This window comes from Ahaetulla prasina, chromosome 7 (assembly GCF_028640845.1).
Source record: "Ahaetulla prasina isolate Xishuangbanna chromosome 7, ASM2864084v1, whole genome shotgun sequence".
NCBI classification, from domain to species: Eukaryota; Metazoa; Chordata; class Lepidosauria; order Squamata; family Colubridae; genus Ahaetulla; species Ahaetulla prasina.
The window spans coordinates 67,655,466-67,770,305 of NC_080545.1; the positions used below are offsets into that span (position 1 = coordinate 67,655,466).

A 114,840-nucleotide genomic window follows, 5' to 3' on the forward strand; every position below is an offset into this window, starting at 1 on the left:
AGAAGTTCTTCTAAATCCCCATCACTGGGGAGGATCATAGTAGAGGTAACATTGTAAGCTGCTTAGAGTTACCTTGGTGGTAAGATGGGTGAGAAATAAAAAGGCTTTTGTTTTGCAGAGGGTAAATATTACAACTAATGGAGAAAAAATTAGATGCAGTGAATCTTGAAACCCGCAGATTGGAATTTGAATAACTATCATATGGAATAACTGGATTAATGACATATTTAGTTCCAGTTCTATTTTTCCAGTCAAATATCTTTCCCAGACAAGCTTCTTCTGCAGCTCTGGGCCAAAATGTCTGGCAAAAACTGATGACCTTTCCCAAGGACAATAGCTGCCTTTGAAATTGATTGGGAATGCCAAATGTGACTGTCAAGACAAAGGCATTGATCTTGGTCATGGACATGGCAAGACATTGAGGTTCTGCTTTGCTTCAATATAATTGGGAAATGGGAATGGGGGTGGGAGGGAGATGCTGTGGAGAAAAAAAAAGGAAAAGGAAGTTTTCCCTTTCATTTGAACCCAATTTCTCAGGCTTCTCGCTTCCTTGTGCCAATGAATTTGGGGTCAAACGGATGTCACCCATCTTCGTTATGCTATTGTCTCTTCTCCTCTAGCAAATTTGGTTCCAATGGAAGAAATGAAATTCAGTCTAGCTACTTATTTATCTACATCATCAGCTATAGTTGGCAGGGTGGGGGCAGGTGGAGACTAGAATTGCTCCACTACAGTGCGACCATCTTTCATGCTGAATAAAAACTCAACCCCAATTCTCCACTTATTCTTCCACCCTCTTGCTAAGAAGTCTGTCAGCTAGAACTCGATTACATATTTTTCTTTCTTTTTCTTTCTTTCTTCCTTCCTTCCTTCCTTCCTTTTTTTCTTTGTCATATAATATACGTGGATATATGCATAATTATGTATGTATGCATGTATTTTGTCATGCCTATGTAGTGTATAATGGAGGTGATCTTTTGAGAGCTGTATGCAATGAAATTTCATTTTAATATATGCCGATTAGTGTACATTCAAAGTGACAATAAAGTTATTCTTAGTCTTAGTCTTTCTTTCTTTCTTTCTTTCTTTCTTTCTTTCTTTCTTTCTTTCTTTCCTTCCTTCCTTCCTTCCTTCCTTCCTTCCTTCCTTCCCTCCCTCCCTTTCTCAATGAGAATCTAAGACGCAGAAAAAATAAGTGGGTTTGAACCAAATAAGAGAAAACTGAAGGTTGAAATGTATTCTCAGGCATTGAATTAGCACTGATACTGGTTGCTTGTATCATATAATCTTGACTGAAGGTTTTATTACAAAGTGAACAAAGCAACACTTCTATAGTACATCTATTTATTTAATAAAATAAATAAGCCTACATTTTTTAACACTGTCAAAGTGGCAAAACTATTTTAAAAATGTAAAAACACTCAATTAAGGTGGGTACAATGGAAATTAACTATGTAAACAAAGGGCAAAACCATCGAGCAGTAGTGGGATAAGCAAAAGCTGAAATTTCAGTGAAAGCAGAATTTCTCACTTTGCTAAGAACTTCCTCAAAATGGCAAGACAGTATATTTTTGTGAAAATTTTGGAGCTGCCTTCTTAAATTAACCCTAAAGTCTGGAAAAATATATATATATATAATTTTTGTCATAACAGTGTAAGCATTACATTATAAGCACTATAAGCATTAACATGAAATAACTATATAATATATAAGCATATATATGAGCATAAGTATGTAATAACTGTATTAATTGGATATAATGAAGAGGAACAATAGGACAGGGAACGGTAGGCACGTTTGTGCTCTTATGCACGCCCCTTATAGACCTCTTAGGAATGGGGTGAGGTCAATAGTAGATAGTTTTTGGTTAAAGATTTTGGGATTTTGAGAAGAGACCATAGAGTCAGGTAATGTGTTCCAAGCATTAACAACTCTGTTACAGAAGTCATATTTTCTGCAATCAAGATTGAAGCAGTTAACATTAAGTTTAAATCTATTGTTTGCTCCTGTATTGTTGTGATTTAAGCTGAAGAAGTTTTCAACAGGAAGAACATTACAGTAGATGATTCTATGAGTTAAACACAGATCCTGTCGAAGGCGGCGGAGTTCTAAATTTTCTAAACCCAGGATTTCAAGTCTGGTGGCATAAGGTATTTTGTTGTATTCGGAGGAGTGGAGAATTCTTCTTGTAAATATTTTTGGACACGTTCAATTGTGTTGATATCAGAAATGTGGTATGGGTTTCAAACAGTCGAGCTGTATTCAAGAATTGGTCTAGCAAATGTTTTATATGCTCTGGTTAGTAATGTAGTGTTTTTGGAAAAGCAGCTACGTAAGATTAGGTTTACAACTTTTAGAGCCTTTTTTGTGATGTAGTTGCAGTGGGCTTTGGCACTTAGATCATTTGATATTAAAACTCCAAGGTCTTTAACAGGGTAGGGATCATCTGTAAGGTACTGTCCATCAAGCTTGTACTTAGTCTTTTGGTTCTTTTTTCCAATATGTAAGACTGAGCATTTGCTGGTTGAGATTTGGAGTTGCCAAGTTTTAGACCATTCGGATACAAAGTCAAGGTCTTTTTGAAGGGTAGTTGTGTTGTTGATGGTGTTAAATAGTTTGACATCGTCAGCAAAGAGAACACAATTACTTGTGATATGGTCGCAGAGATCGTTGATGTATAATATGAAGAGCGTTGGTCCAAGAACGCTGCCTTGGGGAATGCCACTTTTGACAGGAACAGGATTTGATATAGCATTGCCAATTTTGACCATACAATATTCTTGTATGTTACTTATTCTTGTATTCTTAATAATTCTTAATTATTATATTATTATTATAATATAATAATTATTATATTATTATATGTATTAATATTCTTGTATGTATGTTATTGTATGTATAATACAATATTCTTGTATGTTACGGTAGCTATCCTTTTAGAAGAGGCATTCCATCCTTCTAATGGGAAGTATATGCTTCTTCTAAGGTTTTTTCCTTATTTTTAAACAAATATTTTTAGTTTTAGCTACATGCAAATATATGCATATTTAATGAATTAATTTAACATTTTTACATTGGTTAGGAGTTAGAAACCTAACAACTTTTCTTCAACCTACAAAATTTTATATTTTATCCCTCAAAACTGATTATGTGTTTTGGCTGCTTTCAACAATAATCTGTGGTTGAAATTTAATTACCATATTTTAGGTAGAACAGAGGAGTAAAAAACACATTTTCTGCCTTTTATTATGGATTTTATTTTTTGGAAATGGCTAGGGGAAGAGGACTAACAGGTAGGCGGAGGGGGGGCGACTTGGAAATTAAAAGGAAACATTTACATGAGATTACCCTCAACCCTTCCTCGTTTCCTGACATACTCCTCTGTATATTGAACAGAAATATAGTAGGTGTTGCTTCTCCAACTTGAGAAAAGTAGTATCAAACGGATGTGCAGAGGTGTACAAACGTGTGAGAATAAGATAACATTGCACTGACATTATTGAAGCAGAAAAGTAACACTAAGAAATGAGAGTTGTTTGGTGCTTGGTTAATGGCAGCAGGCTAGAAGCAGTCTTAGTCTTAAAGGTTCTTCTTGCAGGCAGAGAGGTTTCTCCTCCTAGGATGGAAATGTTTCTTCAGAAACAGATTGACCACCATGCAGCATACCAATGAACCATAAAGCTTAACTATGAGCTGCAAGCCCTGGAATGCAGAGAATGCCTTTTACATGTAATAATGTGATCCCTATTGCATATTAACAAAGACAAGGGAATGGCTGGACTTTATTGCCCTCACCCACATACTGTACACACACTGCCCCCAAGGGGATGCATAGTTTCCTCTTCCCTTTTTTTATCTGGGAGGGACTGCAAGAAGGTTGCACAGGCCTAGGAGAGCTCAAGCTATTTTTGCTATTGTCATCCTACCACTGTAGACTATCTAGTTCCTAAGTAATGAAATTCAAGAAGTCTAATAGCCATTCATTATCTTCTGCATGTAGATTGCTTTCTCATGAAATGCCCAGGGCATGGATATTGGTTGAACAGACTTTATTGAACAGAACACTATGGTTCATGTTATGTGGCAATGAAACTCAATCTGAACAGCAGCTATGCAGGACAGTCTCTGAAGTAACAAAAAAATGTGAATTATCTCCTGTGAATTCTAATAGATGGTAAAATGGTGGAAGTGGAAGTGAAAGCGGAAGAGGAGGAGGCGGAGGAGGAGGCGGAGGAGGAGGCGGAAGAAGAAGAAGAAGAAGAAGAAGAAGAAGAAGAAGAAGAAGAAGAAGAAGAAGAAGAAGAAGAAGAAGAAGAAGAAGAAGAAGAAGAAGAAGAAGTAGTAATAGTAATAGTAGAAGAACAACAACAACAGCCAATTTGGAACTATAACACTATGTAAACCTACTTCAGGAAGTTAATCTGGCCTATTACATTGTTTAATACCATGCAGTAGAATTAGTATGTATTTTTCCCATGATTTTGATTCAATTTGATAATACAAAATTTATTGTATAAATATTTTACAGCAATAAAGTGAATTTCACTTTATTCACTGCACAATATGAACAATATCGTGTTTTTAAACGAATTCACTAATGAGGAGGTCAAGAGATGTACAAATATGAATGTCCTATCTTATTCTAGAGTCACATCTCCATGAATCTGCAGCCTCTCAGGCTTCAATTAAATCCTAAAAGAAGATCAGAAAATATTCTTCCTTTAGAAAAGGAATAGGACATGTGTTTGTTTTGAGAGTGCAAACTTTCATTTATTTGCAGTACTTTCTTCTCCAGCCTTTCCTCCCTTGTTCCAAATGGCATTCTTGGGTTGGCTGAGGAATTTTGCTCAGAGGCTTTTTTTAAATCATGATAACTGAGGAGCAGGTACCAGACTCCAAGGGGGGTATTGGAGTCTTTTTTCTCACTTGTTTCACTGGCACTGCTCACCAGCTAGGTGGTGTGGCAAAGGATTTGTTATGATGAAGCCCATGCAACAAAAGGGGGGAAAGGGCACAAGTATGTTTGTAAGGAAGGCTGGAGAAGGTGACAAGCACAGGGACTTAGTTGACTTAGTTGTTGTGTTTGGCTACCACTATGTTTTCTTGAGATAAGAGTGACCTATTCAGACTCCTTCCATAGTTGTGGCAGGAGCCAATACTTTGCGTCTAAACTGACCTTCAATTGTGACTTGGAGACATCAGCTGATGAAAAATAAAGTATATGTTTTTAATATGGCAGAAGTAAAAAAGAAGTAGAAAGTAGAAAATTGTGGAACGCATTGGGACTAATCATCTCAGCTTTATTTTTTCCTGAATTGTAAATTAAATGTTAAATTTAATTGTTGGTCTTACCTCGCCCACAGTGTTTTCCTGGCCCCATCTACTTTGTTTAGCACATTGCCCACCATGGCACTCAATGTCAAGTGTGGTCCCCAGCTGAGAAAAATAGCACATCTGTGACTCAGAGTCTGTCTCTCTGGGGAGAAGGCCAGGTGAATGGAAGATGCTATTTCAGTTCCTTGTTCTACTTGCATACCCAGAGAAGACAGGGAAGATGCAATGAACAGATGTAAGTGGAACAGCAAGGCCTGGCAAAGGTGTGGATCTGGTCAAATGCCTGGCCAAGTTTAAGAAAGAACAAAATCATCAGCAAATTGAGAAAGCCATAAACTTTACCAGTCCTGGATTTCAGTATAACATTGCCATTGTCATAACATGATCATGAGTCAGCTTTCACATGGAGCTACTGCACTTAAAAGGGATCACTTGAGATCAAATGTGCCTTCATTCTGACTGAAAAACATGATTATTTATTTATTTATTTAAATTTTTATACCGCCCTTCTCCCGAAGGACTCAGGGCGGTGTACAGCCAAAGATAAAAACAATAAAATATACAAAGTTAAAATAACAATTTAAAAAACATATTCAATAATGGCCGAATTAAAACCATCAATTGACCCAACCTAAAATAACCCATATAAAATTACAAAAATTTAAAATTTAAAATTTAAATTTAAAAATCAGGCCAGTCCCGCTTGGATGAATAAGTAAGTTTTTAATTCCCGGCGAAAGGTCCGAAGGTCAGATATTTGGCGCAAACCGGGGGGAAGTTCGTTCCAGAGGGTAGGTGCTCCAACAGAGAAGGCCCTTCCCCTGGGGGCCGCCAGCCGGCATTGCTTGGCGGACGGCACCCTGAGAAGACCCTCTCTGTGGGAGCGTACGGGTCGATGGGAGGCAAAAGGTAACAGCAGGCGGTCCCGTAAGTACCCGGGCCCTAAGCCATGGAGCGCTTTGAAGGTGGTAACCAGAACCTTGAAGCGCACCCGAAAGACCACAGGTAGCCAGTGCAGACTGCGCAGGAGCGGTGTTACCCGGGAGCAGCGTGCAGCTCCCTCGATCACCCGCGCAGCTGCATTCTGGACTAACTGGAGCCTCCGAGTGCACTTCAGGGGTAGCCCCATGTAGAGAGCATTGCAATAATCCAGACGAGAAGTGATGAGAGCATGGGTGACCGTGCATAAGGCATCCCGGTCCAGAAAGGGACGCAACTGGCAAACCAGGCGAACCTGGTAAAAGGCTCTCCTGGAGACGGCCGCCAAGTGATCTTGATACAGGTTGTGGGGCAATACAAAATTTTGTTTTAAGTTTGTTTTTCTGGGGAGTGGGTGGGTACTTCCACAAGAATCTAGAACAGGGTTTCAATAATAGATTAATTGATACACCTGATGTTTTATATACCTCCCATTGAGGGGTCCTTGGTGCTCTCTGAACTTGCTTATTTTCTTGCAGATGTTTCATTATCCTAACTAGGTAACATTATCAGTGCTGTTAGGATAATGAAACATCTACAAGAAAACAAGCAAGCCCAGAGAGCACCAAGGGGCCTCTCATTTCAATCCTGAGCTATGAACATTCTCCTTTATTGATACCTCCCATCTTGCTCAGTTGTATTTTGTGGGTCTTTAGCCACAAGACAATACTCATTCAAGATATTGATACCGATTGTTGATTTAAAAAAAACCAATTTAGCTATTTGTGCTACAGAAGCTACAGAGAAAATTGTCAAGTTTGTTTGCCAGTGGGAGAAAAGTTAGTATTATCATGCATAGTGTAGCATTAATGCAGTCTGGTATGACGCATATATTCATAATATAAGAGAGGCTGGAAGATCAGCACAAGGAGAAGGTGACACCATTCAATTATAGCAGTGGTAGTCTACTACACATTCTACCTCCAAATTCAATTTAATTTAATTTGCTCTCTGGAAGGACAATGCCCCCCCCCCGCCCCGAGATCTTGATGACTCCCACTCTGATGGTGTTCTGGAAAGTCTTGGCTGTTCTCCCAGCCATTGAGGTAGTAGTGGATGGAAGCTTTGGCATTTACTGTATTTTGAGTTGGTTGTCTAAATTTCCATCTTATTTTGTTGCATTTTTCTGTACCTTCAGGTAACTAATATGGGTGTGGGTGTGTTTTTTTATAGTGTGAACTGGCCAAGTCAATTTGGAGTCAGCTAGTGCAGAAATCAATCAATCAATCATCCAATCAAATAAGTAAATAAATATAAAGAGGTGAATTCAGAAAGTTGATATATTATGTTGGAACTTTTTGTGGTAATAGATTTAAGCGCTCATCATACCATAAATAAATGCCAGGTGTTCCAGGACATAAATAAGTTATTCCACTGGTAGATAAGGCATTAGAGGGTCATTTTGGCACCCAGCCTGCTAATGAATGATGGGAAGGGAAATTGACTCAAAGGAGCTGATTAAAATGTATATATAATTTTCCTCCAGAATCTTAACAGCTACTCCAGAGGTGGGTTTCAGCAGATTCTGACCAGTTCTAGAGAACCGGTAGTAGAAATTTTGAGTAGTTCGGAGAACCAGTAGTAAAAATTCGGACTGGCCCAACCCCCACCTATTCTCTGCCTCCCAACTCCCAGCTGATCGGGAGGAAATGGGGATTTTGCAGTATCCTTCCCCTGGAGTGGGGAGGGAATGGAGATTTTACAGTAACCTTCCCCTGGAGTGGGGTGGGAATGCATATTTTACAGTATCCTTCCCCTGCCACACCCACCAAGCCATGCCATGCCCACCAAGCCACACCCACAGAACCAGTAGTAAAAAAATTTGAAACCCACCACTGAGCTACTCATTTATTGTTTGTAATTTTAAAAACAAAGGCTTCTTAGTATGGATTTTAGTAGGGGGAACCCAGCATCTTGCAAAAGGCAGGGAAATATAACTCAAGAATAATTAATTCAAATGCATCTTACTAGCTGCGTTTCGTTTTTGTTCTGGCTGCTGAACAAGTGAATGTGGCCTTTACATGAAACATTTGATTGACAAGCAACAAACAACATGGAAAAGGAGGCAGAGAAAAGTGGCTCCTGTTCTGTAGACACACAAGGAGAATGCAAATTCTGCAATCAGTATAAATGGTGAAAATTTTAGTTTTACTTATTTCACTTTCAACTGGGCTGTTCAGTGTGCAGATGCAATGAGTTTGCAGATTTTCTTCTTTGCAGAATATTTGCAGAATAATTCATATCTTTAAATAAAAACAAGGCTTGGATTTGCAGCTCTGTGAATGTGGCACCCTTTGCATGTCTTTTACAGTTAAGGGTCTGGAAGGTGAAGCAACATTTATTGTTTACCTCCTAGGAAAACATGCATCACATGAACTCCCTTCTTTCTAAATTACCTTGGAACAAAGGTTCAGTCACTGTCCACAAATTCAATCTGGATTTGAGAGAATCTCAAATCAGCAGACACCTAATTGACTTGGATCTTATCTAGGGAGGGCAACAGTCTGTTTACTGGAGCTCAAAGGGCATCCTCCAGGTGCATCAAATCTCCTCCAGGACTCCATCCAAGTCTGAAAGAATTTCTCTCCAAGCGGTAGTTTTCATTCTCCACCACTGATCCCTCATTACAGTATATCACCATTCTCCATCACTGCTTGCCTGATCCTCCTTTTCTGTCTGGGATAGAATTAGAAACCGTGATTCATGGATCACTGGTTGCATAGCCCACGGGTGGATTGCCTTTCATCTCTTACCTGTTTGAAAAGCTTCCCCGTAACTTAGAGGAAATCATTTCCCCCCTTTTCTGCTCCTCAGTTTTGTTATTTATTTTCCATCTGTGATTCAGATTGTGGCTGCTGCTGCTTCTTCCCCCGCTTCTTGGATAGTACAGATCTGGTGCTTCCCCCACCTCCATGCTTCTGCTGAATGGATAATCAACTACCATGGGAGATAGAAGCCACATTCCAAAGGAATGCCCCCTCCCTTTTCCATTCTTGGCAAAAAAAGAGAGAGGAAAATGTTAAACTTTTACAGTTCAAAAACAAAAAAAGACTGTGCGAATGCATAGCATGTTTCACCTGTTCCTTGCATGAACACAGAATGGGGAGTGGGAGTGGAGAGAGGAATAGGCTGGTCCTGGCTACAGTTGCCAAAACAAGGTTTTGTTTTGTTTTTAAGTGGTAATCAGTCTTTTGTATTTATTTAACAGAATTCATGCACTCCTCTTTATTAAGTCCTTGATAAAACGTTCTGAAAAATTCCAAATGTTAGAATCTGTAAAAGAAAGTGCATTACCCATTAGCATTTGGAGCTGAGTGGGTGGTGCATATGTAAAATATGGCAACGTCTTTAAGTTCTTTAACCTGTGGTTTCTTTTCTTTTCTTTCTTTTTTAATTAAAGAGTCCGTGTAATTAGAAACTTGTTTTCACGAGTCAGAAGTAGACTGTCAAGAAAAGAATGGATAACAATTGGGGAGTCAAAGACCACGTTTTACATCTATGAAGAGTAGGGGGCTATCGCACATATGGGTGAGAGTGAATCTGGAGAAGCAATTATATAGGAATGCATATGGAAAGGGCATTTTGTTTCTTATTTTTGTTAGGGCCATACATCACAGTTTTTATCTGTTCCCACTTACGGCAAAAAATTGGAACTGCAATTCGGGTGACTCAGAAACCTAATGCAGGGGTCCCCAACCTTGGTAACTTCAAGCCTGTCGGACTGCAAGTTCTTTGCTGGCTGGGGAATTCTGGGAGTTGAAGTCCGACAGCTTAAAGTTGCCAAGGTTGGAGACCCCTGGCCTAATGCAGTCGTGGGGCTATGAGTTACTCAGTTATTTTAGTAAATGATTTTCCTTACAGGTCGTCTTTGATTTATGACCACAGTGGGATCAGAATTTCTAACAAAGCAAACTTGGTTAAGTGAGTTATGCCTGATTTTACCACCATTTTTTTTTTTTGCCATAGTTGTTATGCAAATCAGTATCAGCCGTTGAGCAAATTTGGCTTCCCCACCCTTTGGTTTTGCTGATCAGAAAGTTTTGCTGGCTGGAAAGGTTGCAAACGGTAATCACATGACCCTTGGATGCTGTAACTGTTGTAAATACATATCGATTGTCAAGCGCTGGAAGTTTGATCATCTGACCATGGGGATGCTGCAATGGTTAGCATGAGCAAAGCATCCTTCCCACCCACCCACCCATCTTCCAACATTAAAGCAGCCTTATCATCTGGAAAACCCAGAGCTACTATTTCAAAGGTTTCCCCTATTTATTGCACATATAGGCACTTTGTTTCATTACTGGTTCCAGGACTATTGTCTATGCACGTATGCTTCAAGGAGGCATGTTTCACTCACATGCTTTCCAAAGCACCCCTTTTAAAGTAATACCTTCCAGCCATACAAATTCTCTATCCATTTTTGCTCAACAGAAAAACTGCCCTGATAAAGAAGATGGGGAGGCCTACAGACTAAGTCTTTTCTTCTGTTACTGCAAAATATTGGTGGTACATTTGTCAACAAAGTATTGATTTAACACTACCATGAACAATAGTGCTTTGAAACACATTTACTTTGTAGTGATGGCTTGGGTCATTATTTTAGATGTGTAAAGAGTCATATTTCAATGATCCGTAAATAAATTCCAAGCAATATGGACAAAGTTGAAAATAGCTCTAGCACTTGGTTTACATACTGATACCTCAATTCCAGCATTCTCATGCATTATTACCTTTGATTCATAAAAAGTGATTTGAATCACAGATGCACGCATGCTTGATGGTACATACAACACTCTGAATAATTCACTGACTTGCAAATATAATTATCAGTGGGGGTCATGTTCAGCTATCAGGAACATAGAATTACCTATACAATTACCTACAGTATGTAATATGCACAAGTCTGCATCCGATTGCATACACAGAACTTATGAACTCAGAATATACTGTATGTATATACACACATATATACATACATACATATATATACACATATACATACACACACATATATTACTGTATGTATGTGTGTATGTAAATACATATATGCATATACATATGTCCGTGTGTGCGTGTGTGAGCAAATATACATATTTTAGAAGTTCATTAGTATGTAGATATAGAAATATCCCTGAAGTCCCTCTCTTCCATTAATGCCGCATTTCTCTCAACTGTCTCAATTAAATTTACATAGACACAGCAGCATCTGTGGCAACAGAAGAGACAAGGCGGCCAGCCTGATATCGGGAGCATTGCAGCATCATCACATGCAGGCCCTGCCCTTTTTTCTACCTGCACTGCAATGTTGCATGCATACCTCAAAGGGGTGGAGATTGTCTTCTTATGCCATAATGCTGTTTTCTTTATTCTGAAGACAGCAGCAACCACCGTAGGCTCAATAACCACCCTTAAACCTTAGCAGAACTCCCTGAAATGCAGAATCTAACAATCTTGGATCAATCCTATGCCAATTCTGTAAACATGCAAGGCTGCATGAGGGAAATATTGTAATGAGAATTTTCTTCCAAAACTAGCATTGGCGAAAAGGCGATGATAGGGAACAGACACAGCTTGTCTGTGAGACAAGAAAAAAAGAGGGTAATTAGAAAGGTGCCATTTGGACCTCCTGTTGGATATTTGTAGGCAGGCCCACTGCTTTTTTAAGTAATTATCCTTGGTTTTACAAAAGGGGTGTGTCTGTTTTAAATGAAAGCCAGCTTCTTTGGGAAACTGACTTCCCAATGAAGTAGAACGCTCATCTCTTAAGTCCTGAGTCAACCCAGCAAATAATAAATTGTGTAGGGCTAAATCAGCCTTTGCAGCAACCCTTGATGTAATTACGGTAATTATAAAGGTGTGGTCTGATTTTTCACTTGTGCTTTTGTTCAAATAAAATTACCTAACAAAAACTTTGAGGGTAGGAGAATTCCTTCTATTTGGGTTTTTCAACATATGACGAATTTTTCAGATTGTCTTTAGGGAATATTTTCTGCTATTCCAAACTAGAGATTAATATCCATTAGCAGGTTATCTTCTAAACTCTCTACAGAGACGTCTTTGGGGCACTCTCAACCTATTGCCAAGTAAATAAGAAATTATACTCATAAATGTCTTTTTTAAAAAAATAATTTGTTGAACGAATGACAGTTGGCACATGCTGAGCATCAAATCAACGGTTGGACTCATGTATACTACCTCAAAACTAAACAAAACACTTGCTGGCTTAGTGTGACGTGTGATCCAGATACCGAGTTTACTTTTGCCTGTATGTAGTGGCCTTAAGGATTAGAACTATGGGTGAATGATTATTCCTTGATATTATTACCTGTATGCCCTACTGCAGTACAGAGTGAAGTTCAAATTGGTATGACAGATTTGTCAATGTTAACCTGAGTACAATAACAGGAAGGGGGGGGGGAAACATGGTTTGACAGAATGGAGCAGATATCCAGCACAGACCTTAAAGGCCACGTGCAGTGGCAGGACTATGTGGGTGGTCCAGAATTAAACACGGGTGCAGAGGAAGAGGAGTGAAAGGCTCCCTGTTTGAGAGTCAGCTTGCCTTGCATGCAGTACTTGTGCCTGGTGACATTTATTCCCACTCCAATTCTGGTTTAAAAGCAAGGGCAAAACTTTGGAAATCCCCTATGTCTCTAAAGTGGAGAGGAGGTGGTCTTGGTGATCTCACTCCCTTTGTGTTAGTTGTGAGTGTGTGAGATTAGTGACAGTATAGCCAATAGCAGAAGGGGGGAGGTAGATGGACGCCCGACAGGCAGGAAACCAAGAATACATCAGAGGTTCTATATTTAGGGCTTTTTACTCAGCTGTGGACAATATTCTGTAACTTTGCATTGTTTGGGAGAGGGCAGAGGGCAGGAGAGCTATTGAAAGTCTTTGTTTGCAGAGATGCCACTTTGTCTGGGCCCAGGGAGCCAGGGAGGGAGAGGTAAGACATGCTAGCCCATTCCAATGGGATGGATGTGCATTTGGGGCAGCTTGTTTGAGCAGATGATCTACTAGGAAGTGCTGAATGCGTTGGGCTATTGTTCTTCTTCTCGAAATGGCTAAAAAGGGTTGGGGTGGAGCAGAAGGTAGAAAAGTTGTCCCTTTACCAGTTTACATTTTAGCTGTAATATCAGAAGAACAAATTGGATCCCGTTTCTTCAGCTACAAAAAATAGTGCCAGACTTACCAAAGAAAAAAATGTTAAGTGATAATTAGATCACTTGGAAGATACAAAGGATCAACAGAATGTACACAGAATATATAGGGATAGATGGAATTCTCACTGGATTTACAGACAAAGTTCAGTATTGTTACTCTCAGCAGAGGTATTTCATTTGTGTAATTGAGGATGGTGTGAAAATGACTCTGGAATGATGAACTTATTGAAAGATGACTACATCTCAAAAAGGCTACTTTGCTTCTCACAAAGAAAATTAAGGGCTGAATGTTTGGGAGACAGGATTTCTGACAACCACCTTGTAGAAAAAGCAGAATTATCTCTATTAGTCATACAGGGGAAAAAATTCCAAATTCCTAATCAATGCAAATGCCATTACTAAGGGAATTTGAGATACGTTTATGAAAGGAGTTGCAAATCTTCAAGTTTCTAAAAGTGTTTCAAAAAAGTAAGATGGATTTCTGAAGTCAAGAAAGAAAGAAAAATGCAAAAAGTCGAAACGTAACAACTGTGTACTGTAATCCTTATTTGCATGGGTTGCAAAGTTATAAGGGCTGGAAAGTTTTGTAGTGCAAGACCTCTGGAAGAAGATGCATGGAGAAAGAAAACATCAGAAAAGGACAAAAATGTAACCAACATATAATAATAGGCTCACAGAGGCATCTGAAATATAGTATTTTGGTATATGATGACGATGCAGTTTGTAAAACAGGAATTATTACTTAGTGTCTTCTACAAAGTTTAATTCAATACATTATCATTAGACAAGTTATGGCTTAGTTTATAGAATAATCAAAAGGTTCAGACCTTTAATCAGTACCCATACCAAAAGAAAACAATTCTGGGAGGGGAAAAAGGAGGAGACCCATGCAACAGGTTGCCTGTTATAGGAACTGTATTCAATTTACATAGAGGGCACCGCATAAGGAAGGCTACAATAATAATATGAAGCTCTCCAGGTACATATGATTCTGAGATAGTAAAATATGTCCTGCAAGTTTGCAAACTTATTTTCATGTTAGTTATTAAAAATAGTTACTTATTTTTAAGAGGTACTAATTGTGGTCCAGAGTGCAGCAATTATGTGTGAATATAAAAGGATGTTTCTACTTAAAGTACTGCTTCAGTCCTCTGAAACATACAACGAAACAGTGTAAAACAGTGTTTTTCAAATTTGGCATGCTGGCAGGAGAATTCTGGGAATCTACCTATCTTAAAGTTGCTGAGTTTGACAAACAAAGGCATAAACCCCCCATGGATTGGAAGTAAGGAATCATCTTCTACATTTCCAAGACAAAGTATACAGGGACAGGTAAGAGGGCCCAGTAAGTCCTCATCCTAACAACCACCGGTTTAATTACAAAGGACCCTGTAAATGAAATGAATCCCTTCATCCATGGTTTCCTCCAAGACACTATGAAATTTGCAGGAAAGCGGAGTATAGAAATATAGATGGATTTTAGAGGTTTCCAACCCCATTGCTTTTACCTGGAACTTCAACAATTTATTTTCCTTTGGGTTTTTTTAGACTTCAGGTGCCACAAACTTCTCCAGGTAGGAGGAAAAGTGAGGGGGGATATATGTGTAATGCTTGGGGGGGGGGGAATGCAACAGCTTTTGATTTTCACATATCTTTATTTTACCTCGTGAGTCATACCATCATGTTCTCAGGAGCTGAGTAACTGCCGGATCTATTTTTACTCTTGTACAGCAGGCTTCCTTTCTTCAGCTGCTTCTACAGAATACAAATATGAAGAATGGGGGTAGAAGGAGTAGGACTGGAGAGTGATGCAGACAAGAAAAAGGGAAGTTAAATACTCTGCCCCTGCCCCGCAAATCAAGAAGATTAATATGCCAAGATCCCAAAGGAACAACATGTGATGTACATCAGAAATTAACACACACACACACACACAAATAACATAAATGATTGTTATATTCGGATTAATATGGAAAGGAGAGCAGGTGGGAGATATTCTTTTCCAGTGTTATTTGGCTCTTTGGAAAAATAAAGAAGGAAAATTGGGTATTTTTTCATTCCATCAAAACAGGAAATAACTAGCAGTGATAGAAATTTTTTTGAGCAAATGCTCTTCATGGCTGAAGAGTTCCATTCTGTCCTGAACCTTGAAAGAGAAAAATGAAAGTAGAATCATGCGTAACTTTCTAAGGGGAAAGCTGTTAATTCTTTGTTGATGAAAACAGGGAGACATGAGAGCAGAAGATACATTTGAGGAAAACTCTCTTCCTCTCTTCTCCTCCGTTTTGATAGGCATTGTGTTTTCCTTCCACATCCATAAAACTATTACATGCAATCTCATCCTTCAGTAACTCTGGAAAGGAGGGGCGGTGGTGGAGACATGCCACCACTGTTGTGATGGAACAGCCACTATATCTTCTACATTCTCAAGAGGAGAAAACTAAACACTCTGAAAATATAGCTGATATAAAATGGAAAATATATTCCACTGGCCCTCACACCCCCTCCAAAATGTACCAAGGAAAAGATATGCTACCCACATACAGTAGTTACATAAGGGATATCCCTCTTTCTCATGGATAAAACTTCACCCTCAAATTCTGGTAAGGTTCACAGTAGTAAGGTCCACTTACAGTAACTAATTTCACCTTGGGAACTTGCCAGTTTTCCTTAGGAGCAGTGGGAAATGTTGGATTGATGTTCCTCTGTTTACCTCTCAGTTCCTAACTGATCATTCCATCATTCTGTCCAGTTCCAAACTTTGAAATTATTCCTCATACTCCAATTCTCTTCTCCTCTCTCTCCACTTCCACTTTAAAATATTTTTCCCCTTCTGGAATTCCAAATCCATTCTGAGAAATTGAAATTGGTTTTCCAATTGCTTTAGTTCATATGGGTCATTGGTTCTCAAGTGGGCTTGAGATAGTTTTGGTGTCTGATCCTTGTGATGTTTTCCGTTGCTGGACAGGCAAAAAATGACTTCTCATTATATTAAGGAAGAATTCCCTAACACCAACCTAGATATCCTGTTGAATCTGTAAAGTAGAATTAAAGATACAAGTTTTAGGTGTGTGCAAGTCAATTTATGTCTCTGTTAAATCTATTTCTTCATGTCAGATGAATGATGTAGAAACCGAAACTCTGAATGACAGATTCTGCCATGCTATGGCACATTGCCCCAAATGCCACCATCTCCTTTAACATCTGGAAAGATTTCGGATCCCAAAGCCTTCCTTCATTTTTTCAGGTTCTAGATTTCAGCACAAGAACAGATTACTCAGTGCCGAGATATTTTAATCTCTTAATCCAATATGCCAATATTCCACACTTCTTTAAAATGCAGTTTTTTAAGCAGGAACTCATTTCCCCCCAGTCCATTGTGCTCCAGAGCTCCTGGTCTATATAACTCTTCATCTCCAACTACAGGTTGTCTAAATGAAGATTATGGAAGATATAATCCAAGGCAACTGGAAGATACCAAGTTGGAATAGGTTGCTCAAGAGTATTAGTGTGATCACTATCTTAATCACTTTCTTAATCACCTTATCTAGCAGCACTGGTGGTGGGTGGGGTGGTTGTTAGTTGTAGCAACCAGAACAAGCACAATATTGGATTGAAAAAACGCATTTTAATTTATGTGGACTTCAGTTGCAAGAGATTCTATCATCTGCTTTCACTATGGCTATAACTATGACTATAACTAGAAGAGGTTTTCACAACCTGATGTGTCAGCACAGATACCTGCAGTGGGGGAACAAGTAGGTGCCAACTGACAACACCTCTGTTGTGTCAGAAATTGTGCTTTCTACATACTTGCATGCAGACTCACACATATGAAAGCGTAGAGCTAATATTGTGATGTCTTGACACATATTTTGGCATCACTGTAGCTAGCTACAAATGTCTTTGTCTCAGAAACAGATGTGATGTCAGATCCTCTGGCTTAAACTTGGCAGAAGCTATCCAAATAGTTGTCATGTCAGACTACATAAGAATTTATATTGTATATAAAGTTTAAGTTATAACACTCTCTGTCAACATAAAGTGGAGACTTTCTTATACCTGGAGTGGTTTCATTTTGGCACTTCATTACCCTGCCTGTTCCACAGATTAATAGACATTCTGTCTTGAGTTTCTCAGTCTTAGAGATTAGTGACCAATGGCTGTTGACATAGCAATAGCAATAGCACTTTGATTTAAATATCGCTCCATAGTGCTTTACAGCACTCTCTGAGCAGTTTACAAATGTCAGCATATTGCCCCCAGCAATGTAGGTTCTCATTTTACCTACCTCATAAGGATGGAAGGCTGGCTCAACCTTGAGCCCGTTAGTGGTCAGAGTTAGCCTGCAAAACTGTATTCTAACCACTGCACCACCACGGCTCCACCACATAACCAACATATTGGTCCTGAGAAACTCTGTCTTAATAATAATAATAATAATAATAATAATAATAATAATAATAATAATAATAATAATAATAATAATAATAATATCATCAGAGTTGGAAGGGACCTTGGAGGTCTTCTAGTCCAACCCCCTGCCCAGGCAGGAAACCCTACACCATTTCAGACAGATGGTTATCCAACATTTTCTTAAAAATTTCCAGTGTTGGAGCATTCACAACTTCTGCAGGCAAGTTGTTCCACTGATTAATTGTTCTAACTGTCAGAAAATTTCTCCTTAGTTCTAGGTTGCTTCTCTCCTTGATTAGTTTCCACCCATTGCTTCTTGTTCTACCTTCAGGTGCTTTGGAGAACAGCCTGACTCCCTCTTCTTTGTGGCAACCCCTGAGATATTGGAACACTGCTATCATGTCTCCCCTAGTCCTTCTTTTCATTAAACTACCGAGTTCCTGCAACCGTTCTTCATGTTTTAGCCTCCAGTCCCCTAATCGTCTTTGTTGCTCTTCTCTGCACACTTTCTAGAGTCTCAACATCCTTTTTACATCATGGCGACCAAACCTGAATGCAATATTCCAAGTGTGGCCTTACCAAGGCATTATAAAGTGGTATTAACACTTCACGTGGTCTTGATTCTATCCCTGTTTATGCAGCCCAGAACTGTGTTGGCTTTTTTGGCAGCTGCTGCACACTGCTGGCTCATATCTAAATGGTTGTCCACTAAGACTCCAAGATCCCTCTCACAGTTACTACTATTGAGCAAGGTACCACATATACGGTACCTGTGCATTTTGTTTTTTTGGCCTAAATGTAGAACCTTACTTTTTTCACTGTTGAATTTCATTTTGTTAGATAGTGCCCAATGTTCAAGTCTGTCAAGATCTTTCTGTATCTTGAGCCTATCTTCTGGAGTGTTGGCTATTCCTGCCAGCTTGGTGTCATCTGCAAATTTGATGAGTTCCCCATCTATCCCCTCGTCCAAGTCATTGATGAAGATGTTGAAGAGTACTGGGCCTAAAACAGAGCTACTCCACTGCATACTTCCCTCCATGTGGATGTAATTCCATTGAAGACTAGACACTGAGTGCGGTTGGTCAGCCAGTTACGAATCCATCTGGTGGTGGTGCTGTCTAACCCACATTTTTCTACTTTATCTTGTCGTAGGTTATGGTCTACTTTATCAAATGCTTTACTGAAGTCCAAGTAAATTATATCGACAGCATTCCTCTGGTCCACTAACTTATAACTTCTACATATAGCTGGTGTTGTTTAACATGTAGTTCGTAGATCTCCCCAGATTGGCATAAAATTCTATTTTCATATGAGGTGAGAAAAAATAAAGTACATAGAGGTAATCAAAATTATAAACTTGTTTTACAATCAAATTATATAAAATTATTTATTTTTAATTTTTTTATTTACTTTTTATTTTTAAATTTATTTTTCCCCTGACTCTGTCCATGTCTTTTGGCCTAACCTCCTGGCCATGTGAGGACTTTAGGCCAAAATACACATTTGTCATTTGCTCTAAAATTTCACTCCCCGTCTCCCAAATAGAACCTGCCAGATTTGAGAAGTTTGCTTTGGGGAAGCTACAATATAGAACAACTGATTTTTAGCATCTATCTTCCTACAGGTAAAGATGATGTATTTTATTCTCATGTTCAATAAATATCCACTTTTATATTCTGAACACAGTCACTAAATAATACATAAATAAATAGCCACAGAAAGCTTAAGCTCTTTGAATTGTATTTACCTCAAGCTCCATCCAGAACTGAAGGTCTTTTTCTAAACATCCTCTTCCTCACTGTCTGAATTGCTAAGATTTAGCTTGTCTTTAAAGCTATGATTCTAAAAATTCTGCCACACATCATTCAAGTGTAAATAAATAACCTTTTCCCCTATATTAGATCTCACGTAATTTAGCCGGATATGGAAAAGACAGTGCGCCAAAGACTTAAAAAACAAAACTTGGGATTTTCATGCCACAAATATCACTCTTCCTACTATATTGACCCTAGACTCTGCACATTCTCACTTTGATGTACTTAAAAGGGATTATGAAGTTCACACCATGAAGAAATAGTTTTTCATCTGATCTTGGTGGCATACACTTATGAAGATTAGAGAAATATGTCTAGATGCTTAACAGTATGGTCCTATAAAGTTGAATTTAAAAGTAGTTTAGTCGTACTACGTTCAGTGGGTCCACGGGAATGCAATGTAAGGAAACATCTTAAAAAGTTTTGTTTTTTGCTGTTGTTCAGAATTAGGTTTTAGGGACTTCTGGAAGTTGTGGGGCTAGCATTGCTAATGAGAAGATGCCCACAGCTTAGGAAATAAACATAGAAATACATCAATAATTCAAACTAAACATATATTCAAGCAAGGTCAAGGAAACTTTTTGTTTTTCTGTGAAGGGCTATGTTCTCTTCGGTACTGTGAAATATCCAATATTTGTGGGCAATAAACCAGCTGCTCTTTCCTCCTGGAGGAGGTGGGTGGGAGGGAATCCCTTCCACTGTAACCTCTAGGGGATATTCCAATGCTTGGAAAGCTAGTCATCTCTTCATCCTAAATGCCTATTAAAAGTACATAAAATTTAACCACTGCAGCTGGGGCAAAGTGGTGAGAAATTAAATGACCCAAGGTTCTCTTCTACAACTCACAGCAAAACTGCATGGAACTAAACGTGCCAATTGTATCATTTACATACTTTAAATAGCAATCATTGTGATGGCCAGCTGGAGCTTTCTAACTGTACTAAAATGCAAATTGAAGGCAGCATAATTTTCTCAAGGTCAAAATACTAGAAATGTTTCCCAAACATAGTAAGATTACAACTTTTAGCATTCCCAATATACATTGCTAACGGGAAGTTCTGGGAGCAAAGCTACTTTGCAGATGAAGAGGTTGGGGTGGGGAGAGACTGAGCTCAGCACATTTTGGTTTATTCATCGAACTATAATTAAGCAAGCCATGAATGTGTTCATTTACAGTGCAAAACTAACCTCTGTGTTACTGCAGAGTTTTCCTTCTGAGCTCCGTTCCACAATCAGAGGTTCTATGAAGCAGCTATGCACCCGGTTATGACATGTACAATCATGCAAATCTCTGAATGCTGGGCAACTCTAGATGTTATGTGAAGTCACAATACAGCCTCTGGGAACTGAAGTCCACAAGTCTTAAAGGGACCAAGGTTGGAGACCCCTGTCCTAAAGAATGAATGGCTCAGATAAATAGCATTTAAGAAAAACCTTAATACACAAACAAAATGTCCTGGAGTTTTACATAGGTAACAGGACAATCCCAAAGCCTTAACAAAATGGACAAATGATCTTGACAACTGAACTCCTGCCACAGCTGCAGGTTCTCCATCCATGGCTTTGTTCTTTGCCATGTTAGTTTCTGCCTTGTAAAGAATGTCTAAATCTCAAGACATAAACTGACATTAGAGCATATTCTTTGATCTTACAAGAGTCAATGTGTTGATGGAGAAGGAGAAAGGGGGCTTGGCTTGTGCCACTTATTATATATTATGTCTGAGCTGTACAAATTGGATAAATAGAAATTGCTTTATTGAGCTGTTATGAATCTGTACAATCCTTATAGTTCTATTTAAGACACAACTGAAGAGGAACATCTGGACTAAATACTGCCACCATCAAATAAGCACTATATAATCCATTTGCTTCCAGCTGTTTCACCCTTGACCCTTTCCTGCAAATCTTTAGGAACATCCATAGTGGAGAATTATAATCCTGAGAACCATTGATTAATAGTTGGGATTCTTCAGGCTACTGTCAAAATCATTCTCCTTTCTCAGTGTTGCTCTTATGCAGTTTGTCTTTCTCATAGATAAAACCCTCTCAGTGAGCCTGTTGGCTGCCATAGCACCACATCTCTAAGCTGATCATCCTCTGGATGGCTCACTGCTAATGGGTGGCCTGGCCCTTTTACCATCCAATGGAAGGAGATCTAGGTAGCTATATCACTTCACAGGAGAGAGAAAGCAGAACTGCTGGAATGTGCACTCAGATCCAGACATATTGATGAGAAAACATTTAGGATGACATCTGCTGAAAAAGGAATGACAGGGTAAAAATGGTTCCATTTAAAGAGCAACAAAGTGATTGGCAGCAATGCTGCCTGGTTTCTGCATCTAATCAATCTTTTACAGCAGAGACTTCATGCCTCGTTCCAATGCTGAGAAGCTTTATAATATAAAATTTATGTTCATATGTCTGGTCTTAAAAATACCATGCAGGGGGGCTGGGGGGGGCCTGCTCTGAAATCACTTGCCCTGAAAGATCATGAAACTGCCAGAAAAATAATGAGCAACAGCACCTTGGATCTCACAGGCAGAATGGTCAGAGCCCAACAGTACAGCATATATATATGCTGTAATGTAATGTAATGTAATGTAATATATATATAAATAATGGAATCCCCCACCCTGGACACTCTGTTTAAAGAGTCTGAACAGATGCACTTAGAGAGGGTTCTGCATGAGCAGCAGCTGTTGCAGCAGACAATAGTAAGTTAGATCATAGATCAAGGAAGGCCTCAAGTTTGCAAAAAGGCACCAAATTTATTTATTTAATGTATTTACTTGCAGTGTAACAAATTATTATTGGGGAACATTTCATAACTAGACGCAGCAGAAAAGGATCTTAGCAATTTACCAGAGGGAATTTAGATGCATAGATTATGACCAGCATTATATTATAAGAGCAGAGTCTACAATTGCTTTTTATGACCAAGTTCACATATAGTGGTTTAATCTGTGGTTTAAATAAACCACCATTGGCTCATGTCCCATAACATAATGACTTACTCTGGTTTGTAAGTGGATAGCTACTGGCTGGATTTTCATAATATATAGTATCATACGCCAAAATAAACCCATATTAGGGATTAACGTGTATAAACTGAATTAATCCTCTTGAGCAACGATTTGGAATGTGAGTAGAAAAAAATAACATCAAATGTAGTTTCCATACCATGATGGGCTATGCTTTTATTTTAATAGAAAATGTTGACTCTTGTTTTTTTTTCATTTAACAACTAATTACCCGAACTTCCCTCAATAAATGTCTCCTATTCAATTTTCCGAAGCTTGGATGTTTATTACATTCTGGAAATTATTACTATAACAACAAGTTGCCTTCCAGCACTGAAAGCAATGACATGTGCCAACTTCGGTGGATTCTTTTGTTAATATCATGTATATCTTTCTGGCTTTCTTTTAGCTGCTTCTGCAGGCAGATCAAAGATAATTCAAGCTCTTTCTTTCTAGATTCACTGAAGTAGCAGAGCTAGAAGAACATATATTAATCTTGTCGCCAAGTATCTATGCTTCAACAGAGAATACTAGGAGCCAAAAATACAACACAGCAATGCTATCCTGAGAACTATCCTCCCACTTTTCGCTTTCCCCTGAAGGAACAGAATTTCCCAGGTTCTATCTTCAGAAAGCAGAGGTGTTTCTCCATTCGCACTGTGTTTGTTAGCTAAAGATTTTGAAAAATTCTACTGAGACTAAATTCTCTTTTTTTCTTTGATTCATAGCCAAGAGAGGAGTTGCTGGCAGCCTGTCTCCTCCCCCTCTCCTCTCCCTCCCCCTCGTCTCCTTTAAAAGAAGGAACTGTAATACTAGCACCTTATTTTCTTGCAGACTAAAATTGAGACCCAACTTGCTCTCTCCTTGGTGCTGTGTCTGCTTCCACCAGAGAGCGGACCTTTTGCTTCCTTGCTGCAACAGAGTGCAAGGATCAGCGAGAGCAACTGCAGCAATTCTAGGAGGTTTTGCAAGACTTTACACACATATTTGCTGCAGCAAGAACCATTTGCTCACCTGTCTACAAACATAACAACTGAAGCCTCAAAACTCTTCCTCAACCAAGGCTACCACTGCTCTTTGGAAAGACGGCTGGCGGAGAAGCACAGCCAAATGATTCCAAGCAAAGGGCTAGTGTAAGTCAAATCAGAAAAAATGAGGGACTTGAAGATCTTCATTCTCCCTGTATGGTTTTCAATGGCTGAAGTTTAATGCTTTGAAGAAGCAGTCTAAATAATTTTGCTTTTGCCAGCAGACTTTTTTTAAAAAAATCTTTTAAGAGGACCTGATTTCACGTGAACTGCCAAATCTAGGGAAACCGACCTCACACTGCACTACTAGGGGTATGTAGATGGAAGAGACTGATTTTGGATGGCTAAGATTTTGATGGGGACATGACTAAATTTTTATTTTTACAAATACCTTTTTCTTCTCTAAAGAGAAGGCAGGCTAGTAATCAAGTCCCTCCACTCTGGAACTGTTAATTCCCCCCACCCCTAAGAGTACATATTATTTTTTGGGAGAAAGTTTACTGGGACTGAAATGAGGCAGTGAAGAACTCTACACTTGATATACAACCAATTACAGTCAGGGCAGATCCTCACTCTCAAGTCTGCCTGAACTGGGGAAATCTTAATTCTTTATTTTTTATTTTTTATTTTAAAAAAAGACTCTCCTTCAATGTGTCTGGAACTTTTGGGGATTGGAGTCGGCATGAATTTTGGACTGCTTTTCGTGTCTCTCTGTTACCTGCCACTCATCAGCAGTGAGGTAAGTACTTGCCTTTAAAAAAATAGTAACAAAAACCTCCTGGTGAACATTAAGTAATGATAAAAGTATATGCAAAGGGTAGGAAACACAAGTAGGTAATTACCAGCACACTTTTTCCCTTATAGAATGGAGAAATTAATTTTGACCCACTAAATTAAACTGACATCTTGGTTACCTTTTCTGAAAAAAAAAAAATCCTGAAAGAATTATTCTGGGGGCGGGGTGTGGAGTTACTGATTCCAGTATTTAGAAAAACAATACAATCTTATGCATGTTTACTTGGAATTCCCAGGAAATTAAATGTGATTTACTCCCCAGAAAGTGTTAATACAATTGGACTTTAATCATAATAATCGTCAAACAGCTGCTCCTGGAAGTGCCTTGTTTATGGTTGTCCAGTCTGGGTAAATACAGTCCATGTGGTCTTTTCATTTTCTCCTAACATGGAAAAAAGGCACCTACAGCCTGTTTGTCGGAACTAGAAAACCTTTTTTTTTTTTTTTGCAAGCCAAGATTTTAAGTTAAGCTATCAGTATCATATTACATGAGAACATGTTGATGCTGTGACACCCATTTGTCCATCTGTGACTGATACACTTATAACCAGTGATTTTTATTTCTCAAATACTGTGGGGGGGAAAGTTGTATTGGCATTCTCATTTCCAGTGTATTCCAGCTACACTGCTTATCTAATGCTTATGGTTTGTTATGCTTTTGAAAGGTAAGGAGCATCTTGTACAATACCAGATTATCTTGGAAGATCTGGACATTGATAAAATTGGAGAACTCTATTTGGGAATTCAGCCCAGGTAGCTGCCATACAGAGGGTAGAAGAGGGAGAGTCTCTGTTAGTTAATGGAGGGAGCCTGGCATATTTCTTATGATGCCCAAGGGAGCTGGTCTGAATGAAACAAGCAAAGGTTTCTCTCTCACACACTCCTACAGTGGGAGGATCAAACTAAAAGGAATTCCAACTGGGGGGATATTTAGCTGGGGATGTAGTTCTTCCAGCTGTTCCAAGTTGGAGCTGCCACGGGAGAGATCCTGTATCGGTTCCAAACAAATGCCCAAGAGGAAAGACAGGGAATATGAAGATTGGGTAGGGAGGAGTTCTTAAAGGGCCAGAGTTGCTGGATTTCCCTTTGATCTCGTGGAAAAAGTCTCTGCAATTTCTATATGCATTACTTTTGGTCCTGCTCAGCTCTGCTTCATTGGCACTTGGGGGTATATCAAATTCTTTGATGTGGGGGTTGGGGATTTTTTTTTGGAGGGGTACTCTTTGGACCTTTTCTCGAAAAAAGGGTACAGCCAATTGCTTTGAACCAAGTATCAATGTAAGAGGCAGGCTCCAGTTCCTTAATGCTGGGTAGGTGTGCTGCCTTCACAAATCCAAAGATGGCAAGGAGATTACCATTATCCTGCCAAGAAGCCATACCTGTGTGCCTAGGTATGGGCAGAGTAATAATGAAAAGGGGGGTCGTGAGCACACAGGCAAGAGAGGTGCAGCCGATTTGGAATGCCTAGTTTAAGGGAGAGACTGCACAATAGGATTGTTTAAAGAATGAAAACTGCCTCCATTTTCGAAGAAAAGAGGCAATCTTGCAATATCATTTACAGAGAATAACAGAGGCTCAAATAAACCTGTATAAAGTCACACCCCTTTTTTGCCAAATAAAGCAGGTGGAAGGAAGCCAACAAAAAACTTCGGGTTTGCCCTTAATTTGTACCTATTAGTAAGACTGGCCCAGAAATTAATGAAATGCTGTATAAGCGAACCCGGGCAGCGGGGAAATTCTCCTCCGGGGGTCGCTGCGGCTCGCCTCCCCCCTTCCTAGAGCAACAGAGGCTTCCCAACCAGATGATTTGTTTTAGAGCCTTAAAAAAAAAAGAAAGAAAATCGGTATGCAGTTTCCTGAGCAAGAGAATATCTGGAAGGCTGCCAAACCTCAGGTTACTTGTGTGCCCACAAACCTGTGCAAAGAATTCTTCTTTTGTTCTCCGGGAGAAGAGAGCGGAGGGAGGGGGAAAGGAGGTGCGTCACGCGCTCCTCGACGGCCTCCTCTGAATCCCGCTGGAGGTGGTCGTAGCAACGAAAACCACCGGACCCGCCCGGACTTTATCCAGCCGGAGGGGAGGAAAGGGGGACGGGCGCACCTTGGGCCCTCCTCTCGCTGCTCGCGGGCGCTGCCAGGCCCTTCTTCGCATCTTCTCCCGGGCTAAACCGAAACAGCCTTTGGGGGTGGGGAGTTGTTCTCGGAGTGGGCAGCCCTCTCGGCCTCCAGTGGCAGTAAACCTGTGTGGGTAGCACCTCCCCAAATGCTGTTGTCCTTGCTGCAGTCCTCTTGGTCTCCTTAGAGGTTCCCGGTTAGTACTGGCATAAATGTCTGCGGCGGTGATTCCTGAGGTTTTTAAATATCCAGCAATACAGTAGCGTAGCGGCTGCGCCTCTCTTTGCAGGGAGTGGCAAGTTGAATGGTGACCTATTAAAATAAAATGTAAACTACAGTAGAGCGTTACTAACAATAGGTAAAGACCAGTAGTGAAGGGGGGCTCTTGAGGCCTCAGTAAAAATTCCTAGAGCCTTGCTGTGCGGTAAATGACCTTTAACAGATTTAACAGAGTTGGAAGGGACCTTGTAGGTCATCTAGTCCAACCCCACCCCTCCCAAGCAGGAGACCCTACACCAGGGGTCGGCAACTTTACCACTTGTGGACTTCATCTCCCAGAATTCCTCAGCCAGCATGTGCTGGCTGAGGAATTCTGGGAGTTGAAGCCCACAAGTGGTAAAGTTGCCAAGGTTGGAGAGTCCTGCCTTACACCATTTCTGACAGATGGCAGCCCAGTCTCTTCTTGACAGCTTCCAGTGGTGAAGCTCCCACAATTTTTGAAGGCAAGCTTAGCTGTTCCACTGGTTGATTGTTCTCACTGTCAGAAAATTTCTCCTTATTTCCAGGTTGAATCTCTCCTTGTTCAGTTTCCATCCATTATTCCTTGTCTGGTCTTCAGATAAGGACCTTCTTGCCCTGTCTTGACATTGGTGGATTCTGTATCACGGGTGTCAAACTCGCCACATCATGTTGCCGTCACGTGATGTTTCACAATGTTTTTCCCCCTTCGCAGAGCTGGTGTGTGTGATGCATTCAGCCCGCAGGCCGCCAGTTTGACACTCCTGATTTTGGTGTGGAATCTCACCATATAGATAGACCTTCTCCATGACATCTCTCTCTCTAACCTGGCTTTCCAGATTTTCCAAGGTTGCATCCATTGCCGCTGTAGTTGAGTATGCGCACTTTATTGCCGATCATGCTTTTCCTTCCACCTGTTCCAGCAATTAGCAATAATAAAATTTGGTTTCTGAGCAGGATTGGTGAGAAAAGGGGTAGCATATTGATAAGTTCTCTTCAAGGACTTACAGTATGCTTCAGAACTATCTGTATATAGCTTTAGTGTTGCATCTCTTCTAAATACTTCTAAATACATGCATTCTAGGTTGCAATGCAATGATATAGCAGCTGCCTATGTAGCTATCATATATTTTATTACGTATTGTGCCTTTATATAAAAAAAGTGACCTTTTTAAAATTCCATTTGGAACCTTGCTATAGAGAGAAGGTAGATTGATTTATGAATAAAAGTGTTGTAATCCACCTTGTTTTCTCTTGGAAAGCTGGTGTCTTTTTTTCAATTGAAGTTGCCATAGTTAAGACTTTGTTTAAAGGCATGAATAAGGTGCAAAACAGCATACATTTATAAAAGGTACATTTGTATAAATTGTAGCTTTTCTCTTAAAGATATGAGCTATGATTTGATTGTATGTGCTCTGAAGAATAAAAACTACATTTGGTATTTGAATAGTATAAAAGGGCCTCCCTTTGTTTGCTGACAGATAAATTAGCTTAGCTCATGGAACAGGTAAGTATTCTGCTGCTACTACTGTTGCAATAGGAAGAATAACATTTCCATATAAAGCTGTTTGTTTTAATACTGGTAAAATACAACCAACAGAGCCAAAGTGATAGTTAAGGTATCCGAATAGAACTGAGGAGACCCAGGTTCAAGATAGTCCTCAGCCATGGAAAAAAGTATGGAAATTTTGGATTAACTATATCCCACACTACCTCACACAGTAGTTGTTTGGATAAAATCAAATCTCTTTATAAGCCACCTTGATCTCTTGAAGACAGAGCTGGATATCATTCTAACATATGCATGTGGGTTGCTTAAGGCTAAATCAGCCATCTATTTTGTCTATAGTTAGGTAAATGATATACCATCAAACACCTGCATTCGGGTACTGTGTGCATCCTGCTTTTAAGTATCCCAGAATATGCAAGAGACAAGTAAAGGCAGAGTCCCTGCCCTTAGGAACATACAATTGTCATTAAAAGAAGTTTCAGGAAAAAAAGCTTTGCCTATTTCAAGAAATAAAAAGGTGGGGGGATCTGAGCAATGGAGAAAAGAAAGAGGAAAAAAAGCCCTACATAATCGCTCACCTAAATCAGACCTGGGCATTTTATGGCCCCTGGGCCACATCTGGCCCTTTGGTAGTCCCTGTTCAGCCTGTGTGAAATCAATCAGAAATTAGAAATCAAATGTAAATAAGTGTATGCCAAGCACTCAATACAACTGTATTGCTTTTATTTTGAAAGCAACTGCAATTTACATGTGTGTGGTGCCTATAGACATTCACAGTCTTGTTGGTTCAGCCTTCCACAACAGTCCCAGTTTCTCTTGTGGTCTCTTGGGAGAATTAATTGCTGACCCTTAACTTAAACTGAAGGGAGGAACAGCTTTCCAATCAGTTCAAGCAGGAATACATCTTCTTTAGGGGGAACATAGCATGTTTACACATGTGAATCAGTGATGCACAGTTTACAAGTCTATTGCAACGCTTTTCAAAATAAGGGATAGAGTTCATGCTATTTACATTTGTTCTGAGGTCGATATAGATATGAGATTGATTTGGTCACTCCCAGTTTGGTCCTGATTGAAACACTGACTCCTTTTGAGCCGGCTTTTCTTGACTTGTGACTTCATACCTTTGTAAATCTGTGGAATAGATCTACCAACTCCTTAAACTTGTGGCTTCCTAAGGAGGAGATGGATCTTGCTTGAGGTTGCTTGATTGCTTGCTTGGATTTGATGGGGCAACAACTGGGTCCCCCCCACATTATTTTTGAGGATTTCTGGATTCTTCTTCTAATTAAAAATGGCTAAGCCTATCCAAAGGCTTGACCTTGATTGATTTATCGTTTGCTTGGCTTCCAGATAGAACTTGCCAACAAATTATGGCATTGTCCAAGAATTTGCACTATTACTCTTTTATATATAAGAGCCATGATGGCACAGGGGTTAGAATGCAGTGGTGCAAGCTGACTGCCCACAGCCAGGAGTTTGATCCTGACTGGTTCAAGTTGACTCAGCCTTCCATCCTTCCAAGATCGATAAAATGAGGACCTAGATTGTTGGGGCAATATGCTGACTCTGAAAACCTCTTAGAGAGTGCTGTAAAGCACTATGAAGTGGTATATAAGTCTAAATACTACAGTGCTAGTGTTATATACAGTATGTATGATATATATACATAAGAGCATACAAAAATATGCTCTTAATCTTAGGGGCCAGGAAAAGTAATAATAAAAGGTTTGTGGAATATATGGCTTCAAGTTGCATAGCCCGCTTTTTAAAAAAATCTTCCTGGGTGCTCTTGTTCTGGGCCTTGAAAATCCAAAGTGCACTTCAGCTGTTTATATTTGTACTACAATTAACAGTCTAAAGGGATATGAAGATATAGTAAAGCAGAGTGTGGGAACAAGTGGATGCTGGATATAGGATTTTCCTTCCTTAAAAGTTCTATAGAATTACGTCAGTTCTTCCTTTTAGTCAAGTCCTTTATGGCCGCAAGAAAGTGGTTGTGAAACTTTCCAGAGTCATTTCATTGTTACTCAATCCATAAAGGGTATGCGGTTAGAGAGTTGGGCTTACTGGTTTGAACATATAGGCCAACTATATTTTATCCTGTTTCCATTTTGTTCTTGTAGTCTATGTCTAAGTCTCGGAACCAGGATTCTCCATAGCGTTTGGCTAATCATACAGATCAGCCTTAAGCTTGTACGTTCAGATGCTTGCTCATGTGCTGCTTTGTATTTGTGTGCAGGATAGGGTTGCAGGAATTCTAGTGCTTGCCAGTATATATTATCCCAGTGTATGCTACCCCTTTGCTGCAAATGTCATCTGCCCACTAGGAAAGCCCGACTTTCATTCAATATGCCAGGGAAGGCCATCTAGAGTTCTATGTTTGCTGCAATGAAGGTCTTTCCATTACCATTTGCTATTTTAATTGCACATAGTTCTCACAGGAATAAGTCTGTGGTAAAACTGTCCTATGTTACAATGCATAGATGAGAATAAGAAATGTTTGTGTCTGACTATTTTTATTTTTCTAGGGTTTAAATTTACTTTGCTAGGGTCTGAATGTTTTTATTGAAGAAGACTTGATGGCTGCTCTAATCATGCCTAAATTTTACAGGTTTTGCATTTTAAATGAAATTTCAGACTCTGCGAATTTGATGGCATTCTTCTGGGAGTATAGTGTGGTGGGGGAAGGTGTATGTGCGTGTGTAGAGAGAGAGCTATAAGAATGATTTTGAGTACCTTTAATTAGGATGAAGGACAAAATAATGTTCAGAGAGCAAAATTTGCTTATATGTATATTTATGTATATGTTGTAAATGTTGTACCTTGATGAACGTATCTTTTCTTTTATGTACACTGAGAGCATATGCACCAAGACAAATTCCTTGTGTGTCCAATCACACTTGGCCAATAAATTCTATTCTATTCTATTCTATTCTATTAAACATTTTTGATTCCAGTCTTATATATGAAGAAAAGCAGAGATTCTGTCAATCAAAGTGTGAGAAAAGTGCTTAAAGTAAGCTAGCAGACAATTCATATGTCTGTCTGGGTGTCTGTGTCTAATGTTCCTTGTGGCCATCACATCAATGTCCCTCTTCCCATCTTTGAGCCAGCACAAAACTATTTCATTATAATTTGCATGGCTCTGACAGTCAGATTACTGCCTTTGTCGCAAAACTGTCCTTCGCTGCTGTCCTTAGTTTTAATGTGGAATAAGATGAGGGCAGCACTCGATAGATTCTTTGGCCTGTGTTTCTCCTCCCATACAACATCAATTGTCAGCAAGAAAAAAACCAACAACTTCTAGTCACTGCCCTGAAAATGTGATTGGCCGCACTTGGATAACTGGGAGTTGGTGCCTGAAACAGAAACTTTAAACACCTTTCAAATTGTCCAAGCTAACAGGTCATTGGTGGTGTGTTGGTGACTTGTCACTTGGATAGCTATGGAGATTCTTAGTCATCCAGGTCATAGTTGTCTCAAAAGTGCTTTTTCAAAAGGCAACTGAACTATATTTTTTGTTTGAAAAAGAAGATGAGAAGCAAAATGTCTTCTTCCTCAAGGAAGAAACATAGTCCTGTTGCCTTTTGAAGAAACACCTTTGTCATTTGGATAATTTTTGAACATAAGTATATGATCTGGAGGACTTGTGGTGGTGGATTAAAGAAGGAGGGATAAGTGAAAGTCTTCTGTTTCATCTTGTGCCCAACTCTGATCTATTAATCTGTCAGTGGCTATTTGGAGGGTTGCATTGATCTCCTTCCTGCTTCATCCTATGCCACTCTGCTGTACCTCTGACCTGTCACCTGGGCTCAGAAAGGGGTAGAACTTCCCTCAATTCCACCCCAACCCCTAAGTATCCCAGTTGGTAAGTGCTTATGAGAATGGGAGTGCTGGAAGTGAAGGGTTACAGCTGGATGCATCTGGAAATAGCATCTAAGGTACTGAGGTACACAAAATGGTGTCCCCCATCAAAGTAGCAGTAAGTATGGCTGTACAAGCCATTTGTTGGTGTGTGTGTGTGTGAGCTTGTAATCCACTTATTGCTGATAGAATCATCACCACATTTGTCAGAACCTGGATTCTTTCGCGGCTTAAACAGGCTAGGCTGCTACATCTGTTTAAAGAAAGAGCTAATATTATTTCAAAAGGTGAATAACTGTATTCAAAAACAAGTCTAGCACTTTTCTAGAGAAGTACAAAATTGGCATATATAAGGAGCCCACTGTAATCCCATTAAGGCATTAGATAGGTAGATACATCTGCCGGGTGTCCAATAACCCAAATAAAATGGTCATGGAGTGCCAGGGATTGGAAAAGAAATGGGCCTGTAGCATCCTACAGCAGATAGCAAGTTGCAAAACAAATTCATGTTGCATTTTAATGTGATGAGCCCTTGAGAATGACATTCTTGCCTGGTTTCATATGTGTGCATCCAGCTTTTGGGAAAGACCCTCCATTTTGCTTTTATTTGGACTGTGCCATTCCCTGAAAGATGCAGGGTGGAACTATTTTCTTGATAATCTCAGAAGAGAAGTAAAAGTTAGAAGGCTGAATTTCCATAACTTAGCTTAGCCACATATTTCTGCATTCATGTGATACGTGAAACATAATATAATCACATGAGCTAGACTCATACAATATACTAAGGTAAAAGATGATTGGCTAGTTTGTGGTTCAGTATATTGGATGAATATAATCATATAAAGCCATAAAAGGATTCAATTTAAATATTCTTTTAAAAATAGCATTTCAAATGGTGTTTGATTCCATACTCATGGAAGAAAATGTCAAAAAACAAAGTCCACCAACATGTGAAAGTGGAAATATATTAACATTTCAGGGGATACCAATTCTTGGTTATGGCAACAGAAGAGTTAAAGATGTACTTTGAGCCACAGAAACTGGGGCCCTTGGGGTTAAGACAGTTTAAGTATCTCTTGTCAGGTTCTGCTGGGACTCGCTGATGTTACTCCATGCTGAGGAATGTCATGGTATTTTCCCACTACCACCTCAAGCACAATTTTCCGAGTGAAGAACATCTGTGTCTATGCAAACATATGCATCTTACATCTGGGTCTATGCAAACATATGCATGCATACACACACACACACACACACACACACACACACACACACACACGATATATTATTGCTTTCTTTTTTTCTTTATGCAGGTGTATAATACCCATTGCAGCCTGGTCTAGCACAAAGCCATAATTTTTAATTATTGTAAGGAACTCTGGTCCACATATGTTTGGTGGGGACCTGGCAGATAGGCTAATGGACTGCATATATTGAAGTCTGGATAATATTTCATGCTTGATTCTTTGTGTTCTGTCTTCTTTTTGTAGCCCCCATCTTTCTTCAGTCTATTTTTTTATTTTCCTTTGAAGAATGGAAATGTGTTGGCTTAACAAGAATCCACCTCTTTTCAAAATATTGCAAAGTGTTTGAATGGCACAAGAGAATGAATGAATGTCAAATTGAATTTCAAGGTTGGATTTATTCAATATTACAGATAAGCTGTTTTGTTGGGAAAAAAGGAAGTTATCATTATAGGTAGTCTTTAATACCTTGGTACCATCAACGTATGTGGAAATTCATCTGCTTTAATTTGCAACCAGTTTTTGCTCTGCTTCTGTTAACATCTTTTTCCCTTCACTTCAATAATGAGATAATAAAATAATTCTATTCTGGGGGGCAGAAAAGGAGCTGGAGTGGAAGAATTTACAAACTTAAACTTATTTTCTTCTTTGTTATCTTCCATGCCCTGATTTGGCATGCTGGATATTCAGATTCAGCATCCAAATAAAACAGGTTAAAATACAGCTGTGTATCATTCTTTTTTAAAACCTTCCCCAACAGGGTACCTTTTGGGAGTGTGTTAGGACTATAGTTTTAAGAATTCAAAACCAATCCCAACAATATCCAAAAATAACCTTTGGGGAAGCATCTTTAAAAATATCTCCAACCTATTTGAGTTTCATATGTTTCCTTGGAATAATGTAGGAATGAAATATATTTCCATTGGGAAATTCAGAATAAATATGAGGAACTGCTGAACTTTTAGTAATCTAGAGGAATCTTGTAGTACTATTGCTTATGCTTTTGATTAGTGGGAGTATCCAGCACTTTTTAATGTTCCACCCTTCATATAAATCCTGTGCAAAGGCAATTCCTAGCCTTTCCCATACTGTTGCCTTTATTTCATACCTGCAGAATGCTTTTTCTCTCCTGTTTGCACATCAGATATTCAGGATTATCTGGGATACCTAATTTACAAAGAGTGATGGAGAGTGAAAATACAGGGTTGGCCCTACTACAAGAAAGAAGGAAGTAGTTACTTTAGGCAGCTGAATTGGAATGGTCATGAAAAAATGGCAAGTTTTTGTTATATTTTTTACTAGTGGGAGGAGAGGAAACGGTGTTGTTAGGGTTTTTTATTTTCAACTTGACTATTAGGTAGAGATTGCACATGCAGCCTGTCTCTAGGCTAAAACTTTTGATCAAGTTATTGCGTTTTAGAGTTGATTTAAATAAACCAGGAAGCAAGCTTTCATGTAGTTAGGCAAAAGTCTGCCTATGGAAAAAAACAAAAACCTAGAGCTAAAATCGCAATAGCTGTGGTAGGAGATAACGTAGTTAAGTTGTGTGTCATTCCTAGAACTGTGACATCAAAAAGAATGTTTATAATATAAATGGAATCAAATTGTACAGACTATTTGCAACTAAGGAGGGAAGGCAAGCCAAATTGAGGTTCTGTTGAGTTGATTTTCAACAGATCTACCTTATTCTCCATTTCTGTCATTTAAATATTTAGGGACTTAATTGTTGTGCAGCATTTCAGTGGTGGGTTGCTCCCAGTTCGTTCCGGTTCTATAGAACCAGTAGTAAAATCAGCAGGAGGCTCTGCCCACCTGCCCACCTACCATAACATCATCATGGGTCATCTGCTCATGTGCAGAAGAGCATGCAAGTGTGCGCGTGCGTTCCCACTGCAAACCGGTATTAAAGGTAAGTAGAACCCACCTCTGATTTGTATCGTTATGATTTTGCATACAGTACAAATCATATTATAGTTTATTTGTGATGTATAAACCAGGCCTTTATGTGATCCTTATGCCTTCATAGGCTTCACTCAAGCTGGAATACGGTAAGATTCTTGTCAATAAATGAGAATTTAACCTTTTAATTTCCTTGCAATTCCAGTGAAATATATCATACAATCATACATAAACAAGTGTAACAGTTATGGAAAAGTAGATATAGAATAGAATAGAATAGAATAGAATAGAATAGAATAGAATAGAATAGAATAGAATAGAATAGAATAGAATAGGATAGGATAGAATAGAATTTTTATTGGCCAAGTGTGATTGGACACACAAGGAATTTGTCTTGGTGCATATGCTCTCAGTGTACATAAAAGAAAAGATACGTTCATCAAGGTACAACATTTACAACACAATTGATGGTCAATATATCAATATAAATCATAAGGATTGCCAGCAACAAGTTATAGTCATACAGTCATAAATGGAAAGAGATTGGTGATGGGAACTATGAGAAGATTAATAGTAGTGCAGATTCAGTAAATAGTTTGACAGTATTCATGGAATTATTTGTTCAGCAGAGTGATGGCCTTCGGGAAAAAACTGTTATTTATCCATATCTTTATGGAAGAGGCGGAAGGATTACATTGATGAGCTAAACGTTTGTGAATGAATAGGGGAAGTCAGCCTGTGGGATACGCACAATACACAATAAATATGAGTTGATGAATAACTAGAATGACTATATTGAGACTTACAGTGATAAGGTGGCATTTCCAGACTGAATTTCATTGACTGGGTTTGTACAATGCACTAAGCAAAAGGAAATAAGTCATATTTTGGATTTATTTGTGAATCCAAAATATATATAAGTAGAGAAAGCAAATAGCAACCTGGCTCAACCCCTTCCCCTTAAGAATGAAAAAAATTGCTGACCTGTTGGAAGACTTGACACCAAAATTGATTTGTAACTGACTGCTTGTCCTTGTCTAAAGAATCTCTGCCTGCTGAAATGGAATGAATTTTTTTTTATCTTGATTCAAACTCAAAAACTAAGCAATTTACTGGAGATGCATGCTGCAGTCCAGGTATTGTCTTCTATAATAATAAAGCCCATCAGCCATTTCTGGTGTGCATACATGCCCTTGGATGTGTGCGGTTGCTAGCTTGTGGGCATGCCAGTAGACCCTCTTCACAGGAAAACCACAAGAAAGTTTTGTAGGAAAGGCAAAGAGACAAAAGCAGTTACAAAGCCCACGTGAGTTAGGCATCCTTAACCCTTCAGGGATGCAAAGCCAGCTCCAAGGCACTGGATAACTAAGCAGGCAAGACCCTTCTTTGAACTCCTTAACAGTTAAAAAGAGATTATTAACCTACTCTATATGCAACCTTACTCTCATAGCAATCTGAGCAGACAATGTCTCTTACTAGTCCGATTGGTTTATGGATAGACCTCCTCATTCCCATTCTACCTTTCTTCCAATGGTAATTTGCAGATCATATGTTTCCTTATTAGGTTTGAGTACCTCCTTGCCTGGAGCTTATATATATCATCTCCTACACACAGCCCCTTTCCTGAAATGGACTATGTCCCTTCCCAGAAGCACTTTAAAGTGGACCAGTTTCCTGCTAAGTACAGAGAATCTTAAAAATGTATGCAAGTTAACCTCTAATGTATTGTTTACTGAAAAGAATATCTGTATTCAGTGGTTCATACACCTGAACATGAGCGCAGAGGACTTCAACCATCAGATCTGCTCCAAAAAGAGAATAAAGAGACATTGTACCCCAGGGCTGCACACCCTTCTCTAAGGCAGACGATAAAGAACTTTACAAGCTGGGTGTGTTGTCATGCTTTGGTCCAACTGATAACATCTCTGACAAGAAAAAGTTGGCACCTAAACATACCTCTCTGAACAGGGAGTGGAGCTTATTCTTATAATCTATTCTTCAGAAGCTTGCCTTCTAATGATCTGTTTGTTTGCAGTTGAGCATTGGTCTATAAATGCTTGTCAAGTTCCCTTTCTTTATTACAATGCATTTTGTCACCTGACTTCTATCATTTTGCATTCAGCACCAGCATTTGTGAATATCTTGACTTTAAATTAATGTTCTGTCTTGTCTATTAAGTATCAGGATGGTTTGATGTGTTTTATGTGGTCACACAATTTACTTATAAGTTTCAGAACCATTCTGCTTATTTCAAGTGGCAAAAACAATTGTTATACCGTAGTAACACTCACCAGTAATCCCAAACCTTAATTGATAACACCCTCCTTTTCTTTTCAAATCAGTACTGTATGTTTTAGATCTCTGCAAACTTTTTTTCAATTTGTTTCTATTGATACTTAAGTTAGTTGGCCCCAAGGCTGCCACTTATTCTCTCACTGTCTTAATTACCATTCTTACGTCCTAGGGCAGGGGTTGGCAACCTTAAACACTCAAAGAGCCACAAAGGTCCCAGCCGGAAGCCCCCATTCAATTCTGGATCCGACCGGAAGTCCGGTTCCCACATCATAGTCTCCTCCTAGCATGGCATCCTTTTTCCTCTACCTGTCCTAACTAAAAGCCCTATCAATTGTGGAGCCAACCAGCAACAAGGAGCCGCAGCAGAGGGATGAAAGAGCCACATGCGGCTCCAGAATTGCAGGTTGCTGACTCCTATCCTAGGGAATTTTACAATAGAGAAAATTTATGTTGCCAAGGGGAAAAGGTTATCTATGGATACCAATATACATGGTTTCGCAGGGTCACATTCATGGACCCTGCCAAGCACCTTCATCCACTCCTATCACTTGCCATATCTCCTTTGCCCAACACAACCAACATGTTGCTTGGTTTATTCTGCCTTGCTTCTCATGGACTAACCTCTTCCTCCCCCAGGCAGAAGCCCTTCCAACAACTCAATATCATGCTTCACTATCTGGCTGGTCTGGCTAGTGATATTCTTCAAGCTTCTTCTGCATGGCATTCAGCAACCTTTGGTCCCTAACAGGCTAGGCTTCTCCTTCCATAGCTGCCCATTGGTGACTGCCACCATGGGCTTTGAAGAGAAATATATACCTGTCTGCCTGAAAACTTTGTTTTTAACACAAAATGAAGCTGTCACAATCAAAATTAAGCTGATCTAGAGGATAGGATTTAATGGTCAGAGGACCATAGCTTATTTTCTAGTAAAATTATGCTTTATGATTGACTGTGCAGTTAGTTAAATAGGCAAGTCATCTGTGGCAGCCATTTTGTGAGACCTTGCATAACGATAGTGCAGGGCTTTGGATCTGAAGGGAAAATGGTATTTCAGATTGGGGGTGGGGACAATTCCTTAAAACAGCTGGGTCTTTTGCTGGGAGCATATGTCTAGCATAATCTCGGGGAAAAGGCATTTAGTTTAAGAAGTTGTCAACAGGTGCAATGTGTGCACCCATGCACACTCTGAAATGTTTTTTCTCCTTCAAATCCAATGCATTGCACAGCCCTAATGCATACCATATGTTCTTAAAATTCCAGATGTGTCTATTGACAAGGTTCCAGAAAAACCTCTTCTGCATAAAAAAACCTCTTTCTTTCTAAAGCCCCTAGGAAACATGATATATACTGGGGGGCCTTGGGCCAGTCAGACTGTTTCCAGCTTATTAAGGGGGTTGTTGTGGGTATAAAATAGAGACACCTGCCTATGCCATGGCGAACTCTCAAAGGAAAAGGCAGGATAAAAATTTAATAAATGTGTCTAAGAATGTCCAAAAAAATTCACAGGAAAAATCACAATACTTTGAGGAACCATAATATTTATTTAGCTGATTGGGCTAGAAGACTGCTTTCTCCTTTCTAACCCTGTAAGCGTTCTTGTTTATTAAGTTAATGCAGGCTTAATTTTGGGACTGAAAACAAAGATGGATGGATGGATGGATGGAAGGAAGGAAGGAAGGAAGGAAGGTAGGTTGGTTGTTGTGGTCCGCCGGCAGCCTGTGGAGCTGGCAGTGGAGTCGGATAGCGATTAGGCTGAGGAAGAACATGGGCCAGTCCTGGAGGCTGGGGAAGGCCCAGATGAGGACTCTGCATCGGAGGCCATCGGGGAGTGATGTGCGGACTCCGGAGCCTCCAGAGGCTGACAGTAGTGAGGCAGAGGAACAGGAGGAGCCTGTTCCTAATGCACACATGAGAAGAGCTGCCAGAAGGCAAGAGCAGCTAAAGCAAAGAGGACAACTCGGGAGTAGGGCCAAGAGATGATTGGCTCCTCCCATAAGGCTTAAAAGTCCAGCAACGGCGTTTGGGCTCTTTATCAGAAAACAACATTGTTTGTCTTCTTGTCTTGCTGCATTTATACACCAAGGTTGGTGATAAGACTGAAGAGTTGTGTTATGAAGAATTTGCTTTGATTTAGTTTGGACTATGCTGAGAATGAATGAATTCTCAGCTGTTCTAATAAAGTCTGTTTGTTTTTGAACTGATTGTGGCTACTACTGCCTACTTGGGCCTGGGTCACAACAGGAGTCTAAGTTACCAGTCTCCTGGTTTCTAGCCTGGTACTTTAACCACTGGACCAAACTGGCTCTCGGTTGTATGGACAGATGGATACACGCACACATAATTGATTTTTAACTATAGTAAATAAGATTAGGATGCTCAGTTGATCAGTTTATTGTCCAGATGCTAACTACAAGTGGGTAGTTCAGGGTGTATTTCTCCCTATTCATATATTTCTTAACTTTTAAAACATACTTTGGCTGAACAAATATTCAGAGGACTATCTTCTGGAATATAGGACAATTGATGAGGTTATTCAGTGAATAAAATGAAAGGAGAGCCCCATAGAAGCTGCTTTAAGCTATTATAGAAAAGGGAAGATATATATATCTAAATTACCCCTAATTTGACTGACCAGTTAATTATATTTTGTGTTTCATCCATTGAGCTCAAGATGGCATTTATCAGTGGTAGATGAATCTGTGGTTCTGTATATATTAATAAACGATGACTCTGAAAACCCTTTCGCCCATGGATTCTCCAAGTATTCGAAAGCAACTCTCAACTATTCTTATCCCACAATAATGGCATATTTGAGAATTGAGTCAGTTTATTTCTGGCTCAGCTGTATTGCATTTGAAACTAAAGTAAAACTAATCCTTTGAAATCCTGCAGCTCTCTGAAACTCATAGTATCTATTTGTAATGCTGACTGTAGTTCAATAATATATGGAGGATCACTCCAGCCATCTCATACATGCCTTTTTATACATTTCATCCCAGTTTATCCTCTTAATCCTCCTAATAAAATAATAGGTTGGTACCTTAGTAGCCAGGCTCAAGGTTACTCAGGAAATATCATATCCAAGTAAAGATTTGAACTAGATATGCCTAGTCCTATTTTATATTTAAAATAAAAAGTTCCTGTTTCTAAATAATCTAGGGACAATTGTTATAAAGACCAAAAGATGCCTGATCTTGTTGAAGAGAGGGAAATGCCTCCTGAATAATTTAGCAGTCTCAAACACATTTTGTTTCATCTCCAAATCAAGGACAAAACAATGCAATATATAATTCAGGTATATAAAGTATGTCCAGAAACGAATATTTTACATGCATATGCTTCAAATATTAGTATAAGCAGAGGTGTAATGTAAAAATTTTTATTACCGGTTCTGTGGACGTGACTTGGGGGGTAATGTGACTGGATGGGTGTGGCCAACTTTTTTTTTTTTTTTTTACTTTTAAAAGCATTTTTTTACAGCCTCTTCGGCTGAAGAGCTTGTAGAAAAAAGGCTTTGAAAGGATTCTGACGATCCCCGGTGAGTTGCCTGATTGCTAGAACCCTTTCAAAGCATTTTCTTACAGCCTCTTTGGCTGAAGAGCTTGTAGAAAAAATGCTTTGAAAGTGTTCTGACAATCCCAGCTGAGCTGCGGGATCATCAGAGGCTTTTTTTTTTTACTTTTAAAAGCATTTTTTAAAAGTAAAAATTATAATCGGCCGAAGAAAAAATGCTTTAAAAATAAAAAAAAACCTCTGATGATCACGCGGCTCAGCTGGGCATGCAGGGGGGGGCGGGAAGGGGAGGGCAGGGATTTTTGCTACCGGTTCTGCGAACCACCTGCCATCGCTACTGGATCAGGCGATCCAGTCCGAACCGGGAGCATTTCACCCCTGGTTGGAAGTTTGTAAACAACTTATACATGCAAAACAAGAATTGATGATCCCAGATTGTTATTTTTGGATTATTACCTTAAGTTCGGGTATCTGGAGTTGAGGGTGATTTGTGAAGGAAACATTTGTGATTTGTGAAGGATGACATTCTCTACATTTCCACACCTAATGTACTTCTGATTATAATCTAGCCAAATGTTGAGGAAAAGGGAAAGATTCAAGATTGTAGAGAGTGTGGTGGCATGGCAGCTTCCCCAGTACCTGGATGAAGCTGTCTATCTAGACCCGTTCCAGTCCGGCTTCCGGTCCGGATATAGTACGGAGACAGCATTGGTCGCGTTGGTGGATGACCTCTGGAGGACCAGGGATAGGGGTTGTTCCTCTGCCCTGGTCCTGTTAGATCTCTCAGCGGCTTTTGATACCATCGACCATGGTATCCTGCTGCACCGGTTGGAGAGCTTGGGAGTGGGAGGCACCGTTTATCGGTGGTTCTCCTCCTATCTCTCTGACTGGTCGCAGACAGTGTTGACAGGAGGGCAGAGATCGACCGTGAGGCGCCTTACTTGTGGGGTGCCTCAGGGGTCGATTCTCTCGCCTCTCCTGTTCAACATCTATATGAAGCCCTTGGGCGAGGTCATCAGTGGCTTTGGGGTGAGTTACCAGCTGTACGCTGACGATACGCAGCTGTACGTTTCCACCCCGGGCCACCCCAACGAAGCTGTCGAAGTGCTATCCCGGTGCCTGGAAGCCGTACAGGTCTGGATGGGGAGAAACAGACTCAAGCTCAATCCCTCCAAGACGGAGTGGCTGTGGATGCTGGCACCCCGGTACAGTCAGCTGCAACTGCAGCTGATTGTTGGGGGCGAGTCATTGGCCCCAACAGAAGGGGTGCACAACTTGGGCGTTCTCCTGGATGGACGGCTGTCGTTTGAAGACCATTTGGTGGCCGTCTCCAGGAGAGCTTTTTACCAGGTCCGCCTGGTTCGCCAGTTGCGCCCCTTCCTTGACCGGGATGCCTTATGCACGGTCACTCACGCTCTTGTCACTTCTCGTCTGGATTATTGCAATGCTCTCTACATGGGGCTACCCCTGACGTGCACTCGGAGGCTTCAGTTAGTTCAGAATGCCGCTGCGCGGGTGATTGAGGGAGCCACACGTTGCTCCCGTGTAACACCGCTCCTGCGCAATCTGCACTGGCTACCTGTGGTCTTTCGGGTGCGCTTCAAGGTGTTGGTTACCACCTTTAAAGCGCTCCATGGCTTAGGGCCCGGGTACATACGGGACCGCCTGCTGTTACCTTATGCCTCCCACCGACCTGTACGCTCACACAGAGAGGGTCTACTCAGGGTGCCGTCCACCAAGCAATGTCGGCTGGCGGCCCCCAGGGAAAGGGCCTTCTCTGTTGGAGCACCTACCCTCTGGAACGAACTTCCCCCTGGTTTGCGTCAATTACCTGACCTTCGGACCTTTCGCCGTGAATTGAAAACGCACTTGTTTAGCCAAGCGGGACTGGCTTAATTTTTAAACTTTTTGAATTTTAATAATTTTAATTGGGGTATTTTTATGAATTTTATGGGTCAAATTTGACGGTTTTCAATTTTCGGCCATTTATAGAATATGTTATTTTAACTTTTGTCTTAATTTGTATATTGTACTGTTTTTATTCTGGCTGTACACCGCCCTGAGTCCTTCGGGAGAAGGGCGGTATAAAAATCTAAATAATAAATAAATAAATAAATAAATAAATAAAGATAGTACTCAGATATAGGCAATGTCTTTTTTGAATGGAGCCCATTTTGTCCTACAAAGTACTTTAATTTAATCCACATGCTACATCCTGAATTGCAGCAGCAAAATCCCTAGCATTCACATCCCAGTACAGAACTTAAAACATTGTTTTTTCAGTTAAGGAAAACAATAGGCAGTACTGTGATCATAAATAAATATTTATGCAGAAATTTCCTTTTTGTTTTCTGCAGTCAGTCTTTAACTGTAGTTAAAGACATCAACGTTGGGCCACTAATTGTGAGGATTGTATCATAAAAATAGATCTCAATTTATTATTAAAGCAAAGGTTAAAACTAATGCAATGTATTCCTAAAAGAAAAAAGCATTGGTGACTTATTCATTAGGAAAGATGCCATAGTTTAGTAGTAGAGCACATGCTTTGCATGCAAAAAGTCCGAGGCTCAGTTCCTGGAAAGATTCTTGTCTGAAAATTTAAATAGTTACTGTTGGGTTATTAATGATCTGATTCAGCACAAGAGGCGTTCCTATGGATACTGGGTTTTATGTTATTGACCATGATTACAAAATAACAGGAGGCTCTCCAATGCAAGCTCTAATGCAGGGCTAGTCAGCTGTTCCAGAGGATGCATTTCTATTTCCAAAGTTATTTTTAACCTTGAGGGCTACAATGAGCTTTGCAAGTGATGTGAAAGTATCACTAAAGAGCACAGAATTAACATTTTAACAGAAAAGCAGATATATGGTATCTCCTGGAAATGCAGCAGATTTATTACAGCTTACCATTTTTTAGAGACCAAAAAATAGCACCATTCAAAAATCACCAGTTGTCATTGTATTTTGCCAGTGTGCTTATGGAACTCTGAAGACCGCAAAAATCGGAGTGTGGTTAGCATGGAGATCACAAATTGACTTCTCCTTCCACCTATATCCTGGTAAAGCTTCATAATACTGACCAGAAGCATTATCTTCTTTTAAGTGGCTTCCATAGATTTCAATTTGGAGGTGAGCAGAACTTCTTAGAGAGTCAAGCCCAATATGTTAGGTACATGATACCTGTGTTCCAATATCTTAGGGGCTGCCACAAAGAAGAGGGAGTCAGGCTGTTCACCAAAGCACCTGAGGGTAGAACAAGAAGCAATGGGTGGAAACTGGTCAAAGAAAGAAGCAACTTAGAACTAAGGAGAAATTTCCTGACAGTTAGAACAATTAATAAGTGGAACGACTTGCCTTCAGAAGTTGTGAATGCTCCAACACTGGAAATTTTTAAGAAAATGTTGGATAACCATCTGTCTGAGATGGTGTAGGGTTTCCTGCCTGGGCAGGGGGTTGGACTAGAAGGCCTCCAAGGTCCCTTCCAACTCTGATGTTATGTTATGTTATGTTGTTATGTTATGTTATGTTATGTTATGTTATGTTATGTTATGTTATGTTATGTTATGTTATGTTATGTTATGTTATGTTATGTTATGTTATGTTATGTTTGGACATTAAAGTCTTTAAAGTAGGCATCTGAACTGCTTCTATTTGATCCTAGCCTCACTTGTCTGACAGCTATATTTTTTTCAAATCACTACCAAAAAAAGATGACGATTTTTGAAAGAAGACTAGGTTCCTTGTATTTGATATCACAAACTAGGGATTTCTGCTCCCCTCTTTATCAAGGTGATGATTAATTTGGTGCACCCAAAACACCATCTAGAATGGTTTGTGCTATATAAAGTATTAAATGTAAATAATTGAAGAAAAAAATTAAGCTGTGACAATTTTTAGAATTTTATTAACTATAAAAGTATTCAGTTGTCCCTTCATGTGAAACTGCAACACTCTTCAGGCTATTTTTGCATTACAGTTTAGTTTTTGGGCACAGATGAATATAGTACCTCTTTGCTGCTTATTAAGGGAACCTGGTCTTTTTTCAAAATCAACTCATTAAAGTAACTATCATTAAACTGATTTTTAAAGTAACCACATCTTTTCTTAGCCTTAGACAGAAGCCTAAAAGAAGACATGTATTATCAATTCTGAATCACAAAGAGATGCTGTGCTTGCACTTGTTTAAGAATTGTGAAGCAGGCACAGCCATACTGTCTGCAGTGCTGAGAATGGAACTAGTGAAAACTTTGCATGTACTGCATATACAAAGCTGTATTAATAGAATGTTGTTACAGCTAATACATTAGAAGCAACGGGAGGGAGGGTATGCATTTGAAAATAATCTGACAAATGCAGAACAGGTTGTGTAGCTTCTTCTAACTGTAGTATATAAAGAAGAACACTGGTATACTTAACCCTTTCTCCATTTTCCATTTTTTCACTTCAAATTATTTATCCCAGTGATACCCACATGAATGTGCATTTAATCTGGAAGAACTTCTTGGGGAGAGCAGAACTACCAACTATTGTTTAGAACAGGGGTCCCCAACCTTTTGGACCTCAGGGACCACTAAATTCATAATTTTAAATCCCACGGACCACTAATATGATCTGCCTAATGACCAGCTGGGTGGGCGTGGCTAGGTGGTCCTGTGACTGGGTGGGCATGGCCAACTTGATGTCACTCACATCGAGGGGCGCCTCATTGGCCTCTACTTACCCCTCCCCTGCCAGCCACTCCTCGCCTCCCTGCCCAGGCTCCTTAGGGCCCAACAGGAAGCAGTTGTTGGAGCTAAGCAGCCACCATGAGAAAAAGAGTTGGCAAAACAGCTGGATCATTTCAGATTGGATCTGACCGAGAAGGAGGCTCAGCAGAAGCACTTTAATCAGGACTACAAGCATAGGCTTTCCAAGTAGAGGGAAGACCTGCGGGAGTGCAAGGCCAGGTACCGGCGCTTGGAGGCCAGCGGACTGTGATTGTCAGCCAGTTCCAGGCCATGAGGCAGTCCCACTGGAACAAGACCCTCCAGCTCTTTGCCACCAATGGCACTTCCCTCCAGCCTTAGCACAAATCCTGCACTAGGAGGCTGAAACAGACCCCAAGTTGGAATTTCTGCCCCCCTCCGACCCACACAAAAAGACCCCGAAGGGGGAGACTCTGCAGTAACACAAACATTCATTGCACGAATCTGGCCCAGGGGCCTTAGTTTGAGGATCCCTGATTTATTGCAATATTAAAAAATGCAAATAATTTTTCTGCGGACCACCAAAATTTTCTCATGGACTACCAGTGGTCCACGGACCACCAGTTGGTGACTGCTGGTTTAGAATGAAGAAATTCTAAAAAAGAAAACCCCCAGCAATAAACAAAACTTGGAACTTTGTTCTTATATATGACAACAGCAGCAAGCTTTAGCTATGTCCAAAGATGGAAGGATTAAATTTCATGTAAGATTGGATGGTGAAATTAATGGAGTTGGTGGGAATGGCAAAATTGACTGCTTGGATTAAAGCTTTATCTAGATTTTCTACTTGGAAACCACTTTTGGATATATATATATATTTTGAAACTAAAAGAAATGAAAATTTACCTTTGAGTTTTGATTATTAGACTTGTTTATAATGATAGTACTATTTTTCATGGTTTATTGCAGTTTAAAGGGTCATTGATTTTTAGGTTTTTATCTGTATCAAAGAAAATCAAAAGTTAATCTTTGCCATAGTTTTTTTCACCTTTTTGCCCACATTCCCCAAATTTGCTTTTTCACTTTTCCTCCCACTTCCTTTTTATTTCTTTTTTCTTTGCTTTTTTGTATTTTGCACTTGAAATTTAGTAAGATTTTGGTAAAAACATTAATGAAGAAATTTTCTGGGAGAAAATGTAATGCTCCAGCAGCTTATCCTGTACTCTCCATTGCTCTGTCTTAAAATTGCTTTTCTTTTAAACAAATTACGCTGCGTTTCCCATATTTTGCTCCTTAATTAAAGGAGTATCCAGCATTGTTGACATTACAGTCCAGTGTTTGATAAAATGTATATGATAGCATTTTAGATAGAAGCAACATAGTTTAATGTAATAGGTACTGCTCTTGTTTGGGCTTTTCCTTCCAAATGCAAAAAAAGCCTGTTTTAATTTTAATAGTGCATGATCTCAATGGCTGAACAGTTTAATGCAAACATCAAGTTGCACTGCAGATTAAAAACTATTTATTGGTTTTGATATCAGAGATGTAATAAGGCTGCAGTATTAAGCAGGGAAATAAACTCCAATAAATATAGGTAGACCTATATAAACATGCATAAGATTATACTATAATAACCATTTCCAAATAAAGGGTGTTTGGAACAATCTCAACATCAGCTGATTAAAGGAATATTCAGAATCCTTGGATATATGACAATAAAGGTTTCCCAAGTTATACTTTTTTTCTTAAAGAGAAAATGTGAAAGATTATTACATGGATGATGAACACACTATTCCTGATATTTGCACTTTAAAATATGTGCACATTTCTCCTTACTGTTTTCTCTTTTTTGTCTAATCCAGCCTTTCTTAATCAAATATTTTTTTCCAGGTGCAATGAGACTATAAAGCTTTCTGCTTTTGTAATCTTGTAACTGTAATTCTAACCTATGTGGAGGGTACCAGGTTGGAAAAGGGTGTATAAGAATTTACTCTCTGAGAAACGTAGCTATTTAACATAACTTTTTTTTCTTTTTGGTTTGGCAGGGAGACCCCATTCCTGAAGAAATATATGAATTGCTGCGTGATAGCTCGGTGCGCTCCATCAGAGACCTCCAGCAGGTCCTGCAGATAGAATCCGTAGGTAAATTTCCACAGCAAATGTTCCTCTTTAATAAATCTCAACAGATTTAACAGTGAAGCAACAATAAATGCATTTGTATACCACTTGAGAACTGCCGTTGTGAGTTATGTGTTTTCTAGATTCAGATTACAAAAAGTAAAACCATAGGTTACATCTGGGTTGAAAAGCTCCTTGCCTCATGGTATGTGGCGGTTCACCCATTGAATAATTCTATAGCATATTTTAGTGTTTGGCTTGAACACAGTTTAACAAGCAATTCATAATGTAACAAGGGCATATTACTTGGAAATAGGTTTTAATAATGTTTATTATTTTCTAATCAGTCTGTAATGATTCCTGGTGTTTTAAAAAAATTAGACTGTGGTGTTATAATCTTTTGTGCTTGAAATCAGATATCAGTCATCCATTATTCATTTCCCTGGCTTTTGATTTTTAGTCTATATAAAAGGAAAAACGAATGACATCAGGTAATGAGAGGAGAGTTAATGTTTTGTTTTAAGGTGGTGATTGGACCAGGTTGCAGAGAGAGTTGGGGATACCTGTCTCAGGATTGAGGTCACAGACCAGATTGAATAGGCTTTGGCACGTGCAGGAATGTGAGCACGCGTCATGGCCGTTGGGTTGGCCCTGGAATGTATTTATAAACATTTTCTTCACAGATTCCATTCTGATCCAACCTCTGCTCCCGCCTGTCCCCTCCCCACCCCCTGCCTTCTCTCTTGTGTTTGTCTATTGGTAGCTTTGTAATCTTTGCCGAGACACTATCTACGGGGGAACAGAATTTCCTGTCTTTGTTTCCGATGCCAGTTGGACCACTGGCACGTTCTCAAAAGCATTCCCGCTCCCTTTCAAAATGCCTGTAAGGGGAGGAGGGAAAAAAGAGGGAGGGCACCAGCTGTGTTCTGCTATTGTTTCCCTTAAAGTTGCTTGGCTTCTCCACCCGCCTGTCCCGGCTACACAAGCCATACAATAGGGTGCCTTCCAAAATTAGCAGCACTGGCTTTTCCACAGCTGGGCCTGTTGCCCTGGTCAGCAGTAGCTTTACTGCCCTATCTGGAAAGACACCCTTGGGGGAAGGGTGAGGTTAACTGGAGACCTCTGTTTTTCAATAGAAGATTTGTTTCAAGTCAACAGCATTGCTATTTTTTCCCTTGTCTGTTTAACCTTTGCACAAATACAGCCCCCACCCTGCCCTGATAAAATTCCAGAAAATGGGGGATGGATGGAAGAAGATGGGAAGATCCAATTAAGTTCAGTGGCATGGATTAGTGATAACACTTTGATGTCATGATTCATCTTGCTTTTTCCTTTGGGAGTTGGGAGGTTTTCGGGACAATGAATCTGGGAATAATAGCCTTTGTAGTATCAAAATTTATATAGTTGGGCACTGAATCTCAAATATATCGAGTCTTGATTTCTGTAGAATCTGATGTAGAAAACCTGAGGCTTTATTTCTTTTAGCATTAAAGACAGAACTCAGTCAAGTGCTTGTAGAAACTTTGCGTTTGTTCTCCTTTTTTCCTACAGGCTTTCTATTACTTATTTCTTACTTTCAGAATTATTTCCCAGAAATAAAATCTGTCCTGTTTTACTTTAAGTAGTTCATAAATGAAAAGCCTGCAATTGTGTAGGAACTATCTTCAAATACTGCCATTGACTTTGGAATCTGGAGGGGTTTGTTGACTCCAAGGAAGCTCTGGCTGATGTGATGGGAATTGCTTTGTTCAGCATTTCCTGTGGGAAAATGTTAGAGAATGTTTATAAAGAAAGCTGGCAGCCTTATCTTTTACCCATCCCCCCAGAAGACCCAATTGGCTAAAATTGAATACATCCTCTGTAGGAGGGATAGAACTATTATACTTACCTACATCTTCACTTTGGAAGGATAAAATTACAAGGGCCTGAGACCTTGACGTGTCTGTATTAGTTTGACAAAGTACAGACCTGAACAGATGAATAAATAGCCAGATTCAGGCAACTGAAATCAGTCAAATAATTTATTTTACCATTCGGGTTTACTCATATTTACAATTTTGTGGTTTAAAAAAAACCCTAAAACAGGCCCAATGCAAGCAACACTTTATTACAGGTAAATGTTAATAATTTAAAGAATAAATGTTATTATTAAAATGATTTATTGGGTATAAAATAAATATAATGTAATAGGAAATATGATGTAACCTAAGGATATCTGGAAATAAACACAGAATGTAGAGAAATATATTGTAAAATTTATATCAAATTAATTTGCTTGTGCTATTTATTACCACCTTCCATTGACATGGTCTTGTGGTGTTAAGCACCACATTATCTGAACTTGAAATAAACTTCCAAATAGTTTTCACTGTGGCTATTAAGGGGTATGATAAGAACTGCAGATTTTGAGGTTCACTGCCACAATTTCAGATTGCTAGAATTCAGTCTCCGCTACAGAATTATAGTCTCATCTTGTAGCTGAAAAATGAAAATCCAAAACATACATTCTTATTTTTCTCCTTGCTTAGAAATACATTTTGGGTCATGTTGGAAAAAAGATTTTCATTTTTTAGGTTGGGAGAATCCTTACCTTTGCATCACTACATTTTCCCTGCAGTCTCCAGGTATATCACTGCTTATCACTTATAATTCCTTCTTACAGGAGAAAATACCTGCACATTTTCACCTCCTTATTTCAAAATTCTTATGTGAAATAATCATTATATGTTTTATTTTATATAATACATCTTGAGAAGAACTAAGAAGGCGGGTAGTTACAGGTTATAGAATTTTATTGAGTTTATTATTCTAGCATGACATTGCCTGTAATACTACTGTAATAGGGATAATTTTAGTATTTTGCTAAATTGCAGTCATTTCATTCTTTATGATTTTGTGCTTCTTCAGGTATTTGCTGTAGTGATGCAACTTATATATTAATTTACTTATTGACATTGGGTTTTTTCTCTTTTTGCAGATGAAGATACCTCTAGTTCATACATGAATTTTACCCAAATGCATGCTGGTGAAAATCTTGTTCCTTTGTCCCGTGGAAGACGAAGTTTAGGTAGGCTGTATTTCAACTAGTAAAGTATGGGATTAAATTTAGTCCAGAAATAAATTTCAGTTTTTGCACATATAAACCAGCCCTATGTTCTATCAAACCAAATAAAGTCTTCTTCAGTTTCAATCTTTGGAATCTGTTTTCCTGCCAGTTCAGAGATGAGAATATTGGTTAATTACATGCATTTAAAAGAATCCTAGATTCTGCAGATGGAAAATCATAATCCTTTGTTTTTTAAAGGAGCAGAATAATAAATTTGGTTATACTGGAGGGATATGTAAGATAATTGGTAAATAACTAAGATATATATTTGGTGAAATATTTTCATCTCCTGTCCAATAGAAAATTTACAGACTCCTCTAACAACTTCAAAATATATTATTATTATTTTATTATTATTATTATTTATTTGATTTTTATACCGCCCTTCTCCCGAAGGACTCAGGGCGGTGTACAGGCAACAATAAAATACAGACACTACAGTATACAATTTAAAATGCAAGTTAAAAAACTTATTATAATTAACCTAGAACTTTAAAAATTTATAAAAACCAAAACCCCATTTAAAATTAGTAAAAAATTTAAAATCGATAAAATTTATGTAATTTAAAATTTAAAATTTAAGCCAGCCCCGCGCGAATGAAAAGATGTGTCTTCAGTTCGCGGCGGAAGGTCCGAAGGTCAGGTATTTGGCGTAAGCAGAAATGCCCCCAAATGCTTCTGAATAAAATGAGACATAATAAAACATGCAAAAAGGAAAACAGTCATGAGTTTCAAAATTGATTTCACCAAAAAATTTTCTTCTGGATTTTTCTAGGTGGAGCAGAACCTATTGAGCCAGCAGTAATTGCTGAGTGTAAGACACGGTCTGAAGTCTTTGAAATCTCCCGGAGCATGGTGGATTCAACAAATGCCAATTTTATTGTCTGGCCACCCTGTGTAGAAGTGCAACGGTGCACAGGCTGTTGCAATACCCGAGCGATGCAATGTCGTCCCACACAAGTTCGAGTGCGACATATCCAGGTATACAGATATCTCTGTTCTTCTCTCCCAGTTTTTGAATCTTCTTTGAATCTTAATTTATCTTATTTTAAAGTTGATAAAGTGCAGTAAACCTATCTGACATCTTTTGAAAACAAAGTTAGTATCTGTGCTCCTGAACCCTGCCTAAATTATCTCCTAGTGTTGGAACAAATTTGGCTTTAATGGTTTCTTGAATAAGATACAGGCAGTCCTAAACTTACAACCAGAACTGGTATTGGAATCTCAGTTGTTGACCAAAATGGTTGTTAAGCGAGATGTCATGTGATTGCTTCACTCAACATCCATGATCTTGACATTCCTAGTTGTGGTTGTTACACGAGAATTGCTGGTCATTAAACAGTCAGAGTCCTAAGTACGGAGTGCAAGGGTTCCCCAGAGAGTTGGGGGAGGCCCAATATAGGCTTCATGCAAGTTGAAGCACAAAGCTGCAGCTGCCACAGAAAATTTCAGCAGCCCACCTAGATTACCAGCACAGTGCAAAGTTTCCACAACCTGGGATACCTCAGCCACCCACTCAACTCACCAACATGGCACAAAGTGGCCACGTCCTGGGAAGCCTCAGCTGTTTACCTGGCCCCCAGCACTTATGACTGCAGGGGTGTTGCAGTTTCCCCCACCCAGTTGTCTACCCCATGATCTATGCCCTTTTGGCCACCCTGCATAGTGGCACTCACTGTCAGCAGCACTGGAGCAGGGGCTGAAGTAAAGGCCTGGGGCCTTCAGCAATCTTAGCCAGCTGCCACTTCTCTTAGGTCTCGAGTTTTGGTCTAGCTCCCAGCTCCACTGAGAAATGTTGCCTCAAGCTCCGCACCTCAGCCAGCCATAGCACCACCATTCTGTCACGCTCCAATTGCCCCTACCATCCTGAACTCCACGGGATCTGTTTTACCTCACTCATTTTCTGTCATTTTTCTCCCACTGCTGACAAACGAGCGCTGTTCTCCAAGCCACCTCACACCATTCTTCATGCTAGTATCTGTTTCTCATCCTTCGTAAACGTCATTCCAATTATTTGGAAACTTCATCACATGCTCAGGATAAGGAATGAGGCTTGAGAAATCTCTTTAGTTCCTTCACTCTGTTTGACCACGAGATCATGATATGCTATCTGAATTATACCTACCACAACTTCTCGGTGATGTATGCCACTAAGAAAGAGAGGGAGGGGGACGGAACCGAAGGGAAGAGAATACCATAGTAATGGCATTTTCTTGTCACTAGAGCTAGAAGGGGACAATGACAGATTAGGTAGAAGTTGTCCTCTTGATGGCCTGGCTACAGGTAGAGGATGACACTGTGTGTTGCTGCTTTCAAGAAATGGACAGTAGGCAAAGGTGGGCTGCTGTCAGTTCGGACCGATTCACCCGAACCAGTTGAACTGTGTGGTCATATCCTTCCCCCTCTATTGAGGGGCTTATTGTAAATGGGCTCTTTGAACCGTCTTTCAAACCAGCAGTCCTCTCTGTCCAGAATGATTCTGATTATGTCCAGAATCCAAATTGCAAGCTGCTGCTCCCTGCCAAAAGAATCATGTTTGGGTAGACTTGATGAGACCTTCAAAAGAATAAGATAAAATTTAAAGAACAAAAAGACAGCATGATGCAATATATGGTCAAAATTATGCAGAAGGTAGGTTAATATTGTTTTGCAAAGATAATTCTTTGTTCATTTGCCAACACCTGTTTAAAACAATAGAACTAAAACAGTACACCTGGGCAGCATCAGAAAAATATCACTGCAATCAAATTGGCTACGTATAGGAAATAGAAGATGAGAAAGTACAATCCAGTCAGCCAGAACTTCCCAGGTGCATGTTGAGGAACCAAAAATGAATTATTGTGTTAAAAATCTGAGTTAAACCTTGGAAATTAAAGAGACCATTTATGCCAACAGGATATGATCTGGTACAATTAGAGCTTAAGATCAGTGTAATGATTAACTTATAGCAAAAAGAACTGAGAAACTATGGGAAGAAATAAGAGTCGCAAAAATTTATATAGAAAAAAGGTTCTCAAAATGTCAAGAATCCAAATGACTTCCAGAACAAGTTATCTTGACAGGCAGACATTATGAAAGCCTTGGGCAACAATAAGGAAGTACAGCAACTAATCGCAAACTTCCAACATCAAGCAAGTAAGGACAAGGAAGTATATATCAATCAAGAATTTCAATCCAAAAAGGAAAATAACAAGAAAAGAGAGATGAGAGGTACTTTGAGAAAATAAGAGAACTCATAGAAAATTTCAAGGTTATAAGAAATATCCAAGAGTAATTATGCAAGGGATCTACCGTATATACTCGAATATAAGCCGATCCGAGTATAAGCCGAGGTCCCCAATTTTACCCCAAAAAACGGGGGTAAACTGGGGACTCGAGTATAAGCCGAGGGTGGGAAATGAGGCACCTACCGGTCGTGAAACCCTCCCTCCTCGGCCGAGAAGGCTGGCGGCTCCCCGCCCGCCCTCTCACTGCACCGCAGGGCTTCCCAGCTAAAGCAAAAGCCCGCCAAGTTCGCGCCGGCCGGTATAATGTGAAAAAAAGAAAAAAAAAAAACTCGAGTATAAGCCGTATATACTCGAGTATAAGCCGAGGGGACGTTTTTCAGCACAAAAAACGTGCTGAAAAACTCGGCTTATACTCGAGTATATACGGTAATTGAAAGAAATGAGACTAAAATTCCTTGAGAAAGTAATTAAACTCTTTACCAATGGGATTATGGGATAGAGATATGGGATAGAGATATTTAAAGGGAGATAATATATTTAGGAAAAAACTCCATGAGAATGTAAGATGCAAAGCAATAGAACACTGTCGAAAAGAAAAGCATTAGCTATAAATGAAATGCCAGTTGAACTGCTTAAAGGCTCAGGGAAAAGAAGAGTTGAATTTATACTTAACAAATAATGGACATACTTGTGAGACGTAGTGTTTGGAAATATAAATGTACATATCTATATTGAAGAAAACCAATATCAGAGAATGTCCAACATTTAAGAAAGATTTATTCCTTGTCTACAGCAAGGATTTTTTTTGTTTTGTAGAATATATCAATGGGACGTTGTAAAGCTAGTGGGCGTGTCAGAATGCCATTCTTTTAAATAAATTTCACAATGAAGCTATTATAAAAACTGAATTTGGAAAAATAGAGAAGTTCAGAAAGGTGGAGGAAATGGATGTATGCAGTGGTGGGATTCAGCCAGTTCGCACCATTTCGGGAGAACCGGTTGTTAACTTCTGAGCAGTTTGGCAAACTGGTTGTTGGAAGAAATCATTAGGGCAGAGAACCGGTTATTAAATTGCTTGAATCCCACCACTGGATGTATCGTATATTAACTCCTTATTTGTTAAACTTGCACAACAAGTATATTATTAGAGGGATTGGAAGAAATGACAGTAGACCTTGTAAAAATTGGAAACCGAGCAAAGAATTTGAGATGTACAAACAACAGCAGAAGAACTCATTAGGAAAGTGAAAATAGTGATTTGGACTAAAGTTAAACATAAGGAAACATTAGGTATGGTAGAGTATGGGTATGGTAGATAGGTCTGGATTTTTTGGGTGAAGAATAGGTAAAGATGGATAGTATACAAGAGAAAAATAGATTAATCTTAAGAAGGAAAGCAAAGACAACTCAGCAAGATCATAAAGGTTTAAGGGATTTTTTTTATGTCAACAGATATAGGAACAGGTTTTTTTCCCCAGTGCTATGAAAGTCAAATATTGTACCATTGTGAAAGGCGAACACTGAGAAAATGACGTGGAAAGAAGATAGTTGTATTTGAATTATGAGCCTGCAGGCAGTCATTAAGAGTGCCATAGGTTGTAGAAAGGTCATGAAAAGATAAACTGTTTGCTACAGATAATGATTAGCAAGCAGAAAGTCACATATTATGGACAAATAATGCAAGTGGACCATAAAAATTAATATGATTGTCAAGTTTGAGGGAAAAAGAAAATAGCTTTATTTTAAGTTTTCTGAAGAAGGAAGAGTACTCAGTCTAACATATTATCCTTTAATACGTAATACAATAATAAAATACAGTAGTCCAGTGGTAGAACTGGCAGAAATGAACATACTAACATACATACTAACAAACAGCTTGATACTTTTTATTGTGCTAGTGCACTTAACAAATATCATATTCCCAGTTGCTCTTCTAAGTTATCTTCTCTGGATGTATTGTAAGTAGATATCTTGTAAATTACCTCTTTTGTGCTGTTCAGTTTCCAGTCAATATGGATCTCTATGCTTCTTCCTGGACAAAACATTTTAAAATACAAATCCCTTGCTTGACATCTGTATGAGAACAAATTCCTTGGATTTTTTCATATAACAATGCACAAAGGAAGGAAAATGTTACACCATTTCTAAGTGGGAAATTCTTTTCTCCATAAAATTTTATGAAGCAGAAGAGAATGAAGTTGGGTGGAATGATAGGGATGTGGCAGTGTTGTGGGAAAAAACAGTTCATAGTTTAGTTCGTTAATGTGATCCTGAAATGGTTTCTTTGAAAATAAAAAAGCTTGTATTTTTTATTCAGAAACAGTGTCTACTAAGCAATTTGTGTGCTATAGTAGAATGTGGCTTTTTAAGAAAGTTAAACTGAGGGGATATTCAGTCACTGCTAGGTTCCTGGGAAGATCATACTCATGTCTGCATTTGCATAACATGTTAATCAGATAAGACACAATTGTGGTTCCTTATTCTTAGATGGGCACCAATTGGTCACACAACCTCGTTCAAGGACTGCCATCTGGAGGAATAGGAATCCCATCCACTTCTTCTACCCCATTATGCCAGGAGAATGTTGGCAAAACTTCATTACATTCATGGCTGTTTCCCTATTAGCCACATATACTGCAGACATTCACTGGTTTAAAAGTATGTTTTGTGATTGTCAGACCTTGCCAGTGAATGTTTTAATGCAGCATGTTGCTTTTTCAGAGTTGTGTGCTTTGGTCTCAGTTTATTGGAGGACTGACTGACTGGTACGTTTCTGGCCTTCTGAATTTGTGTGACACTATCTTATCCAAAAACATGCTTTGAGTAGCAACTGACTCCAAGTTTGGGGATTAAAATGGTCCTCCTTCTGACCTTGAATTGATTAGGTACTGGGTTTCCATGGCACATAGGACCAAAAATGCTTCTGTTAAGAGTGCTGTGCAAACAATAGCCACATATCACATTTAAAACAGACTTCAGTAGAACTGCATCCTTCTCCTCCCAAAAGTATTTCTTTAGCCCACAGTCACACTAAAGATTTAACCCTCTTTCCCTTATGTGAGGCAGTTCAGAGATCCCTTATTGTATGGTAGTTAAAGTACTGGACTAGGAATGGGAAGATCGAGATCCTAAGTACAGAAGCCAACTGGATGATGCTTGGGCCAATTACTCCCTCTCAGCCCTAATCAATATGACAGGCTTGCTGATAATTGAAAAAAACTTGTTGTATCGTGCACTGAATGTTTTTTTAAAAAAGTTACATAAGTATAGTGCAAATACAGGTAGACCCTGCAATGCTATGGAACAAGTGCTAACAAAAACAGCAGCCATTAGCTAGAGTAGTTTGCCGTAGAGTTTTTCCTTTGTCTTCTGATAAGAAATCTGCTGTTACACTTGTGACAGCAACTTGCAGTTTGATCCAGGTGGTAGGAGGTGACAGGCAAGTAAATGGATGATAATTTCTTGCAAGGAGAAGTTCAGTAACTTCTTGGTCTTTTTCAGGTCCATATAGGTTATTACAGGATTAGCTAAGAGGAATTACCTTTAGCAATGAATAGGAACCAGCACTGTCTTTCGTGATGCATTTTTACAATTTGTTTTAGTGAAATAATTTGATAATCCAAGCAGGGGGATTTGATAGTTTGAGTGAAATGTTCCAATTTTCCCAGTTTGGACTTTAGCTTCAGTCCTTCGTTAGGATATGCTAATAGAATAATCTAAGATGCTATTTTGACTGGGATAAATCATGCTACATCTGGGCTTTATTGCAAGGCAATGAAAAAGTTTTAAAATGTACAAGCAAAATCTTTAATAGTAATAATGTTGGCTGAATGAAGATGAATTCACAATGCTATGTATCACTCTCTTTTTGATAGGTAAATAAGATTGAAGTTGCTGAAAAGAAACCAGTCTTTAATAAAGCAATTGTAGCCTTAGAAGACCACCTGGCATGTCGATGTGACCCAGTATCACCCAGACTTCCCAGTCGGGAAAATTCACGTGAGCACAGAGGTGAGTAATGTGGAATTTTTGTTTATGAGAATTGGGTACATATGAAGAGAAGTCTGAAATAATAAGTAGAAAGAATTCCTTAAAAATACGTTTGTCAGTGTCAATAAGCTCTTATATACTGATGTTTATTGTGTACCCTCTTTTTTTGGCAGGTGAGCCCCCAGTAAGTGCTGTAACTTCTCTTCCAGCAAGGGCAAGAGCACACAGGTTGCTGCCACAAAAGAGGAAGCATCGGAAGTTCAAACACGTACATGATAAAAAAGCACTGAAAGAAATTTTCCCAGCATAAAAATGCTGGCAGGCAGAAGTACAAATGTCAGGTAAGTGTACCAAATATAATAACTCATTGAATTGAACTGGATTGAACTGGACTGGACTGGACTGGATTGGATTGGATTGGATTGGATTGGATTGGATTGGATTGGATTGAACAGAACAGAACAGAACAGAACAGAACAGAACTGAACTGAACTGAACTGAACTGAACTGAACTGAACTTTATTTGGCCAAATGTGATTAGACACACAAGGAATTTATCTCCAGTACAGAAGCACTCAGTGCAAATGCAAACTAATAGAATAGTAATAATCATAATCATAATAACAATAAGAGGAGGAATAAAGAAGATAAGAAGGATAAATAATAATACTACAGTCATACTACATGGGTAAATATACATAGACATTAGAGAGCACTGTGAGAATTAGGTGTTCAGCAGTGATGGCATAAGGAAAAAACCTGTCCCTGTGTCTAGTTGTTTGGTATGCAATGGCCTATAATGGCATCCTGAGGGGAGAAGTTGAAACAGCTTATACTCAGCCCTCCTTCTGACCCACACAATATACAAATCTTCTATGGAAAGCAGGGTGGTTGCAATTATTCTTTCTGCAGTCTTTGCTGTACATTGGAGTTTGTACCTGTCCTGTTTGGTTGCTATATTTTGGGAGCCTGTTTAGCCAAGGTTATTTTCACACTAAATCTATTTGAATTACTGGGGCATTGTTTTTTCACAGTTGGCTGGAGAAGGAATTCAGATGACCAAATTCCTTTTATTTGGGGAGTGCAAAAATGTGTGTGTTTATTATGAGTCTGAGACAAAACAGTCCTATTGGAAACAGTCTGTTGAAACAGTTGGCTGTGTTCCAGCTAAACTAAAATTAAAAAAAATAAAATATTATGTTTATAGGAATATAAGAAACACTGTGAATTTGGAAAAAGCCTCATTAATAGTGTTTCTCATCCCAGATCCACAAGACTATGAGGATAATATATTGTGTCGCCTTCTGTCTAGCTAGGTTGCAGGAAAATTAATCAAAAATATGAGTTTTAAAATGTTTTTTTAAATTATTAAAGAAAACAATGGGAATTTAACTTTGCAATTAGCCACTGCAAATTTAATTTAGATTAGAATCTTTATACCAGCTACCTTGTAGGATAAATCAGTAAATTTGGCACATCTTTTTTCTTTTGTGCCTCATTGCCAGATATAACCTCAGCAAAATGAACTCCTTGATTTGTTTGTTTGCAAATGAGGATGGAAGCTGCTGCAAAAATGTTTACTGCAGAAATTCTATTAAAATTACAGTAACAATAAACATGTTAAAGCTCAAGAATCCAACACAAAAATATACAGCATGCATATAAAACATGCGTGCACATGAAAGCTTAACAGCCCAACCAAGCCAAGTTTACTTTTGCATGTACAAAACTTTAAATATATTACCAACACTTGTATCGGAAGCACAGTAGCATGCACTTGCAAAGACACCTTTGCATAGCCTGTCTGCAAAATAAAGGCCAACACAATTTAATCCAACCACCCACAGATACTCTAAATTCCCTGTACAGCAGTGGTGAAATGCAGCCAGTTCTATCCGGCTCGGGTGAACCGGTAGCGCCGGCATCGGGAAGCTCCACCCACCCGCCCAGACGGCATTACGTCCCATTTTTGATGCTCTGCGCATGTGCAGAAGGTTCTGCACATGCACAGAGGTATCGCGCACAAGCAAAGCAAACGCGTATGCGGGAGCGCTCCCATTTGCAAACTGGTAGTGAAGGTAAGTGGATTTCACCCCTGCCGTACACTAACATTTTTACATTGTAACTTACCAGTCCAGCTGGCAGCATGCAGTTGCAAGCTATCTTCTGCCTGTCCACATTTTCAATTGTTGCTTTCTCCTCAACCTGTCAAGCATCCGCCAATTACAGTGGAAACATGAGTGCTTCCTATGGTTGTACTAGGAAAAAGAAATGGATAAAATAAGCTAATCACAACCTGAGAAACAACAGTAAATCACATCACTCAAGACACTCAAAATGATTTACTGTCAGGAGACCCAAAACAGCCAATCAATTGCCCAGCACTGCCCCTGACATGATCAAATTTCTACAATATTCAATTACTGCCATTCAACAAACATGCTGTGCAATGTTATTTGTAATATTTTCAGCATAGTAAAGTTATAGTGATGAATCTTCCATTACTGTGTCAAGCTTAATTTGTGGGAAGCGAAATGAAATAAAGCCAGTTATTAAAGCCCACCCAGCCCAAATAAAAAAAAAATCATATATAATTCATGAGAAAGTTGCAAAGAGCAAACAAAAATAAGCCATTAGCTTTAAAAAGTGCTATTTTTTAAAGATTCAAAATTATCATGTCATAAATCAAAACTGAAAAAATGACAAGACAGTTTAGGAAAATCAGAATGCTACAAATTGGCATCAACATTGTTAGGATGTTCCTGAAGGATTTTTATTATCAGATTTTATGAAACTCAATATGGATTTCTATAGAGTGTCCCCATAGTCATGTCCTGGTAGATGGTCTATTATGACATAATCCTTTTTTATTTTTGCGACTCTTAAGTAATCCCTTAATTCAGGGTAGAGTTGGAGTGACTGGATGGAGTTGAGTGTTTACTGACCAGGTGCCCTTCCTGATACCTACACAGAGTACGGAGCAGATATTTTCTCTTTGCGCCCTGCAGGAGAAAATCTATCACTACCTAGGATTGAACTCTCAACCTTCCAAGTGGTAGGTGAGCGTCTTTACCACTAGGCCACCACACCATTCTATTATTATGGCAGAATATTGTACACAAAACGTTGTGGTCCAGTCCAGCACAGTTACACTGATTTTTATGGGTACTTTTTAAAAAGTTGTAACAAAAGAAAATCCGGACTTCTGGAAAAGCAATGAAGATTTATTTAATTATTTATGAATTTATTAAATGTATATGCTGCCCACCTAGTGACTGTGTTTTGTATGGAAGCAATCCTCAAATTTAGCTGTCAAGGCAGAAATCTTCTGGATATGAAAATGTGAAGTGGTATAAGAAAACCACAGCCAACCTCATTTAGGCACCATGAGCAGATAACTTATTCTCTGGAATGGAATGCTAATCCTCCTTTTTTCTTTGTCTTTCCTTATGTTTCAGGTTTATTTAATATATTTTCTGTATAGCCCCCATGGGGTTATCAAAGGTTTCTCTCCGTCCATCTGCCTCAATGCCCTTTTGGACGGCCAACGGTGCTTCCCAATTCCTCATTCGCTGAATGTTTTCTCACCAAAGTTTGCCATTTAAGTTCATAATGGCATTACGTCCACCTCTTGAAGAAGAGAAAAGGAGAGAGGAAATAAAGAGCAAAACGACAGCAATGGGGATGGACAACATGCTTTTTGCTGCAACAAACACTATCGAAATGTTGCAAGACTTGTGGCTCAAATGCATTTTGGAAGTGGTGGGTTTGAGGAAAACAGGAATATAACAAAGTTATTTTTTCCTTTTTTTTTCTTGCCCCATCTTGGACTTAACTGGACTCAGGTGGCAGTGGGCATGTCAAGAGAGTCAGTATGGCAAACGGTGACAGCAGATGCACTAAGGACTTTTACTGTCATGTTTCCACTGATATGTTTAATGTCTTCGTGTATATTTCATTTTTCATACCATGCCTTGGGGAACTGAAGCAATCAATACTAAATACCCATTCCTGACCCTTTATGGAAACAGACAGGGAGGAGTAGCCATCTTACCCATCCCCATTCAAAGCTTCCTCATGGATCAAAGAAGTAATTTCTGAAAGTGACATTAAGAAAGACTTGGCTCCTCCTGTTAATTGAGTTTAAAGATGTTTCTGTTAATAAATTTACATCGGGGAAAGTAACAGTTGCAACTCATGGGCAAATGGGGCTTCTAGCACCCCTGTTGGGCTATTTTTGCAGTCACTGCCTTCGTAGTTGCTAGAATAAAGCATTTCTTTTTAGTAAGCAGGGCCACAGCAATGTTTCAGGATGTTGATTTAAGATTAGGCAGTATACAGGCAATCAGCATCAGCATCTCTATAAATGATCTTAAATGCCATTGGAGGTAAAGAGGTCTCTGCTTAGGACCACAAAAGCTCTTACTATTCCAGGTAAATAGCAACTGTTTCAACCAATCATTGTTAGGATACAGGTATATAGCATCAGCCTTCATTTGTATGTCATTTTTTTCTCTCTAGCATAGTCATTTATGCCCAGATGCAGTCTTATACAGGGCATAGGTGGGGTTGGGTAAAGGGTCAGAAGTTAAAAAAAGTAAAGATGGCAGTTGCCCTTGCCATCTTGACTCCACCCCAATCCTGGATACCACAAGTCTTACAGCACTAATCTCAGGTTAATATCTTCCAATCTTACGAAAACCAAGCTGTGTAAAATCTCAGAAAAGCCATACAATGCTGCACAATGTAGTGAAAATGTAAAAAGTTAAGTGGTGCTGAATATCATTACACAAAGTGTTGCTGGCCCCATCCCATCCCAATTAGTAACATCTGATGGAGATGGCAGACTTCTCTCTCTTTGGGTCTCCAGCTTGGGATTTGCTCTCTTTGAAAAGATGATAAATAAGTCGCTCCCTGGCAGTAAATGCAAAATTCACTGAGTCTCTGTCGAGACAGTAGCCTTCTTTCCAGGAATCAGTGGGTAAAAACAACAAAAGGTATTCACTTTATCAGAAAAGAAAGAGAAAGAAAGAAAAAGAAAGAAAGTGCTGTCATTTATCTTTACTGCTATCGAAGCCAGATTTTTTGCAGCTCAGGTGGTAATTCTATGTTTTTTGGGTGAGCCACATTTGCGTTTGTTCCTAGCTCGGAGCTATTACCCATGGTTTAAAGATCACAGTGGCTGTGCAACATGTTAAAGCTAAATGCAACCACCCACCTGATAATGTTGTATGATGTGCAAATTGAAAAACAATACATTTTACTCCAGTTGAGACAAAAGGAAAGATGCTAAAATTGGGCAAAGTAAGTAATAGTTACTACAGAGATGTGGAGTAACTACGCTCTAACAGGAGAAAATTGTTTTCTGTCATGTTCCCATGCCTAATGAAGGATTCTCAAAATGCACCTTTTCCTCTCTTGTTCCATTTTCAGCCCATCTTCCTATGGAAGCAGAATAGAAAATTAGTTGGAATACTTATTTTACCTCCAATTTCAGATTTTGTTGTCCAAAGAGAATGGGGCTTAATAATCTCCTCCTTGACTTCCATTTGACTGATGTTATTGATATTTGGGTGCCCTAGATAAATTTTTATGACACATCTTGCTTCAGCCCAGTTTTTTTCATATGAAAGCATCCATGGTTCTCTAACACCTGATAAAGACTGAGATTTGTGGTCATTAATAAACTACTTGTATTTAGCCAGATTGTACTGGTTAAGGGGGAAAAAACCATTAATACTATAGCTGTGGTCTCTTAATGTAATTCCATGGCACCAAGATGTATGAAAAATCTGCTCAAAATAGTTTGGAGATATGCATTTCCTGTCTACTCATTTTATACTCAATGGTTTATTTCTGACATTAAAATACTTGCTATTCAGTCCTATTTCACTTTGTTTTCAAAGGCCACTTGTTTTTGATTTTTTTGCATACTTTTATTTGTAAGGTGGGAGAGGTCTTTCATCATCCCTCATTTTATGTACAATTAATTTATACTCTGTACCGTATTTAAAATTGTTTTTAAAAAATCTTAAAACCCAAAGTCTTAGTGGTTTTATTTATTTTTATTTATTTTTATTTATTTTATTAAATTTTTATACCGCCCTTCTCCCGAAGGACTCAGGGCGGTGTACAGCCAAAATAAAACACGAAATATACACAAATTAAAACATTTAAAACCTAGCAAATTACAAAAAGGCTGATAATTAAAATTTAGTTTTAAAATTTTAGAAATATTAATAAAACCCCGAATTAAAATTTAACACTATTATGCCAGTCCCGCTTGAATAAATAGGTGTGTTTTTAGCTCACGACGGAAGGTCCGAAGATGTTATGTTTTATTGGGATTCAATTCCACTATGCAGGTTGAAGAGAAAGTGAAAAGTCTTAGAAGCTGAAATTCATTTTACATTTAGAAGTTATTGAACATTATTGTTTATTGCTAGTCATTCTTTTTACCAAGTGTTCTGTGTTCAAAATGCAGGGGTGTCCATAAGGAATGGGGTGGGGGAATCAAGATAATAGCTGTAATGGTATAACTGAAGTTTTATCTGTTTTTTATGCATGTCACGGCTATCGTCTTGAAATAGATTGAGCTTGAATTGTACCATGTGGCCACCATTTTGAGTTTTTTTTAAATATCATGCCCTGAAGATACTCCCACAAGGTACTGCTAAACAGCAATCTGATAGCTGAAATAAAGAGAATTCCACCATCCAACTTCTGTCATTGTGGGAAAACACTTTCTCTATAATCCAAATCACTCCATTATCTCCAGAAGTGAATGTTTACCGCCAACAGCAGAAGGTACAGTAGCTGATGGAATTCTTTCTGCATCATTGATAAATACCAAGGGAGTGTGGAAATGCAGGTCTTAGTATCATAGGTTTCTGATTTTCAAATACTTACATATCACAGAAAGTGTAGTATTTCATATTTGCTTCATTCCCAAATTGAATTTACTGAATGGGGAAAAAAATCTATTAAAAAGTACTCCTCTGTGTTCTCCAGAAAGACTGAGCACACGACTGTTATATCACCATCAAACCAGTGGCATTTGGAAATTGGAGTGGGTAAAACCAGCATAGGAAAAATGTGCTTAGCTGTGCTAAGTGAGTTAAGGATAAGTTGGTCACATCATGAATTATAACGTTGCAGAGCTCACAGTGTATTCATTTAACCTATTATAATAGTGACCTCTTATAAAAATGCTTCAATGTGCACAAGCCATTTACTACTTGAGGAACCAATAATACTGGTTTCTACTTGAAAATATTAGGCTGGATCCAAACCAAGTTAGTTGCTCTTTAAAGGAGAATGTTTGTACCTCAGGGTTGAAATGAGGGGTCCTTGGCGTTCTCTGAGCTTTGTTGTTTTCTTGCAGACGGTTCATCACCCAAACTAGGTCACATCATCACTGCTAGCCTAATCTAGCACTGTTCAGACTAGAACTGATGATACCTAGTTTGGACAATGAAATATCTGCAAGAAAACAACCAACTTCAGAGAGCGCGAAGGACCCTTTGTAGTTGCTCTTTATTTGTGTAGAAATCTGTAAAACAAATTAGCCATGGACAAATCCACTGAGTTTGTAAGATAAAATTCTGAAATACATAGCTAGAGAATAATTATATATTACACATTTTAATTAAGTTTAAATGTGATGAAGCCAAATCAGTTTTAGTGCACTATTATCTCTATCTCACGCTCAAATGCAACTGTAAGCTCCAGCTTTAGAAAAGCCTCACTCTAAGCCCAAAAGACCATTTGAAAAACATACATCTAAACTGAAATGACAATCCCCCCCTCCCGCAAAAATCCTCAGTCTACTATATCTTGACTATTGTATAATCTTTTTCATATCATCTCTCAGGATAATAGCCACTTTATTCTAGTCCCTAGTATTTGAAAATCCTGAAAATCTGTCTCCTTTACTGTTTGAATTATTTAAAGGTCGCAAACAAGCAAGTGCATTTGTCTTATTGTCTAGGGTCTAGACAATCAGCTCATCTATGGCATGTGTGCCGAAAGTGGCACGCAGAGCCATCTCTCCAGGCACGCGGAGCTGTCGCGTGTTGTTCTTCCAGGTTTCAACACACCAGCCAGCTGGTCTTCATGTGTGTGGGAGCTCCAGAAACCGAAAGAACAGCCACCCGGTGCTCATGTGATCACTGGGAAGATGATCTTCCAGTTTCCGGTGCGTATATGCACGCACAAAGACCAGCTGGCCAGGGCACATGTGCATGCTGGAACCTGCAAGGGGAGCAAGAGCAAGGGCAGCAGAGCTACCAGGATAGGCAGCCTGGGGCTTCCCTTCTTTCTTGCCCGAATGCGGCTCCAGGCCTCCAGCCCGTGGCACTGCCGCACATCCACAGTCCAGAGTGCCTGGCCAGCTCAGGCACATGGAGCAGCGGGGCAGGATTTGCTGGCTGGGCTGCCCTGCCCACTGCTCTTGCCACTGCAAGGGGGCATCGGCAGTTCTCGCGCTGCCACTTCTGGCCGGGATGCTGGAACAGGAAAAGGAGGAGCCACCATTGGGGAGGCGAGCTGTCCCAGGAGGGCTGGAGGAGAGCACAGCATGGAGACATCATCGAGGGGTAAGAGGCATGCCAGCCAGGAAGCAACTGGGGAGGGGGGGGCTGCGCTGGCTTGTTCTCAGTGGTGGGCTGTGGGGGGAGAGCTTCATCCTGGCAAAAATTGGGGTGAAGCTGCAGGCCCCCCAACCCGAGCCTCGGGAACGCTGATGCCTCTTACCTCCAAGGCCAGGAAGGGGCTCTGGCTTTCCAGCGAAGGTTTCTTTCTTAATTACATCTATAATTCACCTAATCAACCACAGGTACCCAGGGTTTACAATAATAAATATTAGTGTGAATAAGAAAGATGCAAAATGCTCAGACATTCACAGCAAAAGTTAAAATCAGTGAACCCATCAATCTATTATCTGTTCCACCAATTCCCAGAGCAATTATTATAACATCCAGAACAATCCAAATAAATCTGTAACAATTGTGCATTAGAAAAAACTATTTTTAACACTTTCCAAAATGCCTTCTATTAAAGAACAAATTTTGCAGGGGAGACCATTTCACAATGTCTGGGTGCAATGGAAATATAGCATCTCCTATCCTTTACTCCCCTCCTTTAATGGAGGTGGGGAACAATTAATAGCTTTTCCCAGGAGGAGCCCTGGATAGGTTGGCTTCTTGCAGGGGAATGCCCCTTCTTGCATTTCTCACTGCGTATGAGATGTGCCTCTCATCAAGTTTAAGGGCAGCAGGAGAAATTTAGAGAGCACAGGCAGATCATACCACATACACAACTGTCTCATCCAATATTTCATTCCTGCCTGCCTCACCTTGCACTATCCATCCCTGAGGTAGCTGCTTCAATGCTGCATAGAGAATGAACACTCTGGAATATGGAATCTACCAAGTTCACTCATCTACATGGTATGTGGCACTGTCTAGTCTTCTGTTATAAGAAGTATTCACCCAAATGATCTATATGTCTACAGTCTACATCTTGAATAAATCTACAACTTTGTCAGCCATTAGAGGTAGTCCAGGCAAAAGCACCATTCATGAATACTTACACTACTACCATTACTGTAAGGTTACAATAACAGGACATTGCAAGTCTGAAAGTACATTTCTCCTCCATTACCTTTACAGTCCGAGAAATCAGGGTAGGTCCCTTTTGAGAAGTTTGCCATGCCTTCATTACTTCTGTGGACTAAGCCCAGTGGTGGGATTCAGGTAATTTAACAACCAGTTCTCTGCCCTAATGATTTCTTCCAACAACCAGTTTGCCAAACTGTTCAGAAAGTTAACAGCCGGTTCTCCCGAAGTGGTGCGAACTGGCTGAATCCCACCACTGACTAAGCCTCTTATCTGACCTTGTCTAGTCTGTCACTGTTGGTGCTAGAGGTGCTCAAGGATATTGTCCAAGATCATTACAATCTTGGATGCATGATTACCTACAGTATATGACAGTGAAGGGCAATAGAATAGATAATATCCATTGCATGCACGTATTTCAAAATGAGATAAAGTTTTAGAGACAGTACATTTAAAAAGTGCAGTGCAGAATGATTTCTCAAGAACAGGGGAATAAATTGGATTGAGTGTTCTGTTTCATTTGTGTGGATACTTTACATCTGAAACCATGCACACTCAAATGCCTGACAAATGTATAAGCTGTGCAGATATTAAATTCCTCTGAAAGAAACTGAAGCTAAAATGACAATGATTGTGTGTCCTAGTGATCCCGTTAGTTCAAAAGTTTACTACCAGATTTTTATCAGTGATCTCTCCATTACAGAGACTGTTAATAAAATCAGTTAGGAGAATAGAATATTAACAGAGTTGGCAAAATGGAAAACCCAACCCTAACCATTACCTTGCTAGTTAGCTGCAATTTGAATGCAATATCACTAGTGGCTTTCTGTATCTGGTGGCTTTCTGCATCTGAGGAAGAGAGCTGCAGCTCACCAAAGCATATGCCTTTTACTAAAATGTGTTAATTGGAAATGGTAATTTCAGGCTCCTTCTGACTTTTTGCTTGCTGCCATAGATTAATATGGCTCTCCTTCAGTGAATTAGGAAAGAAACACATATCTCTCTATCACCCCACCCCACCCCAACTGATGGATAGACAGGAAAGTCCCAGTGGATTACTAGAGTCATCACACTCAAGACGCTTTTTAATGACCAATCCAGAGCTCTAGTGAGAAAAATAACAGAATTGAGAAACTTTGCCATAAAGTTCACAGCAGAGTCACAATGACTTCTTTTGTCTACATCAGACTGCCTGTTGGCAAACAGTTACATTATAAGCAGCCAGATAGTTCTGAGTCACGATACTTCTATTCTTTTGTTTGTCCAGATTCATCCTGAATATAGTCCAGTGTTAAGGCTTTTGAAGTCTTTGTCCAAAGACTTATCAATGGCTTGACATATGGAGATGAATTGTAATTTTTTTCTGGTCAGCCTTGTGTCAGCTTTCTTTATTGCTTTGTTTCTACCCCACTTTTTGCTCTGCCTGAACTCTCAGCATTATGGCCACGATTCACACGTAATATTAAGCTATAATGCAGCTTGATTGTTTTTGGTGTAGTGTATGGTAAAACCATTCCAAGAAAGAAGTGATCGTTTATATTTTTAAACACTGTGTATCTCAAGGATCAGTAAGATAGGCCACTCTATTAGAAGCTGTACTTCTTCTGCCATCTCTAGAAATAAATAAAGAGTGGCAGTAACTTTAGTTCAGTAGATCTTGGGATTCATTCCTTGGGTTGCAAGCTCTCTTTGGGAGCCCTAAATGAGCAGAAGCTTATAGTCCATGCTGTATGATGATGCCCCCTTCGGATAAGAATTTGGAAGCGATTAAGCATGCATACCTGGTAGCCCAAAGGTTACTAGAGCACTGACAGTAAATTCTTATTTAATTTCATATGTTTGTTGAGTTTTTGTCTGAAGTCATAGAGAAATGGGGCTGATTTCAAGATGAAATGCTAATTCTGCATTTACATTTTGAGCCTGAAGAGCAGCAATGTCTCCACTGTTGAACTTTGAATTGATTCAAATTAGTTGAATCATTTCAATATGGGAAGGACATCCTACTTGCGGAGTTTCTGTATATCTGCAGATCACTAATAAAGGAACACAGCATAGAAGTACATAGGACAGCTTTTAAGGATATCCACCAGGGGATTGTGGAGTATGTAAGATCAAAGCTATCCTTGCAAATAGCCCTGGTATTTTATTTCTTAACATAGTTTACTTTGAAAAGGGGCAGTCAAATCTCATCTAATTAAAACAACATAAAATGTTTACAACCCATTAGTAATAATGTGCAAATAATGTATTACGTTACAAATCCATCATTTTTTTCCAGGGTGTAATATTCTAAATTAGTCAGCCAATATTCTGTCCAATTTATTCAACACCAGATATTGAAATAACTTTTGCCAGCTTAGTTTACCTGTTCAATCTCTACCTGGAAACTGTTATCCGAAAAAGCATTTCAATTCCTGAGAAGCTCAGAGCTGTTTTTACCGTGCCAATGTGAAGTTACAATATGTACATTTGGGGTGGGGTATGTACTGATACATTTCCTGATTCGTTGGGGAAATACCAAAGATAATGCTCAATTCCAAAGAAAAAAAATGCATTGTTTATTATTGAACTTTTCCCATTTCCACAAAAATCCAAATGTTTTCTTTCAAGTTCATGGCCTTTTGTTTTCTAAAGAAGAAAAAAAACACTCTAGAGGATTATGGAATATATAAATGGCTAAACAGACAGACAAAGAAAAAGCTATTGTATCCTGCCAAGCCAGGACTGCTTAATTCTTTTCAGGCAGAATTTAATCAAGGCAAAAATGAAAAGATTTGCTTTCATTGACATTTGTATTTATTTAAAACTTAATTTAGATCATGCGATTATTAATATGACTATTCTCCAATCATAAGTTACATCATTTTCCTCTTCACCTTTTAGAGTTCAGAGTTCAGAGTTGGTGATCTCTGCAGCTATTCCACTCAAGGCTTTTGAAGGCTGCATGGCTTTAAAGCTTCTGTTGGACACTTTTATGCTAAACTATGGTTTATTTAACCCTGATTGATTCAAGACATTGGTCTGATATACAAACATAAGAAGAGCTCCATGGATCAGGGTAAAGGTCCTTTTAGCTCAGTTTTCTATGTTTCTAAGCAGTCAACTAAATGCATTCAGGTTGCTCTCAATCCTAGACTGCATTCTTTTCCCATTTTTATTTCCCAATGAGCTGTACTTAAAAGGCTGATTTAATGATTTGGAGAGTAGCAAACAGCTATCAATATTATTAGCTGCTGATGGCCTGATCTGCAAATCTCTTCCTTTTAAAACCATCCATATTGGCCTACAAAAGATATGGGTGAGGAGAGATAAAATAGCAGCTTCAGATATCTGAAGGGTTAGCACATAGAAGAGGGAGTGGATGTAGAACCAAATTCATGGAATAATTACAGGAAAGTTGGTTCAGAGCAGGATTCAGAAGGAACTCTCTGGCTGTGTGAATTGGTAGCCCAGGGTAATCTTCACAAATTGTAAAGCAAAGGAAAGCTGAAGCAACTACTTCTTTAATGACTGAGTTGTTGGTCCCAATTTTAGTCGCTAAATAAGAACTACCTGTATTGATCATTCTATTCCCCCTTCCCTTCTTAATGACTCAAAGCATGAATTGCCATCCTCCCCCTTTTTTTTACATTGGTATTATATTTTTATCAAGCTGCTCACCATGACTCCTACTGGCTTCCTGTCAGTTCCCATTAATGTATACAATAAAATGTGAATTTCTTTTTTATTTCAACTCTATATTTGTTTATTTTGAAATGGACTCACATGGTTTGGCCAGTTTCTTTTGGAACTCCTTATAACCCTTCCTGACTTTACCACTTTGAACAATTTAGTATTATCTTCACTGCTCAATCCAAATTCCAGGTCATTTATATCAGGGGTCTCCAACCTTGGCAACTTTAAGCCTGGAGGACTTCAACAGGGGCTTTCTGAGAGTTGAAATCCGCCAGGCTTAAAGTTGCCAAGGTTGGAGACCCCTGATTTATATGCAACCCCAGTATGATCCCTGTAGGACTTTACAAGGCATATCTTGTTAATATAGGATGGGCTATTTATTTCTACCTCCTGTTTTAAACCTATCCCCAATCTACAAGAGTACCTAGTTTCTTATCACAGGGCAGATGAATTTGCTTAGGAACCTTTGGTGAGGACCTATATTCTGAAAAGCATTCTCAAAATCCAAGTATACAATTATCTATTTCAATTATCTGTCCATATGCCTGCTGACACCCTCAAAACATTCTAGAAAGTTAATGCAATAAAGTTTACCCTTGCAAAGTCCCTTTTTAAAATTATAAATCAAACTGGCTATTTTCCGGTCCTTGGAAACATAGGGCAAGGTTAGGAATTGCATATTTTTTATCAGATTTCATGTTAAAGTTTTTTAACAAGTCATGTCCAGAACATGCATTATCCCCTGCTATCTGAGGGCAATGAATTTTCCCATTACTGTTATTATTGTTGTTAGGTCACGTTCTAATTTTATTTTCCACTTGTAAGCTAACTTTAGATTTTAAAATATTTTTTAATTTTTGTAACTCTGTTTTTATTTGGCTGTAAACCGCCCTGAGTCCTTCGGGAGAAGGGCGGTATATAAATTGAATAAATAAATAAATAAATAAATAAATAAATAAATAAATAAATAAATAAACTTTAGCTACTTAGTGATAGTTAATATGGCTCTGCACTACATCCTACAACATCTTGAGTCTCCAAAGACCTATGCAAGGGTCCTTTTTGTAGACTTTAGTTCAGCATTCAATACCATCATTCCAGACATTCTCCTAACTAAGCTAAACCAGCTACAGGTACCGGAACAGGCTTGTAAGTGGATCACAAGCTTCCTAACAAACAGGAAGCAGCAGGTGAAGCTAAGCAAGATCACATCAAATACCTGTACAATTAGCACAGGGCCCCCCCAAGGCTGTGTGCTCTCCCCACTTCTCTTCTCTCTGTATACCAATGACTGCATCTCCAATGATCCATCAGTTAAGCTACTGAAGTTCGCAGATGACACAACAGTGATTGGTCTCATTCGAGACAATGATGAATCCGCATATAGACGAGAGGTCGAACGACTAGCCTTGTGGTGCAACCAAAACAATCTGGAACTGAACACACTCAAAACCGTAGAAATGGTGGTAGACTTTAGGAAAAACCCTTCCATACTTCCACCTCTCACAATACTTGACAACACAGTATCAACAGTAGAAACCTTCAAATTTCTGGGTTCTATCATATCGCAAGATCTCAAATGGACAGCTAACATCAAAAACATCATTAAAAAAGGACAACAAAGAATGTTCTTTCTGCGCCAACTCAGTAAGCTCAAACTGCCCAAGGAGCTGCTGATCCAATTCTGATCCAATTCTACAGAGGAATTATTGAGTCTGTCATTTGCACCTCTATAACTGTCTGGTTCGGTTCTATATTGATATATAGAATAGAATAGAATAGAATTTTTTATTGGCCAAGTGTGATTGGACACACAAGGAATTTGTCTTGGTGCATATGCTCTCAGTGTACATAAAAGAAAAGATACGTTCATAGCATGTTGTTAACTTGCTTTAAAGGACTAATGTGGATGCCTGCAGTGATTCAGTGAAACAGTTTATCCACTTCTAAGTCCTGGTTTATGAGACTTTCTTACCTCTTCAGGAGAGCATGGCCTTTCTTACCTCTTCAGGAGAGCTTATATCCAGAGCAAACTATATCCTACTGTTTATATCCACTTCACCAGGTTCCTCTCATGCTTTTATCTGTATTTCCATCTACTATCTAGTGTTTCTACATTCCCACTTTGGCTTGGAGCAGTTTGCATACAAGAACCTATGCAAACTTACCCTTGCCTGTGGCATCATCATCATCATCATCATCATCATCATCATCATCATCATCATCATCATAATGTTTTAATTTGTATACTGCCCTTCTCCCGAAGGACTCAGGGCGGTGAACAGGCAAATAAAATACAAACAGAAACATACACCATAATTAAAACAACCCTTAAAAAACTGATTCAAATTTGCCAGAAAATTTAAAATAACATTACACCCCATAAAAATTACAGAAATTTAAAACCCACAATTAAAATTTAAAATTTAGAATTTAAAATCAGGCCAGTCCAGCCAAACGGAATAAGTAGGCTTTAAGTTCGCGGCGAAAGGTCCCATAGTTGTCTATGTGCCTGTGTGGCTTCTTGACTCTGTATACCAGGAGTGTCAAATTTCAAGGTCCGGGGGCTAGATCCGGCCCATGGGGTACTTAGACCTGGCCCATGAGACCACCCTGGAAACAATGAAGGACCAGTCTGTGGTGCTTCTGCCAGTGAAAACAGGCTCTTGAGCTCCGTTTTTGGCTGCCACGGCTTCCTGCAACCCTCTGCCAGTGAAAATGGTTATCACTGGTGGAAGGTTGCAGGAGACCGTGGCAGCCAAATACGGAGCTCGGAGACCCCGTTTTCGCTGGCAGAAGCACCACAGACTGGTCCTTCGCTGTTTCCTAGATTGACACTGTCCCTTTCACCTTCATCCTTCAGGAGTGATTTTTCCATTGAGATGTGCTTTTCAGTCTGTTGGCTTTTTTTCATTGTAATCAGTTAAAAGATGGATGCTCTAATGCACCTTCCAGGTTAAAGTGCAGCCTATCCATTTTATTGTTTGGCTAGAAAAGTATCCAGTGCTTCACCAGTCTAAGTAATCATCCTGCCATCATCAACTGATTCATGCATTGAGACTGCTCACTCTGCCTAATTAGCTCTGCACAAGGAGCATTTCTGAGACAGTCCCCTTGATAGTCTGAATATTAATATTCTATAGATCTTAATATTCTATCCATCAACCTAAATTGGTCTTTTTAAAATTGGCTGATTAATTTCTTTCATGCCATTAGTACCAATGCACAACGCAACCACTTGCTTCTTACCAGCACTACGTACCATCTCAATAGCATGTAATATCTTCAATCTTTGCAAAAGACAAAGATTGTCACTTGGGTTGGGAAACCCATCATGTATGCCAGGAGTCTCCAACCTGCTTTGCTGGAGCTTTGCTGGCTGGGGAATTCTGGGAGTTGAAGTCCTCCAGGCTTAAAGTTGTCCAGTTGGAGACCCCTGATGTATGCAAAAGAGCATATTGAAGCCCTGGCTAATGAAACATCATAACCCCACAGCAGTTGTTCAGTACTTTATAAACTGCAGTGAAGCTAACTCGTGAGTTAGATATAGAGATATGAAGTTCTGCCCATTTTAGCAATATTTATTTATTTATTGGCTGCCCATTTTACCACAGGGTAACTCTGGGTGACTTACAATATTAAAAGGATAAGATTATGCAAAACCTATAAGCAATACAAACAAAATATTATTAAAAATAAGTACTCAACCCTAACTAAAAGACAGAGAGGAAGTAGGATGAGCAGGGAGGGGGATATGTTATTATTTATTTATTTATTTTATTTATTTTATTTGTTATTAATCTGTCAACCATCCCCCAATGTGAAGCAGCCCTATTGGAGCCCTAACCCAACTGGCAGAGACCGGTCTTTAAGCTCTTGTGGAAGGTCAGGAGGGTTGGAGCCAACCTCACTCCAGGGGCCAAAATCTTCCATAATACAGGCTTCTCTAGCCTGGCGCCCTCCAGATGTTTTGGATCACAATTCTAGTACTCTAATCACATGCTAACTGGAACTGATGGTGCTTTTAGTTCAAAATATCCAGAAGATACCAGATTGGGGAAAGCTGCTATAACTTCTTAGCCACAAACATTGGAGAAATGAAGGAGAGAAAAGACTAACAACCCAGAATATGCTTAGCAAGAAAAGGCACAGAAAATGCATCAAGGAAATTGTATTTTACTGGCTGCTTTAACGTAACACCTTTGAAATTGCTAGAGGACTTCTCTCTGTACTTATCTCAGAAATAAAATGCAATGTTTAGATTGAAACTATCTGGAAATGTACATGGAAAGCTCAATGTCAACAAGGGTGGCTAGATTCAGGCCATGAACAACTAACCACACAAAAAGGATTCCCCATGAACTGCATCATTACAAGACTGTCAGATAATTTCTAAGAGAAAATAGAACGGAGTTGTGCAAAAGTATGTTGTTTCTTTAAAGCTGGATGGAGTACGATTTACATGGAAAGAGTGTGTTTCCTTCTTATAATGGAAAGTGTTTGTTTTACTAATTAATGAGAAATGAAAGAAAGAAAACCTTCCTTCCACATTACGTGTGCAGATTTTTCCATTAATCAAGAAAATAAAGAATAAAACAACAAAAACCTCTGTCTGGTGAGGAGGAGGAACGGAAGAGAAGAGATCCCTGATGTCCCATAAACCTGATAGCCACAGGCAAAACATTTTAACCTAAATAAACTATGAACTGGAAAGCCTAAAGCAATGTTTGTAACAATGGTGAATTACAACGTATGAGCATGCCTTCCAGATTAATGAATGTTTTGGCATAGTTCTCACTGCTACTTCCAGGTTAAGGTTTATTGATTTTAAATGTACAGGATGTATCATAGACAAAATGGATGTATCAAAGAAGAGTTGCCATAATTCAAATTAGCCAAAATTAGCACATAGATCTCCTAATTTGCAATTTAGGAGTCCAAGAACATTATATTGTCGTTATGAGAAACTTATAGATGTCTTCGGACAGCGCTGGCTCTTCGGCTTTGAAACGGAGATGAGCACCACCCTCTAGAGTCGGCAACTACTAGCACATATGTGCGAGGGGAACCTTTACCTTTACCTTATATACAGGTCAGGAAGCCACAGTATAGACTGAACATAGTGAAACAGACTTGCTCCTGGTCAGCAAAGGAATGAAACAAGGCTCCATACTCCTTCCTTATTTATTCACCCTAAATGCTCAATATATATTAGAAGAAACTAGATTGGAAGAAGATGAATGTAAACTGAAGGAAGAAACATCAATACCCTGCTCTATGCTGGTGACACTATATTGATAGCCAAAATGCAGGAATCTGGAAGTAAAGGTCAAGGAGCACAGTGAAAAGAATGGGATTTAAATTAAATATGAAGAAGGCCAAACTAATGACAAGAATAGAACAACCAACCTTAGGACTGACAATGAAGGTATTGATGGACAGAATCTGCCTTCTAAGATCAACCATCCACAATAAAAAAACAAACAATCAAGTAATATTTTTCAGACTAGCACTTGGAAAGAACAGCCATGGAAAAGGTGTTCATATGTCATGATGTGTTTGTATCTCTAAAAATGCCATAATATTCTTATGGCACTCTATGGAAATAAAGAAGCAGGAAGGACAGTAATGATACTGGCACTGGCTGAGAATACTGGGAGTTGAAGTTAAGTCCACCCTCTTAAACTTGCCAAACTTTAAAAACATTGATTTCATTACATGCTCAAATTAATAATGCATAAACTTACTTCAATAATTAATTCTGTATGTGACAGAGCCACGATACTCAAGAACTGCACCTTGAAATATCTTGTTACAGAAATTTCACCAAAACTTCCTGACAGGGATGTCAGGGATAAATAATAAAGCCAGTCGTTTTCAGAGGTTGAAATTGAAATTGGCCATCTTCAATTCTGGCACAGAAAACCTTTCCTTGGCTCAGATATGAAGGGTAAGAATAGTACAATAGTCCAATTATGTACTTTTCAACTGTACTCCAAGAAAGAGAAAGGAGCAACCGAAGGGATTTCGCTATTTTCCCTTGACAAGGCTTCTCTCTTATTTTTCTCCCTTCCCGCTGTTAATTCCATGGGGGATTGCAGTACATTTTGTGTGTAACTTCATTTTTCACTAAAAAAGTGATGAATGCATCACAAAAAGAACAAATGGGCCCCATGGAGTCTTCTCCTTTCAAACCTGAAAGGCAGGAACTTTTATTTCCACATATTGATTGTGCAAAGTCAGCCTAGATCCAAGGCTGGGAAAAGTGGCTCCATTGTCAGATAATGTAACATTAACATTAATCCTATACTTTGTAGTTCCTTCTCCTATTCACTAAAGTTTTTCCTTTCCACATGGCCCCAAATTAATGGAATCATCAATTTAAAAGTTGAAAACACGTTTAATAATGACTGAAGCTTAGATGGGTTTTAAATTTAATCTATTTTGCAGGTGGAGGGGAAAAAAATACCTGTCTCATCTCGCTTTAGCTCTTAATTCACTCTTAATTTTATCAGATTGACTTTGCATTATAACAGTACAAGGAATTGGGTTGGATTTGCATTTACATCTATATTTTTATTGTGGTGGTATTTATATTGTGCTTTGAGATATTTGTTTGCATTTTATCTTTTGAAAACATCTGTATAGTGCTTAGGAGCCACTGCTAGAAATTATCACACACAATTTGAGCTGGCACTGCATTATTTTGCCTAACAGGTGGTAGCAGTCATAAAAGGACTCTGGGAGAAATAGAAAGTGTTGTTGGATGAGAAGCAAAGAGTCACAATTGAACTAGAGGCATCCCACAGCAGAAACAAGGCTAGGCGATGTAACTCGAAGTTGAGCTGAAGAGAAAGCCAACCACTCGGTATCACATCTTTTCTGCTGAATTTAAGACCCAAATAGGAATTCCTTGCTATGTTGCATTACTACAGTTTCTCCATACTAATTTATACCTATGCAAAAGGATAAAAGATAACTGGCTAAACTTCCTGCAGTTGTTGTGACCCAGGTTCCTGGACCCGGACTCCTGGACTCGGATGATTCAGAAAGTGAGGGAGAAGACCTGGCAAGCCCTGCTTCTCTTGAGCCCTTTCCCTCCCTGGCACCCACTCAAAGGGAGGAGGAGGGGCCGGCAAAGCCTGATTCCCTGGAGCCTTCTTCTGATTTGGCAATGCCCCAAGAACAGTTTTGGAGTGATGCAAGACTACGCAGGCGTGACCGGCGCGCGCAGCAGAGGAAGCATTGGGACAAAGCCAAGTCATAATTGTCATGCAGTGACATCTGCAGAGACTATAAATAGGAGGCGGGACTTCCTGGTTTTTTGTCTTGGACAAAGTAATGAATTTGTGCGGGCAAACTGTATCAATGGAGGGAAGAATATATTCGTGAGTAATTCTGGCCTTATCTGTAATTTCCTTGTTATCTCCAGAAACTTGGCAGGCCCGTGGGTAGACGTGGCCAGGACATTTATATATATGTAAATAAATCAGAAAAGGAGGCCTCTGACTGACTCTTTGCTGGGAGTATTGGGGGAAGGGAAACAGAACATTTTGTCTAAGACCCCGACTAAAACATCTTCCACCAAAGATGGAACAGCAGCAGGTACAACAGCAGTTACAGCAGCTACAAGCGGCTAATCAACAGCTCCAGCAGCAAGTGGCTCACTTGGCAGGCCAACTTGCTGCCGGGAATGTGCCTGCAGCCCCCCCCCCCGTCCTCCCACTCCTCCTCCTCATCGCAAGTGCCCGATAACCGTGTCGGATAAGTTTTCTGGGCAGCCTGAGATGTTCCCGACCTTCTTGGGACAGTGCCAGCTCTACATGGCTATGCGGCCAGATGATTTCCCAGACGACCGGACTAAGGTGGCCTTCGTGATTAACCTTCTTTCCAGCTCGGCTGCTCGATGGGCCACGCCCCTCTTGCTCCAGGACAGCCCCCTGCTGGCGGACCAACAGCGTTTTTGGCAGCACCTGCGCACCATGTACGAGGACCCCGTTCGAATGCTGACGGCAACCAGGTGCCTTAAGGAACTCTGTCAAGGGAAATGCCCCCTGCAGGAGTACATCGCCGAATTTCGTCTTTTGTGCCAGGACTCTGACTGGAATGATGCAGCACTGGTGGACGCGTTCCAGGAGGGACTCTCAGAGGAATTGCAAGATGAGCTGGCCTGGGTGGAGGCGCCGCGGACCCTCGACAACTTGGTGCCCCTTTGTCTCCGACTCGATGCCCGTCTGCAACGGCGACCGTCCCGTCGCACCCCCCGGGACCCGCCGTCGACATCTGCACCCCCACTTCCTGCACCACCAGCACCCCGGGTCGCCCCACGTTTTGTAACCGCTGCGGAAGAGCCCATGGAGTTGGGAGCGGCCAGACCTCGCCTGACAGCCCAGGAGCGGAACCGGAGGCGCCAAGGGGGATTGTGCCTGTACTGTGGAGAGCCCGGCCACTTCGCCGCTTCTTGCCCCAGAAAGCGAAGTGGGGCACGCACGCCGGTCCCCGAATCACAGCGTGACCAATCGGGAAATGGAGCAGGCCCGACCTCGGGGAAACCCTAGGTCGGGCACGTACTAAGCCCCCACTGGACATTGCGGAAGTAGACTCTGGGCCCCCTCAGCATCTGATTCTGGACACACGGATATGGTTGGGGAACCAGTCGGACGGGCTCCAGGCGCATGCGCTGGTGGACTCAGGGGCCACAACAAACTTTATGGACCAGGCCTTTGTGACCCAGTTTGCGGTCCCCGTGGTTCCGGTGGACCCTCCGATGCGGGTAGAGACAATTGATGGACGAGAACTGGTGTCCGGCCCCAATAAATTCGCCACCCAGCCTTTGCGCCTGGCTATTGGGGACCATGAGGAGGCGATCCAGTTTTATGTCATGGCGGACCTTCATTTTCCCTTGGTCCTTGGGATGGCCTGGCTTCGGACCCACGATCCTCAGGTGGCCTGGTCGCGGAACGCCATCTCTTTCCCGAGTCTGCAGTGCGTCGACCACATCCGCCACACCTGTGCCGGCCAGAACGTCCCCACCGCTGCCATCACCTTGCCTCCTGAGCTGACGGACTTCGCCGACGTGTTCAGCGAGAAGGAGCCGGACCGACTACCCCCGCATCGGCCCTACGATTGCCCCGTGGACCTTCTGCCCAACGCACCACTGCCTGTGGGACGCCTGTATTCCATGTCGGAGCCCGAGTTGGCCGCCCTCAGGGACTTCCTGGACAAAAACCTGGCCCGAGGGTTCATCCGCCTTCAAAGTCCCTCTCGGCCCCGGTCCTCTTCGTGAAGAAGAAGACAGGGACTTGCGCCTATGCTGTGATTACCGCCGCTAAAGGCCATTACAGTGCGGAATCGCTACCCCTGCCGCTCATCCGGAGCTACTGGAGAGGTTGCGGAGGCCACGATCTTCACCAAGCTCGATCTCCGGGGCCTACAACCTGGTGCGGATGCGAGAAGGAGACGAATGGAAGACGGCATTCGCACCGACACGGACACTACGAATACACTGTCATGCCATTTGGGTTGACCAACGCCCCGCCGCTTTTCCAGCACTTCATGAACGACGTGTTCCGAGACATGTTGGATCGGTTCGTGGTTATCAACCTGAACGACATCCTGATTTACTCCCGGTCCAGGAAAGCCACCTTCGACACATCGGTCTGGTTCTGCAACGCTATGGAGCAACAACTCAATGCGGCTGGAGAAATGCGTCTTCTTCCGGACTTCCATAGAATTCCTCGGGCATATCATCTCGCCCGAGGGCATAGCCATGGACCCATGTAAAGTAGAAGCTTTGTGTAGCTGGGAAGCCCCTCGTCGGGTGAAGGATGTTCAGCGCCTGCTGGGCTTCGCCAACTACTACCGGACCTTCATCCCGGGCTTCGCCACACTGACGGCTCCACTTACCCAGCTCCTCAGGAAGAAGGTTGTGTTCCGGTGGGGTCCCCCGCAGCAAGAAGCATTCACAGCCCTCAAGAAAGCCTTCATCACGGAACCCGTCCTGAGGCATCCCGACCCGCTCCGGCCTTTTGTGGTGGAAACGGACGCGTCCAATGTGGCTCTGGGAGCGGTGCTGCTACAGGCACACTTTTTCCCTGCGCTTATTACTCCCGGAAACTCAATCCTTCCGAGCGCAACTACACTATCTGGGAAAAAGAGTTGCTGGCTATTAAGGCTGCATTCGAGGCTTGGCGACACCATCTGGAGGGGGCCCGACATCAGGTGGAGGTCCGAACGGACCATCGGAATCTCGAGCACCTCACCACAGCTCGGAAGTTGAACCAGCGGCAGATCCGGTGGTCGTTGTTTTTTGCCCGGTTCAACTTCCGCGTGACCTACATTCCCAGCGGTCACAACCGGAGGGCAGATGCCCTGTCCCGCAAGCCAGAGTACCTCTGCGCCAAGGACCCCCTTCCTCCACGGACAGTGCTGCCGGCAGAAGCCTTGGCCGCAGCACGGGAGCCAGTGGACTTGCGGGCCCAGGTGCGAGAGGCGCAGCGCCAGGACGCCTGGTCGCAGCAAAGGAGAGCGGAGGTGGGCCCCGCGTCTCCTTGGACCTTGGAGGAGGACTTACTCAAGTTTCGGGGGCGATTATATGTGTCCACAGGACCACTCCGAGCCTCGTCATGACCCAGTGCCACGACAACCCTGCAGCAGGACATTTTGGGTTCTTCAAGACCCTACACCTGGTGACACGGACCTTTTGGTGGCCCCGAGTGCGGCATGATGTACATGCCTACGTGACATCCTGCATACCGTGCCGGCAAGCCAAGGCCGCCATGGGGGCCCCTCCCGGGCTCCTCCAGCCCTTGCCGACACCCGACAGACCCTGGGGGGCGATCTCCATGGACTTCCTGACGGACCTGCCACCGTCCTCTGGGTTCACCACGGTGCTGGTGGTGGTGGACATGCTCACCAAGATGGCACACTTCATCCCATGCCGCGGACTGCCCACAGCCACAAAAACGGCCCATCTCTTTCTGCAGCACATCTTCCGCCTCCATGGTCTACCGGACAGGGTGGTTTCGGACTGCGGAGTTCAGTTCACAGCTCGCTTCTGGAAGAGCCTGATGGCCGCGTTGGAGGTGCAGGTATGTCTGTCGTCATCGCACCATCCAGAGATCGACGGGGGTACAGAGAAGGTCATCGGTATACTGGAACAGTATCTCCGTTGCTTCATCAACCAGCAACAGGACAACTGGGCCGATTACCTGTCCCTGGCGGAGTTTGCTTTTAACAACTCTCAGCACACCTCTACTCAGATGACCCCGTTCTTTGCCAATGTGGGGTACCATCCGCGGCTCTTCCCTCTGGCACCACCGGACTCTCCTGTTCCTGAAACGCAGACCTTTCTGACGGAATTGCATGCGGTCCAACAGTTGGTACGTCAGCAGCTGAATCGGGCAAAGGAGGACTACAAACGGTCCGCCAACCGCTCCCGACGGGCAACGCCCCCGCTGGCAGTTGGAGACCGGGTGTGGCTCTCCACCAAACACCTCCCGTCCGACCGCCCGGTAAAGAAGTTGGACCACCGATTCATCGGCCCGTTCCTTGTCGAGGCAGTCATCAACCCGGTAGCCTACCGACTGACCCTGCCACGATCCATGCGGATCCACCCCGTTTTTCACCGGTCCCTTCTGGTTCCTGAGGCCACACCGAGTCCCCTTCGATGCCCAACAGCACCCGTCACTGTCGCCGAGGACGGGTCGGAGGAATACGAAGTCCACAGCGTACGAGACTCCCGCTGGCTGAAGGGTCGTTTCCAATATTTAATCGCGTGGAAGGGACTGATTTACGGGACTGATTTCTCCTGGGTAGATGCCTCCGACGTTCATGCCCCTGACGTGGTGCAGGCCTTCCATGAGCAGAACCCAGCCCAACCGCATCCCGATCGTCAGCCCCGGGGGAAGGGCCCTGCGGTGAGGGATAGTGTTGTGACCCAGGTTCCTGGACCCGGACTCCTGGACTCGGATGATTCAGAAAGTGAGGGAGAAGACCTGGCAAGCCCTGCTTCTCTTGAGCCCTTTCCCTCCCTGGCACCCACTCAAAGGGAGGAGGAGGGGCCGGCAAAGCCTGATTCCCTGGAGCCTTCTTCTGATTTGGCAACGCCCCAAGAACAGTTTTGGAGTGATGCAAGACTACGCAGGCGTGACCGGCGCGCGCAGCAGAGGAAGCATTGGGACAAAGCCAAGTCATAATTGTCATGCAGTGACATCTGCAGAGACTATAAATAGGAGGCGGGACTTCCTGGTTTTTTGTCTTGGACAAAGTAATGAATTTGCGCGGGCAAACTGTATCAATGGAGGGAAGAATATATTCGTGAGTAATTCTGGCCTTATCTGTAATTTCCTTGTTATCTCCAGAAACTTGGCAGGCCCGTGGGTAGACGTGGCCAGGACATTTATATATATGTAAATAAATCAGAAAAGGAGGCCTCTGACTGACTCTTTGCTGGGAGTATTGGGGGAAGGGAAACAGAACAGCAGTCACTGAAAACTATCACATTTTTAGTAGTCATAGTAATTCATGTATATATCTGTTCTGGAATATCCTTAGCTTTTTTCAGTTCAGCTGCATTAGTTAAATTGATAGGAATAGTGACGAGCCAATTTTTTAAATTACTGCTCTTGTTAAAAAAAATAATCAGACCAAATGAAATAATCCAAAATTCTACCAATTTCTCCACCTTGTGTGTAATTAAGCAAGAGTCATGGGTTTTCAGAGAGCACTGCAATAGGGCATGGGGAAGTTTTTGCTCAGGTTGTAGAATAACATTTAGCTAACTTTGGCTACTCTCAACAAAGCCATATTGGGTTAGACCTGTTTGCTATTTACATGGGAAACCAGAAAAAAACCCAAAGTGTAGAACATGGGCATCCACAGTGGAGACAAGTATGGGACAAATGATATGTGTCTAGTGACATCATCATACAACGGCTATGATTTATGCCTTTGCACAGACCATACGACACAATGCATAATTGCAGCATTTGCACAATGACATTAGCATACCCATAGTGTCTTTTTGATATTGTTGTGGTTTGTTACATAAACAACTGCTATAGGCTAGGACAAACCAATGCCAAATGACCTCTGTAAAGAAAAGTGCCAAGAAAATAACATGTAGTTATCAGAAATCAGTTTTGATTTGTGGGAGATTGCTTTTGTCTTTATACTTGTTCTTGTTATGGTGAATCTTTATCATGGAAGTTTCTCTTCTAACAACTTTCCAAATTTAATTTCCTTACATCTTAAGTCCAGGAGGTAAGAAAAAGGAATAAATATGAATGCCATCAGACATTGCCAAAAGGCAAAAAGTTTACAAAGAAAGTTCCCTGATTGTGAACCTGTTGGAGTTTCCTTTGCTGTTTCTCTTCTACATTCAGAATATTCTTCTTCCTATGAAACTCCACCATAGTCCCACCTCCTCACTCTGGATGGTTCCTATTTGTTTTGGACTGAATCAGTACGAGAAGAGATTGCAGAATTGAAAGAGGAAATTTCAGCCCAAGCATTTTCTGTGTGCTATTGCCTTTATATATTGCAGAAGAGCAAATAATTAAATCACTGAAGATTGCAACATTGTCATTGCACAAGTGTACTAGCTAATATTTAATTTTAGCATCATGAAAACCATTAGTGACACAGAGAAAGAGGAAAAAATAGTTCAGAAGAAAGAGGAAACCCAGAGAAATCAGACATACCATAAAAGGAAACACCCGGTCTAGGGAGTCTATAGGAATTATGATTGAAGCTCCATGAGTGACTCTAGATTAGTCACTATCTCAGAACCTAATTTACCCCAGAGGATACAGAATATTATAAGGTCTGGTGTAGATTGTATGAATGGTTAGAAAATAGGAAAGATAATGAAAATTGAACAACAGGGTAAAATCTGTATGTAGATGAAATAAAGAAAATGTAGATGAACGTAGATGAAATGTAGATGAAATAAAGGAAGATAGATAATATAAAAGTAGAATAAGATATAATTAAAATATGTATAAATGGTAAGAAAGGACTGCTTTGAATAGCTAATAAGAAACAGTGATATGTTTATAAATGTTGTATGTTTGTCTTGTGTTTTAATGTGTTCAAAATAAAAAACTTTTTATATAAAAAAGAGGTATATCTTTGTGCGATTGCAGCTGCCATCTTGATTTTTTTCTGATCCCCATGGGTGTCCTTGTTCATAGCATAAAACTGTAATAAAAAGATAACAATATTTATTTATTTTCTTATCTTTAGTACCATATCAGTACCATATGGTCTATGGTAGGTTTTCCCAAAGTGGTCACCATCAACCCCAAAATATTGATGGGACTATTCATGGAGTCAGCAATGACCTTGAGTTTTCATTAGTAGTAGTAGTAGCAATAATAATGGTTAAAATAGTATTTATTAAATTATTTTCATATAATAAAGAAATGTTTGACAATTGATGAGAAACCTGAAGCTTTATGAAGGGATCGATGAGCTGAAGAGTTTAGAAATCCTGATCTATGATTTCGTACAATATCATTGCTATCTATTGATCATGACATCAGTAGTCAAAAGCATTTCTCTCACTTTATGTCTGCACTAACAAATATCTTTCAACTTACAGAAATTGTCTTTTCCCGCATCACCTAAATTAATCTTGCCTCTTTGAGATAAAAAAAAGTAGCTAAAAACTTGAAAAACTTCAATCATTTGATTGCAAAAGTGTTTTATTAGGGAAATCATCTATCTTTTTCCTCTTCGGTGTTTTTATGTAAACATTTCCTGAAAAGGGGGGGGGGAAAACAACCCACCAACCCCAGACCCCAAATAAGCTTCGGGGGTTGGTGGATTGTTGTTGTTGTTCTTCCTTCTTCAGAAAATGTTTACATAAAAACACAGAAGAGGAAAAAGGAGGATCTCCCTAATAAAAGGCTGGTTATACTATTAAACAGAGTGATGTAGTTACCTTAAATGGCAGCTGCTGGAGCACCTTATTACCAATCAGAAGGGGCGATAATTTAAAATATCCCTGGCGGGCATCTTGTTCAGAGGGTTCACTGGAAAGAAAACAAGGGAAAGCAATAAAAATGCACAAAATTCAAAGTAGTCAGTATAAGCATCCTAGCTAAGTTAGTTATGACTTCCTTGAATACATTTTAGAACATTTTCATAGCTGAGTTGCAAATGTTTGGTGAACCACTAACTGGCAGAGTTGGAGTTTTCAGTATCTAATCTAATGGGATGTCCAAGTTTTTGTAGCCCGGCTATCACATCTGTATTCAGGGCAGTGATAGATTGATTGAGAAAGATCATCTGGCCTCCTGTTACTTTCCATAAGTAAAATATTGGTGGTGTTCCTTCTTTTCTTTTGCCTCTTCTCTCGGCATTAACTCCGTTTTATAAAATGTGGATGTGATTGGGTGACATAATGAAAATCAAATAGCTGTAGAAAAACAATGTTCCATCTATGAAGACCTGGGTATGGCTAACAAATCAGAATGTTTATAGATCTTAAACCCAAGAATTGAGCCTCGATGGAATTATAAAGACACATTTTAATGTTCTTAATTCTGCCTTGCCCTTGAAATAAATGAGGTTGCATTGAATAGGTTTTTGGGGAAACAAAAACTAAGTCCCATTTATTCTGACTGCTCAGATTGGGTTCAATTTTTCAGAGGCCTTTGAAGATAGTATACAGGAAAAAGTGGGACTGTCAGTTGTTTTTCTTGATTTCTACCATCTCCCTTTCTGTTTAAAAATCAGGCTTTGTAGGTAAGTCAACTATTTATTTATTTATTTATTTAATTTGTCACAACATTATATATAAGCATAAGCATGAAATAACTATACGATATTTAAGCATATATATAACCATAAGTATGTAATAACTATATGAAATTGGATACAATCAAAGGGAACATTGGGACAGGAACGGTAGGCACATTGGTGCTCTTATGCACGCCCCTTACAGACCTCTTAGGAATGGGGTGAGGTCAATAGTAGATAGTTTTTGGTTAAAGCTTTGGGGATTTGGGGAAGAGACCACAGAGTCTGATAGTGCATTCCAGACATTAACAACTCTGTTTCTGAAGTAATATTTTCTGCAATCAAGATTGGAGCGGTTCACATTAAGCTTAAATCTATTGTGTGCTCGTGTGTTGTTGTGATTGAAGCTGAAGTAGTCTTCAACAGGAAGGACGTTGTAACAGATGATTCTATGAGTTAAGCTCAGGTCATGTCAAAGGTGGCAGAGTTCTAAATTTTCTAAACCCAGGATTTCAAGTCTGGTGGCATAAGGTATTTTGTTGTGATCAGAGGAGTGGAGAACTTTTCTTGTAAAGTATTTCTGGACACACTCAATTGTATTGATGTCAGAAATGTGGTATGGGTTCCAGACAGGCGAGCTGTATTCAATAATTGGTCTAGCAAATGTTTTACATGCTCTGGTTAGTTGTGTAGTGTTTCTGGAGAAGCAGCTACGCAGGATTAAGTTTACAACTCTTAAAGCCTTTTTTGCAATGTAGTTGCAGTGAGCTTTGGCACTTAGATCATTTGATATGAAAACTCCAAGGTCTTGAACGGGGTGGGGGTCATCTATAAGGTAGTGTCCATCGAGCTTGTATTTAGTGTTCAGATTCTTTTTTCCAATGTGTAAAAAAGAACATTTGTTGGTTGAGATTTGGAGTTGACAAGTTTTTGACCATTCCGACACAAAGTCAAGGTCTTTTTGAAGGGTAGCTGTATTGTTGGTAGTGTTAAATAGTTTAACATCATCAGTGAAGAGAACACAATTGCTTATAATATGTGCTAGGCTCCATTAATCATTGCCTCCAGAGGTTGTGGGTGCTCCAACAATAGAGGTTTTTAAGAAGAGATTGGACAACCATTTGTCTGAAATGATATAGGTTTCCCACTTGAGTAGCAAGTTGGACTACAAGACTTCCAAGGACCCTTCCAACTCTGTTTTTCTGTTATATATGTTTGAAGATGATAAACTAAAATTCGGTCATGAGTCTCATCCATTTCTATACATGGAATCCTTTTTCTTTCCTTCCTCAATTCTAGTAGCATGATAAAATCAGCTAAGTTATGTACCTGAGTATCTTCTGACATTTTCTTTCAGAATTATGGCTAAATAAAGTGATCAAAAATTGTGTAAGATTATGCAAAGGAAATAAATAGCATATTTCAGCATTATTCCCCCTGCCCAGCACCCCCAAAACCAAACTAATAATATAGGAAAAACACACAGAAAAGGAAAATCCTGAAAAAAGAGATAGGATAATTATCTACATACAAGAAAAACAGTTTCATAGAACCCAAACAAAGTATTGCAAGCATTGCAAATATACATTGAGACCAGTGGTGGTATTCACTTACCTTCACTACTGGTTCGCAAATGTGAGTGCATGTGCAAGACCTTCTGCACATGCACAGAGCGAAAGTGATGACGTCTGATTGGGTGGGTGGGCGGAGCTTCCCGCCGCCACCGCTACCAGTTCGCCTGTTAGAACCAGCAGAATACCACCACTGTTTGAGACACAAAATGTCTGCAGTGATCCTAAGCATTATTCTTTTAATCTGGAGTTGGAAAAGTGTTCTTGTTTCTCAGATATAGATGATTAAAAAGAGCCTATGAAAGTAGAGCAAACAATGAAGACTTACAATTCAATTATAAAATCCAAAAGGAATGGGATAAATCACACTTTTTGGCATCTTGGACAAAGGACCCAACTGCAATTTCCATATCTGCACACACAAACACACACAAAAATACTGGGTAAATGTTGGAACCATCTTTAGATCTGCTTCATTCTCCTGAGAGGAAATCAGTCTGGAACTCTCCCCTATTTCAAGATAAATAAATTTTCTTAGCAATTTCAAGATATATAAATTTTAATTTCCAGAATTCAATACACAACAAGTTGGCTGGAGAATTCTGGGAGTTGAAGTTCACATATCTTAAAGTTGCCAAGGTTAAAAAACACTACTACAAAATTTCTTCTTCCCAAAATAACTAATACAGGATAAAATCTAGGGTAACCACACTTTTTAAAATTGATGAGCCCTACTGCAATTCAGGACGTTTGATTTTTTTAATATATTTTCAGCATCATCTTGGATTGCATTTTGACGATAAGAGATTTAGCAATTACTCAGCATCAAAGCCGTATGCCATTAAGAAGTGCTCTTAAAACATCATGAACATTTTCTGAGTGGACATTTCTAAAACCATATTTTCAGTTCATTATAAATCCTGTTTTCTGCATGACTATTTAAAATCCTTCTTTTTCTTTTTGTTACATATCCTTCTCTCTGCAAGTACAGAGACCTGCAACTGGTGAATACATAATTTAGTTCTTTTTCGCTTTCTAGTTCTCTACATATTTTAAAAATAGCAAGAGTTCAGGAAACTGCCTTTCATTCCAAAAGTTACTGAAATCACAGAAGGAGGGCAAGGAAGCAAGACTTGTCTAAAAGAGGAAGATCCAAAATAAGCCATAGAAAACATCACTTCTGTTTTTAAATTATTTAATTTGTCCATTCCAAAAAGATTTCTCAGTTTGCTTTTGGTTTATGGTGAAAAGCAGCTTCATTTTCTATAGCTGCACACAGCACCTTTACATCACACATTTAACAGGCCTGAAACTGCTCTTATTAATATGGCCCAGCAGATTGTGGTCAATCTTCCTGACCTATTCAAACTGTAGTTCAGACTGGGATGAAGTATTCTTGGTGGCATGTATGCGGGGGACTGTAGTGGGGACCACCATATTGCCTATTCTATTTCTCAACCTGGACTACTTGAAGATGCATGGACTTCAATTCCCAGAATTCTTTAGTCAGGCTTGAGGCAGCTTTCTCAAGGTTGAGAAATACCAGCCTATGTAAGAGAAATGCTCTCTAAAGCAAAGTACTGATATTTGAAATTGTTTATTTACAAACAAGGTTCTAACTGCTAATAAATGATCACCTATTCCATCAAACACATTCTTAACTCTGCAACACTATTGCTAAGCAAATTGATCAATCCATCAGCCTGTGAACAGAATGCTGTTGCCTAGCAACTACCAGCAGCTTTAAACCATCCAAGTCCCTTGACACCAGTTTATTTTATGTCGCAATGCAGTATTACAAAAATGTTATCCTCCAAAATTGTAGGTTTCTTTAATCATTATCAAAGGGTATTAAGTACATTATAATCTAGGCATAAAACACCAGTTTGGAACAAAATAGGAAAAGAAATAGAATTTTTGCTGTGGTTTTGGCATGCTAAGTAGGAACACAGTAACAGATAAATATATAGTCATGCATCAGCATTGCTATAAATACATTTCTTCACAATAGCTAGTTTGGAGTGAAAAATATCAGCATTATGTATTTTATTGGTAATGATATTGTTAAAAACCCTCATAAGTAACAATACAGGCATCAGTGCAATTTTAAATAGATCAAAAAAACCCAAATCCATGCAATCATTAATATTTAATTAATGTTTGATAGAAATAACCCTTTCTGAATTCTCAAAACTGAAAGGAATCAATATACACTTTACTTGTATCCTCAATGTCAAATTGTTGAGACAATTACTTTTCTTTCCATATCTAAAGAGAGTTTTAAGAAAGTATACAATGGAATGCATGTACATTTACAATCCCATGGAGTATTACTTTTAAATCTCCCATGCCAACTTTGTTATGCTAGCTAGTTAATACTGTTAGACAACCCCTGATGGATGTTCCTATATAGAATATTTCTAAAATCCATCCATGCAGGCTCTTAGTAACCCTCTTTCACTAGAAAGATAGATCTTTATACCTCGGTATTTCTTCTGTGGCATATTGGTGGTCTCAGTATGCTGTGACCTTCCCCTTAGAAATGAGCACAAATTATATAGATTGAGGAATGGTTTGCATTATGAATCATATACAAGTAGACCTTTGATTTTTTTACATTTCACTGTCTTTGCAATTCTGAACAGTGGCCATGCCGTTTGGCATTTAATATTGGAAGGTTCAGAGGCTCTCCATTCCTGTTTTAAGAAAATTATTGCTAACTTTCCAAATTTTGCTCTATTTTGATATTTTCCATTGTTACTAATATAGCTAAAATGTTTTATTGAATGAAGTTATTAATAAAAGAAATTATAATCAAGTATTCTACTTATCCTCATGGTCAGCCTCTAAACTGTGCCTATACACAGATCATGTTCAGCCTCTGACTAATGAACAATGTTAATTTTTAATGTGGGTTTCTATGTTGTGTTAAGTGATAGTTTGTTTAAGCATAGTTTACGGAATGAATCACAGTTGGCTAGGTTTAAAGAGCCTACAACCAAACCAAATACCTTAAGAGTTTACTGTAAATTCACCCTTTAATTCTCAGTTCAAGCTTTTGGGTGTTTCTTCTAAGACTGAACTAGAGAATTCACTTTCCTTAAGTGAATAGGTGTTTTTTTGGATACTTTTTACATTTCTAAAGTGTTTTCAATGTTGATGTCATTGGTGCCAGGGATCATGATGTGGATGATATACAAAGTCAATTTAACCCTGTTGCTTTGAGAATTCAGTCTTACAGAAGCCCCTTAAGATCTATCAATTTTGAATCAAATAATCTCATTTTCATACTGCTAGTAGGAAATCTCTCTCATTTAAGTATAGGTAGATCCAGCTTCTTAGTATAAGGTATAGTTTACAAACCTGTTCTCAAAAATTGATAAAATGTTTCTATAATTGTTGAGTCTAAATAAATGAATAAATGTATATGTTAAACATCTGAATTTACAGTAATTCTTTTTAGCATTATGCAGAATCAGGCAGCACAAAAGCAATGACTCCTAAAGAAGATATTTTCTGGAAGACTTGGAAACCATTTGTGGACTATGCGCTTGGAACATTGGACGCTTCGGTACCTGTACCTCGAGAACGTGGATTTTGGCAATCATGAGGATATATCCGAAGACCCAAATCTTCCTTTTTTTTTTTTATGTATAGCACAAGGGTGGAAAATGTATTTTCTTTTTTTTTTTTTGTAACAATAATAATAATAAAAAAGCAATGACTCTTGCTAGGTTTGAACATCAAAATCTCACTAAAACTAGCCACATTTAATTGTTCTTCGGCACTTAATTTCATACTTTGAAGTGAAAATAATAGATTTCCTCAATTGAAAAACAAGCAAAAATCAGGTACACACTGTGGACTGGTTGCATATGAAAAGTATTCTTTTGAACAATTTATACAACTTGCTTGCAGCATTGACAACTCTATAGCCTTCCAGCTGGATTCTCGTTTTGAGGGGGGCAATAATGGCTCATACAGTGGTGACTGGTCACTCAAGGGCAAGTTGTTTTTCCAGGTACATTTAGTTAGTGCTGTGATGTGCCACGCTGTCCCCCGCAAAGCCACTTAACTATAGTTAGGTCCTTGACTGTCTGCCAAAAATTCCAGGAATGTGAAGTCACTCTACAATTTCCCGCTCCAGCTAGAGCTGAGGACAAGGACAGGATATACACCAACAAGGGGGGCCACAGCCATAGAAGAGGCAAGTCTTGTTATCAGGAAAAAACACCCAGTCAGCGTCTAGATGTTGATGAATCATGTGGCAATCAGTTTGATCATTAAAACTCTGGACATATTATTTTGGTAAAAGTATTTGGCCAGGGCTCAGCAACTGTTAGCTGCCGTAAAAGTGGAATATAAGGTGTGCTACCATATATGGACTGCAAAAATCTAGACAACCATGAGATGGCAGCCAAGAGTTGTTTCTTTTTCTTTGTTGCCATCTAATGTTTATCCAGATTATTCATAACTCATAAATAATCTCTATGTATAAATGCAAAGAGAACAAAACATGTTGCTATCCAAACAAAAGCATCAGTCACATTGAAATAGGAAGACATTGTGGCCTGACTGATGACTAACACTAATCTATGTAAACTGTTATTTTGAGTTTTGGCTTAGCCTAATATAATCATTCAATAAAAGGAGGTAAGATTTATTTTTGATAATAAATTATAATTTGAATTTAGTTTGCTGACTTTTTAGAATAGGGGTGTCAAACTCACAGTGTCATGTGACATATTGGGACTTTTTTCCCCCTTCGCTAAACCGGGCCTGGGTGTGGCCAGCATGTCACACATCTGGCCCATAGGCCGTGAGTTTGACAGACCTGTTTTAGAAGGCTAGAAGAGAAAGACCATCATTTGGAAGAGCCCAATGGCTCGTTCAATCATAGTTTAATAAATCCTTACTAAATGTAATGTGAGAATATAGCCAACCTATTTGAATGCAGGTTTTGTGCAGAGGAATGTTTCAGTGAAGCAATTTTCTCCAATCTTATGTCCTACTACCGTTTTCCCCAAAATAAGACATCCCCAGATAATAAGCCCAATCGGGCTTTTGAGGGCATGGCAATAAGGCCAAGCGCTTATTTCAGGGTTCAAAAAAATATAAGACAGGGTCTTATTTTCGGGGAAACATGGTAATGTAATTAACTACAGTTTCAGAATTTATCAGTATATAAAGGAGAACAACGAAGTGGGAAAGCTGCTTTACTGAAGCATTCCACATTATAAGGCATCTTTGAAATCATTTAATTTATGTGCATTTAAAAGGAAAAATCTTCAGTTATTTTGTGTAGCAGGTAAATTCTCATGTAATTCCATGTAAACCCTTATTCATATGTCAAGGTGCCCATTTTTCATTTGCAAATTTTTTTTTTATATTTTTATGGCAAAACTTATCATCAATGTTAAGTGGGAAATGAGAGAGGAGAATATTATGTAATATTTTACTCCCTGTTGTTCTTTACTAACTTTAGGCAGATGTAGGAGGACAGTAGTAATAAGGCTGTCCTCATATAAAATATGTGTAAGAGGTTTTTTTATTTTATATTTTAAAAGGCAGGAGAAACATTATCCCAACTACCTTGTGTCTAGTTAGGCCCCAACAATAGCTTAAAATTGTATCTGCAAAACTCAGATCATATTTCAATATAAGACTTAATTTACTACACATAAACTATGTTTATTCCTTTTCCTTGTTCATACAAGAGAATAAGATGAGAGTAATGCAAAAAAAAATGTGGTCCATATTGTATTTATGTTCATAGTACTTTCTGAATTTGGCTGAAACAAGTGTCATTGCCTCTTTATGAAATATATCTGACAAAGAATTAAACTTTCAGTTCCCCAGGTAAAATACAACACCTCTACTTTACTGACTCATACCAGGTTTTATGAGTATTCTTATCTCTATGAAAAACATGTCCATTCTCAGGTAAACAGGATCTTGCTAACTGTGATGACCTTGTTTACCTCTCTGGGAAAATATGTGATTGGAATTTTTTCCTAATAGCTAATGAGTCAGCTTTCAAAAATGTGCTGCTTTTTGGTACTGAGTCACTCCAATTCTACTGCTCCTGACACCAGCTTTCTCTTTCTTCTCCCTCTTCTCCTGAAGACAGTCAAGACCAAACAAGAGTCTCCTGCCATTGTGGTGATGTAACCTATCCTCTGCTCCTAACCCAGACAGCCATCTTCTTCTGTTGTTCCAGAAAGTGTCTCTGCAACGGGAAGTGAGGCCTAAGGACCAGGTTTTTTACATGCCAAAACACAGGAAGTGTGTTGAGAAATTGCCATGGGCATTGTCAGGTCTTTCAAGCACAAACATACAGACTTACAAAAACAATTATAGAAAACAAAAGGGAAAAAAAAAGGCCAAATAACGGGATAAAGGCCAAGGACCTTCTGTTTTGTTTCTCAGAACAATGCATATTAAAGATTTCCTGCCAACCAGAAAGCAGGGGGGTATTTCATAAGCTCCCTGCCCTCTGTTGCCAGAAAGAATCCTTCTGTCTGCACCAACCTGTTCTTGATTTCTCAGGGTTATTATCAGAAGTGTTTACTGGCTTTTGCTTATATTAAAGGCACCAAAGGGTTGGATTATTGCTCCTGTTATCACTGCTATATTAGCAGTGAACTCTTCCCTTTAGCACAATCCACACCCTCCACTCTCCCTGTTTTCTTTTCCTGCCTAGAAGCCCTGATGCACACTTATCCTTGAGGCCTTTACAATGCTATTTAGCACTCAATAGCTATTTCAAATTACCAGTCCCTGGCCTGAACTGAACTGAAGAGCTCAATAGGCAGGGGCATCAAAGGAGAAGCAGTCAAAAGAATCAAGATGGCAGCCTCAAGTACATAATCACAGTCACTCACTTGACTCTTTTGACCGCACTCTGCAGAAAATGGAAAACTGAGTTCCTAAAGAATTACTGTTAGTATTATTAAGAAGCGCCCTACTATGACAAGAGAGCCAGCTAGCCATATTGTACTGATTAAGCTGCCAGCACAGAAACCAGGAGGCTAAATCGCACCTTAAGCATAGTCAATTTCGTGACTTTGGGCCAGTCATTCTGTCTTAGTCCTAGGAAGGAGGCAATGGCAAACCAGTTCTAGTCAAGGCAGTCACCAGAAGTCAACATTACCTCAAAGGTGTGCATACCAGAGGTGGGTTTCAGCAGGTTCTGACCAGTTCTGGAGAACCGGTAGCGGAAATTTTGAGTTGTTCGGAGAACCTTCCCCTGCCACGCCTACCAAGCAATGCCATGCCCACCAAGCCACACCTGCAGAACTGGTAGTAAAAAAATTTGAAACCACCACTGGTGCATACATCCTCATACACATACATACAAAAGATAAGCTAGATACTTATTGCTTATGGACAAAGCATATGTGACATCATTAAAACCACAATGCAAATAAAGAGAAAAAATATTGATGAACATACTGTAATATATTGCTTCCTCTCCTGCTTTTAAGTGCAGTACTTCATAGAAGTCCTGTAGGCCAATTTCCTGCTTAGACCAAGTTCTATTGAGAGGTGGATTCTTTTTATTGTTTGTATTCTTTTTAGATTTCTGACCCAAAAGGAAAAAGACAGCAAGGACAAAACATGGTAAGACATAGGTAGACTATGGAGACTATGGGTAGAAACAAAACCTCAATTTTATTCTCATTGCTTTATTTAAAATATTAATATTCTGCCATTCACCTGGAAAAGCTCTAAATCTGGCTTATAGATCAATAAAAAGTTTCCTGCTTTCAAGTTCACAATCTATGCAACTTCTGCAGGAAATCACTAGGGAAGGTCAGTATCAGTTGGGTGACTTTTTCCATCTCAGACCAAACCCAAGATGTAGAAGTTCTGTAGTAGTTATTGAGGGCTATTAGGAATTGTATGGGAGAAACAAGGTCAGATTAAATCCTACCAAGACAAAGCTGCTGTATACCCATAAACCTTTCAGTAATCTACTAGCATTGGTCTTGATAATTACCTGTAACCAATTTAAAATTTTGATGCTAACCTTTGAGCCGTTTGTACAGGAACACCCAGTTATTTGAATAAGTTGATTACTGTTAATGTTCTTTTGAGCTTGCCTCACTCATAAAATCAGGTTTGGTTAGTTTTTCCTTCCAACAGAATGGCCACTTTATGTATTAGATCTTTCTCTCATCTAGCTCCTGTCCTTCAAAATCAGCTCCTCCTTGAACTATGTTTGCATTCTGAGGTTAAAAGGGGTTCTAAAGCATTCCTTCTACCAGATTTTTATGAAGCAGTGATAGCCCTTCTTTGTATTGGTGATTTTAAATTAAGTGTACAAGGATTTGGAAATGTTATAAATTATTGTATTGTTGATTTTGGTCTGTTGGGTTTTTATTTTGCATCTACCGAGTTCAGATAAAAATGCAGAGTTAATAAAGAAAATACTATACTAAAAATATTATAGTGTGAAGAAGGTTGTAAGTTCCTTAATGAGACTTGGGGACACCCTCACCCCAGGGTTTAGGTTCCTACTGGAGCAGGAAGTGGAAAGTAAGACCTGTTGCTCCAACCAGTGTGCCTTACCTAGACTAGGATTCATTTGTAGTGGTAATTTATGCCTGATTACCATGTAGCTAAACCACTGCCACAGATGGTTATGTAGGCCTCCTTTTGAAGGTGAGTGGAAAACTGCAGCTGGTACAGAATGGGCAATCAGACTGCCTTAGCGTCCTCTTCCTAAAAGGTACATTTGGCCTTGACCCCTCTAACATTTTTTGTAAACATTTGAAAGCTGAACTGTTCAAACATGCGTTTAGTTTTAGGTGGTTGGGGGTGACTGCCTCTGTTATTATTTCATTACACTCTATTTTTGTAGTAGACATTTCTTAGCGTCAGTATAAGTGAGGAAATTTACAAATACTGTCTGTAAAGTAAGCAATCAAGTAAGGTAGCTAGATGGGCAGAGAAAGAGAGATAGACAGCCATTGCACAAGCCAAAATGAAGTATATTTGAGTTTTCCTTTATATGTTATGTGAACCCAAGCAGTTAATTTGTTCATATTGAACAAATCCTATTCAATAAATGGGATCTTAGATACGGAGTGGAGCAACAAATGCACTTCAAATCTCAGACACCACATAGTAAAACATACATAAAATTAATGAAATATAAGGGGGAGGGAGAGGGAGGGAGTTTTACTGGCTAGAAGGCACCAGAAAGTGTGATATACTGTATTCAAGGCTATAGGAGGTTTATGTAACTGTTTATGTAACTGAGGAGTGAAATCAAAGCCTGTTATTTTTACAACTGTACTTATTACTCCATCGCAGATGTTCTTTGGTATCAAAGACAGAGACTGTTTGCAAACAGTGTTTCTTACAGCAGTGCAGGGGTTTTCTGTTATTGATAAGATTTTAATGGCAAATTCTTATTTTATTTATTTATTTATTTTATTTGATTTTTATACCGCCCTTCTCCCGAAGGACTCAGGGCGGTGTACAGGCATAATAAAAACCGACCATACAATATACAGGTTTAAAATACGAATTAAAAAACTTATTAAATTAGCCCAGCAATTAAAATTTACCATACTAAAAAACCCCGATTAAAATTAATAAATTCAACATTTAAAAACCCAATTTAAGCCAGCCCCGCGCGAATAAAAAGATGAGTCTTGAGTTCGCGACGAAATGTCCGAAGGTCAGGTATTTGGCGTAGGCCCGGGGGAAGCTCGTTCCAGAGTGTGGGGGCCCCCACAGAGAAGGCCCTTCCCCTGGGGGCCGCCAGCCGACATTGTTTGGCGGACGGCACCCTGAGAAGTCCCTCTCTATGGGAGCGTACGGGTCGGTGGGAGGCGTGTGGTAACAGCAGGCGGTCCCGTAAGTACCCAGGTCCTAAGCCATGGAGCGCTTTAAAGGTCATAACCAACACCTTAAAGTGCACCCGAAGGCCACAGGCAGCCAGTGCAGTCTGCGAGGAGCGGTGTTACATGGGAGCTACGCGTAGCTCCTCTATAACCAGCGCAGCTGCATTCTGACTAACTGAAGCCTCCGAGCGCACTTCAAGGGGAGCCCCATGTAGAGAGCATTACAGTAATCCAAGCGAGAGGTAACGAGCGCATGAGTGACTGTGCATAAGGCATCCCGATCAAGGAAGGGGCGCAACTGCCGAACCAGGCGAACCTGGTGGAAGGCCCTCCTGGAGACGGCCGTCAAATGGTCTTCAAACGACAGCCGATCATCCAGGAGGACACCCAAGTTGCGCACCCTATCCTTTGGGGCCAGTAACTCGCCTCCAACAGCCAGCCGCAGCTGCAGCTGACTGAATCGGGGTGCCGGCATCCACCCCCACTCCGCCTTGGAGGGATTAAGCTTGAGCCTGTTTCTCCCCATCCAGACCCGTACAGCTTCCAAACACCGGGACAGCACTTCAACAACTTCATTGGGGTGGTCCGGGGTGGAAAAGTACAGCTGAGTATCGTCAGCGTACTGCTGGTATCTCACCCCGAAACCACTGATGATCTCACCCAACGGCTTCATGTAGATGTTGAACAGCAGGGGCGAGAGAATCGACCCCTGTGGGACCCCACAAGTGAGGCCCCTCGCGGTCGACCTCTGCCCCCCTGTCAACACCGTCTGCGACGGTCGGAGAGATAGGAGGAGAACCACCGATATACGGTGCCTCCCACTCCCAATCCTCCAACCGCGCAGCAGGATACCATGATCGATGGTATCGAACGCCGCTGAGAGGTCTAATAGGACCAGGGCAGAGGAATATCCCCTGTCCCTGGCCCTCCAGAGATCATCCACCAATGCGACCAAAGCTGTCTCCGTGCTGTATCCGGGTCGGAAACCGGACTGGAACGGGTCTAGATAGACATCTTCATCCAGGTGTTGGGGCAGCTGTCGCGCCACGGCACTCTCTACAACCTTCGCAACAAAGCGAAGGTTGGAGACTGGACGATAATTACCCAAAATAGCTGGGTCCAATGAGGGCTTCTTAAGGAGGGGTCTCACCACCGCCTCTTTCAAGGCGGCAGGAAAACCCTTCCAACAAAGAAGCGTTGATAATCCTCTGAGCCAGCCTCGTGTCACCGCCTGAGTGGCCAGTACCAGCCAGGAAGGGCACGGGTCCAGTAGACATGTCGTGCCGTGAAGCCTCCCCAACAACCTGTCCACGTCCTCGTGAGCCACAGGGTCAAACTCATCCCAAACGTGTTCAACAAGACGTGCCTCCTCTCCCTCGCTTGGATCATCCCACATTCGGTCCAGACCGTCCCTCAGCTGAGCGATTTTATCGTATAGATAACCACTAAACTCCTCGGCTCGTCCCTGCAAAGGGTCATCCCGCACCTCCTGATGTAGGAGAGAGCGGGTCACCCGAAACAGGGCGGCCGGGCGGTTATCTGCCGATGCAATGAGGGTGGAGGCGTAGGAGCGCCTCGCTTCCCTCCTTGCCACTAGGTAGGTCCTAGAATAGGTCCTAACTAGTGTCCGATCAGCTTCGGAGCGACTGGACCTCCAGGTGCTCTCTAGGCGTCTTCTCCGGCGTTTCATCTCCCTCAGCCCCTCGGAGAACCAAGGGGCCGGACGAGATCTCTTGCATTCTGCCTAAATACAAAGCCAAGAAAATTCTTGTGGCTAACTTTGTTTATTGTTTGTTTATTGCTATTGTTTGATTATTACTTAGCCCTGTTGCTTATCGTTTTGTTTATTATTTAAGCTTGTGGACCCTTTCAGTCATAGCTGCTAAATGACAGTATAAAAAGACATCTACCTCTTGATGCACTATGAAAACGCATGAACAGTTTTGAACAGCTCTGCCTTAAAATTGGACTCCTTGAAAACAGGCAGCGAAGTTTTGAGGCAGGCTTTCAAGATTCTGTAATATATAGTGTAACAAAAAAAGATACATTTCTGGATTCACTGAAGTATCTGCAGAAAAAACAAGTGCTACCAACCTGCCTTCCACTGAGGACCTGTATACTGCACCAGTCAAAAAGAGGGCTGTGAAAATATTTACAGACCCCTCGCATCCTGGACATAAACTGTTTCAACTTCTACCTCAAAATGACACTACAGAGCACTGCACACCAGAACAACTAGACATAAGAACAGTTTCTTCCCGAACACCATCACTCTGCTAAACAATTCCCTCAGCACTGTCAAACTATTTACTAAATCTGCACTACTATTAATCTTCTCATCGTTCCCATCACCCATCTCCTTCCACTTATGACTATAACTTTGTTGCTTATATCCTTACAATGTATACTGTAATTGTTTCCTGATTGCTTATTTATACCCTATGACTATCATTAAGTGTTGTACCTTAGAATTATGAATGAACATATCTTTTCTTTTATGTACACTAAGAGCATATGCACCAAGGTAAATTCCTTGTGTGTCCAATCACACTTGACCAATAAAAATTCTATTCTATTCTATTCTATTCTATTCTATCTACCTCAAAAGTCTTAAAGAGTAGTAAGGGAAACAGCAAGCTGAGGGGCAAATGACCTGTGAGGTATGGTATTACAATACTGAAAGCTCCTGAGTAGGACGGGGGGGTGGGGGCGGAGGGGAGGCAATACATATCCACCTTATCCTACTTTCTTCATAAAATCACTATAGGACTCCTGTAGGTTTTATTATGGTCAAAATCCCAAACATAAAAATGTTGCAGATTTTGTTTCTGGTAAACGGTATATAATCCAGAAGATTTTGGCAGAATGTCTGGAACGAAACATACTTTCCATTTTGTGTACATCTTTATTCTAGGAGTCTTGTTTGGATGTTCATCCATAGATTGCTGCCTCCTCTTCTTCCTTTCTCCTTCAATACTTGCATTCAGTTTTATAGAAGGAAGGGTGGAATATGTGAGAACATATGATATCCTGGATCAAAACAGTGAAACAGAAAGATGGTTTCTAGCAGTTCTGTCTTTATTTATATGAGATTATATGGAAGATATGATGTCAATTTCACAGGTATTTTGGGGAGCCATACCGAAACTAAGGCATTATATACATTAGAATAGTATATACCAGTCTAGTTGGAAAACTTTTGTTCTATAATGTTGCATCCATGCCAAAGTCAAGGCTTTATACATGTTCCCTGTTTTCTGTTGTCTATAATCAGTCATATTTTTCTCAGTCTGAGCAACATGCGGCCTTTCAAAAGTTCAATTCACTTTCCATATCCCTTATTGTTGGCCATGGTGGTTAGAACTAGTGAGTCATGGAATTGAACAACTTCTGGAGACCCACACATTGGCCAATGTCTTGCCCAAATGAGGGACAGCAGTAGGTCTGAAATTAAACTTAATCAGCAAGATGTAGTAAGACTAGTTTATCAGTGGAAATGTTCGAATATGTAGCCTTAGTGGACTACTACACAATGCATCTGTGCATGGAGACATAGCATTTTAACCTGAGTCCTGAAAGTAACTATTTGGCTAGCTACAATAGATAAGACTTTTAAGATAAGAAAACTGGTTATAAAGTCTGTGCCCTTCAGGTATTGTTACATCTTACAACAGTCATTCTACCCCTTATGGTTAATAGCAAGGAATGTTAGGAGTGGTGATTTCACAGTTTTACTGCAATAAATGGCATTCCTAGCCTTGAGAAATTGTTGGAAAAATTCTAAGAAATCAACCACCCAATTTATTTGAAAGTTTGGTGGAGAATTTTGGAAGGCCATTTATGCCTTGCTCAAGGATCTGAGTCAATCTGAGTCAAGGATCAGTTAAGCAGCAAATTATCTGAAGATGCCACTGAACAGCCTTGCTGTAAGTCTTTGGAATATGTCTTATAATCTGTTTTAAACCAGACTCTGTCTGGATTTTGGAGTGTCTGTATTTGATTCATAACCTATGGCTTGGCTAGGTGAAGTACCTGACATACTAACTGAAACAGGGAGAGAGAAAGATGAGCATCTGTTGCAGAACCTAGACTTTAATAAAAATTTGGAGGTCATTTAGACTTGCAGGATCCAGACAGCTAGCCAAAACCGTTTAACAGAAATGTCTGTTCCAGAAAATCTACTGTATCAGCTATTTTAATACATTAGGTAGATGAAAAGGAAAGATACATTATGTTTACTATTTAAAAATTGTGGCAAAGAAACAAGGGAAAAAAGTTAGGACTTAAAATAAAAAGTTGTGTTAACACTGAGAGAAATTTTATACTAAAGGAGCAATTAGGAGAGTGTATGTCAGCCCGGATTTTACTTGGGGAATTCATGAATATAACATATTCACCTATTTCTTATGGACCAGACTACGTTAAAATCAAGTTCTGTTCTACTGGAATCTAGCAAGGCTTTTGGAAATCTGCAATACCTCTACAGCAACTATGAATGTTTCACCTGTACTGCATGCATGTATGAATGCATGCATCATTCGTTTATTTGTTAAGTTTACATTTTATCTTTCCTCTATGTGCTCAAAGTGGCTTACAGGGTATCTTCTTTCATTTCCTCCCCTCACCAATAACAACAACAGTATTATTAACAGCGGTACCAGGAGATGCCAGAGTCGAAAAAAAAGAACTGGAAAAAAATCATGAAATATTGTGACCTGGCCATCAAAACTACACAGCTATGGGTGAAACATGTAACAGTGATACCCATTGTCATCGGGGCACTTGGTACCATGCCCAAGAATTTTATAAGATACATCAACAAACTGCAGCTTCCTGCAATAACACCAGTGGAACTGCAAAAAAAATGTGCTATTTGGAACATCGTACATCTTAAGAAGGTACTTGGTTGATACCCAGGATGCTGGCAGCAACCTGTATCAACCATTAGCACCAGTCAATGGTATTTGTGATGCATTTTTGAATGTTCAGTTGACTGAGTTACATATTTCATGAATAAAGTAAATAATAATAATAATAATAACAACAACAACAACAACAACAACAACAACAACAACAACAAGTCATGGGAACACAAAGTGGAAAAAGTTGCTGAAAATGAGAAGGTGAAGATCTTGTGGGACTTTCGAATACAGACAGATTGTCATTTGGAACACAACACGCCAGATATCACAGTTGTTGAAAACCGAAGCATACAATTTATTGATATCGCTATACCAGGAGACACCATCAGCGCCGGTCAATAATAATTGTGATATATTTTTAAATGTTCAGTTGACTGAGTTTCATGTTTATTGAATAAAAGTTTATAATAATAATAATAATCCTGAAGGAATTTTCCATGGCTGCTGTTAGATTTGAACTTGAAACGCCCCAATCGAAGATAAACACCTTAACTAGTACACTAAACTAGGAAAGTGATTAAAGATGCAAAGTAGAGGAACATATTGCAGTGGGCTTCATCAGTTATATTAATGAAGTAGAGCCTATTAGAACCTTGAAAGTCTACTTTTGATTAATGCAGTTTTACTGTTCTTTACTTGATTCTCCTTTCTGGATCCTACAAATTGCTTTCTCAAGATTGTGATTAAAAACTTACAAGATGTAAACTATCTGTTATAGAGTTAGGTATTCCTAAAAAACTGTTTCAGTGTTTCAGTTTCATTTCTTTGTTGTTTCTTCCTAGTATTTTTTTTTATCACAATCTAATACTACTTGGTTAAGACTCAAAATGTATACATGAAAGCTACCTGGGCAGACATAGCTTTAAAATCATAGATTTATTTTCTTTCATCTTTTTTTTTTGGGGGGGGGGAGGGAGTTGAACCTCAAAAGCTTGCACAATTTTTGTATTTTTGTTGGACTTAATAAAATGCTAATTCCATATTTTGTTTTGGGCTTTTCTTCTCTCCAAGGCTATAATGCTATAACATTACCCCATTTATAAAGAACCATGTAGATAGCCATGTTTTCCCATTTAGAAAACATAACTATTTCTATTCTCCTGCCTAACAATGTTTATGAATAAATCCATTTGGCACCCAACTCCACTTTTCTCATTAAGAAAAGCTGATTTCCTTTTCTTTCCACTTCTGTCTTTCACAAATGACTGAATTTTTGCTTAAAGGATACAATCAAGTATTCTCTCTGAGACATGTCAGCACATGGAGGGAAACAACTTGAACTGTTGATTGTGACAAAATATCATTAAAAAAAATCTGGTTTTACAGTTATACTTTATATTTATACAGACACAGAGAGAAAGACACACATGGCTCAGAATATGGTAACGTTTTTAGTCTTAATTGCTTCCTAAACCAAACAAAAAACTTCTCCACATATGCAGATGAAATATTTTCATGTCCCAACCTATTACAATGCACCATTCAAATCTTCCTTTTCCTCACCCTGCCATCCACCTATACATTTGTTGGACTAGACATCAAGAGACTCAGGATGGGGCTAATTGAAGAAGAATGGAACAGAATCGAAAACAATAACCAGACAGGACTGCCCCAAAGCAGGAAATGGATATATCGGTAATCCTTAATTTACCACCATTTGTTTAGTGGCTATTCAGTCACAACGGCAGTGGAAAGTAACTTATGACCAGTTTTCACACTTATGACTGTTGCAGCATCCCCCAAGGTCATGTGATCAAAATTCGGGCATTTGGCAACTGGCATGTATGGTATTTATGATAATTACACGGTCCACCATTTGTAACCTTCCTAGCTGGCTTCGTACCAGCCAAGTCTCTGGAAGAAGTTAGATTTGCTTAACAACTGCGTGATTTACTTAACAACTGCAGTGATTTGCTGAACAAAAAGATCATAAAATGGGGTGCAATTTGTTTAACTGTCTTGCTTAGCAATGGAAATTTTGGGTTCAGTTGTGCTTATTGTAGTAGGTCAAAGACTACCTGTAGTGTCTAAAGAGTCACGTGTCTCAGTAGTGGGTTGCAAATCCTGTTGCTACCGGTTCGCTCGTGGGCGATCATGCACTTGCGCAATATTTCCGAGCATGCGCAGAAGCTTCTGTGCATACACAGAAGCATCTGGGCAGGTGGGTGGAGCCTCCCACTGCTGCCGCTACCAGTTCACCCGGTCAGGGGCGAACCAGTAGCAACCCACCACTGATATGTATATCAGACATGTCTAAACTCCAGCTTTGAAACTGTAGATCAGGGACAGATGAAAGGACTATATGGGAAAGCTTCCTCTCAGGCTGTCTATCCAATTGGACCAGAGAGGCAAAGGAATGTCAAAAATTTAAAGATGGCAAATGCACAACAAAAGCCCTGCCCTTGTTTCACATGTCTTCTACAACAGACCCGGAGAACTAACTGGTACTTGTCTAGTTGATTGGGGCACTTATATTCTGGAATATAAATCCCCTCTGAAACTTGTGATTCTTCATTATTTAGGCATCTACTAGACTAGTCTCTTCATTGGGATTTCCCCCAAATGGATGGGATGCCAACACAAATGTGTCTTTGGATTCTCTTTCCTTCTTGTTGAATACATTTTACTGGATATATTCCTTCAATCGATCGTTTTTATGATTGCATTCTATAGTTGGTAAACCACTTTGAGATGTATTTGCATAGGAAGCAATATAAACATGCATTAAATAAAGAATATGTTCAACGTGGCTAAAAATCTATATCCAGCATAACACAGAAAATGGAATGGAAGGAAGGGTCAGATATCCTGGCTGATAAAGCAGAATATTTTTGAATTTGGAAAAAAAGATGGATGTTAGATCCTGAATTTGGAAAAAAAGATGGATGTTAGAAGCCACAATAATGCCACTTGAGTCCTGTTATTGCCACTGAGACTCTCTGGATTTTGGAGAGATACAAATGGAATAAATATGCAATGTTTAATAATTATACAAATAACTAGACATCCTATACCTCCCCCACCGCCCTCCCCAGACATATCTATGTGTTGGAAATTCAAAGAAAACAATGATTCTATTTAAGTTCAATCCATGTCCTCTGAGCATCACTTGGAAAATGCTCTGGGGTTGCTTGAAAAGTGATTAACTACCGTAATATGGTAAATAAATAGCATCAAATAAACCACCAAAGGGGAACTTGGCAAATAAGATTTGCAAAATTGTGTTGTAAGCAAAGAGACTGGTTGCAAAGGTCTGTCTCATGATAAGAGATGGGAATAATCTATGGCTGAGGGTGGGTAGGCAACAGGCCCAATCCCCACAGGGATCCATAGCGGAAAGCAGGCCCAAGGACTGTATTGACCTAGTGGAGCAGGATGAGGGGCAGGTAGGTGGGAGGGCCCCACTGCAGTGTCTCTGTGGTCAGTTATAAGGGTGAATGACTGTGGGGGTATTGCAGCAGATGTAATTTTGAAACTGGGTGATAAGTAGCTTGTGGAAGGATATTTTGTGCTAAACAATTGGTCATAAATTGAGGACTATCAGTATTATTTTTGTGCCTCAGGCGCCCCAAGCATCTTCATATATAATCGAGTTCTGAGTTTAGCAGTGTTGCCTTTTCTCAAAACTGTATACTGGACTCACATATCACAGTTATTTTCCTTTTAGACCTGTTTTGCAAGCCAGAGATTGAATCCACACACATAGTATCGCTAAATGACCAAGTTCACACAATAAGCTAAACCAAACAAATTATACCCAATTGGTTTGTTTGTGTGTGCGTGTGTGTGCGTGCGTGTTTGTGTGCGTGTAATTAATATGACCATTTTTTAATCCATTTTTATTTTGTTTTGTTATATTCGATTTGTCATTCATGTTGATGAATGATGTTCTGACTGCAGATCAGATTTTTAATCCCAGTTGATGCATTCATAAAAGGGCATGCTTCAAATATCCTCTGAAGTCGTTATAGTCCTTATAGAAATAGAGCATATTTAGGCCTGAGCAGGTCCAAGGACAGGGAGAGCAAAGGAATTCCTGCTATGTTCCCAGGAATCTATTCACTCAACTTTGGATATAGCTCACTGCAAGGAATGTGTTTGTGCAACTGTCATAAGCCTCAACTTGTTAGCACCTTCATTTGTACCAATAAAGGAGAATATTTGTAGTTTAAGAGTTGAAACGAAGGGTCCTTGGTGCTCTCTGAGCCTGGTTGTTTTCTTGCAGACGCTTGGTTGCTTTCTTGCCAGCACTGATGATGTTACCTAGTTTGGGCAATGAAATGTTTGCAAAAAAACAAACAAGCTCAGAGGGCACCAAGGACCTCTCAACTTCATTTGTATTTTTCTAAAGTCTTCCTGATATGATCAGGCTCCGATCATCCTGCTCCCAGCTTTTAAACCCAGCTGGAGTCTGATCATATTAATAGTCACAGAAATCCCAAGCCATTTTATGAATGTATTTGCACTCTTTTTTTCTTTCATACTTTGAAAGCTGCACTGTTCTTCTTCTCTAAGACTGTTTTTGCTGTTCTCTAAAAAGTGCTAGTACCCATGTGACTACATCTGGGCTTGGAAGTTAAGATAGAGCTGGGCGACCTCCAAGATCTGCAAGAGACACTTGAAAAACATCCCCAAACAGGGCACAGACAAACCAACTCCCTTTTGTTGCTAAAAATACTCTGTGAATTCATGAAATCACCAGGCGTTGATCTTGACTTGAAGGAATCATTATTTATTTTAATAATAATAATAATAATAATAATAATAATAATAATAATAATAATAATAATAATAATAATAATAATAATAATTTAATTTGTATACCGCCCTTCTCCCGAAGGACTCAGGGCGGTGCACAGCCAGAATAAAATACAAAGAGAACAGTACATATAATGTTAAGAACAACCCCTTAAAAAACTTATTCAATTGGCCAAAAATTTAAAATACAATAACACCCTATAAAAAATTTACAAAAATTTAAAACCCATAAAAGCAAATTAAAATTTTTTAAATCAAGCCAGTCCAGCTAGACGGAATAAATAGGTTTTAAGTTCGCGGCGAAAGGTCCGAAGGTCGGATAGTTGATGAAGTCCAGGGGGAAGTTCGTTCCACAGGGTAGGAGCCCCCACAGAGAAGGCCCTCCCCCTGGGGGCCACCAGTCGACATTGCTTGGCTGACAGCACCCTAAGGAGTCCCTCTCTGTGAGAACGCACCGGTCGCTGGGTGATAGAAGATGGCAGTAGATGGTCCGGTAAATATCCTGGTCCTAAGCCATGGAGCGCTTTGAAGGTGGTCACCAATACCTTGAAGCGCACTCGGAAAACAACAGGCAGCCAGTGCAGTCTGCGCAGGATGGATGTTACATGGGAGCTCCGAACCGCTCCCTCTATCACCCGCGCAGCTGCATTCTGGACTAACTGGAGTCTCCGGGTGCTCTTCAAGGGGAGCCCCATGTAGAGAGCATTGCAATAGTCCAAGCAAGAAGTCATGAGAGCATGAGTGACCGTGCATAGGGCATCCCGGTCCAGGAAGGGGCGCAACTGGCGAATCAGGTGAACCTGATAAAAAGCTCTCCTGGAGACGGTCGTTCAAAACAATAGTTAGGCTAGATAAGGCTATGAAATACCCTGTTGGCATTCTGTAATCTTTGTAAGGGAACTGCAGGAATAGTCATGCAAAAAGTACCTTGGAATTGCAGCATAAATTCACAATGTCTTTGAATAAGCCTGAATTGTTTTCTGCAAGGAACAGATAGTTCTTCTCTTCAGAACTCTGGCTGTATTCTGTTTTACAGAGTTTTTGTACCTAATATGAAAAGTCAAAAGGACAACCACTTTTCCTTTTTCTCCTCTCCCTCCTGATGATGTGCACTATTATGGACGGATGCCATTTGGATGTGAGCAAATGGCGCCATCGCTGGAAGCTTCTGCACAAAGCAAAGCAGCCACTACCAGAACAAACATAAGGAAGAGAGCTGCTGCCTGCCTGCCACACAAAGGGACAAAGTACCATCTAGTGGGCAAGGAAATACATTACTCAATCACGATTTTTCAGGAACTGTATCTCATCAATCACCAAGAGTCCTTAGGGACTGGGCAGTCAATAAAAACAATGAATGAATGGATAATCTTATGACTTGGCTAATCACACTAAGTCATAGGTTGATTAACTCTGACTTATTGAATAAACCATAACTGGATGGATTCACATATCATGTCAAGCCATAATTATGACTTAGAAATCTAATTAATTTAGTTACAAATCTTATTACTATCAACCTAAGAACAGCATAATAAATCTTACAGTTATGCAGGGTTTCAAAATGATTTGGAAAAAATACTTCAGAGCTCACACATATACAAGGATATGCCTTCTCTGTTGTTCCTTAAAGTAGCCCTTTTCTCTTTTTTTAGGCTTCTGTAGGAGCCTAAAAAAGAAGCCTCTGCTTTAATGAATCAAGTTATTAAGACGGAACATCTATCAAGTAGCTTTTTTTCAGCCTTGTGCAAAAAAAGCAAAGATGACTGTTGTAAAGAATAAGTAAGAAGTACTGTGCTTGTAGATCAAGAACTTCCAAGTGAGTTTTGAAGCTTGCACAGCCCTAATAAATAAGATTTAAACTTTCTGCTGCCTAAACATAAACCTAAACTAAACCAATCAATCATTTATTGTTCAACCTACCCCTCCTTCCAGCATGTAGAAAACATTGCACAGAAATAAAAGCCTAAAAGATTTAGGACAAGAAGCTAGAGAGCTCCTTGTGTATGTGCTGGGGACCTCCTTCATAAAGATTGTCTTTCCAATAAACTTGGAAAAGTTGCATATTCAATAATGCTAATTTAAATAAAGAAAATAGTCACCCTAACACTGCAAGTTACTGATGATTTGAGTAATGATATATAGAAAGAGAAATATGGATGGATGGATGGAAGGAAGGAAGGAAGGTAGGTAGGTAGGTAGGAAGGAAGGAAAAGAATCATTTTAGTAGGCAGACCAAAATGGATTCACATATTTCACTAAGCCAAACATTGTTTGATGATGCTTTACTGAACTGTTTGTTTATTTATACCCCACCCTTCTATTCTGGCAAGTTTTCAAGGAGACTACCAACATTTAAAAAACCAAACAAAAGCACTAATACTTTGATCAAAAATAGCCTAACCATCCAAAATCTAGCAAGAGATTATATCTTGTACATTTCCAAAATGCTGAGAAAATGGGAGGTAAAAGCTGGTGTTTTATGGCATGGGAGCAACTCACAGCAAAGACTTTCTGGTCTGCCAGAAAGATGGGCTATTAACAATGGAGGGAAGTTAAAAATCCTTCAGTCAGATTCTACACTGTTTAGGACTTGAAATATCAGTAAGTTAAAGACCCCTCATGATCAGAATCAACACCTTCAATTGTGACACATAAGCAATTTTGTGCCTTGGGCAATCAGGGCAAATCTTTGCATCATGAGGCAGGTTATAAGGTTAGCTGAACTATTTTGAACGAACTGCAGCTTTCAGATACTTAGTTTAGTGTCCCCAAGTTGCCGAAGATCAGACAAACCAACACATCAACAGATCTGAGGAGTTCAGGAGGGCTTCCAACTGGAAAAACAGGAATAATTCTTCCAAACTTCCTTGGCGCAGCCATCCTCTGGAATCCAATAATAACTAAGGAACTTTCTAAGGGAACACAACCTTGACTGATTAGCATCTCGTTCTTGATTTAATGTTAGCTTTTTCATCCAGCCTGCTCTCAAACTTAGGCAACTTTCAAAGTTTCTGTCTACTTCCGTAGAGATTGATGGTAAGGAACACCCAACAAGTCTGGTTGACACCCCCCCCCCCAATGGTTCAATCAAAAAGTTGAACAGAATGACAAACATGATGAAACCCAGAAGGGCACCATAAGTCAGCAGCTGTCTTCTCTCAGCATTATTTTCTGTACATGGCACAATGGGAAGAACTGGGCAAAATGTTGTCTGCAATGCCCAATCTTACGAGGCAATCTAGAGATGTATAATAGTTGATAGTTCTGCAACTAACAAGTTTGCATTCCAGAACACCCTTTAGTGAGACACTGCAACTATACAGTAAAAGGCATACTCCAGTAGCACTAGCCACATAGATCGAACTATTAATTTTGTAAAATCCTTTCCGTATGGTGTACTTGCACAACGAAGAGCCTCAAACTTGTCAGAAACATTTTTGCCAGCTGTATTGTATGAACTCAGAAAATTGGGCTATTAAATAAACAATGGAGCCTTTAACAAGTAACACAATCATAGCAGCCATGAAGGAGACTTGGAAACCTATTTGAATGATGTGATGTGTCTATATCTACAAAGATCAGAATTCTGCAAGCCATGATATTTCTGTAACATTATATGGAAGTGAAAGTTGGACTTTAAAGAAGCAGGCTACAAAGAGTATTGACTGTTTTAAAATTTGGTGTTGGAGAAAACTCTTGAGAATATCATGGACAACTAATCAATTAAAACAATGGCTTATTGAACATATCAGCACAATAACCAGGCTCAAATTATACTGCTTTGGATACATTGTGCAAAAACCTAGCTCTCTGGAAAATCTGGGAAAGGTGGAAGGAAATAGAAGAGGACAAACAGAAGCAAAGTGGACAAACTCAGTTTCAGTGGCTATTAGCGCTTTGTTGGGAGACCTGAAAGACCAGTTTAGGGATAAATTCTCATAGAGAAAATCTATCTATGTGGTTGTTAGGAATAAGTGCCTTGATGGCACATAATCAGTCATACAGTCTAAATGTTTTATGTAAAATAAGGTTTAGAGGAATTTGAGAAAAATAAAATCCAGCCGTTGGTCTCTTAAAAGTGCTGGGTTGAATGGATTACTCTAGAACAAACATCAGCAGTAGGCCTTGATATGATACTTGAGCTCTATCAACTCCCTCAGGATGCTTGGTGCTGATTCCATCACGGGAAATGCTTGTGGATGCAACATTTTGAATTATTGATAATCCTCCCAATTTACCCATATCCTCTCATAGATTATGGCATTCATGTCTTGCTTGTGGTTTTCTATATGCAATTGATTAGTCAACATCAATCCTGCATGGGTGGTTTTTTTAGGATGTCTGTGAAAATTCAAACAAGCAACAAATAATTATCTGCATTCTCCTTTCTCCAAAAAGTAAATTCCCAAAGGAGGTTGCTACATGCTTTTTTTAGAAGAAACAAGCACAAGATTCCTGGTATATGTGTCAAACCAAAACATTTATTTTCACATAAAATTAATCCAAATACACTTCATCAGATGAAGTGGAAGCAAAGCCAAATAGGATTTTTTAAGATAACTACACTTCTTATTGAGGCCAGAAAGAAGCAAGAGAAATTGGTTAGAAGAAACAGAATGGTTTCAAATTGGTTGAAGAGTATTATGATTAACAACCAGAATCTCACTTTTAGAGGCAAGTCTTTTGTTGGAGTCTGTGCTGAGAAGAAAAATTGAGGAACATTTTGTTCATCTTTGAACAATAAACATTCTAATCCAAGTGGCACACAGGCCTGTCTTTGGAATCACAGATCACATTAAGCTAGAATGAGTTTGCTTGGTAGTTTTTTTATTATGACACAATATAAACTCATTGTAATATAAACTAGATTTCAGAGTAGCAAAATGTATCAGCCTGGACTGTAATTGTGCTGTCTCCATGAAAGAAGCTCTTCAGTAAAGATCTCATTATTGCCCCTTTTTCGCAGAGGACAAGCTTCCTCCAGCCAGGAGACCTTCGTCATCTCCCTTGGGCGTGGCGCCAGACCTGACTTTCGTCCCGAGTTCATCTGTCGAGGATTTTTCAATTAAACCAAAATAATTAGTCCGTGACCAATTAGAGTGCAAAGGAAGGAAACAAACGGAGCTCCAGACCAATGAAGGCTTAGGAAGGCAGGCCTCCGGGTAACTGAGGGCCAATACGGGCACGTAAAAGGATATGTTGAAAACGAAAGTTCCGACTTTGTAAACATCGCAGGATGATGATGATGCCTTTAAGCCTTCATTGCAAGGCTTTTATTTTTTTAAAAAAAAAATACGGTGCCTTCTGAAAAAGCTATATAATGGGGCGGTCACATGAAAACAATTCCCCGCTGCAGAAACTGCATTTTGTTTTTCACTCACATTCACCTAGGATTGTGACGAACGTGAAAAATGCTGATAGGGGCAGGCAAAATTGCAGGCACCGATACACATTTTTAGGACCGATCCTTTTCATGTTTACATTCTTTGAATTCAACTGAATTTACTTCCAAGTAAACCCACACAAGACCGCGCTGTTCAGATTTTCCCAACAATGCGAGAACTCGGGAGACCGGGAAATTCTGCCCGTCTTTAGCTGCAGAAAAAGCCGTGCAAACACGCGTGACGGGAGGAGGAAAATAAGGGGCAGAAATGTGTGTGATTTCTGACTGGAGTTTAACGGAGTTGGTGCACTGCAGGGAGGATGCCTTTTTTTTGCAGCTCCAACTTGACAGACGCCGTTCCCTTTGGGTTCAATTTTGAATACTGTTCTAGAAACTTCCCACGACTACCACCTTGCGGATGCCAAATTACACAGCCACCGGAATAAGGTTCGGTTTAAAGAATGGGCGATTCGCTATCCCCTGCAGAGCAAAACACAAAATGCATTTCGAGCCAGAGGGAAAGCGCATCCACTTAGTAGAGCCGTGGGATTTCGTGAATAAGGTGTCGTTGATGCAAGCGTTTTTTGCATGTAGGGCGCTCCTGCGCACCTTCCCCAAAAATATGGACAACTCGGTGCAATCAGCAATGCTCTCAGGTAAATAAATATGTGCACAAAACCTGCAGCCGTTTCGCCCTTTTTGTGACCATTGTGATGCCCTCGCTCCACGGCTGATCTCTGTACTGCGCCAACACCGACCATCAGTGGGTAAAAAACACCAGCCGTGAAAAAGGAGGCGGCCTTTTTTCGCCCATTTACCCCTCGCAGATTGAGGGAAGCTGTTTCCAATTGCTACTTCACTCCTGTTTCCCGTTCCCTGAAGGAAATCATCATCATCATAAATAAATAAAAACCTGGCGTCTCCCACCCACCCCCCGCACGCCAAGTCCAAGGCC

General features: G+C 39.9%; 1 protein-coding gene and 2 long non-coding RNA genes across 9 annotated transcripts; 1 reads left to right on the plus strand and 2 right to left on the minus strand.

The window, feature by feature from the left end:
• Positions 1 to 1,194: 1,194 nt before the first annotated feature.
• LOC131202236 (uncharacterized) lies at positions 1,195 to 26,856 on the minus strand. Of its 6 annotated transcripts, XR_009156102.1 has the most exons (7): positions 26,465 to 26,856; positions 26,221 to 26,368; positions 20,895 to 21,098; positions 18,703 to 19,191; positions 15,140 to 16,511; positions 9,676 to 9,756; positions 1,195 to 9,586 (listed from the first exon to the last, which is right to left on the minus strand). It is a non-coding gene; the product is annotated as an uncharacterized LOC131202236 (long non-coding RNA). The 6 variants fall into 6 exon arrangements; XR_009156103.1 differs by lacking the exons at positions 20,895 to 21,098; positions 26,221 to 26,368; XR_009156098.1 differs by lacking the exons at positions 18,703 to 19,191; positions 26,221 to 26,368.
• Positions 21,134 to 64,395, plus strand: PDGFB (platelet derived growth factor subunit B). Of its 2 annotated transcripts, XM_058191010.1 has the most exons (8): positions 21,134 to 23,859; positions 24,393 to 24,493; positions 47,957 to 48,053; positions 51,007 to 51,096; positions 51,911 to 52,116; positions 58,238 to 58,373; positions 58,526 to 58,693; positions 61,811 to 64,395. In XM_058191010.1, the coding sequence occupies exons 2-7, from the start codon at positions 24,404 to 24,406 to the stop codon at positions 58,660 to 58,662; spliced, it is 756 nt and encodes a 251-aa protein (XP_058046993.1). In that variant the 5' UTR covers positions 21,134 to 23,859; positions 24,393 to 24,403; the 3' UTR covers positions 58,663 to 58,693; positions 61,811 to 64,395. The 2 variants fall into 2 exon arrangements, with proteins under 2 accessions (XP_058046993.1, XP_058046992.1); XM_058191009.1 differs by having other exon boundaries at positions 21,134 to 24,493.
• A 21,009-nt stretch (positions 64,396 to 85,404) lies between these two features.
• On the minus strand, positions 85,405 to 92,638 carry LOC131202238 (uncharacterized). The gene is made up of 3 exons (XR_009156105.1): positions 89,291 to 92,638; positions 86,592 to 86,682; positions 85,405 to 85,846 (listed from the first exon to the last, which is right to left on the minus strand). It is a non-coding gene; the product is annotated as an uncharacterized LOC131202238 (long non-coding RNA).
• Between the last annotated feature and the right edge of the window lie 22,202 nt (positions 92,639 to 114,840).

What these genes read in the sequence shown, in the direction of transcription:
- PDGFB (XM_058191009.1), top strand. Translation starts at nt 24,404, where the DNA reads ATGTGTCTGGAACTTTTGGGGATTGGAGTCGGCATGAATTTTGGACTG. An exon ending in TGCCACTCATCAGCAGTGAG is followed by an intron (nt 24,494 to 47,956) that starts GTAAGTACTTGC and finishes TTGGTTTGGCAG; the next exon opens with GGAGACCCCATTCCTGAAGA. An exon ending in CCGTGGAAGACGAAGTTTAG is followed by an intron (nt 51,097 to 51,910) that starts GTAGGCTGTATT and finishes GGATTTTTCTAG; the next exon opens with GTGGAGCAGAACCTATTGAG.